This window comes from Neofelis nebulosa, chromosome 13 (assembly GCF_028018385.1).
Source record: "Neofelis nebulosa isolate mNeoNeb1 chromosome 13, mNeoNeb1.pri, whole genome shotgun sequence".
Taxonomy (NCBI): domain Eukaryota; kingdom Metazoa; phylum Chordata; class Mammalia; order Carnivora; family Felidae; genus Neofelis; species Neofelis nebulosa.
Window position 1 is genome coordinate 91,007,790 of NC_080794.1, and position 142,795 is coordinate 91,150,584.

The 142,795-nt window shown below is 56.2% G+C and overlaps 1 long non-coding RNA gene across 2 annotated transcripts; it reads left to right on the plus strand.

Annotated features, from left to right (window-relative positions):
* Window positions 1-137,773: 137,773 nt before the first annotated feature.
* On the plus strand, window positions 137,774-141,105 carry LOC131493590 (uncharacterized). Of its 2 annotated transcripts, XR_009252772.1 has the most exons (4): window positions 137,774-138,138; window positions 138,471-138,578; window positions 138,874-139,095; window positions 139,410-141,105. It is a non-coding gene; the product is annotated as an uncharacterized LOC131493590 (long non-coding RNA). The 2 variants fall into 2 exon arrangements; XR_009252771.1 differs by having other exon boundaries at window positions 138,471-139,095.
* The last annotated feature ends 1,690 nt before the right edge of the window (window positions 141,106-142,795 follow it).

The window sequence follows — 142,795 nt, forward strand, 5'->3', positions numbered from 1 at the left end:
CCATTCTGGAAACTGTCCCGCGTCCAGACAGCAGACCCAGGGTGCAGCCAGGTGACAGGTCCCCGCACCCCGGAGCTGTTCTCCTGCCCGGGTCCGGAGAGGGCCGCCCACGGGCTGGCGTCCAACCAGAGCCCTGCCCAGGAGCAGAGGGGAGCACAGTGGAGGAGAGAGGCACCCGGCCGGGTACAGAGGAAGCCGGGAGACCCGCTGAGCGGGGTGTGGGGACAAAAAGCACCTACAGAAGCCTGTTGAGTAAGAGGCCTCCGCCTGGCAGTGGTGTGGAACAGGAGGACCCCACAAAATAGCAGAGGGCACTTCAGAGACTCCCGAGGCCCCGCACACATAAGCAGCCCTCGGGTCCCACACCAGACACATCAGAACCTCAGGATGGAGCACGGAGCAGACAGGAGCAGCTGAGCCACCCCGTCCCGGCCACACAGCCAGGGTCCCAGGGGGAGATGGGCGGAGCGGCTCCAGCTGGCGCGGCCCAGAAGGAGAGCTGCTCAGGGACAGTGTCACCAGGCAGGGCCAGACTCAAATCCTCCAGGATGCACAGGAGACGGAGAGGTTTCTGGCCACAGTTAAATTCCAGGAGCAGATTTTGCACAGAGAAATAAAGGTTTTATTTTCCTGAGTCTCCGTTCCCGTTCAGAGTCCCAAAGGGAAACATTCACACCAATCAAAAAAGGGATTTATCAACCAGAAAGTTCAATCTTGCTTCCTGTCAAGCCCAGTCATTTATAAAAATAGCTGGTATTGGTTTCCCGAGACAGGGCGTCAGCAGTTACCTGAGTTTGGGGTCTGAAGACAGAGAGAAGCTGGCGGGACAGACACAGGCAGTGAGGAGATGGGGCAGGGGCCTGCAGGGACCCGTGGACTGTGCAGGTTTCAAAGCAGCTGAAGAAAGGGTGGCAGGACAGGAGGACAGGGACAGACGGAGGGGAGCAGCTGGCCGGGGCCGAGCGCCCACGATGCCCGGCGAGCTCAGTGCTGTCCCTCCCTCTGGCAGACGCTGCCCCCCGCACACGCCCAGCCGGGCACTGAGGGCCGACCCTGCAGGGATGCACCTCCCTTCGAGGTTCAAGCGCCTGGCAGGCGTGAGAGGAAGGGAGGGCGGGGCTGAGTCACCTGTACCGTCGATGACACAGAGCAAGACAGGAGAGCACCCCGCCGGGGCCCCCCCGGCACCCCACTTGGGAGGGAGAGTGTCGGTTTGCCTCAGACCCTAGACTCTTCTCCAAGAGGTGGGGGGCTCGAGTCTGAGGACGCAGCCCCCCCGGCGGAGCTCTTGGCACGTTCTGGTCTGCTTCCCCGCGTGCCTTGCATCAGACAGGACGCCAGGTTCCCATCGTGCTCCCCCCTGCCCACGGCCGGGTGGCCGTGTGGGTCCAGGGCCTGGGACCGGGCTGCCGTGGCTCCACCCCGGGGCTCCCGATGCCCGCGCCTGTGTGGCAGGGTCCCCGCACCACGGTCAGGTGTGGGGTGCGGGGTGCAGGAGCAGACGCCACCACGTGGGATGACCCTGCGTTCCTCCTTCCTGCACTGGACACACGGCGGCCTGAGGCACTGCCAGCTCGGCGTCGCCGCGGGTGGGGACCCCGTTCTCCTGGGGGTGCAGGGAGAGAGCTCCAGGGATGCAGGGGTGCACAGGGAGAGGGCGGGTCTCCTTTCCACTCTCTGATGAGAGAAGCAGCCAGCCTCCTGGCCCCCCTCAGGGGGCATCAGCACAGCTTTCGTGGCACATCCGTGGCTTCTGCCACTTACCTGCCGTCACCCGCTGTCCACGGGTTTCCCGAGCTTCTCCACGCGGCAGCCTGGGCCTGGCCCTTGGGAGGCTGGGGTCACCTCCCCTCCCACACCTCTCTGGAAGGTCCCTGATGCCTCTTAGGACGCCGAGAAGAAAACCACGCAAAAATGGCCCAAACGCGAGGCTGTAAGAACACCGTCGCGGGTTCATTTTCCGCTTAATTAAAACGGGCGCAGCCGCAGGTCAACCGGCCTCACTCACAGCGCAGGGACTGCAGACCTCTGGTCAGACGGCGTAACGTACTTGTTTACCAGCCATCCTAAGCAGCAAGTTCGCGTGGGAACCAGTGTCGCTGAAGGCAGGCGCCCCGGCTCGCGTCTGCTCGGGGACACTTGGCACACACGTGCGCTGATGCCGCTAACTTTGCCGCCACTCTCGGAAGTGGCGTTTTGTCGGTGTGAGATGCAAATAAGACCCGAATCTAATTTCTTATGTAAATATGGCACGAGTCCAAACCAGGAACTGTGGGGACAGAGAGCTTTCCTTCCTATAAATTCCATATGGCCATTTATGTCACTCATAAAACGCTACGTCCTGTGAACGTCGAGGCTCGCTGAGCCACAGCGGCTGGCTACTGAGTACCGCTGCCTTCGCGGCGAGACCTTCGCTGTAGGCGGACAGCCAGCACGTTGGGTTAATCACCTTTGTGACTGAAGTCGGGCGGTGGAGAAGCCCCTTTTCTCCTCTGTTGTGGCAAAGCTGAGATACTGTGCTCTGAGCACGTCGAGAACAGGCACTCAGGTTGCGGTTTCGTATTTCCTTACATGAGACACAAGAAGATCTCATTCTAGGGGGCCTTTCTGCTATGCTCCAGCTTTCGCCAAATGTCTGATTAATTCAATTCTGCATAAATATAGTAAGTTCTCGGGCCACCTGGGTGGCTTAGTCGGTTGAGCATCCGACTTCAGCTCAGGTCACGATCTCACGGTTCGTGGGTTCCAGCCCCGCGTCGGGCTCTGGGCTGACAGCTCAGGGCCTGGAGCCTGCTTGGGATTCTGTGTCCCCCCTCTCTCTCTGCCCCTCCCCCACTCATGCTCTGTCTCTCTCTGTCTCTCAAATGTGAATAAAGATTTTTTTTAATTAAAAAAATAATAATATACATATAGTAAGTTCTCTCTTCCTGGCCTGTTCAGACCAGGAAGAAGTTCCCATCTTTGTCCCGGGAAATGAACTGTTGGGAAGGACCTCGGGTGGGACAGGGCCCGTCTGTTCCCTGTCGCTCGCCGAGGTCCCCAGCCACTGATCCGTTTCTGGGAACAGGGCGGGCCTCGCACAGACCTGGCAGACGGAGACTCCTCTGGGAGCAAAGTCATAAGAACAGGGGCTCGACCCAGAGAGATGGGCTCTCACTTCCTGGGGGTGGACAACCACATTTGATTCGCGCCTCCCTTGGTCTTGAAGAAGACGCCGATCGCAGGCGGCCTGGGAGCCTGGCGGGGGACTCCGTGCCCTCGGAGGCGTCCGCGCATGTGGCCCTGCCGGTGGAGGGCACACCCTGCAGACGATGAGCTTGTCTCCCGTGGGGGGGGGGGGGGGGGCTGCCACGCCGGGCGTGGGCTCAGGCCTGTCATCGTATGCCCTGGACACGTCCTACAGAGCCACCGCACCCCAGCCGTGCCTTCTCCGGAGAGCGTCTGCATTTGGCCCTGGGGAAGGCCAGCCCGGCCTGAGCCTGGGCCCAGGGGGAGGACAACTCGGCCCTGAGTTGCTGACGAGGGGACGGGACGCACGGTACCCCCTGTTCTCAGAGCCCCTGATGAGGCCCCTGCCCCCTCAGCTGGGCCGGCTGGCAGCGTTCACCGAAGGGGCTCCTGGCTCCTGCCAGCATGACAGGTCCCCAGACCCCGTGCACCGTCACACCTCCGGGCTCTGCTCCCTGCCGGAGGGACTGTCCTGGCTTCATCCCCTCTCTGTCCCACATCGCCCAGAGGCCTTCTGTCCACCAGGAGCTGGAGGTTCCTGCCACCTCGGGGTCTGGGCTGCCTTCGACTTCCTTCTTTAGGCAGAGAGAGCTTATCACCCCATGGGATGTTTCCGGATTTCTATTTTGATTCCTTCTTTGACCCAGTTCAAAGAAGTGTTCAGGGGGCACCTGGGTGTCTCAGTTGGTTGAGCGTCTGACTCTTGACATCGGCTCAGGTCATGATCTCGAGGTCATGAAATCAATCCCCGTGTGCTTGGGATTCTCTCTCCCTCCTATGTCCCTCACCACCCCCCTCAAAATAAATAAACATTAAAAAAAAAAAAAAGAAATGTTCTGGAATGTGCTGTTTCATTTCCACACATTCATGAATTTTCCTGTTTTCTCTTGTTACCAAATTCTAGTCTCACCCCATTGGGGTCAGGGAAGATGCTTGGTATGACTTCAGTCTTCTTAAGTTGCTAAGGCTTGTTCAGCGCCCTAACACGTGATCTATCCCGGAGAGTGTTCTGTGTGCTTGAGAAGAATGTGTATCTGCTGCTGTTGGATGGAATGTTCCGTGTGTTTCTGTTAGGTCCATTGGTCTAAGATATGGTCCAATGTTTCCTTATTGACTTTCTGTCTGGATGATCTATCCATTATTGAGAGTGGGGTACTGGAGTCCCTGCTTCTTCTGCATTGCTGTCTATTTCTTCAGAGCTGCCCATATTTGCTTTATGTATTTAGGTGCTCCGATGTTGGGTGCATAGATATTTATAACTGTTCTATCCTCTTGATGAATTGACTCCTTGATTATTATGTAACGACCTTCTTTGTCTCTCGTTACAGTTTTGACTTAAAGTCTATTTTGTCTGATGTAAGTATAGTTACCCCTGCTCTGCTTTAGTTTCCATTTTAGTGGAATATCTCTTCCCACCCCTTCACTTTGAGCCTATGTGTGTCCTTTGAGCTGAAACGAGTTTCTTACAGCATATATTTCAGTCTTGTTTTTTTTTTATCCATTCAGACACTCAATGTCAAAAGAGTGGAAAATTTTATTCATTCCCATTTAATGTAATTACTGATGGACAAGGATATTGAAGGATAATTACTACTGCCATCTTATGTACTGTTTCTGGTCATTTTTCAGTCGCCCTCCCTCTCCCTCCCTCCCTCTCTATCTCTCTCTTGCTGCCTTTCTTTGTGAATTGATGATTTTCTATAGTAACGTGCTCAGATTCCCTTCCCTTTTTCTCTTGTACGTCGTAGGTTTTAGCTTTGCGGTTTCCATGAAAATAGGCTCATTTTAAAATATTGTGTTATACGTGTGTGTGAGAGAGAGACAGACAGACAGAGACAAATACAAAGAGACAGAGACAGAGAAAGAGACAGACAGAAAGAGACTCTTTTCATGTGCTCATTTCCACCTGCATATCATCTTTGTGAAGTGTATGGTCAAATTTTTTTGCCCTTTTTTATTGAATTGTGTTCTTATTATTCCATCTTGAGTTTTATATATTCTGTGTACAAATCCCTTCTCAAGCATGTGATTTGGAAAATACTTTCTCCAGTCTGTAGACTGTCTTTTCATTTTCTTAACAGTGCATCCCAAACAGAAGGGTTATTAATACTATGTGGTGCGATTCATGTTTTTTTTTTCTTTTACGGATTGTCCATTTGCTGTTAAACTTTTGGCATAACCCAAGGTTATAAAGGTTCCTTTCTATGTTTTTTTCTAGAATTTTTTAAATTTGTTTATTTAAATTCACAGTAGTTAACATACCGCGTAGTGTTGGTTTCAGCAGAACCCAGTGATTCATCTCTTACATACAACACCCAGTGCTCATCCCAACAAGTGCCCTCCTCAATGCCCATCCCCCATCTAGCCCATCCCCCCACCCACCTCCTCTCCAGCAACCCTCAGTTTGTTTTCTGTATTGAAGAGTATCTTATGGTTTGCATCCCTTTCTGTTTTTATCTTGTGTTTCCTTCCCTTCCCCTATGTTCTTCTGTTTTGTTTCTTAAATTCCACTTATGAGTGAAATCATATGCTATCTGTCTTTCTCTGATGGACTTATTTCACTTAACATAATACACTCTAGTTCCATCCAATCATTACCAATGGCAATATTTCATTCTTTATGGCCACTGAGTAATATTCCATTACACACACACACACACACACACACACACACACCACATCTTCCTTATCCATTCATCAGTTGACGGACATTTTGGCTCTTTCCATAATTTTGCTATTGTTGATAGCATTGCTATAAACATTGGGGTGCATGTGCCCCTTGGATCAGCATTTTTGTATCCTCTGGATAAATACTTAGTGGTGCGCTTACTGGGATATGGGGTAGATCTATTTTTAACTTTTTGAGGAACCTCCGTACTGTTTTCCAGGGTGGCCACACCTGTTTGCATTCCCACCAACAGTGCATAAAGCTTCCCATTTCCCTTCATTCTTGCCAACATCTGTTGTTTCTTGAGTTGTTAATTTTAGCCACTCTGACCGGTCTGAGGTGGTATCTCATGGTGGTTTTGATTTGCATTTCCCTGATGATGAGTGATGTTGAACATGTTTTCATGTGTCGGTTGGCCATCGGGATGTCTTCTTTGGAAAAGTGTCTATTCATGTCTTCTGCCCGTTTCCTCACTGGATTATTTGGTTTTTGGGTGTTGAGTTTGATAAGTTCTTTATAGATTTTAGCATAGATAAAATAGATACTAATCCTTTATCAGATATGTCATTTGCAAATATCTTTTCCCATTCCATAGGCTGCCCTTTAATTTTGTGGATTGTTTCCTTTGCTGTACGGAAGGTTTTATCTTGGTGAAGTCCCAATAGTTCATTTTTGCTTTTGTTTCCTTTGCCTCTGGAGACTTGTCTAGTAATAAGTTGCTGCAGCCGAGGTCCAAGAGGTTGTTGCCTGTGTTCTCCTGGAGGATGTTGATGGCTTCCTGTCTTATGGTTTTAGGTTTTACAATTAGATCGATGATCCATCTTGAGTTAACTTTTGTACATGTTGTGGGATAAGGATTGAAGTTACTTTTTCTTCCTGCATGTGGACAGGGGCCCAGCATCATTTGTAGAAAACATCACCCTTTCTCACTGAATTGCCTGCACATCTGCCCATTAACCATGCACGTGTGGGTCTAGATCTGTGTTTTTCAGCTCAGGAATTTCTGTTCAGTCCTTTTTTTAATAATGTCTCCCTCTTTGTTGATATTCTCATTTTGTTTGTATATTGTTTTCCTGATTCGTGTTTTCCTTTAGCTCTTTGGCCACACATAAGGGAGATCTTTGAAGTCCTTGTCTAATAAGTAAATTTGAAGTGCCTGTTTCCTTAGGGTCAATTTCTGGAGACACATTTTATTCCTTTGAATGGGCCACGTTTCCCTGTTTCCATGTACGCCTTGTGATCTGTGTTGATAATTGGCCACTTGAAAAAGCATCCGCCTGCCCAGTGCCCATCATCTGACTGTGTCCTGATGATCCCAGAAGCCTGGAGTTCTTCCCAGGTTTCTTCCAGGCGTGTGCCCCCCAGGCCGGTGCGTCCACTTGTTTTCCCAATTTGCCCGTCCACATGGCTGCTTTTAAAGGTCTTAATTTCCCTAAGAGTCCCCCCGCCCCCAGCTTCTTCTCAGAGCCTTACATGTTCTGCGGCACTCCTCCGCCCATCACTTCCCCCCACCCAGACTTCCGCAGGCCCCACGGTTTTCACGGGCCGTGGTGCCACCACCGCCTTCAGTGGCCCGTGGCCTGAGATCCAAGCCTCCATTCCCTGTCACTCCCACTCAGAAAACACGGGAACCAGCCCCTCGGGCAGCCCAATGCCCTTCAGCTCCTTCACTCTGTCCTACACGGGAACCGGGGTCCAATGGCTCCCGCTACCGTACCGGCCACACTGGGGAGGTGGCAGGACAAGAACAGACAAAAAGGCCACAAGACTTCCTGCCGTGTTGCATGTGGCTTTCTCTTATAGACGTTCACTCCATGGTGCATACACTTGACTGGTTTCCAGAGCCGTCGTCAATGTGTTCTCTTGACGTTCCTGTGGGTGAACAAGAAACTGAAACTTCAAACACCACCCAGTGTTAGACGCAGAATCCACACTGACTTCCGAACACGCTGCCGTCACACGGCCGAGCACAGCAAGCTTTCAAACTTTGGGTACGTGGTGGCTGCCCTGCCCTGAGGGCCCGGACCACGAGCACGGCGCAGGGGCCCGGGCAGCCCCGGGGGTGGCCGAACCCCGAAAGTCCAGGCTCCCTCCAAGAGTGCGTCTATGGCTCGCTCTTCGAGTCTCTGATTCCATCAAGATTAGAGGTCTACTGAGTTGACCACCCAGCACATTTTAATAGGATTGTAATAGCAGATAATTGCAAGTTGACACGTATATTTATATAGGGACAGCATCAGCGGCGTGTCTGTTGAAATCATGACATGGAAAACAAAGTTTATGCCCTGAAAACTGCTTTTACAATCGCATTACCAGAATGAATCCTTTTATTTCTTGGAGGCCTTTCTCATGCTGAAGTTAAGAAATCACAGTTGTTTTAATAAAATTTATTTTGCACTCCCTGCATTTCATTATGTGAAAATGGGTTTCTAGCTGCCTATTCTAATTAAGGAAATGACACTATCAAGTGGATGCCTTTTGAGCAATCCAACGTGGCTAGCCTGGCATAGAAACCGCCAAAATACATTATTCTACACAAAAGTTGATAGTTCAAAGTCATTCAGATGCCAATTATTCACCTGTCTGGCTCATGGCTAGTAATTTTATGTAGCGTTAGATTTGCTGTTCTTAGTTTACAACCTATTAAGCCTGATAAAATTGAAATACGGGCTCCCTGGGTCATAAATGAATATAAGCTACTCTCAGACAAATGAAATGCTCAGAATAGAAATATTTACTGCACTTTAGTGAGAAGTTTTCATAAAACTGTTCCAGCTCCAATTTCTGTTCTTTGAGACGGCGTGAGCCAAACCCCAGCTGAGCGAGCCACGTGTTCTGTGAAAGACGATCATTCTCGACAGTAGGTAACGAACAGAGTTTTCATCCCCAACCCAGAGAAGCTGCAAGGTCCAGAAACCCCTTAGCACCTTCAGGAGGGGGAGTGACAGTTTATCAACACAATCTGAAACGCAGGAAGCAAACCGCGTGTGACAAAGGGGATGTCCCCCACCCAGCACGCCGGGGAGGCGTCGGACCCCGAGTCTTGCTTCCTGCTCTTGTGGGGAAAGGGGGGCACGTCCGCCACAGAGAAGCTGCAAGGTGTGCCCTTATCCGAGAGCAGGGGTGTGGGCTCTGGGGAGGGGTGGGCCCGCCCATCGGAGCAACGGTGCTGAAGGCCCGGCAGAGGCTAAGCACGGAGGAGTTGGGAAACCTAGAGACCACGTGAGGTGGTAAGCGGGGCAGGAGGACGGTGTGCAGGCTGGCCGGGCATGTGCAGGGTTTAGAGTGGGGTGGTGGCCTGGGTTGGTCCCAGTTGCCACCACAGGCCTGATGAGGTGAGGAGGGCAAAGTGAAAGGAAAGGTGGGCATGTGCTGGGGGCGGGGGGGCTGCCTGGCGGAGTTGGACTCTGGCGGAGGGTCACGGCCAGCCCAAGACCCTCTGGGGTGGGGACGAGGGATGGGGCGCACACACTGGGTCTCTCTTTCCGCCCCTTCTGATCCAGGCGACCAGCTCACCCTTACCTTCCCAGAGCCCTTGGGTGTGAGCCCTTGAAGCCCCGAGTCCCAGGACCCCCCAGGCCACCCCCTGTGATCTTGCACCAGGGGCCCCACGTGGCAGACCCCAGCCAGGAACACAGGGCGGGCCCAGGGGTGGGGAAGGGGCTCAGGCCAAATGAAGCCATGCTCCAGATTACTTTGTTTTATGAGGAAACATTCCAATCACACTGCTAAGGACAGAGATTAAGTTAACACACACGCATCCCCACCACGCAGACTCATAAATCCTCACATTCCATCAGACTGTTTTCAGATAATTTATCATAAAATGAAATATTCCCTATATTTCTAAGCCCCCCCCATACCCACCTTCCATTCCCAGAAATAACAACTCTGCTGAAATCAATATCATTCCTGAGCTATTTGTTAGAGTTTTGTAATAAGTAATGTATATTCATAAGTCATAGAGAAGTATGGTTTCGAATGTTCTTAAACCCTATGTTTCATATTGCACAGAACACTCTGAAACTTTTCTCAGAAAGGCTTTGGGGGATTCTGTACTTGGGTGCACCCAGCCAGATTCGTCACTGTTTCTGCTGTCTGTACAAGTTCATTGTGTAAGCACAACAAGATGTATGTGTCCGTTCCACGTTGCTGGCCACTTAAGGAACTCCTGGGGGCTTTGCTATTATAACCCGTGCTAAATAGTCCATCAGGAGTATGAGGTTCTCAAAGGTTTGTTAGAACCGAGGTGACAGGTTAGAACCACCCCCAGAAGACCACACCCCCACTGTATGGCTGAGTCTCCCTCAGATATGGTCACATATTTTTCTAATTTCTCCCAATGGTAAGCACGAAATGATACCTGGTTATAATTTAATCTGCTTACATTTATGTTATTTACATTGTACTTTGAAATAATTTCAGACTTAAAGTTGCCAGAGCAACACGAAAGACTCACGTCTGCCCTCATTGAGATTCCCAGACACGGCACACCCCCTTCCTTTCTTAGCAGAAATGTTCTTTCTGAACCACTTGGGGATGAGTTCTTGAACAATGTCCTGTTACCCACAAATGCTTCCATATGTGTTTCCTAAAGTCCAGGGACATCATCTTGTGCAACCACAACCCGCGCATCACAGTCAGGAAATTGGCATCCACGCTACAGTGCCCTGGCTTATGGATCTTACAGTCGAAGCACTACTGTTCTTTCAGGCAGAAGAAAGAGCGTCTGCAAGGCAGCCCTGTGCCGCTCGCCACATTGTGTCGTCCGTCCTGCCCCTGGTCCTTTAGCCTAGAGTAGCTCCGCCATCTTTCTTTGTCCTCCGTAACCTCGGCACTTTTGAAATGTGCGGGCTGTCGGCTTTGTAAGGTGACCCTCACCTGGTTAGCGTTCGGCTAGTGCTTCCTTCATGCTTTGCTTCGGGTGATGCATCTGTCAGCCACAGTAGAAAAGAGATGTTGTGTTCTTCTCAGTGCAGCGTATCGGGAGGCCCATTGTCGGTGACGTTCTCTCTGGCCACTTGGTAACGGTGGTGTCCACCAGGTCTCTCCACTGTGAAGTGACTGTTTTTCCTTTGTAATTATGGGTGTCCTGTGTCCAGATGCTTTGAGACCATGTAAAAGCCTTGTCTCTTCATCCAGCTCCTCCCAGCATCCAGGCGACCATTGCCTGAAGCAATTACTAACGTGTTGGTTGACAAATGATGGTTTTCTAATTCCATCACTGCTGGTACCTCTATTGGTAGGATTTTATGGAAAGGAAGGGGAGAGAGAGAGAGAGAGAGAGAGAGAGAGAGAGAGAGAGAGAGTGTATGGATGGGTGTACACAGGTGTGTGTATATGTGTCTGTGTGTAGGTGATCTATTTAATTTCATGGATTCTTCTCTTTTACACATGCTATTATTGTCATCCTTTGTTTCAATGCTTAACTCGCTCCATATTCAGCCAAGGAGTCCCTTCAAACTGCTTCTTTGTCTTTGCTGAGCCCTGGGCCCTTTGGTCATGACCTGTCATTCTTTGTCCATACTCTTCCTTTCTGTCACAGAAAGATGTAAGCTATTCCAGGATTCCCTTGTCCTTTCCCAACCCAGATCTAATTAGATAATGCTTCAGAAATAGTTTTCCTGACTCCTTCTTATGGAGTATTGCACACACACACACACACACACACACACACACACGGAGAGAACGCATCCGTCTCTGCCATATCTGTCTATCGATCTGCCATCACCAGGAATCCACACTGACACCTGCTTCAACCCCATACCAGAGAGCCAACTGTACAGTTCCCATTTCCTCATTTCTCTTACAACGAGGTACCTCCCACCACCATCCACAATGTATTTATTTATTTGTTCGACCCCATAAAGCACATTCAGAACTTCCGGAATTGCTAACAAATACCACTTTTTGTCTATAGCCTGGGGGTATAAAGTCAAATACCGCTTTCAAGAGTCACTTGGGATGGGTCCCTCCCCTCCAATGTGCTGAATTACAAATCTGAAGTGCAGTTGGGTTCCTTTGTTTCTGTTTGCTTATCCCTCGTGGTGGATGAGTGGTGGCATCACTAACTTGCATTAATTTGTATTTACCTAATGGCTGATGGTGGAGAGCATCTTTCCTGTGTGTGTTGGCCATTTCTACGCAAGTATCTTTTCAAGTCCTTGGCTCAATGTTTATCAGTATGTCTCTATTTTAACTACTGAGTTGTAAGAGCTCCTTATGGGTTCAGTGTACCAGATCTTTACCAGACATAGGTTCTGAGATATTGTCTCCCTGTCTGAGGCTTGACCCATCACTGCCCTCACTTAGAGTATTTTCAATTGCAAAAGTTGCAGTTGTGATGAAGTTTAATTTATCACTTTCTTTCACATATCTGGTTTTTGCTTTTTGTGTCCAATTTAAAAAATCTCTTTGCCTAACCCCAAAGTCTCAAATATTTTCCTAGTTTCTTTAAGAAGTTTTAATTGAACTCTATGAATCATTTGGAGCTAAATTTTGCACGCGATGTAAGGTAAGCATTGAGATTCAATTTTTTTACATAAATATTCAATTTTTCAAAAGCATGTGTTAAAAAGAATGTTCTTTCCCAATTGAATAGTCTTGGCACCTTTGTCAAAAATCATTTAACCAAACAACCGTGGTTCTATTTCTGGCCTCTCCGTCCTGTCCTACTTATCTATCTGTCTATTCTTATGCTAATATAACACCACTGATTTCCAAGGCTTGATCCTAGGTTTTCATTTCAGCTAGTGCACTCCCCCAAGTTTGCTCTCTCTTCTTCACAATGACTTCAGCTCTTCTGGGTCCTTTACACTCCCATGTAAATTTTAGAATAACTGTGGGTGTGCCCACACAAGCTGACCTCCCGACTGGCGGGGGTGCAGGCTGTCCGCAGCCTGTGTTTGTTCCAGAATGTGATCAGCCGCTGCCTCCCTGAGGTTCCTTCTCCAGACCTGAAGTTTGGCCTGTGGGCAGGTCAGGACTCGAGCCAAGTCCGCGGGGGCCCTGCCCAGGTAACTGAGGTTCCTGTCCCTCGAAGGCCCTTCCTCCCGGGGACTCTCCCCACGCTTTCCAGCTGCCCCCAGCTCCTCCAACTCCAAAGCCTGTTTCCTGACCCCAGGGAGACTGCTGGGCCCTCTCCGTGTGCCCCTGGCTGCTTTGAAGCTTGCAGAATCCAGGCTGCAGCTGCTGCCAGTGAGGACCTGCCCCGTTGGCCACTGTGCTGTCACAGACCGATGTCCTGTGCTACCTGCTCTCCAGTGTCTGGAAACGCGCTTTCTTATATGTTGTCCAGTTTTCTAGCTGTTTACAGAGCAGTGCTCACTGCTCCCGGTGCTCTGTGCTCCCAGCATAGGAACACAGCTTCCCCCCTACCCCCTGCACTGGGTAGTGAACACCCGGTCGGGACAGGTGCTTACTTGGCACTTTTTGGCATCAGGTGGGATTGCAAGTGGGGTTAACCATCTCTGTTCTCATTCATTGTCTGTTCAGGTAACTTCTGCCCTAAACTTCCGGTTTGCCTCTGCTCGTGAATCTGCTCATTTATATTTTTCTTATTAATTTCTAAGAGCTCACTAGTTTAGCCCCAGCTCTGTCAGTTATATCCAGATACCCTCTCCTGCTCCATAATTGTATTACCAGCTGTGTCTAAGGTGCTTCTTTTTTCCTTCGGAAGGTCTCCCTTTCCTTCCTGTCTGTTGTTCTGTTTTGTTCCCGGGAGAGGAACGCAGTGAGAAACATCCCTCCCCTGGGCCATTTGTGCTTTTCCTATCACAGTGTCATCAAGACATTCTACCTAGGAGTTCACCTAAAACTCCTAATATTTCATTTTTCACATTTTGATCTTAATGGATTTCTTCTGCAGCCAGTGAGCTAGCATCTGCTTTTGCTATCGGGGTAACCAATTTTCCCGGCTCCACTTTTCTTCCCCCACTCACTTTTTTTAAATCTTTTTGTTTAAGTGTTTATTTATTTTTCAGAGGGAGAGAGAGAGAGAGGGAGGGAGAAACAGAACACAAGTGGGGAAGGAGCAGAGAGAGAGGGAGACAGAATCCGAAGCAGGCTCCAGGCTCCGAGCTGTCAGCACAGAGCCCGATGCGGGGCTTGAACCCACAAACCGGGAGATCGTGACCTGAGCCGAAGTCAGACGATCAACCGACTGAGCCACCCAGGCACCTCTAAATTGTTTTTAGTGTCTATTTATTTTTGAGAGAGACAGAGACAGAGAGACAGAGAGACAGAGTTTGATGAGGGGAGGGGCAGAGAGAGAGAGAGAGAGAGGGAGACACAGAATCCGAAGCAGCTCCAGGCTCCAAGCTGTCAGCACAGAGCCCGATGCGGGGTTTGAAACCCCAAACTGGGAGATCGTGACCTGAGCCGAAGTCAGACGTTCAACCGACTGAGCCACCCAGGCATCCCCCCCCCCCCCCCACTCACTTGTTAATACCAAGTTCTCATAATGAATATAGGCCAGTTTCTGGGCAATGACGTTTCCTTCGCCAGTCTGTCCGTCAACACAATACATTTGTTCTCAATGTGTTTCACCGTTGTAGCTTCATGAAGCAGCCCGATATCTGGCAAGATAATCTACGTGGGTCTTCAAAAGCATCTTGGTCCTTTATTCTCCCACGTTTTCAAATGTTCAGAGACAGAGAACCAAGAACTGTCCAAATGAAAAAAGGAAATCCACCAGTCGAGTTTGGAAAATGCCCTAAGGGACACTCTAGACACGAACAACTGTCCCTGGAGGAACACGGTCCCCGGCGGAGTCACCTGGTGAATGAGACACAGCCGAAGGAAGGGTGCTGGGCTTGGATACGGCTGAGGAAGCAGAGCGATCAGCAGGGACAACAGGAGAGAACGCGGTGGGCATCCGGCCGGGTCGGGACGCACTGCGCCCGGGGCCGCCGACAGAAGCTCCTGAAGGTGGAGAGAGAACGCGGCACCCGAGGACCAGCAACGGTTTTCTCCTTGTGTGAGGACCTCCTGAATGGAGGAAACACGGGACTGGCCTCCCGGCGGTGGCGGACCGGCCAACTGCTGCAGGCACCGCCGCCGAGCGCACGTCCCCCGCGGGCACCTTCCCGGAGAGCGCCCGGGGCCCGCGAGGAGGGCAGGCTGCGCTCCCTGGGGCGGCCAGGCCCCGGGGGGCCGCACCCCAGCCCTCCGCCCAGCCCACCGCGGCACTGGCAGTCCAGGCCCCACGGAGCCCTGGGCTCGAGGCTCCGCTGTGCCCTGGGGACGTGGGGGGCTTCCCGCCCACGCACCCCAGGCCAGCGAGCCACTGCCCCCTCAAGACTGTCCCCCTCCGAGAACAGGACGGAAGACGGGATGGATGGCAGAGAGGCGGGGGAGGAGGGCGGGGAGGATGAACGCGCCTCAACGGCCAGTGCGGACCCAGGCGGCCCAGCAGAAAGAAGCAGACGCGGGGAGCCCCCCCCCCCCGAGGCGCCCCGAGGCCAGCGGAGCCCCCGCCCCACCGCGCACACGAGGGGGCCGCGCCTTCGCGGACACACAGCCCACGGTTTTCGCATCGGGGGGACTCGACTGGATCACGGGCCCAGCATATTCTTACATCAAAGCAGTGATTTTCCTTGGCTACATTCATAATTAAAACTCTTATTTATGGGGAGAGTTTGGAAATTTTCTTCTTGAAAGACGAAAAGTTCCCTCTTTTAACTGCACAGCCCGTGCGGCGAGCCGGCCCCTCGCGGGCGGGACTGGGCGGCGCCGCCACCTCCCGCCCCTGCCTGGCAACGGCCGGTTACCATGGGAACCGGCATCAGCAGCCGCACCAGAGAGCAGGGACTCTCCTTCTGGCCACTGGGTCCTAATCCCATGTCTGTTCCGGTTTGCAGAGAGCTCCCGGTGACCACGGGCCATCTCCTTGGTTTCTGTGGCTGCGGGCTCGCGAGGCCCATGGGACCGGGCAGGGGACGGTCTGTGGCTCAAGCCTGGGAAGCGAGGGCCGCGTCTGGGGCTCCGGGTCGCAGGTCTGGGGCTGGACCACATGGAACGAGTTCTCACTGCTGTAGCCTCTGCTCCTCGGCTGTCTGCCCCCCAAAACGGGACGCAGAGCCCCGCCCTGGGGCCCAGCCTGCCCCAACCCCCACGGGGGTACAAGCCCTCCTGTGTCCTGTGACCAAGGAGGAAGCACATCATCACGATGGAGAGCAATGTAAACCCGCTGTGGGTGTGTCTGCCGGGCCCCGTCTGTGGCCTGGGGCAGGGGGGCAGGGCCCTTCACCAGGCACGGCTCCCAGAAGAGGGAAGGGGCTGGTCCACACAGCTCGGATGCCACAGAGCAGCGGGGAGCAGGTCCCACCGAGTGTGGGCTGGCCACCATCACCGGTGGGGCTATGAGGGGCTGGGGTGCCAGAGAGCGCCAGGGACAGCCAGCAGGTGCGAGAACAAGGGGAGAGGGGCCAGCGAGGCGGGGAGGGGCTCCTGCCGCAGCCGCCTGGGGAGGAAGCTGAGGCCCGGGACAGGAAAGGGACCCGCCCTGCGAGGGGACAGAGGACACGCAGGAGCGAGCACGCCACAAGGGGAGGTCCTGGTACTCCTGAGGGGGGCTCTCCTGGGGAGAAGGCCCCACGCAGGTGCCCTCCCCCTGCCACCGGGACCAGGCCAGAGCTGGGGCTGCGGGTGGGGACCACCCAGGGCTGGTCCCGGGCTCACAGAAACCAGTACAGCCGCACAGGGGGCCGCCTGGGCCGCCCGACCAGCTGGGCCCCGCTGGGTCCAGACAGGTCCGCACAGAGGGTAGCTGGATGATGGAGCGTCTCCAGGCACATTCCCCTGCGTCTGTCTGTCCTCTCCACTGACCCCCAAGGACCAGCTGGGAGGAGGAGGGAACACGCCCAGCGGTAATCAGCGGGGACACGGGGTCCCGTGGCCAGCTGCTTGATGCACAGGAACAGAAACCACGGCGGCAGGGGTCACATGATTTCCTGAGCTGACCAGGGCCACGGGGAGACAGGATCCAGGGGCCTTCAATATTCCTGTGATGCCGACAGAGCCGGAGCTCAGAGAGGCTGGGTCTCCCCCACCCGCAGGCGCCAAGGGTTCAGCTTGTCTTCACCCACCGGGCCCTTTCCCGCCAGTTCCCCAGGGCAGATGCAGGGCCCAGCACCCCTGAGGCCACGCAGGCCAGGCCAGGACCCTATCTCTGGGAGCCTCCTTGCCCACCGTGCCCCAGCCCAGCTTGAGGAGGTCCCGGCAGAGCGGCACAGGCCCGGGCAAGCCGCAGGCAGCCCAGGAGACGCAGGGGCCATCCTGTGACCCTCCCTCGCCTAGGTAACGAGGAGCTGGGCTGTGGCAGAACCTGGCTCTTGTCCACGGTTCACCCTGCCCGTCACTATTGACCCCCAGCATGGGCGTCAGGCGGACAGTCCCAGACCTGTAGGGCCTTCCCTGGGAAGCTGTCTCATCAAGGCAGACCCTGGCCTGGGCAGCCAGGTAAAGACAGCCCAGGCTGCTGAGAGGCTCGGGACAGGACCTTCCCTCGGCCGTGGGCTCACCAGGGGCTCCGCAGAGGCAAAGCTCAGAGCCACGACTTGAACCCCAGGCCTCATCTGCCAACACCTGGACCCCCCCCGCCCCCCCCCACCCTCTGGAAAAGTCAAGTGGGAAACCGGCTCCCTTGCTGCCCCACAGGCACTAAATTTCAGTGGCACCAAGTGGTTCTCGCACAGATGAGAAGAAGGCAATTCTGATAACGGGGAATGAGGAATACATTTTCAGGACAGTTTGACAACTTCCCTGAATCTTTTGGTTTTTGATTACATTCAACTCGATGTAATAAGGAAGAATGAATGCTGAGAGCCCAGGGTTTGGGGCACCCCCGTGCCCCTCCTGAACACGGTGTGTCCGCGGTGGTCAAAGTCTTCCTTCCTGATTGAAGGAGAGAACAGGGGGGAGGGGAAACTTCAGGGTCTGCTGCCAGAGGCACCAGAGCCCCTCACTGCCGAGCCCCACGTCCCTCCCTCCTCGCCCGGCCCTGGCCACCTGTCACAGCGCTTCCTGTACCTGAGACCAGCCGGTGGCTCGGGGGGTTCGCCCCCTCCCGTCTGCCCGTCTGGATAAAGGGGGACAGAGGTAGGTTTCTCACTCGGCAAAGAGGCATCCAGTGTTAGTGTGTGCTTGCACATCCTTCCACCAGCCTGACTTTTGTGCCAACTTAAGGGAATTCTCTACATGTTCCGGATGGGAGCCCACCGTTGACTCCAGTAAGACCGCAAACCTTCCCCCACTCTTTGGTTTCCCTTCTAGTCTCTTACCGGTGTCCTTTGGACAAAAGTCCTTAATCTGAACGCAGTCAAACTCACAGGTTCTTCCTAGTTGAAGAGTGCTTCCCGGATCCCCAGTCCACATCCTGACGCCCCTCCGTGACCAAACCCTAGCCATGTTCCCCTGAACTCTTCTCAAACAGACTCTGGCTTTCCAGCGTCCGTGTCCCTCCTGGTTGTCCAGTATTAGGGACAATCCCGCTAAGTCAGTTTAGCGATGACCACCCTCGTGTGTGAGGGGGCTCCTCGCGCCCTAAGTGCCCCCAGGCGATGTCCCGTGGCCCCCGGCCACCTTCAGGACGAATCTGTCAGAACCCCTGACCCCCGACATTTCCCCAGTGACTTCCCACCCCTGACGCCCACCTGCTCCCGGCTGTAAACCCCCACTTTAACTCGCTGTATTTAGAATTATTACTTTGTCCCGCTCACATATCTTGATTCTTAAACCTGCCTTTGAAAAGGTGTCGTGTGTCACAAGTGTTTCCCCAAAGCCTCATCTCGTACAAATGACCGTTTCCTGGGCGTGTTGCTGGCTGGCTTCCCGGCTCCGAAAACAGAGAGGAGCACTTTGGTGGCAGGTTGACAATGCTGAGCTCTGTCAACCTGATTAGCCATCAGAGCCTCCAAAGCTGCTCTGATTAAAAGGACGAGCAAATGGGAAACGTTTCCAGGTCCCCTGAACCCAGAGGGTCGGACACCCCCCAGCACAGGAGATCGGACTGGCGCTCTGCCCGGGCACCCTCACTAGTGTTTGGAAAGAGGTGGGGGTCTGCAGGGCCGCCGGGACCAGTCACTTCCAACAGATTCCACTTGGGGGGCTTAAGTCCCGAATGACCAGCAAGAGACAGACCCGCGGTCAGGACCAGAGCTGTGCCCAACGCCACACGCAGAGCCTGTTGGGAGGAAACCCCCACACCATCGCTGGAGACTGACCTGCCCACAGGACAGCCTCCAGCACGGGGACCCCTTCTATCATCAGCAACTTGACCTCACCGCCCTTTGGAAAGACCTCTGGGGCCACCACCAAGACCCAGAACACCTCGGGCTACCCCAGCCAGCCAATGTTTTCTCCAAATCAAGCTCTCCCATTGGTGCTTCTGAGGCTTCGAGCCTGGGCCACTGCTTGTCCCTGAGGGGCCTGGGGTCGTGGATTCTGTGACTGCCTGTTGGGGCTGCTCTTGACTCAGAGAAGTCCTCGGTGGCAATATGGAGTGTGTGAGAAGTGACTGTCCCTGATGCACACAGGGTGACCTGTGGGGCCGCCCCCTTCCACACCGGCAGGGCCCAAAGGATGGCCCCAGAGCCGCCACCCTGCCCCTCTACCTGGCCCCCGCTCCCTGTCCAAAGTGCCACCTCTGCCCCTGGACCTCTCCCAGGCCACGCACCCCTTCCGGCGGGCAGCACCGGAGCACTCCGGGGCCGGAGGGGGGGCGTGTAGTTTCTGCCAGAATGTCTTCCGCCCATGCCCTCCCTCGTGGACACAGATCCTGGGTTACGCTTGAGCCAGACACATAAGCTCTCTGGGTCTGGTTCCACTTAGGAAACTAAGGAGGTGGGATTAGTCAGTGCCCACAGCCCTTCACAGTGTTTGCACGGGTGGGTGTCTGTGTTCTGCCTCCTCCCAGCCTACCCTCTTAGGTCAAACCACATTGAGCTTTTGGTCTCGGGAAAATCCCTCAACTCTGCAAACTCTGGCAAGACCAGTGCCTGGTCGGGGGCCTGGGTCAGCACCTCGCAGGTGTTAGCCTGCATACAGATCGTCACCGTCATGATTTATCTTGAGCCTAAGAAATGCTGTGTTGTATTTGTGCCTTTTTTTTTTCAATTAGGAGACTGATTCTATCAGACGACCTTCCCAGGTCCCCGCTAGAAAGGGGTGGGTCCCCCAGTCGGTGGTTCCTTCCTGTGGGTGCAGCCAGGTGGCTAGTTGGTGTCTTTTCTAAACTATTTTGGAAGACTATATTCTTTGTTGTGTGTGATCCCTGAAATCTCTGTTCTTTTAGTCTGTGCTCAACTGTGTTTTGACAACTTCCCTTGAATGAATGGAGAATTCTCCCAGGAGAAGAGAAAGGAAGGGGAGGAGAGGGGAGGGGAGGAGAAGGCAGCGGGGGAGAGGAGGGAAGGAGGGCAGAGGAAGGGAGGGAGGCCCCTGGTCTTTGCCCTCAGGCCCCGTGCCGCCTCCCTCCCCCAGCCCTGGCTTTCCTGGCTCAGCCTGGGCCTTACTTCCTGCTTGGGCCAAGCCTAAGGTCAGCAGAAGTGAAACTTGTCTCCGTGCTCGCCCTGCACGGGGCATTCCAGATTTCCCGTGATGCTCAGGAAGTCCTCTCGTCCTCCACCTGCAGAGTGCGTGTCCAGCTCTTCCCTCCAGGTCTCGGCCTGCCTGCACTCTGACCCCTGCACTCTGACCCAGGCATCGGCAGCTTCTCACCTGGCCTCGTGTTTTCCAGGACGGCTCTCCTCTGCCCCTTTCCGTGCTGAGGGAGCCCCAAGTCAGGCAAAGCCTGGTGTCAGCCCCTCGGGGAGCCTGGACAAGTCAACACAGACCAACGCAACGCCCCGGAGCAAGACCCTCTCTGCCCCTGCAGAATCAGGGGCCCTGGCCCGGGCGGTGCGGGCCACCGTCTTGAGAGTGGCACCGGAAGGGGGCAAGGCGACGCTGACGCTAAATGCCACAGAGTCCTCCTGCTGCCTGCCACCTTTCTCTTGATTAAGCGTTCACGTGGTTCCTCTAAGCCGTGGACTATTTTCCAGAGCTCTGACAAAGCTGGTCCCCAGAGTGTAGTCCTCTTTTTGGGGTGTGTTTGTGGAGGGACAGCCCTTGGGGCTCCTACTCCACCACCTTTGCTGGCCCCTCGTCCGCTTTCTCCTCGACAGCAAACTGCTCCTCACAATTTCCCTAATAGAGGCAGACTCACACGGTCCCCCGGGCCGTCAACTCACGTCTCTGCCGGAGTCTGGGGCTTGCCCGGCTCGGCGTGGCCCAGGCTGCAGAGCAGGGGTCTCGGGGCACGTGGACCCTGGGCTCCAGACCCCGTCCCTCGTGCACAGCGGCTTCGGGACACTGGAAGCCGGAAGCTGCCCTGGGACTGCACCCCACGCCTCCCTGTCGACACCCTCTCTTCGAAGGCAGGCGCCCCAGGGCCAGGGGAGGCTCCGCGGTTTTGACCGGCGGACAAGCCATCGGCTGCGTGTGGACGCAGGAAACGCGGGAGCTGGTGTAAGGTACCGAGCACAATTTTTGAAAGTTGATGCGTCAGTTCTTTGCAGTTTCGTTTTCATCCGGTTTTAACAACATGATGTTTCTCTTCAGGAATCCCACGGTAGTTCTCTGCCTCCCCTTGCCATCCCAAGCGCGACTTCAGACCCCAACCTCTTTCCGGCTGCTCGGTGACTAAAATGTCGGACAACTGATGTTCAAGTCTGATGTGTGGTCGGGGAGGTGAGAAGCGTGCCAAGCGTGTCCCGTCACGTTGCCGAGCTGGGCTGACGTCTCCGTGCGCTCAGGGTGCCGAGTCCTCGGTGAGGCACCTACGGGGTGATCCAGGCCCTTGAACGGAGTTAATTTACGACCCTCGAGAAGCCATCTGAGCTGTGGTCACGAATGAGGGGGCAAACGTTCCTGGCATGGATTGCGTTCGACTCCACAGTCGCTCCTTCCCGGGCTCCGGGGGCACGATTTGCACGTGATGACCAAGGAGAAACTGCCGTTTGGAAAGGAAGTATTTGGGGTGTGGAGAAACCCTTCGTGGTTTTGATGCTTTTCTCTTTGATATTTGTGTTGCTTCAGAATCACAAAGTATCACGAGGCCAAAAAGCAGGTGGTTGATGGGGAGAGGCGAGCTGGACGGGAAGCCCTGCACGTCTGGCTGCGGGGCCAGCACCCGGGCCAGCACCTGGGGCGGGAGCAGGCCCTGGAGACGTGCACCTGTCATCGAGTAAGTTGCGTCATCCCTTACGTGGTAGCGGTCAAGCTTGTTATTCAAAACCTGCGTGTCTGATAAATACTTGTGTTGCTCATTTATGAAGCAACAGCTCGCCTAACCTGAAAAATCCGTATTTCCAAATATTTGATTCCCCGCAGCGAGACCACCGAGTGGCCTCGTCAGCCAGGCACATGGCGGGTCATCGGGAGCCGACCGTCTGCCTCGGGGGAAGTCCTGTCTACCAATGGCCAGAGCCCAGCAGAGACTAAATTCCCGAGAAGACATCGGAGCGGAGTAGGCCAAAGGAGACCGGAGGGGCCGCTACCATCCCCCCAGGGGCATCCCGGAGATTTAGAAAAGGCACAGCAGGTAGTCCTGAGGACCGAGAGGTCACGCCATGGAGGTGGAAAGCCTGCACGTCTGTGCAGGTCCGGCCCCAGGAAGGCCAGGTCAGCGCTGTTACCAACGGTCCTGGGAACTCTGCCAACGAGTGCCCAGCAACCGAAGATGCAGTGATGTTCAGGGGGCTGCGGCTTCCCAGGAACCTCCGGGCTTACCGAGGGACACGGCCAGGAGACGCAGAGTGCAGAGGTCCGGCCAGCAAAGCGGTATAGAGCTGCCCCTGCGTGGGTCACTCGTGGCACCTCCGGGCTCTGTGTGGGTCACTCGTGGCACCTCCGGGCTCTGCGTGGGTCACTCGTGGCACCTCCGGGCTCTGCGTGGGTCACTCGTGGCACCTCCGGGCTCTGCGTGGGTCACTCGTGGCACCTCCGGGCTCTGCGTGGGTCACTCGTGGCACCTCCGGGCTCTGCGTGGGTCACTCGTGGCACCTCCGGGCTCTGCGTGGGTCACTCGTGGCACCTCCGGGCTCTGTGTGGGTCACTCGTGGCACCTCCGGGCTCTGTGGTCCGGGGGCGCCCGGCACCTTGCAGCTGCTGTCCGTAGCCGAGGAGCACGACACCCATCCCCCTCCCCTGCGACCGGCCTGTGGCTCCAGAGGGTAAGCATTCGGAACAAGCCTGTGTCCCGGGGCCGCCGCCCCTGGTGCCCCCTCACATTCCTGGGGCCAGCAGCTCAAACAGGAGTGTGCCCTTGACCCCTCCCCAGAGCGAAGCGCCCGCACCCCCCGGGGCCAGAGTCCTGAGCTCTGACGCACTCGCCTGCGGTCAAGGGCGTGATGAGTGAGTCTCCTCCGGGCTTCTGTTCCTCCTTGCCAACCCCGCGCGCCCCTGAGCACTTGCGTGGTAGATTCGCGTGTCGCTGAGTGAGACTTTGACCTAGCGTTCACTGATGCTCTCCGCCGCTGGGAGCAAACAGATGCCAAGGAAACCACACAGCGGGGAAGCGGCCGGGCCGCAGAGATCAGGGACACTGCCCCTGGGGAACTCTGAGGAGCCCCGGGACCCCCGGCACCACGACACCCTCGCGGGCCCATCTCTGTGCCCAGAGAGCCAGCCACATTGCGACAGAGGGAAATATATTCCCCTCAGCCAGCTTCCCCCGTTAGAAAGCCTTTCTGCCCAAATCAGTTTAAATTTACTTTTTAATTACGTTCACTGCTTTCGTATGTGACGCTTCTGACTAGAAATATGTATCTCATTTTACTTTATGTTATTCAATTGACCCAAACACGAAGGCGTTTTTCTTAAATACTGAATGCTCATGTACCTTCTTAATTAAAGCTTAAATAGCTCTTAATTAAAACCATAAATCACCAGCAGCAATTTCTACCTAAAGTGTCTCGCAGGCCTTCCTGGTTTTCCTCCCGCTTTTCCCGGTGACCCGCAAGGTGACACGGAGTGAGGACGGCTTTCACGCTGGATTGCAAAGCAGCAAGAGCGGGCGGCCGGTGGGCGGGCGGCGCTGTCCCCGTGGTCCTGTCACAAACCGGGCGCCAGGGCGGCCTTCCCGGGGCCGTTACACACGGGCCCTGCCCTCCGGTCGAGCCGGGCCCCGTGTCTCCCTGCCCTCGGGTCCCTCCCGCCCAGAGAAGCAGCCCGTCGGGGAAGTGCGGCCAGCTCTAGCGGGACCAGGAAGTGACCTTCCATTGGTACTTTGGCACAACAACAGGTGGCTCGCAAATTCTCGCTGTTGGCACTTTTAGTGACGTATCGCTGGCATTCGATAGGCTGCCCTTTACCCCCTCCTCGTCCAGGCCCCACTGACCTTCTATCCGTTGTTACAAACCAATTTGCATCTTATAGAGTTTTCTACAAATAAAATCATACGTCAGGCACTATTTTTTCCACTGGCTTCTTTTCAGTCTGAGGTTCTTCTGTCTTGTTTTATTATCAGCAATAATTCATTGCTTTTATTTCTGGGTAATATTCCAGTGGGTAGATTTGCTACCATTTTTTTCCTTCCACCTGTGGAGCTTCGAGTTTTTTACAGTTTGGATGTATCGCTAATGACACGCCCGTGACAATTCACGTAGACGTTCTTGCCTGAACGTACCCTCCTCGGGGTGTAAGCACCCCGAGCACAGCGGCTGGATCACTCGGCGCGTGGGGCTTTGACCCTTGGCCAAGCGGCTGTGCCGTTTCCCGCCCCCACCGGCACCAGCTTGGGGACGGCCGGTGCCTCCCCGTAGACCACCCAGCCGTGTTTGCGGTCATCTCTTTCCGGTCTCGATCCGCATCCCCCGAATGACACGTGACCCTGAGCATCTCTCCGGTCCCCACTGCCCTTGGTGCCGTGTCCAAGCACCTCCCCCACTTCTTTAGTGGATTATTCACTTTCTCATGCGAGCTTCCGGAGTCCTTTCTACATCCCGCAGACAACTCTTACCAGCCACGGAGCTTGCAAACACCGTCTGCTAGTGTTTGTTAACTTCACCGTGTCTTTCAAACAGTAGCAACTGCTACTTTTGAGGAAGCCAGATTTCTCATGTTTTCCTTACACACATCGTGCTTCTGATGATGTAAGAACTGTTCACCTGGGACACAAACATCACCTCCGATACTGTCTTGTCTCTTCTCTCGTCGTTCAGCGTCAGCGTTATGATTGATTCTGAACTAAGTTTAGCGAATGGAAGCTTCTCTCTGTAAGTTCATCCTTGTTCGCTCTGTGTCTTTTGAAGTTCTGTCGTTAGGTACATAAGTGCTGGGGACTGTCGTGTCTTCTTGATGAATTAGCCCTGGAACATCACCACAGGAGCCGCTTCATCCCCAGCAGTCCTCTTTTTCTCTGAAATCTACTTCGATGCCAGGACAAGGACTCTGGTGTTATTGCGGTGACGATGAGCCTGCAATATCTGTTTCCACACCTGTACTAGTAACGTATTTGCGTCTTTATGTTTGAAGAGTGTTTCACGGAGGCAGCAGATGGTCAGGACAGTGTTCTGAGGGTCAGCGCTGCCAGAGGCCCCTGGAGCCTGGGGAGCCAACAAGCAAACGGAATCACAGACAGACAGACAGACAGACGGTGAAGTGAAAGCACATCTAGGTCTCGGGATCCAAGGAGAGAGATCCCGGGGAGGGGGCCGCTTCCAGATTCCCATCCTCCGGGAGATGTCTCCAAAGGCTCTGCCGCGGGGTCATTTACAACATCAGATCGCACCCTGGAAACACCCTGAGTGTCCCCAGCAAGGGGCGTGTCACAGGAGGAGGGATTCCTGGGACACGCACACTAGGTCGTGGGGATCCCAGGGCCACGTTGCAGTCGGTCCCCCACGAGCAGCTGTTTAGAAGCTGAGAGGCCCACAGCCACACTGGCGGATTCCCGGGCGGGAGGGGGATGCCCAAACACAGGGAGATTGCTCTCAGCCGACCGAGTCCGCTCCCTTGGTTCACACTGCTCTTCCAGTAACACGGAGGTACATGAAATCATTTGAAAGTCACATGTTAGGGGCTCCTGGATGGCTCAGTCAGTTAAGCATCCGACTGGGGCTCAGGTCACGATCTCGAGGTTCACGAGTTCGAGCCCCGCGTCAGGCTCTGTGCTGACAGCTCGGAGCCTGGAGCCTGTTTCGGAGTCTGTGTCTCCCCCTCTCTCTGCCCCTCCCCCGCTCACACTCTGCCTCCGTCTCTCAAAATAGATAAACGTTAAAAAATTTTTGAATGTGACATATTAAGGGTACGTTACTTTATTTTTAAGCACACAATAACGTTTTGATCAATGTTAATATTTAAAATGTCAGTGCCCAACATCACGTCATTTTACTTTTAAACAATACCCGTAGCTTCTCTAAAAACGAAAATGTATGCATTACTCACCCACACACTCTGGCCATGTTCTCCTTTGTCTCCCCTCCTCCTCTCCCACAGGCTCCTTTTGTGCTCGTGAGGTGATGGGGGAGGCTCGTCCGTCAGCCTGTGAACCGCCCCACCCCGGATCCCCTTGACCCCCCAGCCGCGGCCGTCGGCGGGTCTCGCGAGCGGTGCGTGGCCTCCACGCCACGTGCGGACACCGTCTGCACCCTGAGTTTGCTCGGGGGAGGGGCCGGCCTGCCGCAGACCCGGGAGGGGTGTGGGGGGAGGTCAGCGGGAAACCTGTACCGCTCGACGTATTTAATTAGCTTTGGGAACAGGGAGTTTCGGTGGCACATAGAGTATGTGTTTCGACGGCAGACAGTTTCTAACACAGAACTGTGGGGCGCCATCTGGCTTGCCTAACTTTGAGACGGGGGCTCCCGCTCTCATTCAGGCGCTCTCCCGCCCGAACGGGGGGGGGGGGGGGTAGGGGGGTCGCAGAGAACGGGATGTTCACGCCCGGAACGGCCACATCATCACGTGTCGTCAAAGCACCTGGGGAAGAACCGGTCGTGGAGCCGCCGAGGCCCGGCAGGCCAGGCGGACCCCCCCGTCCGGCGTGTCTACGGCCTGACCGCCCACCCCTGCCGCCAAGATTTCACCCCACACCAAGGGGGAAATTACCCTCTGAGACACAAGGCTGAGTTTTTCGCGGATGCACGTTAAAGAAATCTGCTCCTGTTGGGAAACGCATCGGGTCTTTCAGGGCTGTGAGTTGTTGAGGTAACAGCCTCTTTTGGTGAAGAACCGTGCGGGGCCCGCGTCTGCGTGGGAGCCGGGACGGGAACCGCGCGGGGCGAGTCACCGACCGGGCGGAACGCTTGACCTTTGCCCTGGAAGGCCAGCAGGAGTCTGGAGCCGCGGCCAGAGACCATCTGTCCCAAGAGGCGGAGGGCTTCCCAGCGAACATCGGGCTCCAGCACCATCCCCCACGCCCGCGGCGGGTCCGGGAGAACGGGGACTGGGAACCAGAGAGGAGGCGTGTGGGGAAGGGCGTCCGGATGCGGGACCACGGCTGTCCCCCAGCGCCCCCAGCGGCCAGGTCACGGGTCCATTTGCCGGCAGGGCGGCCTGTGGTGTCCAGGGTTGCTAACGTGATGACGCAGCGGCCGTCCGCGGGAAGGACTCCCGCCGAGGCGGCCACGTCCGTCTGATGCAAGCACGCTTCTGCCCACGGGGCTCCCACGGCCCACCGGCCAGCGGTCCCGGGGCTGAGGGAGGCCCGATGCATGGTTCTCTCCCGGGCTTCAGGAAAGCTCCCCGTCCACCCCAGAGGATGAGCCAGTGATCCCGAAAGAACCAAGTCAGAGGTGGAACATTGTCCAAAGCCGAGTCTCTGTGGAGGCCTGCAGACCTTGACAGTCTCGCTGTGGGACTAGGGATCCTTCCCCGTGTCTCCCCCACACGCTGTCTCCCACCCAGCCCACCCCCCGCGGATGCAGCGCAACTCATTGAATCACCTTCTCGGTGGGTTGGGGGGCAGATCCCACATTCTCGCTGTCCTGAACACTCCCGGGTGGACACGGTCCATATCCGAATCCAACCCCGTTCACGGCCTGAAGGGGGACTCGATGGGTCTCGGGGTGTTTGCCGCCCCGATACCAGTCACCCGATCACCGGCCAAAGGCTGTGCCCGTTCACCCCGCCCCCCAGGAGTGCCCGCAAACCCCCGCGGGACATGGCCGCCGGAATGAAGATTCTGTCGGGGCTCTCCCCACCCTCCCTCCTCAACGTTGCAGGGCCACTTCTGCCCGCGGCTCCAACCTTCGCCTCACTCTCCACCGTGGGCTTCAGCACCTCTTCCTGCCGCATTTCACCCAAGAATCTGACACACTGGGTCTCTGTGTTGGTGGTCTTCACGCGTGGGGAGGGGTCGGACTCCGTGGAGAGTGGGATGGGAGGCGCGGCGTGCGTACCCACCCCCACACAACACCGAGACAGCGCCAAGGCCCGAGTGGGGCCCCCTGCCTGGCATCTGCAGCCCGGGTTCTGATCTCCAGCCTGACGTTTTCTCTCTCATTCGCCAGAGATGCAACGAGAGGCCTCATCAAAAACCCTGCTGAACCCGGTTTCGAGGCCCTGCGAGACTGCGGTGTGAACCAGGCCGGCCCTCAGGGTCGCTGTCCCTCCTCCCGCGAGCCCCCAGGCTCCACATGACCCCCCCCCAGAACGCTGCCCGGGCTGGGGGACGATGCTACTGGCCCAGAGTTTACGGACCGACCCCTGCCTCCCATTCTTGCAAGTTGGTTTGAGACACTTACTCAGAGCTCGTAGTCCAAACAAAGTTGAACTCTTCCCTTGCTGGCATTGTCTGTGTGTGTAGCGTCACTGTCCTCTGACGTACCAAAAGCACGTGCACATTTAATCACAGCAAAGCGTTACTCTTCCCCTCGAAATTAGGAAAGGCTTTGCACGCGGACCCAGCCTTCAATTAATCCCAACACAATTGTGCGAGCCTGTACGTTTTTGTTCTTAAGAAGATGTAAATCGCTAAAGAAAGATACATTAAAACCTTGAACACACGTAGGAGACAGCTGTCCAGTAGTGAGCAGCCCGTGCACTGGGGGAGATGTCATCAAAATGCCTCGCTCTGAAAGCAGCCAAGCCATCCCGCGAGGCCGGAGAGGCTCGCCCTCACGCACCCCCGGGAGAGGTTTGTGAGTCGGTGAAGGGGTGCGAATCAGTCGCTCCAGAAGGCGAGCCAGCAGGGCTCCGTCCAAATCTCACGCGTACAGATCCTACGAAAGTGGCTCCGCTGATGTGCCGAAGGGAGTTCTATCGGGACCCGCAAGATTGCCAGTGACTTGCCCCCGTGTTGAGTCTTACATGAATAGCCTTGTGTTGATTCTGGCTCATCGAAGGGAGAAACCCAAGCCAGGAGTGAGCCTGTGCCAAAGTGCAGCGCCGTTCACGGGATCAGAGGCCCCTGACCCGCCGGGCAAGGCCTGTCCCTGCCGAACGCCGCAGAGGCTGCTGAGTCAGCCCCGAGGCCGCGACGCAGAGCCAGCGGAGCTCCAGGGCAGTTCGTTCTGGAAGGGAGGCCGTCCGGGCCCAGCCCCCTGGGTGGACCAGCCAAGGCAGAATAGACGACAGGTTCTCCATCATTGAGCCAGAGGTGACCCTGGAGCCAGAGGGAGGCCGCAGGGGTGGTGTCAGCCGGCAGCTCCCGTCCCTTACAGACCCTACAGGAGGCAGAGAAAGTAGAGGCCGGCCTCCTCTCTCAGCCTCCAACCCACCTCCCTCCCAGGCCATCTGCAGCTCTGGGCTCACGGCACACCCACAGCAAGGACTTATCGCCCCCAGCTGGAGCGGGGCCGCTCACCTCACTAATTCGTCGGGTTCTGTGGGCATCTGGACCCTTCAGGCCAAAAGGTACTAGAGTCTCAGGTTGTTTGTCCTAAAGTGGAGGCCAACTGAATCAACCCTTCCCCAGGTCTGGCCGACTGACTGGGAAGTGGAACGTGGTCCCACAGGAACCTGGCGTCACTGCTTGGTTGTCCAAATTACCCCAAACCACAGATCAAGCGGTTTCCGACAGGAGCAGCCGATCATCTTGGACAAAGTCACAACCTGGGTGAGATCAACAGCACGATCACCCACGTGGAGCCCTTCAATCAGCGGCTGCCTCCCAGAGGGCAGGGTGCCCGGGACGGAAGGCGGCCTGTGAGCCCGGACCAGAGATCCCACAGACAACACCACGGTCGTGGGCCCATGGGAACTTCACGAAGAAAAAATCATTTCCCTGGGACTTCGTAACAAAAAGAGTGTGTTTTAGCACGTGCAAGCCGAGATCAATTTTAACGAGCCCGGTAAGGAGGTCGGTAACAATACATGGGCAGGGAACAGAAGGAACAACGTTCACTACATCCACTTTCGAGAAAGCTTGTCTTTGATCTGTCAGTCAGTCGGCAGCTCGGTATCCGCGCGCACGGCGAGGGGAGAGAAGGTCTATCTGTACGTTAAGCCCGTGCAAACAGACACCCGATTTCCCCAAAGCCAGACCTGCCCCCCGGCCACACACAACTGCTCAGGAGTCTTTTGGGTCAGATCAGAATGGACTGATGTGTTGGTTTTCAAAGAAAGCTATTAGCAGTTCAAATGGAAAACTCCCTGCCTGGAGGGCAGCCAAACACAGCCCACAGAGCCTTCTGGAAGACTCCCGGAGACTGCTGACCGGGGAGCTCTGAGCCAGCTCCTGGAGAATCGCAGCCCTGCCAGCGTTTGCTGCTGGAATCAGCAAAATCTCCTCCCAGCTCTGGAGACGGTGACTGTGCACATCTTTGTAGATTTCCTCAAAAGGTCTATAGCTACTTACATGAGCCACAAAGGCTTATTCCTTATATAGAAGAGAACCATACATTTCTACACATTACGTCCCCATGGAGGAAAGATACACTCTCCAAAATCATACAATCCAAAACACGGAATTTGCACAGAAAAACTGAAACACGTGCAATGCTTGAGCCTCCCACCATCGCGCACCACTCACAAGAATTACGTTTGGCTTATTACATCCAAGAGGCCTGCTGTGTGGATCTGTGCACAGGAGAGGGTCACAGAGCTGTCCCAGAGCGCTCTGCGGCTCGGCCACGGGCCCCAGCCCCTTCCAGCCCACAGCCCTGGACGCGTGCGGCAACTGTAACAGAAAGACGCCATTTCCACCGGGGCCCCTGTGGTCCCGCGCTCGTAAGATAAGTGATTAGGAACACAGTCTCCACCTCCGGATCCAACGTCAACAAGCAGAAGCAAGCAAAGAAGGAAGAGATCTCAGCATCCGTGGACAGAAGAAAAGCATCTGACTCTTGCATTTTGGGAGTCAATCAGTGTTTGTTCACTGACCCAGCTTGGAACTGCAGATGGCTAACAAGAAATACGAATTTTGCACAAAATCCTATCAGCTGGATCATTTTTGAAAATCGTATTTGGGGCGGAGGGGCGAGGTGGCACTATGCGAGTAGTCGGATTCAATCAGTGGGCAGCTAGTGAGCGCTTCTGTGTGCTGTGGCCAAGGAAGTAAAACAGACATGGCCTCTACCCTCTTCAGAGACTCTTCTAGGAAGTTCGGCCTGATGCAGATTTTAAATTTTACTATTATGATTGCAGAGATATTTGCAGTGATAAAAGAGAGTTGATCCTTTCTCACCTAAAAAAAAAAAAAAAAAAGTGTTCTTTAAAAAAAAAATGTGTGTACAAATTATATGTTTGTGAATACAGAGCAGCATTAAACAACAAATAGAGAAGCTTCCTAACCCTACCACCAAAAGAGAAACGCTAATTGTTTATCTTTCCAGAATTCCATGCCAGTGTAAACATGGGCAGGAACGTTCACGTGCATAATAGCAGCTCTCCCCACAAACACAGGATCACACGACGCAAACAGTTGTGAAATTTCCTGTCTGAGCCAGCTGGTTAATGCACAGGGAATAGTCTCAAACTACCCGTGGCCTTATTCTCAAGCGCTCGGCTCTGCGGGTCCCCTGTGCTCAGCTGCCCAGGACGGGCCCCGCGGGGCGCGGTCCCTGTTCCGGTCCAGACGAGCGGGCCTGGCTCCTGCCTGGCAGAGCCCTGAGGCACGTTCTGTGTTACGTCTGCTCACCCCCCGCTGGCTGAGGCCTGTGGCTAAGGTGGCCAAGACCCGGTCAACAGGTGGGCGTGAGCCCCCGAACCCAGGGGCTGCGAGGTCACAGGGCAGAAAGAGGAAGCGAAGAAGTAAAAACAATAATCCGATAACCCGGCCTCCTCTGCAGCTCTCACCAGCTGTGGAGACAGGAAACGAAAATACACCTGCATCGTCTTTCTGAGAGGCTATACGCTGTCCCGCGTTACTGATACACGATAATTTACTTACTCGATTCTCTGTTTCTGGACACGTGGGTTGCTTGCAACGCTTTGAAAACACGATAAACAACACTGTTGAACATCTTTGGACAAGATGTGTTCAGAGTAACGCAAGAGGATGCTCTGCAGAAATTTCCTTTGGTGTGGCGTGCTCAAGTCAGCCGGGTCCGCGACAAGCCCTCGGCGACAAAGCGGGACCCGGCCTTCTCCGTCCTGGCCTCCCCTCGCCCGCTGTCCAGCCCACGGGGCCATCTGAGGCCGGCCCAGGGGGCAGGTGCCCCCGTGTACACGGGCTGGTCGTCCTTCCCCGCTCCCCGGCTGAGCGACTGACCTCTGCTCCCCTAACTCTCAGACGCTGTGAGGATCAAAGACACAGCGGCCGCGGGTTCACAGAAGAAGGGAGCTGCTCCTGGGGGGGTGGGGGGAGTCCGGCTGGGGCAGTCGGCCCAGACCACTCGAGCGACCCACCTGCAGGCGGAGGACACACAGCGAGGTCTAAGGAAGAGAGTCCGGCTGAGCTGAATGCCTCTCTCTTCGCTGAGCTTGGACCAAATACAACCCCGGGGACCAACTGGTGCCAGGAAAGTGGGAGCGGGTGGCTGCACCTGTGGTCCCTGTCCACACGGGCGTCGCCGGGATTAATGAGGGAGGTTTGCACAACAGGATTTATAAGACCAAAACAAACAGGAAATCAAAAGCTAGCTCTAAAAATCTTGAAGTTGAAGACAGCCGCAGAGCTGAGCACACGGGCAACTCGCCCCATGTGGCTGACGTCACACCCGCCACCCGCGTTCAGATGCGCAGTTGCCTTTGGCAAAGCTACCAGTGAAAAAGTGGAAAGGGGGCCGCTGGGAGGGGACTCGGGAGCCCCAGAGGCTGAAGGCACAGCGAGGGGAAAGGTCACAGGCTTCCCCTGGGGCCATAAGAAGCCCCGCCCCCCTCATCCAACAGAACTGGGACCTCACTCTGCCCTCGGGCTCTGGGTCCACTATTTCAAGAGTGCATCTCGTACTATATTTAGACACCTCACAGCAACTCCACCTGTAACTTTGGGGGGAAAAAATCAAAGGACATTTATTATGCATGAGCTTAGAAAGATTCAGCACACTCCTGAAATCAATGAAACCTCTTCTTTGCAACGTATAAATCCTGGCAGCGCTCCAACCTTCGCGGAGAAAACCCTCAGAAGAGAGATGAATACCTTGCTTCGGGGGATCCAGAGCCAGTGGGGCCCCGGTGGTGGAGGGGGGGGGGGGGGGGGGCTTTGGGCCCCGCAGCAGGACTTCAGGGTCTGATGCTAAAAATGGTCATGTGGCCACGTGAGCCCGGGCTGCCTGAGGCAGGACTTTGAGGTTTCCCTACAAGCCCTTGGGAGGAGGACTCGTCTGCCCCCACGGACCCTGCCCTCTGCCCTTGCTGCCTGCCACACACCCGCTGCGTTACAGGACACAGGTGGCTTTCCTCTGGCATCCCATTCTCAGCTGTCACTAAATAAACTGAAACAATGAACGACGCTCCCCAAGTTCATCAGCTGGTGGCTGGCTTCGAAACGCACTGGCCCTGACCCAGGCTCGGCCAGCAGCCTCTCGGGTCCGCCTGTTCTGAAAGGTCCCTCCCTCTCCTGTGTGGCGAGCGGGGCTCACTGCGAGTTCTGGGGTGGGGGAGTGGGGTGGGGGGCTGTGTGCACCAGGCCTCCGTCTCTCTCCCGGACCCTGCAGCCCTCCACCTGAGAGGTTGAACATTTGTTCTATCATGTGGCGAAAGCACAGGACGCCGTCTGACTTGGTTGACACCGTCATTCGTATGGAATCCTCTCAGAAGGTGCCCAGCCCACCCACCGCGGGTCCTCACTGCTTTGGGGGTCTCACAGAGCTTGCCGAGGGCAGCGCCCCCCCCAGGGAGGCAGGCTCCCCCCACCCCCTCCTGTCTGCACCCCACCCCAGGCACTTCCCAGACTGTTCCACAGACTCATTCTTCATCCCTGAAAGGTAGCCCTGGGCCTTCCTGGGGCCCTGGAACCCCCCACAGGGAGGGAGGCCCCGGGCAGGACGGAATCCCATCTCTGGATACAGCCCTCCCTCGCTCGGCCTCTGAGACCCACCTGTAAGGTACAGCCCACACCACCCCCTCCTACCTGCCGTTCGGGGGTACACTGAGTGGGACACCCACCTGCCCAGACAGCGCGGGGCACGGATCACCACCACCCCTCCCTGCCCCCAGGGCATCGGATGGAGCCCCAGCTGTTTCCCACAGACCCCGACAGCCCTTCTCCATCACTGTGCTCACCTCCTGTGACCCCTCAACGCTGTGTGTGAATGTTCCCGCCTGAGGGAGGAGCCCGGGCCGCGTTCTCCCTGGTCGCCTGGTCACCGGACGCGTCCCTGTGATTCTGCCTCCTGACGTCCACCCCTGAGAGCTGGCCACACGCCCTCAAACTGGGCACTCAGTGGCTGAGTGAGCGCCGTCTCTCTCCTGACCCAAGAGGCTTAGAACATAACCTCAAGGGTGGTTGTTTTCCTTTGTTTCCAAATTCCAGGCAGCAATCTAGACCAACGACAGGTGGACGCCCGCCAGGGGCCGCAGCATCTGGGGCGCAGGAGAGCCCCGCCTCGGGGGCCGCAGACAGCTCGCCCCGTCTCCCCAGCACCCGAGGCCTCCATGCGGGAGACTCCCCTGTCTGCCTCGACTTCCCCGGTGCGAGCCAGCTCTGTGTCTTCCCTCAGGGAGGCGGGCTCCCCACTCTGGGCCCGGCAGACTCTCCCTCCTCTCCCTCTTTCCGCCTCACTCGCTACCTTCTGGACCCCAGGTCTCATCCTAGGTGCCGCTTCTTCCAGGAAGCCCTCCCAGACCCAAGTCCCTGCTAGCCGTTCATGTTGTGTGCTTCCGGAGCACCCCACCCCCAGCGGAAGCCCCCAAACCGCTAGCGAAATCAGCTGCCCCCTCCCCCACAATTCCCAGGACACACCGAGATGCCTGTCCTCGTCCGATGGGCTGGACTAAGCAGGACACCCAAATCTCTGCACCCGTCGTGGTCGCCGCTCCTCCCTTGGGGACGAGGAGCCCCCATTACCTGTACCTGCTGCAGATTTAAGCCATGTTCCCCCAAATGGGCCTCTTCTGGCCGACGTCACAACAGCCTCCTTAGGTCGGTCAACCATGCTGCGTGTGCATGAAGCTCTCTGCTCGGGCTTTAACACTGAGCTCTGTGCACTACCTGTGTGCATTCCTGGTCTTCGGGGTCATTGCTTCCCCTCACTGCATGTACCTGCGGTTCATATTCAGAATATTAATACAATGCTAAGTAATGCTAAGCTATAAACCAACAGAAAACTCAGCTCAGTGTGTCAGGCAGCCCAAATCTCCATGCCACTCTGGATATTACACGGCAAAGACACACATATGAAATTTCTTTTTATTTTTTTAAGTTTACTTATCTACTTTGAGAGAGAGAGAGAGAGAGAGAGAAAGGCGAGAGAGAATCCCAAACAGGCTCCATGCTGTCAGCACAGAGCCCAACGCAGGGCTCGAACTCACGAACCGTGAGATCAAGAGTCGGACGCTTAACCGACTGAGCCACCCTGGCGCCCCCATACATTTGAAATTTCTAAGTGAACATTAATTACCCATCCCCTGTGGGAGACAGCAGACGGGGTTCTAACTTCCCGGTACATCTGTTAGGACCTGAAATAGTGGCCAATGTGGTGGCCCCGCCCTTGCCCAGGGGCTTTGTGGGAAATAGAACATTTCGGGCCCCTCCCCTGCTGACGGTCCCACCAGCGCTGGCCACTGCTCCTCCTGTCCGTTTTCTCACATGTCCTGCGGGAACATGTGGCTAATTTCCATTTTGTAATTGTTTTTCCTCACTGACACGGAGATTAATTCACCTTACAAGTGTAAAATATTCCACTTTCAAGCGAGTCCCTGTTGATTTGTCACATTGAGTTTTGTCCACTAGCCATATTGATCTTTCATTATGTTCCTATCTTAGAAGCTCCCCGTGATGTCTCTGTGCGTAATAAAGGGCTTCCTGATTACCCTTAATTAGCTTTGCTAGTTGTCATTGCAAATCTCGGATTGGTATTTAAATATTGTTTTATGCAAGGACTAGTTCGCGGAAAAGGTCAATAAATCCCCACCCCCACGCCGTGACCCCACAGAGAAGGGGAAAAGAGCAGGAAACAGGCTAACGTGGCTCCTTTCTCACAGCTCGGCCGCGAGGGGCTTTGGGATCCCGCTTCCCCTCCAAAGGTGGACGAAGTCAGGAGCCAGAAGGGATTCCAGTGGGCGACACACGCACCCGGGGCCGCTCCTGTCCTGGCCTCCGCTACGGGGAGTCTGGTGCAGGGGGACTGAGGGCAGCCCAGCCCCCATGGGCCTCCCGGGGCACACGTGGCCCTGCCTCCCTCTGCACAGGGCTCCCGGCCCCGGCCGTCCGAAGGGAGGCAGCCTCGAGGGGCCCGGCCTCCGGAACCGCGTGATGGTGACCATGAGATGAGCGGGCCGGCCCAGCTGCTACAGTCCCAGCGACAAAATGGAGTAGCAGGTGACGAGGGACAATAGAGGGCAGAGTACAGGCAAACAGCAGCACCCCCCCCCCACCCCCGCCAGGGGAATACGTGTGTGTGACATTCCTCAGACACTGGCCGCCCAAGAACAAAGGAAAGGGGTTTAAGTGCTGGCCATGCCGATGTGGGAAACTCAGGCAAACGAAAAGTTAAATTCCCTTACTGCCACAGCCCATCCACAAGTCCTTGAGACCGGCAGAGTGACCTCCCTCTAGGACCTCAGCTGCCTCGATGACGACACTTTGCTGGGGCAAAAGAGAGTCTTAGCTCAACGTCATCCCAACCCCCAGGATCCTGCACGTCTACTTCCTTGATGTCAACTCCCCCGAGTACATGCTGGCGATCACACCCCCAAGCTGATGGCCCCCGACATACATCTGGAGGGTCTCGTGACTGAGGTTTCATTAAACGGTAGTAAGTGGCGCTTCCCTAGCAACAGCCAGCCCCTCAAGGTCCTGGAAACCTTGCTTCCAATATTCCTTAGGGACTTACTCTATCCCTGACCCCTTCGAGCCTGAGAGGATATAATGAGTCACCTGTCACGACCCCAGGGCAGCTCTTCCTGCCCACGGGTGGGTCCTGTCCCCATGCTTTAATAAGATCACCTTTTTGCACCAAAGACGTCTTCAGGGATTCTTTCTTGGCCGTCGGCTCCACAGCCCCACAATACCCCCAAACCTCATCAGCAAGGATTTCAGGTCCTGCCCAGGCCACCCCCCAGCCAGGCCACCGGCCCCCTAGTTGGGGGCCGTCCAGGGAGCCAGCCGCAGCAGGTCCCCCTGAGGCTGCACTGGTCCCCAGGGGTGCTCCTGATCTGGTCTGCAGACACTGTCCCTCCACCTTCCGGAGACCCTCAGTGACCCCCACGCCCAGCGATGTGTCACGATGACCGTGGTGCCACCGGCCGCTGCCTTCCAGCCCACAGCACACGAGGCCTGTCTGGGGCATCCCAGGCTCCGGTGGGCTGATTTGTGCCCTGCCGGAATCAGGAAGGCCTCTGTGCCCTGTGCCCTGTTGGCCCCCATCAAAAATGGAGCTGGAGGCCACTTCCTAGTCCGTGGGCGTTTGCGTGTTGGTCGCTAAGAGCCCTGTCAGGTCCCTCCCAGTCTCCTAGTTCATTTGCATCGCAAATCCACGTGTCCATGCCACAGGCCCCCAGCGCTGAGCTCACTGGCATCCGACCTCCCCCTCCTTCCTCCTTTTGACCCCCAAAGCCGCTGACGCCCATTTCCACTGGCCTGTTAGAAACTAGAGCCAGAACTGAGCTGCCGGCTGGCGGCGGGGAGGCCCGGGCGCCCCGACACCGAGGGAGAGGGACCGGATCAGGGGCGAGCGGGGGTCCCTGGGCCGCGCCCGTGCCCTGTGGGGAGGACCGGCCAGAGGGATGGGGGGGGGGGGTCTCCGGGGCAGCGTGGCCCGAGCGCCAGGGGCCTTTCCAGACCAGGCTCTGCACTGTCCACTTAGCAGAAGGCAGGTTCCCCGCGGCCTTTATGGGCGCACTTGTCACATTTTTACAGACAACATAAACATAATTTTACGTATCAACCATCTTTAATGTCTTTATTCCTCAGGAAGTGACAGGAGACGCTCCTCTAGTAACAGCGGTTTTCTGTGAGGAACAGATAAACCGTCTCATTCTTCTCAGGCTCCCCAGCGAGCGCTTGACAGGCTACTTATGAGGCGCGAGCATCAGGCTCCTTCAGAGCCAGAGAAAGTCCCGGCGTCTCGGGGCGGCTTCCAAACTTGGCCTGATACAAATTCCAGCTTTGGAAACAAGGCCCATGGCTTCTTGCTGTTTCCTGATTATTAAAGGGACTCCCATTTCTTGGCGTTTTTAGTTCCAAATCTTGAACACTGACTTTGACTCTGTGAAAGCAGCTCTATGGTGACCACAGAGGACAGGAGGACCGGGGGGGGGGGGGGGGGGGGAAGGGGGGCGGGGGCAGGGAGACGGAAGAGCAGGAGGAGGGGAGGACAGGCCAGCAGAGGGCTTGGCATGGGAACATTCTCCCCCCAGAAATGACAACACAACAGAGCGGAGGCAAGTTAACTTGTTTTCCGGCTGGAACTGGTAAACGGGATGCCAGCATTCTGGTGACAACGTCCCAGGGGGACCCCCAAGGTTCCGGCTGGGCCTCCCCCTCCCCTCCAAGGCCTTCCCACTGCGCACTGGTGATACACCCACTTCCTACAAGGCCGCGGCTTGTCCCCGACTCTGAAAAACGATCGGACGGACACACAACCTCACTGCAAAGATGTGCCGAAACCGTGGACTCAGAAACCCAAGCCACTCTCAAGGCACGATATCAAATGAAAAGAAAAACTGTCATGGCCCCGGTAGCTGGAGTCTTAAGAAACAGAGATCATTTCCAGGGCCACAAACTGATGCAGATAAGCTGGGCTTTGTGGCCACCTATGTGCGTTCACTGCCTCTGAGCAAGGCTGAGTGAAGAGTTACCCGGCTCCCTAAAAACGTTTGTGAGGACTGTGATTTCAGGACTGTGATTTCAGGACTGAAATTCTGATGTGTGCAGCAGGAATCGTGGTCCCGGGGTGTGGGATCACAGACCCAGATTGACCCAGGAGCCCTCGTGGGAGCGAGCCATGAAACGTCATCTACAAACCAGCTGGTGGGGAGAAGCGAGGGGGCAGCCACAGCGGGGGCAAGAGCTACCCATGAGCTCTGGCTGTGGACTTGGCATCCGCTCCCAGGGCTGACCCTCATGCCCACTGTGAACCCGGCTCTGGAGAGAGCGGGCATCTGGCCCAGGCCCCACGGTCCTCAGGCTTTGGATCAGACCAGCGGGGTCCAATGGAGCTCAGCTACTATTCACTTCCTTATCTGCAACTGAGGGTAATAAAACATGGTCACCTTTGATCCCTGAGTCAAAGAGAGTAACGTGTCACACGCCCGGGACACAGACAACGCACAGGAGATGTCCCCTGTGCTTGAACCGACCGGTCTTTCCAGGAGCCCCTGGGATCTGTAAAAGAATGGCCACATGTCTCCTGGGGAGGCCTCTGTGTTCTGGATGTTGGGGGAGGACGAGGTGGTGGCCCACCCGTGTGCCCTGGTGGGTGCGTGGATGGGAGACTGACCACCTTGCCCTCACCAGGGGGCAGCCTGAGCCGTCCCCCAGCCCGGCCTCCTCCTCTGCTGGTCCCCTGATCACCAAGGCAGGGCCCAGAGACCACACCTCACCCCCTGGCCCTGCTGTGGGTGCTCACTTGGCTCTCAGCCGGCTGTTGGGCCTTATTGTCACCTCGGGCATCCATGGGGTCACCAGGTGTTGCAGCCTCAGTTGGAGCATCACGGATGTCCGCGACCCTCGCTGCGGTCATGAGACGATGCCTGCCCGTGGGCTCTCCTGGAGCAGAAGCCGGCCCTGGACACCGGGCCTGCAGGCGCCACATCCCAGAGGCACGACCGGGCCACGCTGTCCCACGCTGAGGCCTTCTGTGGGGCTTCAAGCAAAGGACAGGTGACCGGGCGGCTCTCCTGCTCCGCTTTCCTGTTGGTGCCTGTCACTTCCCCCCCTCTGTCGAGTTTGTCCAACTTCGTAGACGGTAGGAAGGCCCGCAAATAATTCTTTGGTAAAAGCTGGACTGTCCTTGCTCCCGTGACGGTCGAAGAAACTCGCGACTGCAGCCGTAGCAAAGCTCCACGTTCGCGTGGCCCCGTCTTCGAGGTGTAGGTCAGTGGCCAAGGTCGCCGTCGCCATGGCCGGTGAGTATGCACACGGCCGTGCGCCTGTTCCTGGACGCATCTGCCCGCACAGGTCAGCGTGCGGGGGTCTCCCGGGAAGTGTGTGTGGAGGGAAAACCGGCCCCGGAGCACGATGGGGAGGTGTTCTGCCTGCAGACTGTGCTCAGAAACTCTCCAGTCACTGGAGGACTAGACGCTCGCCAGAGGCAGGGGCGCAGCGGAGAGAGGATTAGCCGGCGCTAATAAATTCGGAGCACGAAGCAGCCCAGGGAGACAATTTAATTCCATTCTCTCCCCATGAACGTGTCTTCCTCTACCTGTGAATGTAGGGCACCTGCTGACGGGATCCCTGAGCAAAGGGAGCCCCCCCTTCGGCGGGGTCTCGGGGTTTAATTAAAACAAGGGCCCTGCGCTTATCCCAAAATAGCAGGATCGTTTGCACTACAGAATCTTTCTTGCAAGTCGACATTTAATTTAACGCTAAAAACTGATCATTTTAAAATAAAAGGTGGCATTAACTTGCCTTTAAAACATTTCCAAGGGATCCCGGAGAATACGACTCTGCCCTGGCTGTTTTTTTCCTGTTTATTTGTGGCTCCTTTTCCGTCCAAGTGGGAAATATTGTTTCAGTTTTTCTTTTAGTTTTAGCACATTTTCTTAAAAGTCCATTTCTATCCCTCAAGTTCTGCAACGGTTTCAGTGTTTCCTTTATGTCACCGTAAAACATGGCTCCCTTCTGCACTCCCACGATACCGGTGGCCTCGGCCCGCAGAGGGAAAGCCCGGGGTCGGCCTGGCTGGGCAGCGGCACCCCACAGCAGAACAGGAGCCCCGCGGTCATGGAGCGGGACCCCCGCGGGGTGAGGAAGCAGGGGTGCCCGTCCCTCCAGCAGGGGCCCAAGCCTCCAGCCACAACTGTCCCAGCCCCTGGGGGTTTGCACCTGACAAAGAGCAGAAGACTGGGGGTGGAAGGCAGGGGAGACCCTGGGCGGGGGGGGGGGGGGGGGGGGGGAGCATGGGGAGGCGGGGGCCTCGGCGGGGTGGGCCCCCTCCGCGTCTTCTGTGCCCAGGAGAAGACGCCCCCAGGGCTGGACAAGACCTCCGTCTCTAGCTCAGTCAGAACACCTTTCTCTGGAATTAGCTTGTGTGGCTGAAAAGAATGGCAACGCTGAAGCAGACAGATTTGCCATGAATATTCAGCTCTCGGACAGACGGTGACACTGGCCTGCAGATGAGACGCTTTCCGTCCACGTCTCGAACAGAGGACCCTGCTTCTACCGTCCCTCCTGTCCAATTCCCGGGGATAAGTGTTTCCGTAGCTTCTGCTGTTTTCTCCTGCAAACACCTCCCTGTCTGTGTCTAGGGCTCCAAGCGCTAAGTACGTGTGCCATCTGGAAGGTATAATTTGCTGTTCAATTACTTCTCAGTCTGTTAAGAACACTGCTTTTCCCCAGTGGCTGTTGTGTCTTTCTAAAACTTACTTCCCTTTTTTTAATACGTGATTTCCTTTATAGTGTCCCTGAAACTCATAGTGTGCCTGGCCCTTATCTTATCGAAGCGACGCTGTAATCTTTGCTGCCAGCAGGAGAACACGTGAATGTCCCTGTAACTGGGCGGTGACGTGTCAGTGGCACCTTGGACACAGCAAGGTGGCTCACAGATACCTCCAGTCCTCTCCGGGAGCCACATCTATCGTTTGTGTGGCCAGTGCTCACCGGGCAGGGCCCTGGGGGCGCTGAGCAGAGCAACCCTGGATGTGGCGAGAATGTCCAGGAGCAGGAAGTCAGGCACAGGAGAGAGGTGTCCAGGCGGTGGGGAAGGGTCCCCAGCTGGACTCTAGGGTTAAGGAACTGGCTGGATGGACAAGGACCAAGGGCTTTCTGGGTAAAGGGAATAGCATATGCAAAGGCCCAGGGGCAGAGGAGGAGGCAACGCCTAGAAACAGTATGAGGAACAGGAGCCAAGCAAAGCTGAGGACCGTGTTTAGGTAGAATAGCCACAGCAACCAAAGGGACGGAGAGGGAGGCAGGAAAGGCACGTGTGTGGAGCAGCTCTGGACCAAGAGAAAGCTAGGTGCACACGCAGTGAGCCCAAGGAAGGGGAGTGATTTTCTAACCACACAAAACCGGGGAGGGAAGGAAGGTGGGACTCGGATTAAGTGCGTCACCCTAAATCTGTGAGTTCTTCGGAGCTGGGTTGGGATCCAGCGGCGGGGAGGGGGCGCCCGGGGTTCGCAGCCCCTTCCCACGAAGGCTGTGCCGTCGCACCCTGGGGGCCAGCGGCACCCAATGTTTCCAGAGTTAGAGGAGGCTTCAGAGGTGGCGTTTTAAGGTTCCCTCGTGCTGTGGCAGGCTGTGTCTAAGCCTTCATTAGACTTATTTTTTCGAGTCATCGGATGGTGACGAGCCGGTGTAACGGGGAGGGTGCTTGTAATTAAGCCGCACGAGCACCGTGGCCCCAACCCCGCAATGAGGCCGATATCACAGGCTTCTTTATCCTGAGGGTGCCTCCTCTGGAGACGGAGAGAAAACAGGGAGGGAGCTCCTTCAGAGCGAGCCCGCTGCTGGTCACGGAGCCCCGCGGGCAGGCAGGACGGACGGGCGCAGCTCTGTCAAAGTTGCAGGTGAGACCGGGCGCTGGCCCGGCGGGACCCACAGCGACCAGCACCGAGAACGAAGGCCAGCCGGACGCTCCGACGTCCTCGGGGCGAAGCCCGGGCTCGCTTCCCAACACTCCGAGTAAGACGGGAGACATAGTTCCTTCCTCCTGTCCGGATCTCTCCCGCTTCGTCCCTCCCAAGCCCACAACCTGTGCCTGGAAGCCGGAGCCGTGTTTGGCTCCCGTCGTGTCCCTCTCCCTCCTCCCTCCCCACCCAGTCGCCCCCCCCCGCCCCCCCCCCCCGCCACCGATGCTCGGCTGCCCGTAGGTGCTCACAGCAAATGCGCAGACAGGTGAGCCCGTGAGCGGCCGGGAGGTTCAGGAAGCCCTCCTTGTGTCCACACAGCCTGTTACGACAAGAGGTACGACTCTGCAAATCATCTTAAGGGATGGCTCTGCAGTTAACACGCTTGATAGCTGGTGGTGTTTATCAGCTGTGCACTCTCTGGCTGAGCAGCAAAGTAAAGCACGTGCTGGGGAATGACGTGTGGGTCAGGTGCACAGGGGCGCATCGCGGGCTTAGAGGCGGACCCAGCCAGGGTGGGGGGGGTCGCCTCCTTGGCTGGACGGTGCACCACAGTTGCCCTGGACGGGTGGGAATCCGTCAGCAGACCCCACGGGAGAGGTGGTTCTTGTTTCAGCGACCGTGTGCTCCCGGCCCCACGGGGCATCGTGTCCCCAGCCTCCACCAGTGCTGGGACTCCCCCAGAATCGCATTCGGCGAAGTGCGCTCCTCACCTGGGCTGGCTCCTTACGAGCACGTGGCTGTAGTGTGTTCTTGGCGCTCAGGGGAGCAAGTTCCCTCTGAAGAGCCGTCCTGATCACCAGATGTCCGCGTGGTGTTGTCCTTTTTATGTAGACAACAGAATCTTTTGCAGGAAACATCATTTCTCCAAAACATAATATTGCTACTTTCCAGTTCCAAATAAAATCAAGATTACAATAAAATATCTCAGAAAAAATACGTATGATACCAGTCTTCTGTTGCTGGGTAGGCAAGTGCCACAGTTTTAGTGAATTAAAACACCACCGACCAGGACTCCCAGGACCACGGAGCAGACGTACTTTCCCTGCTCCTCTCCCAAAGCACAACTAAAACCCTGCACACCGTGCGAGAACCTGCCTGAGCGGATCCTGAAAGGTGGAGAGCACCAGCTGTGGGCCACAGGACCCGGGGGGACATAGCGGCGAGCCGCTTGGGTTTTCCTGCCGCCTCGCATGTCACAGACCAGGGGCTGAGGGACCTGGCAAGCGGAAACACCAGTGGACACACACACGCAAAAGCTCCAGGAAAGCCTGGTCTCTCTTGACAAGGACCAGGAAAGCATCAACCCAGCAAGAAACAAATATCAAACAATAACCCGTCCCTCTGCTCCAGTCAGACATCACAGAAAAATGGTGGACTCGCATCCACCCACACCAGCAGAGGCCAGTGCGGAGACCAGACTCCCGCCCCCATGACGCTGTGCCCACCCTCCCGGGTGGTCGCAGAGAGAGCCTTTGTCACCTGTGCAAACATACACTCAAAAGCACTATGAATAAGTCAAAGTGGAATCTGGGGGGGGGGGGGGGGGAAGGTCAAGTAACCCAGAGGAAGGGAAGGAATAGAGAACACAATGAAAAACTGAAATAACAAACAGAAAGCAAATAACAAAATGGCAGATGTAAGATACACGTAGTTACATTAACAGGAAATGGTCTAAATGCACCAATTAAAGAGCAAAGATTGGCAGAGTGGATTGAAAAACAGGATCCAAGTAGACACTTGAATTTTTTACAAGAAACCCACACAAAATATAGAAGCGTATGCAGGTTTAAGAAAAGGGAACGAGAAAAGATATATTTGGTAAATATTAATCAAAGGGAAGGCCGTAAGAGGCAGCCTTCATAGTACCAGGTAAGGTAGACTTTGGGACCAAGAAAACCTCCGGAGGAAGACAGAGACGTTATGCAACGATGAAAGGGGAAGTCCGCCAGGAAGGCACAGCACTCCTAAACATATATGCCCCAAATTACAAGCTGCATTCCGGTAGAGGAAACACCAATGAGACAGAAAGGAGGAATAGAAAAACCCACAAATACAGATGGAGACGTCAACACTCCTGTCTCAACAACGGAGACAACCACTGACAGAAAGTCAAGAACACAGGAAGACTCAATGGTACAATTAACCAGCAGGACTTAATGACCTTCCGGACCAGCCCAAGTGAGAACCACAGAACGTGTTCCTTCCAAGCGCCACGGAGCACACGCCGAGACAGCCACGTCCTGGGCCATGAAACTGACCTCAGCACGTTCAGAAGAACTGAAATCACATAAAGTGTGTTCTCTGACCACATGGAAGAAACTAGAAATCAGCCAAAAGATAGCAGGAAAATCTCCAAACAATTAAAAAACAAACACACTTCTTGATAATCTGTGAATCCAAGAGGAAGTCTCATGGGAAATCAGAAAATATATTTAACTGAACAGGATAAAAACACACACAATGAAATTTCTGACACGTCATAGAGCAGCTGTGAGAGGAAAATTTATGGTTCTGAAGGTACAGATTTAAAGAAAAAAAAAAAAAAAGAGTCTCACATCAACGAGGGAAGCTCCCAGCTCAAGAACCCCAAAGACGATCACAATAAACCAAAAGCAAAGAGAAAGAATGAAAGAGTCAAGGTAAGAGCAGAAATTAATGAAATCAAAAACAGTAACAGAAAATGAAGGGAACACAGGGCAGGTTCACTGAAAAGACTGGTGAAATTGTCCAACCGTTAACCAAACGAACAAAGAAAAAAGAAAATGGAAAGACCCCGATGGCCAACATCAGGAATGAAGCAGGGATCACCGCAGACCCTGGAGGCAACAAACAGGCACCACTAATAACTTCACGGGGAAAAGCTGGACAGATTCTAGGACGTGGACCAACCCCTCAAAAACACAAACTACCACAATTCACCCGAGAAAATAACCGGTCATTTGAAGAGCCCTATGACTATCAAGGAAATGGAAATTATAACTTGGCAAACTTCCAAAGGTAAAACAAAAAACCTCCAATGTCAGACGGTGTCCCTGGAGAATTCTGCCAAATGTTTAAAAAAGAATTAACACAAAGTCTACCTAATCTCTTCCAGGAAAGAGTACAGGATGGGACACTTTCCAGTCCATTCTGTGACGCTGCTACCCTGATACGAAAACCAGGTAAAGTAACACCAAAAACACACATAAAACACAAACCAGCGTCTCATCGACTTACATGTAAAAATTGTCAAAATACGTATGAAACAAATCAATAATGTGTAAAAGGAATCACACATCATGACTAAGTGAGGTTGGTTTCCAGCCTGGAGGGCTGAGTCCACAGCAGAAATCAGTCAGCGCAAGCACCCGATCGGTAAGTCAAAGTGTCCCCGGGGGTGGGGGCTGGGGGGCAGTGGTGTTGGAAGGGGCACGATGCATCCGCCAACGGCTCCGAATGGGAAACCCACAAACACAGCCACAAAAACCGTTCAACTGACCTTTGGCAAAAGCGCAGAAGCAACTCAACAGAGGAAAGATGGCCTTTTCCATCGATGCTGCTGGAATAATTGGACATCCATAGTCAAAAAAAAAAAAAAAAATGAGCTTTGACTGAAGCCGCATGCCTTATACAAAATTTAACTAAAACGGATCATGGACTTCAATCTAAAATATAAAACCATAAAACTTTTAGAGTAAATGCAGGGGGAAATCTCCAGGAACTCAGTCTAGCCAAAGAGTTCTTAGACTCGACATCAAAGGCACGGACCATGAGAGAAAAAAATGGGTAGGTCTGCATCAAAATTAGAAGTGTTTGCTCTGAGAAAGAGTCAAGATGATGAGACAAGCCCGAGACGAGGAGAAAATACTTGTGAACGGCACCCCCAATACATGAGGAGTATCTGAATGCGCTGAGCTCGCAAAACTCAACCGCGGAAAAGCAGATCATCTGAGCACAGGCTGGACCACGGACACGGAGAGTTAGCTTCCGATGGGGCGCAGCCCAGGGGACCAGGGGACCACATGAGAGACGTCCAGTGTCAGTGTGCCCCACGGGCCCGGTGCGCCGGCACCGTCGATGTGTCTAAAGTACACGTGGGGACACCACCGCATGCTGGCAGGGGCGCAGAGAGACCAGAGCCACACGCGTGACGGGCAGGGGTGAGAACGGAACAGCAGTTTCTTATTCAGCTAACCTTCAACTGCAATCCTGGACATTTACCCTGGAGAAATGAAAAACGACGTTCGCGCATCAGGCTTCCAAAGTCAACATCGTTAGCATTAAGCTTACAAGACGGAAGGTGTTACAGAAGATCATCATTCTGAGCTCGAAATGCAGAGAAACTCAAAGGTCTTCAATGACTCCTCAGAATGGTTTCAACCAGGGGGCGGAGCAGGGAGTCCACCCTTGGCCCCCACGCCGTCCACACTGCCTGCTGCCGCTTCATCCCTGGGGCCGGCGTTTGTGCGTCAGCAGCAACACCCACGAGCACTGCTTCCTTGGGGCGGCCGACGTCGCCAAGGCAGGACCCTGGAGGCGGTCTCGGGGCGGCCGATGTCAGAGAGGCAGGACCCCAGAATGGTCTACAGAGGTTCCAGAAAAGGCTGCAACAGACTGGCTGCTGATGTGCTCCTGAAGCCTTGGTGCTTCCCGGAGGGCGTGAGGCTTTGTCCCGCACAGCACGTGCAGCCTCCCCACTGAGCGCCCTGTCCTACCCTGGGCAGTTCCAGGAGGGAGGAGTGGCATCCCCTCTCTCCCCAAACCTCGCTTTCCCCTTGGCTACAATGACATACGGTACCAAGCGAGCTCTGTGGTCCCTTCCAGCCCCTGGTCCAGATCTGCTGAGTGGATCTCACGCTCTTGGCCAGAGATCTTCTCACGGCGCCAAGGAACTCGGGGGGATGGTCGCTGTTAATCACAGTGTCAAGGAACTTGGGGGGATGGCCACTGTTAGCGGCAGAGTCTCCTTGATCAAAGAGGCGTCAGAACCCAGCCCCCCTTGTTCTCATGTAGAAATCACTCCTCTATGATGGTATTAATCAAGAAAGCGTTCATTGCATCTGAAGATGGCTACAAGTCACATGGGAGCCGAAACGAAGCCCAGGGACCTTCACAACAAGACAGGGCCACAAACACTGGGGCCGCTGAGTGCCGTGCTTTTACGTCACCAAATTACTTTCAAGAACACTTGCTAACTAGATAAAAGCTTGGCTTTGTCTCTTTGATGCTTTTTGAAATCTGATTTAAAACTTAGATGCAGAGTCATCCTTGTCAAACAAAGGCTGGCCAACCGCTATTTTTTGCTCTAGGAAACGGAAATCCTTCACATTCTGTCCCGTTTGCTGATGGTGGTTGTCTTAGTTGACCTCGGGCTACCGCAACTAAATACCGTGGACCGAGGACTGGGTGGCTTTAAACCACAGAAGTTCATGTTCTCACAGCTGCCCAGGCCGGAAGGCGTCAGCGTGGCCAGCTCCTGGTGAGGGCCCTCCCCCCGGCTTCCAGAGGCCACCCTGGCATAGTGTCCTCACACAGCACACGGACACCACCCTTCTTGTGTCTCTCCTTCGAAGAGCACTCACCCCGTGGAGAGAACCCACCCTCGTGACCTCACCCAACCGTATTCACCTCCCAAGGGCCCCACCACCAAACACCATCTGGCTGCAGGGTCGGGCTTCAACCCACGAATTTCAGGGGGACACATTCAGCCCATGACGGTGGTCGTGGCTGTGATCGCCATTTTGTCTGTTTTTCCTAGAATAAGGTCAGATCACTGGAGGCTTAGGAGAGAGAGCACGAGCCTTGTCTGCCTTACGTATTCTCTGTTGGACACACACCTGGTTGTGAGCAGCTCCTGGGATGTGGCAGGTGTCTAGAGGGTGATGACTGGGTAGGTGGTGAACGGATGGATGGGAGCATTCAGCCCCATTTTAATGCACGGTATGAGTCCTTTGCCCATTGGCCAGGCTGCCCTACATTCTTGCCTTTTCCTTCCCCAAAGAGCCCTGAGAGGCACTATGGATTTGATGTTTCCTAAAGGCTGTGGGCCTTGGGCGAACCGTGCTCCCTCTGTGGGCCTCAGGCTCTCTCCGCTTCCTACGGTGAGGGAGCTGGTCCCTCAGAGCCCCATTTTCTGTGTGCCTGTCCAGGTGAGCTCTGGTAGGCTTCTCAGACCACATCAGAACACGGGGCACAGACCCCGATCCCACTCAGGTGTGCCCCACAACAGTGCTCCTTCATTGGCATGCTAGGGCCTGCTTCGCTCTGCCAGAAGCAGGAGGCCACTTCTGACCCGGCATTAAGGATGCAGCCTGGAAAATGCCCTTTCCACAGCACTGGGGATTGGCACTGGCCACCTGAGCCCCCAGCGGCCCCAGCCCTGAGCTCACACCTTGAATCAGTGAGCTCCTGCCAGCACACGACAGGGTTAGGAGCTCACCACGCACGGCGTAAGGGCCACCGAAGCCCCACGCACTGCGCTGTGGTCCAAGGACACGCCCAGAGGGCAAGCTCACGCCCCTAATCTTCTGCCGTCAACCCAGCGTGGAGCCCTACGTAGACCACAGCGCTACCCAGTAACCTTAATTCAAAGTCTTCCTTGCCAGCCTAGCCACCTCTTCCAATGAGGTCCTCGTATTCCTGGGGTTGAGGTCGTCTCTCCGAGGCCTTGTCTGCAGAGAAGCGACCAAGGGGCCCAGAGCCGTCCCACGTGTGTTCAGCACACAGAGGAAGCTGGAGCAGGGCTGGCTCCCCGGGGCGAGAAGGGGCTTTGCACGGACGCGGGAGCACCTGCTCTGGTTCAGCCCCTGCCTCAGGCTGGGTGTGCTCCAACGAGCACCCCCTTCCTCGCGGACTGCCCCTCGCACACACCTGCCGGGTACCTTGTCAGCGGACGTGGTCCAAAGACGGAGAAGTCCTGGCCCCCGTCCTCCCCCAGCTTCACCATCTGACAGAGGCAACAGAGAGGTGACTGCCAGGTGTGGTGCGGTCAGGGCTGCGAATTCAACCCAGAGCTGGTTTACTGCAGGAGGAGCAGCCCCCATGGGACCACAGTCTCTGTTTTTTCCAGAGGAGAGAACAGACCAATAAGGCAGGCTGGCAGAAATGTTGTTTTTAAAGGTAAATGGAATAAAAACACTTCATACCCAGTAGGCTTCTTCTCACCCACAAAGCATTAACTGCCTTGAGAATTGACCTCCTTGCAAAAACAAATAGAAAACCCAACAAAATATATGAAATTCTGTTTTCAAACATTGGGCAGTAGGTAGCAGATGACTGATCCTGTGGAGAGGAGAAACCCCAGGTGAGTCCTGAAATTTTCCCAGATTGCAGCCTACAGGCAGGGCCCAGGACCAGGCACCGGGAGGGGTCCTCTCTCCAGACAGCAGGCAGCAGGGGACCCTTGAGCACCGGCTGGTCAAAAAGCCACCCAAAGGCAGGAAGGGGCCACCAGAAAGCGGTGGCTCAAAGGGCTCCCAGTGGTCACGTGGGGAAGGGAAGTCTCGTGCTCCCCTCACAGAGAATGGAGAGAGCTTGAGGTACACAGGACATGGGCCCGAGTCCTAAGAAAGGCTCCTCCTCAGTGGGGCTTAGCCCCCCTGCTTAGTCCTAGTGTAAGACCCTGGTGTCTAGGGCAAAGCCCGACACTCTTTAAAAGAATGCAGCAGAATCCAGCACTGAAAATGCACGTCACAGCAGCTGACATCCAATCAAACTGACCAAGCATGTGAAATACCAAGAAAACAGGATCACAATCAGGAGAAAAACCAAGCAATAGAGACAGACCCCAAAATGACAAGAGTGATTAAACACAGCCAGTGCCCAGTGAGGACGTAAAGATGCTTATTATAAATATTACAAACACGTCCGAGAATGTAAAGAAAACCTGAGCACGATCAGGACACAAATGAAAGCTGTTACGTGGAAACTTCAAGAAAACAAACAACACATGAAATAAAACCTACCTGGGGTGGGATTGGTAACAGATGAGATCAGTAACCGTGGAGCCAGAGAGAGGAAGCCATCTGGGATTCTAGAACAAGGCACTGTCACCTGAGGCTGAGAGTCAAACACTCAGAGCTGCCCCCCATGGGGACAGGACGTCCGGCCACCGTGGGCTGGGTCTCAGACCCACTGAGCCGCAAGCTCAAACGGGCAGCAGGAATCCATCCTGAAACGGAGGCTGACCACGCGTGTCAGCGTGGGTGGGGCTGGAGAGCATAAGCGTCAGAGCAGGAGGGGGGGGCCTGACAGCAAGAAGGAAAGGCCAGTAACAGCTGCGGGGAGGGAGGCACGTTCCAGTGGCTGCTTACTCCACGTTATGTGCTGAATGCAATTGCACTGTGCCCTGGGGAGCCCTCTGGTGGCGACCGGACCAGCTCCTCCACCGCCAGCCGAGCTTTCCAGACCAGGCCTGCCTCCTACAGAGTGTAAAACAAGGTGTGAGAGAGGGGGAGGCGGAGACGGGAGACGGACGGAGCCACGGCGGTGCCAGGAGCAGCCCCTGGGCGGGCAGCAAAGGCCCAGGAGAGCCCCCCGCCCCAGAGGCCGAAACCCGCCCCCATCCTCTCCCTCTGCAGATTTTCTACTTAAAGATGCACAGGCGGGCTCCCTCTGCCCCTCCGCATTTCATGTTTTCCCTCTTTAAAATACATTGCAAAAGGGTCCCAACATCTATAAATATTCAAGGCTGTCCTTGTTCCTTGACATTTCAAAATGGACTGCAAAGTGAGTCTTTCACACAACAAATCCAGGTGATAGGACCGTGTCAGGAAGGACTGGCCATCTTGTCCCTGTCCAGGCGGGTGGGACTGAGGACGGGGCACAGGCGTGGCGGGAAGACCAGGCCCCCGTGAGGCGCCTGGCGGTGGGACAAGACAGGCACGGGACTCCCCCTGTTCAGGCTTGGAAGGGGGGCGGCGAAAATAGAAATGAAACCTGTTCTCTCGTGTGCAAGGGCTTTCTTAGATACACGCGTATCAGATCACATAGTCCACAAAATTTCCATGATTTTTTTTTTTTTTAATTTTTTTTTTTTTCAACAGTTTTTATTTTTGGGACAGAGAGAGACAGAGCATGAACAGGGGAGGGGCAGAGAGAGAGGGAGACACAGAATCGGAAACAGGCTCCAGGCTCCGAGCCATCAGCCCAGAGCCTGACGCGGGGCTCGAACTCACGGACCGCGAGATCGTGACCTGAGCCGAAGTCGGACGCTTAACCGACTGCGCCACCCAGGCGCCCCTTTTTCAACGTTTTTTATTTTTATTTTTGGGACAGAGAGAGACAGAGCATGAACGGGGGAGGGGCAGAGAGAGAGGGAGACACAGAATCGGAAACAGGCTCCAGGCTCCGAGCCATCAGCCCAGAGCCCGACGCGGGGCTCGAACTCACGGACCGCGAGATTGTGACCTGGCTGGAGTCGGACGCTTAACCGACTGCGCCACCCAGGCGCCCCAAAATTTCCATGATTTCTGATGAAAGTGATTGTAGTTATTGCAGATTTTTTTTAGGTTCATTTATTTTGAGAGAGAGAGAGAGAGAGAGAGAATCCCAAGCAGGCTCCACGCTCAGGGCAGAGCCTGACATGGGGCTCGATCCCAGGACCATGAGATCATGACCTGGGCCAAACTCTGGAGTTGGACGCTCAGCTGACCCAGCCACCCGGGAGCCCCTGGTTATTGCAGAGTTTTCTTGTAATCCGCGGCCCGACAAACACAGTTTCTATTACCTTTCTTCGGTTTTCCTTACAGGGAAGGAAGACAATGCCTGTGGCTACCCGTACGGACAGCGTGCCGTGACAAGGATCAGGACGCCGGGTTTTCCGAGTCCTGACGGCCGGCACTGTGCTCCGGGAAGCCGGGCTAACCTCCCGCGAGGCGCAGGGCGCTGTCACACGGCTACGGCGGAAAAGGGATCGTGGCGCCTAAAAACTACACCAGGAAATTAAAACATGGACACTGCAGCCCGTGTGTCCACTCCTCCGAGCAAGCACTGGCTGGTGCGGGACCCACTGAGGATCTTTCAGGCAGTGGTGGCTCTGGGCTAACGGGTGGCTCCCATCCTCCGCGTCAGCTGCGTCATTCTGGAGGTGAGAACGCCAAACGAGCACTTGCGTTCAAGACGGCAGGCAGGAGGCGGCTCATCTGTTGGCTATTCAGTTGGGTGACATTTTATTCCAGTGAGAATCCGTGATTTCAGCATGTTCCCAGTGTTTTCATGTGGCAAGAAATAGACTGTCCCCGTTCACCGGCTTGGCCTCTGGCTCATCTGGGACAACTGTCACAGGCGCCCCGAAATCTGTGTGAAGACGCCCCCCCCGGGGACGACTGTCCGCTCTCATCTGGAATCCGCCCAGCTCTGCCGAGGCTCCGTCCCTCAGCCAGCCCAGCTCTGCACAACTCTGCCGCCAAACGAAGAAATTAATTCCGGGCAATGCAGCAGCCAATTTCCAGGAATCTTTTAGCTCTTAATTCTGGGATGCACGGGCTCTCGGGTGGCCACCACCCTGAGTGAGCGTGGGCCCCCCTGGGGGCCACCGGGCCCTGGGGCCGTGGCCCTCCATGCAGTGTCCGCTCCACACCGTGGCCCCTCCACGCTGTGCCCACGCCGTGTCCGCTCCCCGCTGTGTCCGCTCCGCGCACGGCCGGCGCACGAGCACAAGCGGAGAGGAGCAACGTGAATTACGGCGCGTGCAAATCAACGCGCCTACTGGTGACGCAGACAGGTTTGGCAGATAGACTAGCTCCAAAGCACAAACAGCTTCGAAAGGGCAAAGCAATTAGCTGCACACATTCCTTAATTTTCTAGCGACTGTTCTGAGTGGCAGAAAGAAAGCGTCGGGGCCGTACCGCGCTGACTCGGGACTATGGGCAGCAGCGGGTTCCCCCAGGGAGGTGCCTGTTTCCAAGCGCCCCCCCCCCCCATGGGAAGCCCTGCGTGGCCTGCTCATCTGAAATGTAAACGCAAAATACCTATGACTCCCCAGACACCGGCTTCGGCTTCTCGAAGGGGTCCCGTGCCCAGGGCCGAGGGCTCTGCCCCAGGCGTCCGTTTGTTGATTAGCCAAAGGCTGGGCCTGTCCTTCCTCCGCTCTCTTCATGGAAAGGGGCTCTGGGGAGGCCGTGCAGGGGCTTTCACTGTGTTTCCACCGCCAGAAGCTATGGCCAAGTTCACTTTTCCAAGTCAGAATGTGGAAGGAGGGACCGTGTGTCCTGCGCCTCTGGGCCCCAGGTCCCCTCTGTGCTCACACCAAGTTTGTCACCCTAGAGCATATGTGCGGACTCTCTGCAGGGGAGGGTCTGAGTCCAGACCTGAGCACCGAGACCGTGAAAAAGCAGAAGGAAAACACCGTGTTCTTCCAAAGCTCGCAGCACTGGAGGCAGCCCGTACCTCCCACCTGGAGTGGTTCTGGTCTCAACGTACGTCCCGTCTGTGGGACCGGCTCTGTTTCGTTTTGTCTCGGAAAACCCAAGAGCCCGGAGGCGTGGTAGGTGGGGTCATCCCAGAGGCCCACCACGAGAGGAGGGAGGCGTGCCATGCAGCGTGGAAAAGCTCTGCTGGTGGACAGTCCCACCAAGTCCCCAGCCACCTCCCTCGGCGTGTCCCTCTACACGTGCTAATTGGCTGTTGCTGTTCTAGGGAAATGCTCTTTATCACAAATAATCTGAAGTTGGGGTCCCTGGATGGCTCCGTCCATTGAGCGTCTGCCTTTGGCTCAGGTCACGATCTCATGGTTCGGTTTGTGAGTTCGAGCCCCACATCTGTCTCTCTGCTGTCAGTGCAGAGTCTGCTTGGGATTCTCTGTCCCTCTCTCTCCGCCCCTCCCCACCCAATCTCTCCCTCTTAAAAAACAAATAAAACATCTAAAGAAATCATCTGAAATTAAAAACAAATGTGCTCAGCTTTGTGTGTGCACGGCCTTAATGAGTTTCACTCATTCCTCGTGAGTGTTTCTAGGGACCAATCCCATGCCTGCAAATACTTCGGTTATTTCCTGTTCAGTAGGCCTCACTTTCTGTTTCCTGCCTTATCACGGCCAGGACGCGCAGCCTTAAGGCAAGTTAGTTTGATGGTTTCCTAGCCTCTCTGGATGCGTGGATGGGACAGGAGAGAAGCTGCGGGGCGACTTAGCGGCCGAGAAGCGCTGCAGCAGCTTGGGAGGGTCGGGGCCCCGACAGAAGTGGCTCACCTGCGCCAGGATTCGGACGACGCGCTGGCCTGGGACGGGCAGCAAGCAGTCCCCGCCCGGAAGCACAGAGTGACCGACGTCGACTGGGAGGTGGCACCATCTTCCCACTGCCGTGAGACTGTCCCTGGTCGCCCCGTGGGGACAATGTGAGCGATGAGATTAACTAGGATTTACAATCAGTAAATTTACAATCAGCTCTCTAAGAATATGGATTCAGATTAACTTAACAGCTGTTTTAATCTTCTCCTATACCTCCACGGTCTGACCGGTAATCAAGCTACAAGAAAACACTTAGGACACTTGAAGGGGGTTGCTGTTGACGTGGTAACTCTTTGAATGTCGTCTCAGACTTCTCACTGAAGCCCCACGATCTGCACGGCACCCTCCAAGAGAACGTTCTCTGTGACAGAAATACCCCTGCACCGTCCAGAACGGTGGCTCAAGTCAGGGAGGGGTCGCAGCCAGGGCACAGAGGAACCACGTTTTTAATCTACTTAGATTTAAGCGGCTTCGGGTAGGTGGTGGCTTCCTTAGTGGACAGCACAGAGGTGGGGGCTGCCGTGAAGCTGTGGCCCGTGGATCAGCAACACGGGTATGACTGGTGGTTATCGCTAGGAATGCAGAATATCGAGCTCCCCCCCAGACCTAGCGAGTCAGAATCTGCATCTCAGCAAGATCCCAGGTGTGCACGTTAATGTCTGGGAAACTCCGTTCTAGGCAACTATGGGCCCCTTGTCACAGGCCACACTTCCACCTGTCATCTGGTGTCCCATTCAGACCCTCGGTCCCAGACGCCTTATGAGGAGCTGTGCACCTGCTCTGGTGTGTTTCGTGTCTTCAAGTCCATGGTTCTCCCCTGCCTCACCCGCCTAGAGGACTCTGGTGCATGTTTCACCTGCCTGGTGCCAGTGTAGACAGCTGGGGCTCCCCCCGGAGGTGATGGCTCAGCCAAGCGCGACCTGACAGATGCTGGGGCCCCGAGGGGCCGGCGCGTCCGGATAAACCGGGTTTGCAGCAGCTTTGGGTCTCTGGGAACCACTTAGCTGGGCTCAGAGACAAAGAAAGACCTGTACCCACAGCCCAGATGGTTCCTGTGGACGCTGGGCGTGCCCACCTCCCTGACGCAGGGGGCGGGGAGCCCTCTGCATGGCCGGGGCGGGGGGTGGATGGTGGGAACGGTGTGGGGAAGCCCTGCGCTGGGCCCCTTCATCCGAGGGGAAACGGCTGCCCAGATCCTGCTGCTAAGTGGGTCCTCGAGGACCTACCTGTAATCAGGGCTAATTCCTGGCGTGAGCCCCAAGGAGGATGCGGGATGAACTTCGTCCTGTCCGACCCTCAGTGACTACACGGATTTCATGGGAAATATTCTGCGGAACTCGCCATGTGTGAAAATGTCCCCCTGAAGCCAGCGTCTCATCAAAAGGCAAACTCACATCATGAATTCACGGTTCTGGCAGAATGAGGGTTTTTATCTCTAGCCGCGGAACACTGGATTTGAGTCTTCCCATGTTGTGATACGTCAGGGGAGGAGGCGTCTGACTCCAGGCAGGCCCTCTGCCCGCACACTTCCACGCCTCTGCACACTCTCACTGGGGAAGGGGGCACAGCCTTGTGCTCGGCCCGTGTTCTTTGTCTCCGGCCGGAGGGGCGTGAACAGTGCTGGGGCTGCCGTGCTCTGTGACCATGCCAGAAACACGCAGATGCGGCCAGGGCGTAGGGGGCTGGTGGTGTCACAAGGGGCACAGCTCGGGGGTCAGCGGGCCAAGGCCCCCGGCACGCCCTGCCTGGCTCCCCGGCGCACGCCCCTGGGGACCATCCCCTGGACCCGTGGCAGCATCAGCCCCACTGAGGACCCCCCACAGCGGCTCGCACACCCCCCCCCCCCCGCCCCGTGCCGCCTTCGACAGGGCCAACTTAACAGCCACCCCCTTCCGGCTTGAGCGGAGAGTGACCGCCTGAACCTTCCACACCTTCACATGGGAGGACCCCATAGAGCAATTGGCCGGACCCCCGGAGAGCCCTCTTCTCCCTGCCCCTCCCGCGCCAGCACTGTGACCCTAGGACTGGGGCCAGGTCACACAACTGGCTCCCCCAGCCTCCCTCAGCAGAGGCAGCAGCCCCCAGGTCACTGTACCCACACATCCCGTGGATGTACCCAGCCCACCCAAGCCAGAGAGGACCCCTCGCTCACACTTTCCCCTCCCTTGGGGGACAAACTGCCCTTTTAGTTAAGCAACAGCTGCTTTAGGATAGTCAGAGCGAGCTAGGACAAGGCCCCGACAAATGGCCCCCAAGTCTCCAGGGCAGAGGCCTCACTCTCCATTGTCACCATCTGGCTCCAGGACCAGGCACACAGGACAGCGGGCAGCCGGTCATGGGGCAGGGGAAAGAGGGGCCCAAAAGCCTGCCCCGCAAAGTTGACCCATCACGTGTGCTCACACCTAATGGCCAAAGCAGGACGCAAGGCCAAGCCGGGCCTCCAGTTGGGGGGGACAGGCCTTGCTCCTGCCACAGTCCCCGTCCCCAGGGACACAAGACCCAGAAGATGTTGCTGACACAGCATAGCTAGGCAGCACGATTTTAGGAAGACGCTTTTATTATTTTTTTAAATGTTTACTTATTTTTGAAAGAGACAGCACATGAGCAGGGGAGGGGCAGAGACAGGGGGAGACACGGAATCCGAAGCAGGCTCCAGGCTCCGAGCTGTCAGCACGGAGCCTGACGCGGAGCTCGAACCCACGAACTGTGAGATCACAGTTCTGAGCCAAAGTCGGAGGCCTAACCGACTGAGCCACCCGGGCGCCCCTAGGAAGAGGCTTTTAAACCCACCGTTTCTCTCTGGTCCGTCCTGGAAAAGCCCTTTGAATTCGCACTTGTCGTAGCTGACGGGCTGGCCCGAGCACTGCCACGAGGTTCCTCCACCCAGAGGTGCTCGGGCCCTTCGGGGTGTCCACCTCGAGTGTGTCACGCCCGGCCCGGTCGGACTTCCAGGCCTGGGAAATCACATCTAGAAGGAGTGCAAGACCCCCCGATACGCTGGCGGCATTGGGGCCTGCTGAGGGCGCAGCACCGTTCACTGCCCCCCGCCCCCCCCAGGTACGACGGTCTGCAGGTGCGAGAACAGAACAGGCTGCAGGTGCGAGCGGGCCATGCACAGCGGGGACATCACCCAGCAAGGACGGCACGTCCCTCTCTCGGCCTTTCAGAGACTGTCCAGCCAGGGTCCGAGGACAGAGACAGTGTGTGTGTGCCTGATGACCCCCCGGCGGTCCTGCTAGGACGTGCATGACTCCGTCGGGCCACAGTTTGATGGGAACCGTGCCCACTGTCAGGAAGCTAGGGATGCAAAGCTGTTCTCCCTTCCAGAACGTTTTCCATAGTTTTTACGAACCCGAGCTCTTTGTCTTTCCCCATGGAGCGGAGAGGCCCCTAGCTCCATAAGCCTGCGGATCCGAAAGCAGAGACCCTGCCCGGCCCACAGCTCTCCTTCCTCCCGTAACAACCAGTCCTGCTTTCGGTGGCGCTGACCCTCCAGGTTCTGGCTCGGTCACCTCCGCGTGTTAACAACCCGAGGGCACAGCCGCTGCTACCGGGAGGTCGCCTCCTTGGGAGCAGTCCCGACACAAGGAAGGAGGAGACTCCGTGTGCGGCCCCGACTCGCTCTCGCCCAGCGCGGGTTAACTCCTGGCACGCGGTCTGCGCTGTCTCCCAAAGGCCCGGGACGACGGGGTCTCAGCTGACAGGCAATTCCCTCCCGCGGTGGGTGACCCCAAGCACTCACGGCCTCATCTCCCATCCTGTGCAGGAAAGGCCGTCCTACCACAAAGCTTGGAAGGACCTGTCCTTCGCAAGGAGCTGGGGGAACAGAATGGGTCAGCCTGGAGACCTGTTAATGAAACGGACACGGGAGATGCATACATACGATTTTACACTAATGTTACATGGAGAAATTTTTTGTTAACTTGAACAAGAATCAGACAAATGAAATGTATGTACGTTATTTCAAAGCGTTGTACTTTCTTTCTCCTGGAAGTCAAGGGTACAGATTTTTAAAAATTATTTCATAAGCATAGAAAAAAGTGAGAAAACAATGGCCCAGAAAACGCACATGCTGAAGAATGTTGGGACCCCCGCGGAAGCTCAGCAGTCCTTGTTAAGTGGCCATCGTGTGGGTTCCTTCTAGAAATAAGGTGCAAAACAGATGGGAAAAAGAGTTTGGCCAGGGATCTACCTACCTCAGCCAGACTGCAGTTCTAGAAATAATTCACTCACACGGCCGGGCTACCGGCGGTGTGCATGAGGGCCAGCCAAGACGATGCACTCACACCACAGATTCGGTACATTTGGTAAGGTAGAGGCTGCTGTTTTCTCCGTGCAGACCGAGCACATGGGGCATCGGCACACCAGCGCCCTGGACACGCGCCCTTGTGGTGCCACAGAGGAGAGCGGCCCACGGGCAGAGCTGGCCAGCAGTGCCGGGCAGGGAATGAGCAGTGGCGGGAGAGCAGTGAGCCGCGGCCGCCCTAAGGAGAGGCCCTCGGGGGCTCCAGAGACCCGGTGTTAGGAAGCGCTTCCCAGAAGAGAGTGCACCCTGCAGGGGCTGCGTCAGGGGAGATCCCGTCGGCGGGTGGGGCGCATTCACGGGGGCTTCTCGGTGAGCCCGGGTCAGCACGCGCGCGGCTGACGTCAGGGTGGTGTGATGGCTGCTACTGGGGGCAGCGGCCTGATCAGGAGTGACTGGAGGGCGGTAGGTCAGTCCTGTGGGTGACGATTAATGGCGCCTTCCGTAGGGATTTCGGGGTTTGGATGGATGCGGACCTCGGACGTCTGCCACGCCGCTCAGCAGGCACAGAGACCCCCCGCCCGCGGGCACGGGGCCCTGCAACCCCATCAGCTTTTACGAAGGTCTCCACATGACTCTAATTATTCCAAATCCACCCCAATTCCTGCTACATAACTGAATCTCACTGGAGACTGAAATTGTTCTCCGACGATTTAGAGATATCTGCCATTAGAAACCACCCAGCCATTATTCCCACAAAAATCAGAATGACGTGAACGGGGACACGGCCGAGGACCACGCTCCACAGACGGGAGCACTTTGTGTGATCCGGGCAGGAGAGCCGTGGGGCAGCGCCTGGCTGTGGAAGGGCCTTTCACCTGTCCGAGGTGGGGGAGGGTCTTAAAACCCACGGCAGGTACAGGTGCTGCTGTCCCTATCCCATGACTCGTTAGCTAAAGTGGCCTTGAGAAGGGACCCTCCCGAGACCTCACGAGTGCAGACGCTGCCCACAGGTTTTCTCTGCAGCTGGACATCCTGTGACCTGACCTGTCATCATCTTCCAGGCGAAACGTCTGTCCTTAGGTATGAATTTGAGGGCAAGGGATGACACTCAGAAGACAGGGATCCTCATGGGGACATGGCTCTTAGAAGGATCCCCGAGACTGAAAATGATGGGGTACCAAATGGGGGCTGGGGGGGCAGGACACGCCCCCACACGCTCCCTGTGTCGCCTCCTGGGCCAGCCCAGCACGCCCTCCCGCCTGAGCCTTGCCGACACCCGTGTGGACGGTTGACCGCCTTGCCTAGCAACAAAGGCCTCGCTCCCGGGACCCCTCCCCAGGTGCCTGGGTGCCCGCAGCCTGGGCAGGGCCTCTGGAACACCACCTCCAACGCCCTGGGGACGGCTGCCGTGTCCCCTCCCGCTCTTGTGCCCTGATACCCCCCGTGCATGTTCTCTGGCTGCATTGAGACCCCCAGACCTGTACCCCCCGCTTTCTCCGATTTGCCAGTCCTTCCTCCTCACCTGCTAGGTAGCCGCACCGAGAAATGGGGGGGCGTGAGAGGAGCCGGGTGGCTTCTCATTAGCAAAACGCGGTCACGATGTCGCCTGCTCTGTGGCGACCTCAGGATCGGTGAGGCCGCCTGGCAGCCGGCTCAGCACGGCAGCCGGTGCCACCCCGCCCGCGTTGCCCGGCTCGCCCGCCTCACCCTCCTCGCCCGCACGTGCTCAGCTGCACCACCGTCATGCCCACAAACCGGGTCCGTTTGGAAAAAAGAAAAAGAGTAGAAAAAAATCAGTTTGCTTAATGAGCAATTATCTAAACTAACCCAAGCACATGCACACACACTTCCTGTCAATATACGCTTCTCGTCGGAGCTTGAAGACACACGGCGCTTACCGAAAACCGGCTCTCGCCGAGCGGCTTAGCCTCCGTGGACACACTCACCACCACGCTCACGAGGCACACGCGCTGGAACGTGAGGCACAGGACAAAGAAGCCGCGTGCTCCACACGACGTGCGCGGAGTCAGGGAGGTGTCCTTCAAACGGTCCTTAAAACTCGAGTTTTGGTGAATTTGGAACAGCGAGCAAGCTGTTTGTGCTGCAGACTATTTTCAGGAGCCCGTCTTCTCGGGAGCAGCTCTGCGCCCCAGTGACCCTCTCGTCCCTCCCTGAGCCCGTCCGGCAGATCCAGCGTGGGGTCAGCGCCCGTCCTCCGGGCCTCACGGGGCTGCTGCCACGGCTGGACATCACTGCCTCTGCAGCCTCGTGGGACTCAGGCTGCTGGGCCCCAATCCCCTCGTGCTCCACTCAGAGCACAGGGGCCACGGCCGGTTCTCACCTCCGTCCACCACTGCCCGGCTCCAGGCACTCGCCCCTCCTCCCTCCCTGCAGACAACTCCTTGGGGCCAACCCCAGCCCTTGGGCCCTCGCACTCCACAGCGTCCCTGATTCCATAAACTCGGCAGCACTGGGAAAGAGGACGCTCTGTAGGCTTCAGCCCGTAGGCAGTCGCCTCTTCCTGGGTGGTTTTTATCCTTCAGAAATAAAAGCAGAATCAAGGTCAAGCTTGATAACTAATGAGCATGTTTTTAAAAGATTTCGAGCTGATGATCAGGTCTCCCTCAGGACTGTTCTGATTGTTGGACGTAGTTGAAGCAGCGACATTCAGGCTGATTGCTCAGACCTCGCCTGAGGGAGGAAGCCAAGGAAATGGAACCCCTGCACCCTGGCGCACACGCACACACACACACACACACACGTGCACACACAGCCCGCACGCTCACACCCCTCTGACACACACACGAGCAAACATACAACCAGGGCAGGGCCTCCCTGAAGACGCCCGTGGGCTCCGATGCTCCAGGAGCCATCTGCCCTGTGGTTCCGACCCTCGCCATCCAGCCAGACTCCCCTTGACCACCGAGGCCCCCGCCTGCCTGAGGGACGCCTGCACCTGGACAGCCCTGGGCTCGGGGCCTCCAGAGAGCCCTGAAAACCTGGAGTCACCCCTCTTGCAGCTGGCGTTTATAGACCTGCTACTTTGGAGCCTGCCCGGAGGCCTAGGTCTCTGTGACCACCTGCAAATTCAGAAGCACCGGGAGCCGCCCGGGGAGGTCTCTCGCCGTGGGTCTCTCAGGCCACGTGACCTGCCACGTGCACCGGCGGGTCTGTGCGTGGCCGCCACGGCGTTGTGCGCGTGGTCGGGCCTCTGATGCCCCAGAACGGTCGCCCTGCCAGGCCCTAAAGGGATCGTCCTTTGTGATGATTTGCCTTCCCGCGAAACCGCAATGCCCCTTTCTAATCACAGCACACAGCTGGATTTATTTCCCCTGCAAAGGCGGAACAGTGTGATTACAGCCAGCCCCGCAAGCTGCTGATGGGGACGTCGGAGGAGGAGGGAGGGCCAGCTTGTTCCCACCACAACCCGCCTGCACCGCGTCCCCAGAGCCCAGCTTTCTGGCCTCTGACCCCTCTAGCTCCTTCCCAGGAGAGCAGAAGAGATCTTAGCAGCTTTGTCGGAAGGGGACTTAGACGGCACATTCACTGCAGGTTCGCGGGCGCACGCTGAAGGGCAGGAAACCCACCAGCAGGGTGTCCGGGCCCATCAGTGACGAGGCCACAGGCGAGGGCAGGCGGCCAGCGGCCCACTCCTCCTCAGCCCTGCGTAAAGCCCTGCTCGGTCCCCACCGCCGAGCCACGTCACAGACCTCCCTTTCCTGCCAAATGCCGACCCCCCTCAGGAGGAGGCCGAGGCCTCCTCCGTCCCGTCCCACCCTCCTCCACGTGGACAACAGCACGTGACACGCTAGCCGGTGGGGCCTCTCAGTCGGGTCCCTGGAACGGCAGCGCCAGTGTCACCTGGGGACAGGGGACACAAGCAGGTGCTCGGGCCCGTCCTCGAGGCCCAAGCCACATCGGGGGGGCCTGGCTGCCTGTTGTCCAACCCCCCATCCTCAGTGCTCACCTGAGCCCACTGGAGCCCACCAGCCCCCTGGGCGGGGCTCTCAAGCCATGGCAAGCACACCGGGGAGCTCCAAAAGGACCACAGGGTTCCGATGCGCCGGTCTGGAGTGGGGCCCGTGCACAACCTGTGCGGCTGTGGGTGCTGCCCGGGGGCTCGGCACCTGCTACGGGGGCATGGCTGGCATCCCCAGTGCTGCCCTCCTGTACCACCACGCCACGATTCGACCTCCTGACCCCTCCCCACACCCTCCCCCGTCCTGCAGTGCCCAGACCCCCCTGACCCCGGCCATCCTGGGACCGCACCTGCCTGCACCAGCCCCGCATCAGTGGGGCCTGCCCCCTGGCTTCCGGGCTCTGGTGGAGAGAACCGTGCCTCCCGGCTGGAGCCACTGCAGTGGCCTGTCGGTAGACCCAGCCTGGCCCCACGCACCCCACAGGGCTCCACCGGAATCGCCCCTTGTCTGCCTTCCCCCCTTTCTGGCTCCAGGAGCACTTCCCTAGGAAGTACCAGGTACCAGGATCCTGGCCTCAGGCAGCCCCCCGAGAATAACCCCTTGCCCGCATCTCCACAAGTAGCTGTCACAGTTGGGCCCTCTGGGAGCAAACGGGGGGATGGGGCTCCCATGCGGGGTGTTTATCAGCGACAGACAGCTGTGGGCGGAGGGAGGGGGAACGCAGGCAAAGTCGACCCGGCACCAGAGCTTCCTGTCTCCTGCGAGTCCCCTAGCGAGTGCGGCCCTCTGTGTGCCCGAGGGGCCAGGCCCGACAGCCGCCCTGTAAAAAGCCACAAGCCCTCGCCCAGAAGGAGGGCCCTGTAGCACCGGGGCGGGGACCCACGGTAAGAATCCCCAGTTCCTCCCACAACTGTGCGCCTGGGAGAGGAGAGGCCTGAACGTTTCAGGGACTCTTGGCCATGGCGTCTGAGATGCTGCCGACGCCCAAGGACGGGAAGAGTCATGGCGGCCCCCAGACGGGAGGAGGGCAGGTGGGAGTCAGGTAGTAAAGGAGGTCCAGGTCCAGGCCCGGATGACAGTATGTCCCCTGGGCCCACGGTCCTACCCCGTGGTCATGCCCCAGTTCCCAAATGAACGATGGAGACTGACTTGCAACCTCCCACCCCCGCCACTGGGTCCTTGGCGCAAGGGTTAAGGGTTATCACATTGAGGAAGGGCCAAGTGGGAACCTAACCTCCCCTCCGCCCCGGACAAAGCAGTGGATTCAAATCTGTATCTCACCACAGGGGACGGCGTAGACTTTACTTACTCCCCCAAAGTAAGGGGACTTTGGTAGCCTTACTCATCTAAAGTATACATGGTGACAGTCTGAGCAAGGGACAGGTCGGCACCAATGTCGGGGAGGGTGTCCCCGGTGGGAAGATGCATGAATAATGGCGTGGGGGTAAGGGTGCTCAGGGGGATCCGCTCAGTGAGGCCCCTGCCAGCCCTACGACATAACTCACCCTCCCTCCCACTTCCCCCAGACGCCACGAGACCGTGAGGCCAGTCTTGTCCTCACACCCTGGTCCCCTCAAGGGCATCCCCAGAAGACTTCCTATGCCTTCAGCTTGTCCAGAAAGGGAAGGGGGGAGCCCTGAGTGGCTGGCCAGAGCTCTGTGCTCCCCAAGACCTGTGAGAGAGGCCCCAGAGGGTCCCACCCTTGGCCCTTCTTGTCCAACCATGCGACACTACGTCCTTCTGAAGACCAGACACAGACGACGCTCCCGGGGCTCCGGCGGTGGGTCCTTCCCGCGTGGGGCGAGCTGTGTCACGGCTAGTGGAGCTGCGATCTCCCAGGGCCTTGGGGAAGGCCCTCCTCCCTCCCGTCGGAGAGTAAAGGGGCCTTGGGACACTCAGAGATCACTGTTCTGGCCACACGTTCTCCTTGTGAATACGGATTAAAAATTAATGAAGACAATGGCTTTTTAAAGTAAACTCATGTGTTTGAAACTCACCGCTTGCTTTGGGGATTTCCGTAAGTTTCACGTCTCTTTCTCACCTCTACTGCTATTGGCTTTCTCATTAGATTCTTATTTGAACAAAACAGCAGAGACTTTTGATTAAAAGATGGGCACTGAGATACTTGTAAACGGTTATCCTAAGTCAGTCCGAGGACTCCCCTGCGGGGGTCCCAACAGAAACTTCTTGGGGTTAAGGTTTTACGTGACGAGATGGGTCTCTCCAACATCAGCTGTGTCCTACGTCCCCGCTGGAGACGGGACCACTGGGCAGCCAGGTCTGTGTCACCCCTCTGCCTCTGTCTCTCACCCGCTCTTACCCCACCCCCTTCCTCTCTGACCTCTGTGTCCACTATCATCACGAATTCCCTTATGAGAACCCTCATGATTACACTGGAGCCATCTGGGTAATCAAGGATAATCTCCCACTTTTCAGATTGCGGGGGAGGGGGATCTGGTGCTTCTCCTGAGGGAATTCTTTGACGGTATTTTCCATTTCTCTCCGGTCTATTTTACGTTTTCTACTTGTCAAGCCAGTGTTGTTAATGTTTGTTTTAAAAATCATCTGTTTGGGGCGCCTGGGTGGCTCAGTCGGTTAAGCGTCCGACTTCAGCTCAGGTCACGATCTCGCGGTCCACAAGTTCGAGCCCCGCGTCGGGCTCTGGGCTGATGGCTCAGAGCCTGGAGCCTGCTTCCGATTCTGTGTCTCCCTCTCTCTCTGCCCCTCCCCCGTTCATGCTCTGTCTCTCTCTGTCCCAAAAATAAATAAACGTTAAAAAAAAATTTTTTTAATAAAAATAAATAAATAAATAAATAAATAAATAAATAAATAAAAATCATCTGTTTCCTTGATAACGTTATACCTTTCACCATAACACGACGAGCAGTATTTTCCCAGCTGTACTGAGGTGACGTAGAACATTGCAAAGTGTAAGGTGTGTGGTGTAATGACGCGCACACGCTGGGACGTGATCCCCACGATAAGGTTAGTTCACGCCCCCGTCACCTCACGTGTGTGACGCAAACGCTTAGGATCAGCCGTCTCAGCAACTGTCACCTACACTGTGGTCGCCACTCTGTACATCACGCCCCGAATCTTCCAGGCACGCCTAGAAGCTCGTGCCTCCCGACCAGCATCTCCCCACCCCCCACACCCCCGGCAGAAACACCACTCTGCTCTGTTTCCTTGTTCCTGTGAGTGCAGCCTTTTGACGGTCCCCATCTAAGTGAGACCGTGCGGGACCGGCCTTCCTCTGTCTGACTTACCGCACGTAGCGAAATGCTCTAAGGTTCACCCATGTGGTCACAAATGGCAACGTTTTCTTCTTTATGGCTGACAAATACCCATCGTGTATTTATTCTACATTTTCTTCATCCATCCACCCCTTGACTGACACAGAGGCTGTTTCCATTTCCTGGCTATTATGAATAATGCTGTGGTGACCATGCGAGGGCAGATTCTCTCTTCAAGATTGGGACCTCGTTATCGGCTGTACACCCAGAAGCAGAATTTCTAAGACGGTAGTTCTGTTTTTCACGTTTTGAGGAACCTTCACACTGTTCTCCAGAGCGGCTGCACCAGTTTGCATTCCCACCAACCGTGCACGAGGGGTTCCCTTTTCTCAGCATCCTCACCGAAACTGTTGTTCCTTGTCTTTCCGGTAACAGCCACTCTGACGGGTGTGAGGTGGCATCTCACCGTGGCTTTGATTTGCATTTCCCTGACGAAGAGGGATGTTGAACCTCTTTCCATGTACCTGCTGGCCATTTATGTCTTCTTTACAAAAATATCTGTGTAAGTCATTTGCCCATTCTTTAATCAGATAGTGGGGGGAGGGTTCTATTGAGTATGAGTATGTGTAAGTCCCTCATATATTTTGATATTAAGCCTTATCAGGTGTGTGGTTTGCACATATTTTCTCCCATTCCATACTTTGCTTATTCGTTTTATTATTTCTTTTATTGCACGGAAGCTTTTCAGTTTGACTTGATCCTGCTTGTGGATTTTTGCTTTTGTTGCTTGTGCTTTCATCATACCTAAAACAGTCATTGCCAAGGGTGCCTGCGGGGCTCAGTTGATTAAGCATCCGGCTCTTGATTTCAGCTCAGGTCACGATCTCCTGGTTCGTGACTTCAAGCCCCACGTAGAACTCCACGGTGACAGCACAGAGCCTGCTTGGAATTCTCTCTCTCTCCCTCTCTCTCTTCCCCTCTTCTACTCTCTCTCGATCTCTCTCAAAATAAATAAACATTTTTAAAAAATTTTTTAATAAATTAAAAATCAGTGCCATGACCCATGTCAAGTAGCTTTCACCCTATATTTTCTTCCAGAAGTTTTATTGTTTGAGGTCTTACGTTTAAGTCTTTAATCCATTTTGAGACCATTTGTGTGAACAGTATTCTAAAAAAGGCCCAATTTCATTCTTTTGCATGTGAACATCTGGTTTTCCCAACACCATCTATTGAAGAGATTATCTTTTTACCCTCGTGTGTTCTTGGTGGACTTGCCAAATCTTAATTGACCATATATGTGTGGGTTTATTTCTGGGCTCTCCCAGTCTGTGTGTCCATTAGTCTGGGTCTGTTTTTACTCTAGTACTTTGTTGATTACTATAGCTTTGTAATACCACTTGAAATCAAGAAATGTGATACACCCAGCTTTATTCTTCTTGCTCAAGACCGTGTTGGCTATTCAGAAATTCTCGTGGCTCCATACACATTTTAGCATTGCTTTTTCCACTTCTGTGAAAAACCGACTTTGGAATTGCGATTAAATTGAATCTGTTGATTGCTTTGGGAAGGATGGGCATTTTAACAACATTAATTCTTCCAGTGCACGGGTACAAGATACCTTTCCATTGTGTCTTGTTCAATTTCTTTCAAAGATTTACAGTTTTCAAAGTATAAATCCTTCGCCTCCTTGGCTAGATTTGTTCCTCAGCATTTTATTGTTTTTTGATATTAGAAATGAGATTGGTTTCTTTTTTTTCCCAGATGTTTTGCTGCATATAGTACAACTGATCTTTGTATGGTTGATTTTGTATCCTGCAATACTTTACTGAATTCATTAGTTTTAACTTTTTTTTTTTTTTTTTTTTTTTTTTTTTTTTTTTTTTGCTGGAGTCTTCTTTGTTTTCTATCTATAAGGTCATGTCATCTGCAGGGAGTTTTACTTCTTCCTTTCCAGTTTAGATGCTTTTGATTTCTTTTTCTTGCCTGAATGGTCTGGCTAGAAATTCCAGTCCCACATTAAACAGCGGTGGTAAGAGTGGCCACACCTGTCTTGTTCATGATGCTAGAGGGAAAGTTCCCAACCTTTCACCGTGAGTATGATATTAGCGATGGCCTTGTCATAAATGGCTTTCTTATGTTTCGATATTTCTTCTATACTCTCTATCTGCTGAGAGCCTTTATCATGAAAAGATGCTGAATTTTGTCAAATGCTTTTTCTGCATCTATTGAGATGATCGTTTGGTTTTTGTCCTTCATTTTGTTAATGTGGTGTCTCACATTGATTGATTTGCAGATGTTGAACCATCCTTGCATTCCGGGGTTGAATCCTGCTTGATTGTGGTGTATAATCCTTATCATGTGCCATTGAATTCAGTTTGCTAGTATTTTGCTGCAAATTTTTTCATCTATATTCATCAGGGATATTGGCCTATAGTTTTCTTTTCTTTTAGAGTCCTTATCAGATTTGATATCAAGACAATACTGGCCTTAGAAAATGAGTTTGGAAGTGTGCCCTCCTCTTTAATTTTGTGGAAGAGTTTGTGAACTCTTACTGTTAATTCTTCTCTAAATGTTTGGTAGAATTCGGTGATACCACCTTTTTCTGGGCTTTTATTTATTGGACATTGTTTGACTACTGATTCAATCTCCTTAGTAATAACTGATCTGTTCAAATTTTCTATTTATTCATGATTCAGTCTTGGTATGTTATAGGTTTCTGGGAATTTATTCATTTCCTCAAGGATATCCAATTTTAGCATGTAATCACTCATAGAGTTTATAAACCTCTGTATTTCTGTGATACCAGTTTTAATGGCTCCTTTTTCATTTATAATTTTATTTATTTGCATTCTATGCCTTTTTTCTTGGTTAGTCTGGCTAAACGTTTATTGAATTTATCTTTTTTTTTTACTCCAGACTCCTAGTTTCATTGATCTTGTCTATTGTTTTCCCATTCTCTTCTTCATTTGTTTCTGCCCTAATCTTAACTATTATTTCCTTCCTCCTGCCAACTTTGGGTTCCATTTGTTCTTTTACTAGTTCTTTGAGGTGTAGTGTTAGGTTGTCTACTTGAGATCTTTATTTTTTTTAAGGTAGGCATTTATCACTACAAACTTCCCTCCTAAAACTGCCTTTGCTGCAAGCCACAAGTTTTGGTATACAGCATTTCCATTTTCACCTGTCCCAAGATATGTTTTGTTTCTCTTTTGACTTCATTGTTGACCCACCAGTGGTTCAGGTGTACATTGTTTAATCTCCACATATTTGTGAGTTTTCCAGTTCTCTTCTTATAATTGATTTCTAGTTTCCATACCATTGCGGTTGGAAAAGACACGTGGTATGATTTCAGGCCTCTTACATTGTAGACTTGTTTTGTGGTCTAACATATGATCTAGCCCAGTGAATGTTTCACATGTGCTTGGGAAGAACTGGGTTCTGTTCTGCTGCTGTTGGATGCAATGTTCCGTACGTGTCAGTTAGGTCCGTTTGGTCTATAATGTTGTTCTAATCTGCTGTTTCTTTATTGATTTTCTGTCGAGATGATTTATCCACCTTTGAGAGTGGGGCATTAAGGTCCCCTACTATTATCGTATTGCTGATTATGCCTTCTTTCAGTTCTGTTAGTATTTGCTGTGTGTATGTAGCACTACATGTTGGATGCATAACTATCTGCAATTGTGTATCTTCTTGATGAATTGATCCCTTTATCATTATGTAATGACCTTCTTTGTCTCTTGTAGGTCATAAACATGGCTGAAAGTCTATGTGACTTGAAGTCTATAGTCTCTAAAGTATAGGGCGCTCTTCTCTCTTTGGAAACCATTTACTCGAAGTATCTTTTCCCAACCCTTCACTTTCATCCAGCGTGTGTCCTGCAAGCTAATGTGAGTCTCCTGCAGGCGGGAGATTGTTGGATCTAGAGTTTTAGCCATTCAGCCATTCTGTGTCTTTTGATTCGAGAATTTAATCCGCTTACATTTAAAATAATTACTGATAGGTAAGAATTTGCCCTTGCCATTTTGTTCATGGTTTTCTGACTGTTTTGAACTTCGTTTGTTCCTTCCTTCTCTTTCTCTGCCCTTGGTGATTCCTTGGTGATTCGGTGATTTTTCATGATGATATGTTTTCATCTTTTGAGAATCCACTAAAGATTTTTCTTCATGGTTACCATGGGATTTACGTGTAATATTTTATAGTTATAAAATTGTATTTTAAGCCATTAACAACTTAACTTTGATAGCATACAGCCCCCTATCCATTTACTTCTCCCCCCTCACATTTTAGGTTGTCTCTGAGAGAGACAGAGCGTAAGTGGAGGGAGGCGCAGAGAGTGAGAGAGACACAGAATCCAAAGCAGGCTCCAGGCTCTGAGCTGTCAGCACAGAGCCTGACGAGGGGCTCGAACTCACACACGGCGAGATCATGACCTGAGCTGAAGTCGGATGCTAAGCCGACTGAGCCCCCAGGTGCCCTGATGTTATAATTTATATCTTTTTTATATTGTGCACACAATAACAAATTGTTGAGGTTATAGTTATTTTTAATCCATCTGTTTTTAACATTTACACTGGAGTTGAACGTGATTTACACAGCAGCATGAAAACATTAGAGAACCTTGACCTTGAGTGTATATTTACCTTCATCAGTGAAATTTATATATTCGTAATGCTTTATGTTGCTAATCAGCACCCTTTCCTCTCAGCTCTTTTTCTCCGGGTAGAAATTGAAGAAGCAGGAGGACCCTCTGCCAGCCTGGGGGTGGGGTGATCAGAGTCAGGGGCCCCTCTTGCCCTTCTTGTGCATTTTCTCTGTTCTTCTGGGTCAGCAGGGTTCTGTGGCCTCATCCTCAGGTTGCAGGATTTTCACGAAGGCTTCATGGGTCATTGCTGGCGATTTTCTCGTGAGGGGGACTAAAGTCAGGAACAGCATTTTCTGCCCTACGGCTGCCCCTCTCTTAAGATCCTAATCACATCTACAAAGTCCCTTCTGCCACGCGAGGTGACTTATGCACACGTTCCAGAGGTTAGGACGTGGACGTCTTTGGGGAACCGTTTCCCAGCTGACCACAGGCCCCACTTCCCCTTTCCGGCTCTTCCCATCAGGCCCCACAGAGAGTCTACTCTCAAAATGGTCCCCAGAACCCACTACAGATCCTCTTTTTAAAGACTATTGCAACTTTACTTTTCGACATAAAACGTTTCAGACACACAGTAAATTCGCCGAATAGTGTTATTAATTAGCTTTAGCAAATTTTACACTATCGTGTCAGCCTCAGATGTTCCAGAGAAATCAGACATCACGGGCACCACGGAAACCCCAGGTAAGCCTCTCCACGAACTCCCCTCCCCAGTGGTACGTCTCCGACAGATTCTGTGGTCAGAAGCCAAGATCCACTGGTCGTCTTTCCCTGTCACCGTCCACCTGCATGCCCACAGCTCTCATTCACTTGCCTTACTTCCTATAGCACAGCTCATGTACGAATGTCCCAGAAAGTTCTCATCCATTCTCCTCCTACTGACGGCCACTGGGGTTTCCAGTTCTTCCCTGTCAGGAGCAGTGTTCCACGAAACAGCCCTGCTCGTGCCTCTGTATTCTCATGCATAACAGCTTCTGCGGGGTGAGCTTGCAGGGGGAGTGAGATTAGAGCACACGCACGACTCTCCATCCATCTCTGAAATGAGAGGATCAGTATAAGTCCCGCCTTTTGCTACTGACAGACCTTCATTCCTGCCAGTCACGTGGGCGTGAAACAGTGTCCTGCTGCTGCTTTACTCTGCAATCCTCTGTTTCTGGGAGTGTCCTCCTCCTACCTGCTCATCAGCAACCTCGATTCCACCCGCAGCCTTCGCTCCCCTTTGCCGTGGAAACGAACATGTTCAGAGGCTCCGGACAGCAGGACACGGGCACCTTTGGGGGCTGGGTTAGTTCACGCCGGAAGGACATCAGAGGGACACGCCGCTCAAGGGGACCCGGAGGCGCCGCGTGGAAAGCCACAGAACAAAGGGGGAGGCGCCACCTTCTCGAGGACCCCGGCTGGGCCGCTCACTCCGGTGCACACAGGCGATGTAGGGAGAGGTAAGTCCGCAGGTCCCAGGGGTGTGGGGTCAGGGAGGTCCTCCCACTGCCCCCCCCCAGAGTCCTCAGCCTCCCGGCAGTCCTCACACACACACCTGCTGCCGTGCAGCTGACCTTCCCTGTCCCCACACCCCCGAGGGTGTCCCCAAAGACACACATATTCCACACAGCGCCGCCCTAAACACCACCGACGGCACTGGCCCTTGTGAATGGTGGTAGTAAATCTTCCCATCGTTTGTCCATTTTAATGGATTCCTTCCCGCACGTAAGCGTTCGCAGCATCTGAATACGAAACTGTCCTTGGCCGTCAGGTTGCTGAGCGTGAGGAGGAAGCTGCTAGGAGTTGGGACCTTGCCTGTCCCCACGTGGCTGTCTTCCCCAACTATCCAGGTGGCTCTGCTGAGACCTCGGGGCAAGATGGAGGCAGGCTCCTGCAGAACACAGGTCACGTTTTGCCCCCTGTCACAAAACTGAAAGCTCAAAAAGCACCATGAGCAAGTTTTTAGAACTGCTATGAATTGTCCCCACGAGGAGTCATGAGCATGCTTCACCACAGCCATTTCGGGCTCCGTGAAGCGGTCAGTGGACTGAGAGCTCCCTGGTCATACGATGAAAGGGCAATCTCTGCGGTCCAATCGTATGGGCATGGGTGCAGGTCGACCGTATCCTCGGACCTAAATCAGTCCAGTTCGGAAACAGGAGAGTGAAATGCAAGACGGGCCTGTGGCCACCAGGGTGAGCTGCTCGTCTTCCACCAGAGCTGAGGCAACCCCCCTCCAACAGAAGGGACAGGTGAGGTGCGGCGGTTAGGGGACAGTTGTGGCAGTTCAGGGACAGCCGCACCTGACGCCTGAGTCTGTGCTGCTCCAGAGCCGGTGGTCCCGCTGCTGGGCCAGGGTGGTGGAACCCACAGCTGCTCTGGAGTGTTTCACTCTGGCCCGGTGCATAGACGGCCACCCACATGCTCCCCCGGGACCGTGAGGACCCTCGTGAATCTGGGCACCTGCTTCCCCATCTGCAAAACTGTGCCTTCGTGGAACTTACCGGGGCTGAGTAACATCAAATGAGCTGATGTCTGTAATAAGCTGAGGACAGAAGTGCTCAATAACGTAAGCGATGGCTGACATCGTCCTGTCCGGGACCTACGATCCTGGAGCTTCAACCAGCAGCCAACCCAGGCGTCGGGCCAGCTACACGCACAGGGGAGGCTGCGCAGTTGGGACGTGTTCCTTCTGCCAGGATAGAACCGTTCAGAGATCTCCAGACAACACTTCCAACCCACAACCCAAACATTTGCTTAGATATCTCTGTGGGGCAGAGCTCACTGTCGCTGGCCTGTGTGTGTGCGTGAGGGTACGTGTGGGTGGGCGGGCGTGCGTATGTGTGTGCGCGGGTGTGTACATGGTTTTGGTCGAGCCACGTTGGGATCTGCCTACAGACATGGCGACCCTCGGTCCGTAAACACTTCAGCTTGTCTCCGTGAGAACAAGAGCCTCACGATGATCACGGTTGCACCTGTTTAACCTTCTGCTGCACTGTCCTCACTTAAATTTCCCAAATCGTTCCAGGCACGTCCTACTTGGTGCTTGAGAGCCGGCTGGCCCAGGACCGACGGCCGCATTAGTCACCACGCCGCGTTTCCAAGGAAGTTTGGCCACACGGACCTCTGCGTCCTGTGACCGTCTGCCAGGTGCCCTCTGTGAGCATCAGCCCAGAACCGACTCCAGGGCTCGGCCTCGGTGCCCAGGACAGAGCCGCCAAGAGCGGTAGACACAGGGCGAGCAGCTGGGCACCCAAGCGCACGGCAGAGGTCAGCCGGGACAGCGGACCGGGGCGAGGGGTGAGGGCGGAGCCCGACGTGGGAGGTGAGCCAGAGGCCGGATCCAGGTCGGAGCAGGGGCGAAGCCTGGACACGTGCAGTCGGTGGAAAGCCCCCCCCCCCGCCACAGCCTCCGGCCTGTTCCCCGGATGAGTGCTGGGGTGGGTCCCTGCGGGTGACTCCACACTAGGAGCACCTCAGGGTGCAGGGAGAGTCAGCGGAAGGTGAGAGAAGGAAGCGGATGGAAGAGGGAGTCCAGGGACTCCAGAGCAGGGGGCCTGCGGCGGGCCTGGACAGGGAGGCATCCCCCTTGCAGCCAGTCGGCTGTGTGCCCGACACGAGGGGTCCTGCCGCACCCCACGGCCCATCGGGACACCTGGGTCTCTGCGGGCAGCGCGGCTCACCGTGCCCGCCAGGCGAGAAGGTGCTCCTGCCGCGTTGCGAGCCTCCCGCGCAGAAGGGACGGGAGCACGGCTATATATAGCGGTGTGGCTGCAACACCAAATGGCTCCAAATCACAGCCCAAAAAACATGCAAATGGGAGTTACAAAGGCATCTTCAGGCTTTGACTTCCAAAGGCGGTTGGCAAGCGGCTCATAATTTTACCCAGCTGCTGTAATAACACGGTTAGTTGACTCTTACTGGAAGCCGGTAGGAAATCTTTCAGAGCTGCTGCTCCCCTTCTATTTCCAAACTCAATGGCACACGTGACAGGCAGCCGCCCTGTGACACAGCCCGTGATTAGAGCGTGACACCCCCACATTATCCCAGGAGCCTCGTTCCATGCGATTAGACTGCGGGGACCACACTTTACTGGAAAGTGTGCCTGGGATTTGGCCTGTAAGGTAGAGGATACAAATACGCCCTTAAGACACTTTGCCGCCGCTCACACGGGTCAAAATCATGGATAATAATCGTAGATAAGTGAAGTGTCAAACCGAAAGTTATTACGGGAAAAAATCTGTTTGATAACGCAGCGCGAGGTGTTAAAGTGCCCCTGCCTTCCAGGCTCATGCCGCCAATTCTGGAAACATTACAATTACACTTTCCCGAAAAGCATAATGCGTAGGAGAGGCAAACGGGCACTGCCCACAGCCACCCCGGCCCTCCCAGCCATGAAACCCACACCGCGTTCCGGAGCCTTCTTCCCTGAGCAGGTGACGGGGCTGCTCCTTGCCCACGACGATGCTGCATCCCCGGGCACGCAGCTGCGGGGACCGTGTCCGCACCTCACTCGCCAGGAGCCTGCTGTCTGTCACACTCACCCCACCTGGGTATGAGTCCATCCCAATGCAGGCAGGTGCTCCCCCAAGCAGCGCTGTCCTCCCGGGGCGCGGGAGTGCATGCGCACAGCCCAGACGCACCCACGCACACGCGCGTCAGTGCCTCTGTGGTCACCTCTGCATCGGCAGCTAGAGCAGATGAGCTGGACTTACCAGAGGGACTTAATTCAAACCGAAGTTCGCGTGCGCTCAAGATCCGGGCAGGCGGGCAGTGCGGCTCTGCAGGAGCTTTCTCCGGAGGAGGCGCAGGCACGCCCGCTGGGCCGGCCAGAGACCCCGAGCGTCCGGAGAGGCTGTCAAGGTCGCCCTCGGCACCTGGCTGTGTGCCACCCGCGGATTTCGTGACGGGGTTTTGTTTCTATTCATGTCTGCTTTTCTTTGTAGTTTCCTTTGAAACGTCTTCTTTGACCTATGAATTATTTACAAGCGTGTTAATTCCCGCGTGTTCAGAGGCTTTCCTGAGGTCTCTGTGCGGCTGATTTTTACTTCAGTGGCGTCAAGGCCAGAACCCCTCTTTACTGAGGCTCATGACAGACCCCGTGTGAAAGGCCAAGACTCCGCCCTGCACCTGAGCACCTGGGTCCTTTGTCCTCAGAGCAGGTGCAGGGGAGGCCAAGAGTCTGGGTTTCAGCCACATGCTCAAGAGAGGCAGGAGGGGGCGGGACCACCAGCCCGCACACCCGCTGTGCCACGGCAGCCCTGCCTGGCCCTTCCTCTCCGGGAACGGCCCTCCGGGGCCTGACACGGGAGGATGGCCAGACGCGTCTGCAGAGCCAAGGTCTGGGCCTCTCCCTCATTGCCCCTCGGCTTCTGTACCTGCCAGGAGCCCTAATCCAGTCCAAATCATGCGAAGCACCTACTGTGTGCAGGAAAACAGGCCAGGGCATGGGGGTCAAGACTTCATGAGGTACAGATTCCGTGAGTCCCTGAATCGTGCAGATTCTGCCCACCCTCCCACCCCCCCCCCCCCCACAGAGAACAGGGACAATGGCTGCTCCCAGAACCGTTGTGGGAAGCCCTGGGATAAACCATTACAGATGGACACCGTGGATTTCCGCACCGCCCGGTGACCGGCCCGGAGAGGGACAACACTCCCGGGGCCGGGGGGGTGAGGGGGATGCTGGGGCAGCCGCCTCGGAGAGCCTGGCGGGGCGGGGAGATCTCCGGGGCAGCGCGGCACCTGGCCCAGCAGACACGGCCAGAGCCGCCCAGAGTCCAGGGCAAGGAGCAGGGAGGTGTGCAGGGGTCAGGACGGGGGCACGGGCGGATCGGCCAACGACTCAGGAAGGGGACAGGAAAGCACACGGGCCGACTTCCCTCCCCCCCCCCTCCCGCCTCCCCCCGAGGCCCCCAGCCGCGGACCCAGCAGAGGCCCAGAAGCCCAGGGAGCCCGCCCGGGGGCCTACCTGCGTGGCCCCGCGCCCCGAGGGGGCAGGAAGGCGGGAGTGGTCCAGCAGGCAAACACCTCCTCCAGCCAGACCCCACTCTGCCACTCTTTGGAGCCTGGAGATTGCTCGTGTCCACAAATAGCATCCTTTAGCCACCAGTGGGCCGTGGGTTTGGTCGGTACCGGTGTCACGGATGTTCTCTGCGTGCTCCGCCACAGGACCCGAGGCTGCGGACAGACGGGCACGCCCCGTGTGACCTACCTGCTTGAGGGACGTTAGGACAGAGGACAGGGCTGCACACACACTTGCCCTGAACGGCGGCCCTCAGGGCCCCGAGGCTGCAGGGAGGAGGGAGCTGGAAGGACACATGCCCACACCTGCCCACGGCCACTGGCGGCAGCTCAGGGCTGACGTGACAACACAGAGTCGCGCGCGCAAAGTCCGGGAGGAAACGCCGGGCCGTCTGACCCTAGCTGCACGGGCACCGCCCCCCGGCCTTGCTCCCAGAGCCCCAAACCAACGTGCCCCCCAACAGCCAGGCTGGCAGCCGGTGCAGAACCCAGTCTGCCCCTCACACGTCCAGGCAGGACACACACACGCACATGTGCACGCACACACACCATATACTGCACACGCTCACTCACATATCCACACACTCACGTATGCACACAGACCCAGAACACATGCACACACACATGCACACACACGCGCGCGCACACAGACTCACACACGGGGACCCACAGTGACTCAGTCATTTTGCCCGTTCCAGACAAACGTGACGTGAAGCCGTGTTTCCCGCAGAAACAGAAGGGGAGCGTGTGTCGCCCCCGGGAATGCAGGTCTGCCGGGGGTCCTGCCTCAGCTACCGTGGGCACCACCGGTGGGTCCGGCACCACAAATCCGTCCTCGCGGCCACAACGGGTTGTCAGGGATTCGCAAAGAGACTAGCGGATTGCCCTAATTTAATTACCCGCCATGCGATGTTTACGAGCGTCACCAGCCGTGCTGATTCTAAAATGAAATGTGCCGTTCTCTAATTGTTCACAGCTCGAAAGAAACAGCCAGAGAACGTTTTCAACCATTAAGGAAATGATATTTTAAATGATGAACATACTGTATATGTTTATACTTTAAGAAAACAGACTCTGGTAATGTTTGGGGAAATTAGTGAGGATTTACTGATTCCCAGAAGAAAACAGTTGTGTCTAACGGTGCCAGGCAGTCTACGGGCACCATCCTGGTGAGACGCAGCCGAGGCTCCGAGCCGCTCCGGGCGGCCTGCTGAGGGCAAACACGGCCAGACCCGCTCCCCACCACGGACGGAGCTGGGGCACCCACCGCCTTCTGTGCCCCCGGTCCCTCCGATTTTGCTAGCTCGGTCCCGAGAGCTACGTCATGGGGCTAGGGTAGCATGGCTGGTGCTCAAAAGACGACGACTGAGGGTGCCCCTCCCCACGGTCATGCCCCACAGCAGGTCGTGGGTGTGTGTGTGGCGGGGGGGGCGGGGGGGGCTTTCTGGAGCCTTCAGGAGCCTACTGACCTCCAGAAAAGGTGGGGACCTCTGTCCTGGCCTAAGAGCCAGCCCTGCCAGCCAGACCAGCAGTGACTCCAGGCCTGCCCTGCACTGGTGGGGCCCTGGGGAGCCGCCCATCCTTGGACCTGGTGTCCCTGTGTGCACACAGGGCCAGGGCGGGGGAGGGAGGGACAGTTGGTGAAGAATGTATTGCCAGAAGATACTCAGACATGATGCCCCGGCACCTCCTGGAGCCAGGCTCTGTGCTTCCCAGGGGAAAACAGGGCTGGTCGAGAACAGCGTGAAGGCCACGGAGCTGAGCCCCATCCCTGGCTGGGGTCTGCACAAGACGTCATGCAGAAGCCCCATAAAGCAGGGCCTCGGGGTCCCCGGGGCAGGGGTGGTCGCTCCCTTCCCAGTGGGACTCGGGGACAGAGGCGCCAGGCGCTGGGGACAGCTGTGAGTGGAAATGAGCAGCTCTAGGGGCCATGCGGATGAGCGGGTGACAGGCAGAGCTGGGGAGGAAATTTGGGGACACTAAGCAATACTGTGATGTGACCCAGCCGGCTGTGACCCTTCTCTGGACGAGACGGGTGACCTGGCCGGGACACGATGTTGGGGAAAACCAGGCAAAGTTCATTCATCTGTTCATCCATCTGGCAAGAAGTCCTAGAGCTCCGACCTGTGACCTGCTCCTGGGCGTGTCCCCTTGTCCTGTCCTGTGGCTCAAAAGCTTGGGGACACTTATCCCGCGCTGGCCGACTACGGTGGTGTATTTCTCTCCACACAGCGTCCTCCTCCTCACGGGCCTGAGGTCAGAGCTGAGGCTTCAGGGGCAAAAGGACGCTGCCCTCCTTTCCCACCAGGAGCTCAGACCCCTCCCACGGTGTAAGTAGTCTCCTGGCCGTGAATTTCAATGCCTGAAGGACTTCCTGGATTTTCCTTTCCCTCATCCTGCTGGCAGGACAAGGCTGTGTCTCCCCTCCCAGGCATGGCCATCATGGGCTCTCGGTCACCTGTCAGTGACTGGACCCCACCTCGTCCTCTGGGACACGCCGTCCCCTGGCCCCCGGCGGCCAGCCGTGAGTATCACCCCGGGCCCCTGAGCTACCCCTGCCTCCCCTGCTCCATCCACTCACCCTCTGGGCTTCCCCCTCGCCCGGAGCACGTCCCTCGCAGCCTCAGCAGGAAGGCTCCAGAGAGACGCATTTTCCAAAGCCCCGTGGTGGGAGTGCACATGTGGCCCCTAACTCCAGGGCTGTTGGAGTCCGAGGTTAACCCAGTGTGGCCGAGACCTACCGAGACCCTTCCCCTGTCGTCGGGACAGCCCTGACGCCAGCTCCCTCGTGGGGAGTCTCTTGGTTTCTCTGTCCCTCCCTGTCTCCGTCTGCCTGTCTCTGTCTCTCTCTGTCTCTCTGTCTCTGTCTGTCTCCCTGTCTCCATCTCTTCCTCTACAATCTGCCCTTCGGGCGTGAGTTCCTTCCCGTCAGTTCTCTGGAGCTGCACAGACCTTCCAAGCTGAGCAGCGTGTCCCCTCAGCTCTGACGGCCTCCCGTCCACGACCCCGACCCTGCCTTGTCCGCCTTTACTCTGTGCCCCTCCCGTAACGTCCCCAGCACCTCTGTCTCTTCCTGAGCCCCAGACACACCTCGCTACCTTCCTGCCTGCTTGCCGAGCGGCTGAGGTGGCCACGGGGGACGAGGGGGAAGGGGGGGACGAAGGGGCCGAGGGGGGTCGAGGGAGCTGAGAGGCAGCAGACGAGCAGGCGGGACCAGGGCAGCAAGAGGCGCCTCCAGCAGCCGGCGAGGGGGGTCAGGTGGCCGTGGCAACAGAGCGGTGAGCACAGGGACACCCTCACGGAGCCGGCAGGACAGGAGGACCGGCAGGGGCATTTCTCGTGAGGAGAGAAGGTAAGAAAGAATCAAACCCCTGCCAGCTGTGGTCTCCGGACGGACAGCGCGGCCACTCCTGGCCGAGAAAGATGGGGCAGAGGGGGTTTGCGGTTCGGGGTGGTTCTGGGATGGGGACGGTGGGGACGGGAATCCAGGGGTCTGCCGGCGTCCTGCTGAGCCCACGTGAGGACATCGGGTCGGCATTTGGGACACGGGTGTGGTGAGGCCGGGGTCAGGATCCGGCCTCACGTGCCATGTGGGGGAAACCAGGAGGGCCTTGAACGGCCTCCCCACGACCCTCCCACCCCCGGACACAGGCAGGTAAGGTCACCACCCTAACAGCCTCCTTATCCACGGACGGGGCCCTCCAGTCTCCACCACCCTGTGCAATTACTCAGACAAGCTGGTCACTGCGTCCGTGGGGACCAGGCGCGCCCCCCCCCCCGTCACAGCAAAGCCCGCGTGGCCAGACTCCTGGCTGTCCCCTCCGCTCCTGAGCACGCCCTGTGGACCCCGCACGGTGCGGCGTCTGCCCTCGCCAGGACCTGGTCGCATGTCCTCGGTGTGCAGGTGCCCCTGTGTCCCCAGGGCCGGAGTCCTCCTGCACCGGGGGACTGTGGAGGTGCTGGGCGGGAGTCACCCCCCCAGGCAGCGAGAAGGCCTGGCCCCAAATCCACCCCGCTTCTCCCAAAGCTCACGGGGGCGGGGGGGCAGGGCCGGTGGAGGTGGGGGGGCCTCTGCCTGTCCAGCCCCAGCATCACGGCCCGAGCCACAGAGAGAAGAGAGCAAGGCTCTGCTCGGACGCAGGCGGCCCAGAGGGTCCCCGGGGGGAGGAGAGGCGAGCAGAGGGCGTGGCTCCTGGGAGGAGGTGCAGTCAGTGGCCGCAGGGGACAGGCGGGGACAGGCAGTGACGCGCGGCTGGCCACACATCTGTCTGTCCCCGGGGCTGTGCTCACCACTCACCGAGTCTGACCCATCTCTGCCCTGCACACCCTGGAGCATGGGGGTGCGCCACGGGTGGAAAACAAGGTGCCACCTCAGCGCCCCTCCCCCCCGCCCCGGGGCTGTGCCCGCCACCCAGGCTGCGAGGAGGGAGGTGGTGCCTGGGCCTCCCCGGCTCCCGCGCTGGGACGGAGGTCGGAGAGGCCAAGGTGGGGGTCAGCTGCTCCCGGGGCCCCGGGGCGGAGGGGCCTGTGGCCACACCGCTTCCTCTGACGGCTCCCCAGCTCCAGGCCTCCGGGCGGCCGGCCAGGCTACCCTCGGAGCAAAAACGAAGAAAGAAGAGGCTTGTGTGCACCTGCGTCCCCCGCACCACACGCCTCTCCTCTAGATCTTTCTTCCAGGTCAGGTAACGACAAACTCAGCCTCATTCACCTGCACCAAGTCGCCCTGGGGACCAGTGTCCAGAAACCACACTCCCAGCAGCACACAGAGGCCTGAAAGCCATCGAGGGTGCCGTGGGCACGTGTGAAATCACCGAGTTTTCTGTGTCCTCTCACCGCTGAGTAGACGCCCACGGCTCGGCCCGGCCCCGCACTGCCAGCCGGCACCCCTGCCCTCTTCTGTTTCCAGGAGGCTAGGGGCTGCGGCCGCTGCTCACCCCCAGCCCTGACCACTGCTGGACATGTCGCGCCCCCGGGGGTACAGGGGAGGGCGGCCTTACCAGCCTGTCCCTTCTTGTCCCAGAAGACGTTGCCCCCCCCGCCACGACGTGTCCCCCTCAGCTCTCCCTACGCAGGTGTTCTGCCACCACAAGCCACCGGCACCTCCTGGGAAGAAGGCACCCAGCGTGTGCGGCTGGCTGGTCTCCAGAGTGGAGCCTCAGAACCAGTTCTCTCGGGGAAATGAAGCCACATAGGACGTTTCTCCACTTCACCCCCGGGGGTCAGAATGACCTGTAAGCCACCAACACACTGCGGGCCGGCGGTCTCTCTCCTTGTCAGCACACAGGCTCACGTGTCCAGATATAAAATGTCCCCAAGCGCCCGGTCAACCCAGCACGTGACGCAAGCCGTGACCCGGGGCCGTGTTCTCACACCCTCTGGCCTCCGCGGAGCTGGTGCGGGACAGAGCCGTCCCGCAAAGTCCCCCCGAGAAGCAGAAGGCGGCCAGGGCCCCCCTACTCCCCAGCGTCCGTGGCGAGGCCGGCCGTGCTGCACCCGGCAGGCAGAACTGCCGTTTTTCAGGATGAGAGAGAACGTGGCCGAGGCCTTTCCAGCGGAGTCGGGGCACCTGTGCCCGAGATCTGGGCCCGCTCAGGCGCTCGGGCCTGTGGCTCTGGGACGAGGCCAAGAAGCAGCCAAAAAGCACAACTGCCTGCTCACCAGGTGCCCATCAGCCTGGGCGGGGTTGACTTGCTTGTTTCCCTTAAACAGAACTTTCTTCAGACCAGATCATCTCTTTTTGCACAGGACGAACGTCACCCCCCACTTGGGGAAGAGGCTGGTCGGACCACACAGCAGGGTTGCTGAGCCAGAGCCCCCTCCTTCCTGCTGGGCCCTGAGCCCCCTCCCTTCCTGCTCTCTCTTGAGCCCCCTCCTTTCCTGCTGGCCTCACCCCTCCTCAGGCCGTTGCTCCCCGTGGAAACCTCTTTTTATCAAGTGACCGACGGCCACCCCGAAATCAAGTCACTGGTTCCTCTCCCAGAGATGCCCTCCCATCCCACGGCTGACATAAATGACGCTGCCCCGGAGGCAGTCACATCGGGTCTGTGTCCCGGCACACCCGTGCTGGGAGGAAGCCGGGCAGTCCCTCTCCTGACCCTCAGCATCCTTCCTGTGGGCTTTGTCCTGCTTCCCACTCTCCCTTCCCGCCACCCCTTCTCCGCATCCCCCTCGCCCTGGGCTTACCTACCCCTGCGGCGGCTCCAGGGCCCGACTCTGCGTGCGGGGTCAGCCTGCGTGCAGCGTCCGTGAGTGTCCAGGGTGGTCCCCTGACAGGCCCGGCCAGGCCCCTCTGCCCCTGCTTTGTTGTCCAGGGAAAACCTTCTTCATTCTAGTAAATAAATATGTTCCACTTTCCTGGAATCCGGTATTGTTCTCTGTACGAGCAGAGCTAAGAAATCATTTCACTTCATTGCCAGGTGTCTTGGCAATGTCTGATTGAACTGCCAGTTAAATTGGAGAAATTGTTTCTTTTTATTTTTTTAAATGTTTTTATTTATTTTTGACAGAGAGAGAGAGAGCGAGCGAGCACTAGCAGGGGAGGGGCAGAGAGAGAGGGAGACACAGAATCCGAAGCAGGCTCCAGGCTCCGAGCTGTCAGCACAGAGCCCAACGTGGGGCTCGAACCCACGAACTGTGAGATCGTGACCTGAGCCGAAGTCAGAGGCTCAACCGACGGAGTCACCCAGGGGCCCCCCAAGAAAATGTTTTAAACACATCTCCCCATGGCTTGGGAAGTGGTCAATTACGTAAATACATCACAGGAATAAAATGATGAATCTGTAATTTAAACAAATCACACGACAGGCATCGCAGCCTCTCCGACAGGTAGAGTGGACCCACGGGGGGCAGAGCGGCCTCTGAGCACGGGCCGGAATCGAGGTCTAGCCTGGGCCCCAGCCTGGGTGTCACCGCCAGGTCCCCTGGAGGGACCAGAGCCACAATGGAACCACCTGGGACCTTGTAGAGAAGTTAGTGCTGTGGGCCACCCGCTGATCCCGAGTCAGAATCGGGGCTCGGAAACCAGCCTCGTATTTTCATTTTTTGAATTTCACCTGTTGATCGTGATGTCCAGCAGCTTGAGAGAAGCAGCTGGAAGGCAGGGGTCAGCAAACCCTCTAAGGGGCAGATACTAAGTATGTCAGGCTTTGCAGACGGTCCGTGCCGCTGCAGGAAGCCAAAGCCACCGTAGACAGCATGCAAAGGAACGGCAGTGGCTGCATCCCGGGAAAACTCTACTGGCAGAGTGGGCAGTGGCCCCACGGGCTTGGTCTGCTGACCCCGAGCCTGAGGCCCTGTCACCTGAAGGGCGGTAAAATGCAGGTGACCGCAGAGGGGAGGGAGGACAACACAGAAACGGGCTCTTGATCCCCACTTTTAAACTAAAATAGTTCTGTAGAACCTTATTTTAATACATACAAACGTTCAACTAGGTATAAACCCCTCTTCCTTTTGCTCCTATGTGACTTTAAAAAGAAAACACATTTATAAATTAAACACAAAATACAATAGCAACAGAATTCAAATTAAAAATATAAATTCAACATAGCAGATGATGCTGTTCTGCTGACGCTAAATCGCCCTGCAGTGACTCAGTCCGACTGTCTCCTCCACCGCCAACCCTCCCCCCGTGTGGGCGCCACACAGCTCCCCTCGGGCAAGCACGTCCCCGACACATGGAGCACGTGCTGTGTTATGGGCCCTCGGGCTCACGGTCACGGGAGAACAGAGCTCACGGGCACCAAGCCTGCCTGGAGGGCGGCCCCTGAGTGATCAGAGCACATGCACGTGTGATGTGCGTCGGGGGGGTGCGCTGTGTGCATGGGTGCACATGTGTTATGTGTGTGCACGTGTGGTGTGTGTGCACATGGTGTGTGTGCACGTGGTGCATGTGCACACGTGTTACATGTGTGCATGTGTCATGTGGGTGTACACCTGTGCTGTGAGCACATGTCATTGTATATGTATGTGTTGTGTGTTGTCTGTGAACATGTGTGTGCATGTTATAATGCGTGTGTTGTGTGTGATGTGTGCATTGTGTGGTGTATTGTGGTGTGGGTTGCAGTATATGCACGTGTGTGTACATGTGCAACGTAGGTGGACACGTGGTGTGCATGTGCATGCGTGGTGTGGGTGCATGTGTGGTGTGAGTATGCAGTGTGTGCACGTGTTGTGTGTGTACATGTGTTGTGTGTGCACCTGTATTGTGTGCATGTCATGGTGCACGTATGTGTTTTGTGTGCATGTGAGTTGCATGCACATTGTATTGTGCACGTGTTGTGTGTGCACATGTGTGTGTTATGTGTGCGGTGTGAGTGTGCATGTGTGTGCACGTGTGTTGTGTGTGCATATATGGTGTGTGCATGTTATAATACGTGCACCGTGTGTGTGTAGATGTGTGGTGTGAGTGTGCAGTGTGTGCACGTGTGTGATGTGAATATCATAGTGTGGGTCGTATACGCACACGTGTTGTGTGTGCATGTGCAGTGTGGGTGGACACATGTGGCGTGCGTGTGCAGGTGTGCTCACATTGGCATCAGCTGGGAAGCGGTAATGCCTTAATCTGCCCACACTCAGGGACGCCCCTGCCCGCGTGTCACCGGAGCCAGCACCGGGCAGACACGTGGCAAACCCTGGAGAGAGGAGGAGGTGCACCCCGAGAATCGCCCTTCCCCTCCCGCTTCCCCTTCCCCTTTCCTCTGGTACACCTGGGGGGGAGGGGGTAGAGCTGTGCTGGAAACAGGGGCCCACGGGGAGGGGTCTCCAACCAGACAGAAACCCTGACAGCCACCGGGGCATCGTGGGGACATAGCACTCACAGAGGGAGGGAACGCAACGCAAATACCTCCTGACGGCACCGGGGGCTGAGCTGTGTCTGCTGCTCCGCTCAGGCTCAGGACACGCTAACTCACGGAGTTGTCCCCGTGCCTCGTGGAGTAGACACACACACCCAAGCAGACACAGACACACGTATGCACGGACACACGCATGCACTCACACATGCATTCACACACACAGACACACAGGCATACACACATGCCCACAGAAACATGTACGTGCAGACACACACGTGCACTTACACACACATGCACACACAGACACACATGCACCAACATACAGACACACATGTACATACCAACACACACCTGTACACACACAGGCACACGCGGGCACACATGCACACGCATGTAGGCACATGCACACGCACATGCAAACACAGACACATGCGTGCACACAGAAACATGTACATACCGACCCACGCATGCACTTGTACACACCTGCACACACAGACACACATGCACTAACATACAGGCACACGTGTACACACCAAGACATGCATATACTCACACACATGCACATGCAGACACACACATGCACAGGCACATGTACGCACAGACGTACGTGCATGCACTTATACACGGACACGTGTACACACCAACACACGCAAGCGCTCACACACATGCTCATGCAGGCACACACATACACTCACAGATGCAGAGAGATGCATGGTTGCGCACAGACGCATATACACACAGACACACGCATGAACTCATACACACGCATACACAAACGAACTCACCCATACACAAGCAGACACGTGTACACGTGCATGTACTTATACACACCTGCACACAGATGCACACGTGCATGCATTAACATACACACGTGAACACACCAACACACGCATGCACCCACACACATGCACATGCAGGCACACATATACACACACGTGCCCTTTTCCCAACACCCCTCCAATGAAGTTGTGCTGCACGTCGGTACTTCTCGTGTCCCTACAACAGAGGCCACGGTCTGCCCGCGTGGCCGCCAGCCGTGATGCAGCCCGACCCCCAGGGTGCCACAGGCCACTGCTGCCGTCACAGGAGGGCCAGCGCACTCTGGAGCTGAGCGTCCCCCTGCCTGGCTCATTAGGGCTACGAGTCTTACCGAGCTCGTGGGATGCGGGGACAGCGCCGTCCCCACAAAGAACAACTGTCACCAATCACTTTCCCCGCTCCCGCCCCCTGGGAAGGGGGCCCTCTCATAAATTAAAGAGCTGGCGCTACTCTCCAGACTGTTTTTATTATTGGCTTAATTTGTCTTCCCTGATACAGATATAAATATTTTATGTCCCGTCGCCTAGAGATTTGGTTATGACAATCGCTCCTGCTCCCTGCGCACCCACAGAAACACCTGAGCGGGGGAATCCGCCCCCCCACCTAGCATGCCAGACCGCTGGCCACCTCTGCAGGACGAGGGTCTGGGTGAGGGACAGAGCCGTCAGGGGGCAGCTGTGAGAAGGTGACACAACACGGGGACCCTTACTCAACAACTCAGAGCCGCCCCAGGGAGGTGGGCACTGAGCAGGGGGTCCCCGTCTCTGAGCCTGTGCCCTGAGGGATATCACGGACTTGATGCCTTAGGCACCAGCCTCAGAGGTGAACCTGACAAGGAAATTTAAAAGTGAGTAATTAAAACCCAAGAGAAAGCCCCACGTGGCCTGTGCCACCCCTGAGGAGCCCTAACAGTCCCATCCAATACCCTGCAAGTGTGGGCTCTAATTCTCGCTCAGGAGTTAAAAGCGTCCTGACCTGTCAGGGCAGTGCCTTGGCGCTGGGAAGTCTCAAGGACACATGACGAGAGCCTACGGGCATTCATAAAACACTTCCGGGAAGGCGCTGGAAATACGACTGTGTAAATAACTCTATAGCTTTTCTGTATAGTAGCAATAATCCGTGAGGGGAAAATCCCGATACCTTCCATTCCAGCAGCAGAAGGTATACGTTTTTACACGACTGAGAGACTTCTTTGTAAGAAAGCTGTAAAACTTTACTGAGGCACAGGAGGAAAAGGAGAGATATGCGTGTGTGTACAGGAACCATGTCCTACAGCGGTGCCCAGCCTGGTCCCCAGACCCTGTGAATGTGTCACTTTACACGGCAAAAGCGAATGATGGTGACCTGGGGGCACGGGCCTGGGCTGTCTGTGGCTGAAGTCATGACCAGGGTCCTCAGGACAGGGACGCAGGAGGGCCAGAGAGCAGGAGGGAGCTGGGCCCCGCCGGCCTGGCGGGGAGCGAGGGGCCACGACCCGGGGTGGGACGTGTGGAAGGCAAGGGACCCGCTCCCTGGGGCCCCAGGAGGAACCAGCCCTGCCCACCGCTCAGGTCGGCCTCCTGAACCCTAAGTTACTTCAAACCCCTACATTTGTAGTAATTTGTTATAGCAGCGACAGGGAAAAATATACGTTTTAAAGGAAAAGAAGGAAAAAGAAAAACACATATAACTGAGTTTGTTCCAAAGTTACGTATAAGTTTAGCCTATTTCAGTCAAAATCCAAGCTAGTTTTCATGGAATATGATAGCGTAACTATACATCGTCCTAAATAAACGGGACGGTTACGAAGACTGACCCGTGAGAAGGGCCAGAAGGTGCTGGCACCCGTGTCACCAGCTGTGTGCACAGCGTGGCCGCCGCAGGACCTGGTGGCCGCCCCGCCAAGACAAGCTTATCTGAGTGTCACGGTCGCATGCGTCACATGCTCTTTGGCATAAGACAGATGCCATTTTTCCCGTGAAATCAGTGAAAATGTGAAAAAACAAAACTGTGCATTTGCTGGCGCACCGAGTCCTGAGGAAGTGGGGTCTGCGGCGCCTGGGACGGGGGCACTGCCGGCTTCCTCGGGGGGCCTCTGGCCGGTGAGCAGGGGTCAGGAGGCTGGGCTCCAGGACAGGGTCAGCAGCCCCGGAAGGCCCCGGAAGGCCCCACAACCTCGGGGCGGCCGAACTGGGGTCTGACGTGAGTGGGGCAGCGAGAGGGAGCGAGAAGGTCACGGTGACACTGGCAGCCTTGTCTGCAGGTCTGGGGAGACAGAACCCAGTGCAGCGGCGGCCCAGGGCAAGCAGCGGCCCCCAGGGGACACGTGTGGGAGGTGGGCTGTGTGGCAGGTGGGTCTGGGAACTCTGTGCACCTGCCCAGAGGGGCTGCGGGGTGGGGCGGGGGGGCGGTGCAGGGAGCGTGGGGCCAGACGAGGCCGGACCGGCCTGTCACAGCGTCACCCTCACCCTCGGGGGGGCACAGGCCTGCCCGCCGCCTGCACCCACAGGACGTTTGAGCCTTTTCTGGGAGAAGATGGTGACCCTGCTCTTCAGCCTCAAGGGTTTAAGCAGAAATAAAAGCAGCCTGATTACTTTTTAAAAATTCCGTTGATGCTTTTGTATTCAAATGTTACCCAGAGAGAGTGAGCTGGATCACTGCTATGCAAATGAGGCTGTGCCCCGGAAGGGAGGGCGCCATCCTGGGCACCGACACCCTCCTCCCTGCTCACCCGCCTCCGCAGTTTCCAGTGGACACTTGAGAGCAGTGGAGGCCCCGGGGCTGGTTCAGTGGCACCGTCCCCGCGGGGGTTCACGGCTTGCACGACATCGCGGTCCCCGGAGCCCGTCGGCTGTGTAGGCCCCGCTCTGAGAGCTCAGCGGCCGGTGTCCCGTCACCCCCAGGCCACCGAGTCACGAACACCCGAGTCTCGGCCGCAGGTCGACCACCGCCCGCACCCGAGTGGCGGCCAGGCCAGAGCCTGGGATCTTGGCCACTATTCCACACACAAAGGACCCAACAGGGCCCTGCCCACGTGAGCCTCCTGCTGGACAGCCCGTGGCACACACACACCCCCACCTTGCTGCACCTGACAGGTGAGGGGACGGCCATTCCACAAGTACCCCGTGCAGCCTCTCAGCTGTCAGGGGTGTGGGACATCTGGCGGGACGCGTGGCGGCCTGCGGCGCTACGGGCTGGGGGTGGCGCTCCGCTGGCAGGTGGCCTCCCATCTCCGCAGTCGGGCCGGGTGCGCGGAAGCCTTTGTCTTTGTCGAGTAAGGAGCAGACACCTGGGCAACCGTACAGGAAGGGACGACACCAGAAGATATCTTGACTCACATGTGAGGTGCAGGTGCCGAGGCAGAGGGAAGACACAGGAGCCGAGTGGCCCTGGGGGACGGGGGAAGTGGGGTGTGGCCACAGGAGCCGAGGAGCAAACACCCTTGGGGCAAACAAACAGAGGCAACAAAAGCTGTCTCGTTCACTCTAAAAGCAGGACAGGCTCCAACCAAAATGGGCGGGGGCAGGGCCAGTCTCCCCACCCCAGGCCCGGTTGGCACAACCCCAGGTCGAGGCTGGGACGAGGGGGCCTGGGCTTCCTTGTCCGGCACACAGCGCGTGTGTCCTGCCTTCGTGCTGTGGACGCTTAGCACGCCCCAACCAAGTACGAGGTGGGCTGTGGGCCTGTCATAAACATTGTCACAAACGGCCCTTACCGGGCGAGGCACTTCCCTACCACTCATGCTTCGTGGAATGGTTTCATCATTAAAGGGTGTCGGATTCTGTCAAACGATTTTTCTCTTCAACTGAGAGGATCGTGTGGTTTTTCTCCTTTACTCCATTACTAGATGCGCTGCAGGGACTGACTGTCCGATGTCAGCCAAGCCTTGTGCCTCTGAGACAAATCTCACTCGGTCATGATGAACAGTCCTTTTTCTCTCTCTGCTCCATTTGCTGCTGTTTTGGGGATGAGTTTCGTGTTTACGTTCGTGGTAGGCATCGGTCCGTAGTTCTCCCGTAAGGCTCTGGCTTGGCCGCGGAGGTAAGACCGACATCAGAGTCGGGCTAAGCTCCCTCTTCGATAGCTTTGGAAGAGTTTGTGAAGGATTTGTGTTAACGCTTCTCTAAGTATTTCTGTAGAATTCACCAGCGAATCCAGCTCCCATTTGGGGACGTATGTTAACTGCCCTCTTGCTGTCTTCACTTGTCATAGGTCTATTTTCACTTTCATTGTCTTTTTGAGTCAGTTTTGGTCCAGCTCTTCCCAGGAATTTGTCCATTTCCTCTAAGTTGTGTAACTAATTGCCACACAACCGCTCAAAATATTCCCTTTGAATCCTTTTTATTTCTGTAAGGTTGGTAGCATCGCCCCCTCTTTCATTCCTGATGTTAGTAATCTCAGTCTTCAGTCTCTGTTTTGTCAGCTTTGTTGGTCTTCACGAAGAACCGATTTGGGGTTTTGTCTATTTTCCTCTACCATTTTTTCTATTCTACGTCGTATTTACTTCCACTCTGCTCAGAATTCTCTCTTCCCTTCTGCTTGCTCTACATTTAGTTTGCTCTCCTTATTCTACTCTCTGAAGGTGGAAGCTGAGGTTATTAACTGGAAATCTTTTCTAACGTTTGTGTTCATGGCCACAGACTTCCCTCTGAGCACTACATAAGTTGCACCCAGTAGGTTTATGTACATTAATGTTTTCATTTCCACTCATCTCAAAGTATTTCCTAATCTCCTTGCAGTGTCTTCTTTGGCCCAGTGGCTACTTAAGACTGTGTTGTGGAATGTGCGTGTACTTGTGGTTTCCCAAATTTCCTTCCCCTGCTGATTTCTAGTTCTGTCCCAATATCATCAGAGAAGAGACTCTGTATGATTGCAGATTCTTCAGCACATGCCGACTTACCCTGGCCCAAACATACGGGCCACCCAGGACAACGTCCCATGCGTCCTGCTGCCAGCTGGAGCGTCCCGAGGTGGCCTCTTGGGTCCAGCTCACAGATGGCATTGTTTGCCCCTTCTCTTTCCTTCTGTACCTTTTGTCTAGTTTTCTGTCCACTACTGAAAGTGTGGCACTCGAGTCCCCACCTGTTGTTTGTTGACTGTCTCTCTCCCTTCGTTTCTAAGTTCAGGATGAGCTCGTCTCAAGATCCTTAACTACGTCCACAAATAAGGCCTTATTCCAAATAAGGTCACATTCGCAGATTCCCGGGTACCCGGTGGGCATACCTCTGGGGCGGGCAGTATTCCACCCATTCCGCAGGGACAACGAGCTAACCGCACAAAAAGCCAGGATCTCGCCTGTCGTGCAGCTCTGGGAGACGACAGGAGCCCCTAGAGGCTCTCCTGACCGCATGTCTCGGCTCCACCCACCAGAGCCCTGGCAACAGGAGGCCCACAAGGGATGCTTCCTTCTGTGTTTGTGTGCTGGTACACGCTCTCACCTGAGCTGTTGCACAGGTACAAGGCCGGGCCGGGGGACATATCTGCGGCCTCAGGGCCGCCACCTTCAACACTGGAGCGATGACAGTCCCCCCTTTTGGGCAACACTGACCCCCGCCCTTGCCCACCAGGTGAGGACCAGCTTTTCCAGTGGGCCAGGGAACCCTCTGGGCCCTGGCAAGCACTTCTGTGAGCACTGGGGGATCACATCCAGGGAACTTTGGGGCAGAAAGCTTCTTTGGAAGTTTCCCCTTTCCTGGTCTCACCCTCCAAAGGCTTAGCCATCAGCACTAAGGGTGGAGGAGTCCCAGAGATCGGGGGCTTGCCCCAGAGCCCCTGCCCCCATCACGGTGCAGCTGTATCTCCCTGAGCACAATGGGGGTGCGGCCGCCCAGCTCATGCCGGCAATACCGGGCCGGAACCACCAGACCCTCCCGCCACGCGGCCGCCTGCCCTCCCCGTGCTCCCGCTGGCAGACATGACAGCCAGCCATGGGAAATGGCCAGATTTGACTTCCTCTCTCACCTCGGTTTCCATTCCAGTTTCCATGGAAACCGCCATCTGAATGTGGGCCAGGAAGGGGGAGCGAGAAGCTTTAAAATGATGATAGTTGAAAAACTTTCATGGGCCTGTGTTTCCTGCTACTGGGGGTTTCCATGGAAACTCAAACCAAAGACGGAGCCGGATGGAGAAGGCGCTGGGTGTCTTCCACCATGGTGACTGGCGGCTCCCGGGGGCAACCGTCCGCCCCTCCCAAGGGTGCGGGAGCACGCTCCCAGATCCCGACGGGCCACGTTCCTCCAGGGGGTGGGGACACCACGAGGGAGCAAGGGAAAGGGGGCGGCCGCCTGCCATCCTGAAACAGGACCCGAGACACCATTCTCCTCCACCCAGGACCATGGCCCGCGCCCCGATCTACACACACCCCTGAGGGGCAAGCCAGGTGGGGGGGCAGCGGGCCTGGGAGCCCCCCCTCCCCTGATCTGCCTCTCACATGCAGCACGTACACACCCTCTCACACACAGCGCACACGTGCACACACGTGTGCACACACACCTCAGCATCCATGTGCTTGCACACTTGCTCACTGCCGGGCTTGGCGTCGGCCTCCTAACGGTCGTCTGTGCCCGCACCCCTCCCCTTTGCAGTCACCGAGGGGCCGCAGGCTGGAGGCTGAGGGCCGGGGCAGGGGCAAGCCCGCCAGGCTGCGGAGGACACCGTGGCAGCAGCGCCCGACCTGTGCGTCTCACCCTGACAGGGACTCTCACTGCCCCCGAGCCCTTGTCCAGAACCATCCCCTGGGGGCCGCAGACTGGGTATCTGGGCAGCCGCAGAACACGGCCCACGACTGCAGCTCCCGGGGACACCGTGGCCTCTGCAGCCTTGGTTCCTCTGGTCGGTGGCCAGCGTGCCGGCCCTGGGGCGAGACCCGAGGAGGCAGAAGGGCCCGGCGGCCCTGCCCTGGCCTGAGGGGAAGGGCTCTGAGCTCTGTCCCCCAGCAGCCTGCTGAGCCCTCCTTCCTCTTCCGTTAAACAGGATTCAGGGTGCCCGCTGACTCGTCTCCCCCTTTACCGAGGTCCCCATCCTGGAAGCTCCTTCCCTTCAAAGCCCTGGGGCCCTTTGCTGCTCTCAGTGCCCCCGCCCCCGCCCAACGACGGTCCCTCGCGGGGGACGGGCTGCATTCAAGAGGCCGTGGACACACCTCAGCGGCTCACGCTGGGTGCGCCTCGCCGGGTCTCAGACAACCCACAGACCCCGCGTGAGGAGACGCAGAGGGGGGTGGACCGAGGCCAGGCCCCCCGCCCGGCCACCGCGCGGGACACACACTGGCCTCCACGGCCCCTGCACCGAGAGTTTCGCGTAAGGAGACGGCCGGAACCCGCCAGACACGCGTTGGGCCCGCACAAAGGCCAGTGAGAGCCGAGTTCGAGGGGCCACGATGCCTCCCCGCACCATTCCAGCTCCCCAGAGTCAGAAAGGAGACCACGGCTCCCAGACACGAGGCATCAACGTGAGCCTAGGAGGAGCCCAAAAGACACACAGACGTCAGCCGGCCTGCGTGGCGGCGCCCCCGGCTCTGACCGCTCGTGTCCCGTGGACTTATCACCCACACCTCGCCTGCTGCCCACACGGCTGGAGCAGGTGACGGGCGCAGGGTGTTCACCCAGGGTGCCAGGCAGACGGCAGAGGCGGGGTGCCCGCACCCACGATCACAGATTGAGGGGCGGGTGTGACTGCGTCTGGCGAGCGCTCGGTGGTCACTCTGCGGCCAGCGGTCGACGAAGCTTGGGGTTCCGAGGAGGCTTGAGGGACGGACACTTCCACAGGCCCACGTCAGAGGAGGCGCCCTGGGAGAAGTTACGGCCACGGCGAGACCCGACCCACAAAAACGCTCATCCCAGACGGCTGTGGTGTTGGCCCCGGACCACCGCCTGGGCAGGGGCCTGGAGGCGGACACAGCGGTGAGGGCACAGCGAGTGCGGACGCAGCAGGCAGGTGCCCCTCAGTGTCACGAGGACAGAGGGAGAGCCTTCGGCCGGGGTGGGGACACTGCGGGATATGTGCTCTCAGGTCACTGTGGCTGCAGTGCAAAAGGGTCCCGGAGGACGTGTGGTCGTGCGGCTGGGCCTCAAGGCACTTTTCTCCCCCTGCACCAGGTCTCGAACCCCGGGTACTCCCCTCAGCCATCGTGTGCCCCCGCCCAGAGCCACAGGGGACAGCTTGGAAGTTAAGGCCCCTTTACTGCATAGAGGTGAGGAGGGAAGGACAGAAGAGGGAGCAGCCCGGAGAGGGCACCGTGTGTGGGGGTGTCCCTGCAGCCCCACCTGTCTGACCCCAGAGCTCACGCTCTTAACCTCTGAACTTGGGCCTGGTGATATGGGGAGAGCGAAACAAAGGAAGATACCAAACAACCGTCACTGATTTGGAAACTCTGCCAAGAGCTGGCCCTGCCCCGCACGGCCCGGCCTGGAGCTGTCCTCCGGGAAGAGGCAGGCGCCTCCTACCCCTCGCTCCGGGGCTCCCCCAGCTCAGCGGGAAGGAGGGCAGCAAACATCTGTGTGTGGGGGCGGGGGGGTCCACCATGGGGTGAGGAGAGAGGGACCGTGGGCCGGCATTCCACAAAAAGTAGGTCCCTGTGTCCCCCCGGCCCCCTGAGGTGGTCTGGGTGGACATCTTACAGCTAAGGAAACAGACGGTGTCCTCAGCGTGCCCTGCACTCTGAGTGGGACACAGCCCCGTCCTACGTCCACCTCCCTTTTGCGGGCGAGCCGCTGCTTCTGAGCGTGGGCCTTGCTCACCAGTCCCTGGCACCACCCAAACAGGTGAACAGACACCCCCCCCCCAGAAGCCTGCCCTGGCTGAAGGAGCTCATCAGAAGAGGGGGTGTGTTTTAGAGCTGGAGAACAGGGCTAAAGAAAATCGCTTCTCACCAAACACAGTTGAAACGTCCTCACGGCCAGGCTGCTAACGAGGTTTAGTCCCTCAGGGATCCAAACTGCAGACTCGTTGGTGCCTATTATTTCCGAGAAGCACGGCTCGGCACGTGTCTTCCTTCTGACGACGCAGGTGGCCCACAGGGCGGCCCCTTGGAAGCAAAGCACTGATGTCAGAGAGGAGGCCAGCGGAGCAGGAGCCCCGGGAGCGCTGGGGGACCCAGGGGCCGGGACCAGGGGCCCTGGAGCTGTGGTCCATCCAGAGGCCCGGCCCCCCTGGGGTGCATAAAGCCGGGGAAGCCAACGGGGCAGGAGCTTGGGGCTCGTCCAGGCTGAGTCTGGGAGAAGGCAGGGACTGAGCCAGCCGCGATACAGCACGAGCTGGCCACTAGAGCCTTCCCCGCGCCTCCCCGACTTCCAGCGCTGCACAGTAAGCTCTGGGTCCACCCGGCCGCCCACCCTGTCCGTCGGGGCAGAGCTGTGATTAGCGCACTCACAGCGCCATGGGACAGAAAGTGCCCCAGAGTAGGGAGTGTCCTGAGGGCAGGTGTGGGGGCAGATTTCCTCCTTCAGGGACCTAGATATTAATGAAACCTCTCGGGAGACGGTCACACGGACAGACTCCAGAGGACGTGTGGGGCGGGGCTGAGCACACCTGCCCCCGAAGCCTGGCCCCCGCAGGTGCAGCCACCGCCCTCCCCCAGCACTTCCCGGGGCCCGACCCACCCCCGGCGTGCATGACGCACAAACACAGTGCATGACGCAGCAGTCAGAGCACTTAGTGAGGAGTAACTCAGCCCCACGCACACGCGGGGGACGAGTCTCACGCGAACGTCACTCACAGTGCGTCGGCGCCATCCATGTGCTAGGACTGCCCTGTGCCTGACCGTCCTGGCCAGGGCCTGGGGATGGCCGTGGGCAGGCCCGGGGCACTTGGGAGTGTCCACTGACCCTCTCCAGGCCGTGCAGGTGACAAGCAGGTGGTCAGTGGAGGTCACGCCCAGACAGCTGGGCCCCAGAGCAGGTACACGCTCACACAGACACACACATAGTCACACACACGACTCAGACACTGTCCCCCCGCTGGCTCCTGGCCCAGGGCAGCCCCCCGGTGGGCAGAGTCCCCGCAGCAGGCACGGCTTCCATCAGACGCTTGGCCCCCTCCCCAGAAACCAGGGTACGGGGCACCCACCCGGCTCCCTGGGGTGGCAGACTTGGAGCAAGGCCCCCGGGAAGGGGCCTCTGCAGGGCCAGGCCACTTGACAGCCGGAACCAGCCACAGCAGCGTGTCCCGCTGGGACTCAGGGGTGCTGACGAGCCGAGCCGGCCCAGGCCTCGGGGTGTGTGCGTCCCGGGGATGGGGTCCAAGCAGGCCGGGGGACTGTGAGCCGCTCGCCAGCACTGCGCCGGGTCTAAGGGCCAAGGACTCGGCCGGGAGGCCAGCAACGCTTCTGTGTCCCCATCAGCAGTTCCTGCCCACCGGCCTCGGGGTGGCCGGGACCTCTCACCGGCCCGCCCAGCACTCCAGGACAGGCAGGACAGCCCCGTGATGGTCTCGGAGGGCCCCGACGGTGACCCCAAGCCGTCGCTGGGCCTCGGCCCCGGGAGAGGGAGGGGAGCAGGTGGAGACCCCCAGAGGCCGGTGCAGGGGACAGGGCGGGGCCCCCGGCTCTGGGAGGACGGGAGGAGGACGCCCCAAAGTTGGCACCGCCTCCTCAGAACTCACCCCGCGTGACCAGCAGGCCTGCCCCGGCCGGAAGCCAGCGTTCCGGAAGCCGCCGTCCCGGAAGCGACGTGCCAGCCGCTCTCCCTGCGCCGTCGGGGGGGGGCCGAGCCCCACAGCCCCTGAACCCCTGTCCCTCAGATCAGATTCCCTTCCACCCAGCACGCGGGGCCAAGGGCCCGGGAAGAAGGACGCGGCCGTTGGTGCCCCCCAGGGGCAGCAGAGGCGAACCGCTGTGCGCCGTGACCGTCAGGCCCCAGGGTTCAGCGGGGGGCGGTTCGGCGGGGAAGCCTGGCTCAGCCGCGAGGGCGCAGGTCTCGGGCCTCTGCTCAGGCAGGCCATCTCGCTGCTCTTCCTCCTGGACAGCGACAGCAGCTCACGAGCCCGCGGGTGGGGGAGGCATCTGTCCCTGCGGAGGGCGGAGGAGCCGGCGCGGCGGCCCCTGCCACCACCCTGACGGCTGAGCGTCCGCCGCAGAGGGCCGGCCCCTCGCCCGGTGGGACCCAGGCCGCCAGAACCAGCCCGTGCGCCCCAGCCTTGCCAGCAAGACCGTCGGTTCCAGAGCGCTGGCCTGTCCGCAGCCCAGGTCACCCGCGTTCACTGAGGACGCCAGGACGGCTGGGTGCCGGGGGGGGCCTTGGTATTATAACCACGCTCCGTGATGGCACAAGCTTGGTCCCTTACCTCCAGAGCCCTCTCTGTCTGTGTGTCTGTCTGTCTCTGAGCCTGTCGCCAGGAAGCCTGGGCCACACTGGCTGTGACCCCAGTGACTGCAGGAACAACACCCGGCAGGCCCCCGCTGAGGCGCCAGCGCGAGGCGGATGGGTGACAAGGCGCAGCGGGAATGTTCAGGTCCCCGCCTACTAGTTTGGAGGCCTCCTCCATTCCTACCCCAAGCCCCGCGAGCCGCCCTTCGAGTAAATGGCGTGTCCTTTCTACAAGTCCCCACCCTTGCCGTAGCTCCTTCACGGTCCTCACCGGTGTAACCGAAGAGGCCGACCAGCCCGCGCCGCCAGGAGGCCAGGAGGCCATGGTGCCCGGTGCCCAGGGAGCACAGCGCCTCCCCAGACGGGCGCCCGGCCTCCTCCCCGGACACGCTGTGTGTCTGTCAGCACCGCGAAAACAATCCAGAGAAGAGGTGTGGGCAGCCTGAATGTCTTTCCAGATACTTACTCCTTAAGTTATACAAAGTGGGGAAAACAGCGTCTTCCAGTATTTAACAGTTTTCTGAAATAATTACCCAGTCCTGTGGAAATACCAGGGCTTCTGGCCGCCTGGGCCGCCGGGGCTGGGAGGTAGGACAAGAGGCACATCAGCCACCTCCATCCTCTGGCCCTGACCTCTGACCTCACACTCAAAGGCCTGGGGGCGTGGGGCCCGGGACAGGGTGACACTGAAGGTGGCAAGGTCCCCTCCCCCATGCCGTGTCTTTTCCTGCCGCATTCAACTCCACCGGGGGCCCTGAGCTGCTTAGACTCGGGAGGATGGCCCCAAAGAGGCCTAAACAGGGATCAAGGCCATACGAGGGGGTGTGTCAACAGCAGGTGGCTGAGCCGTGGTCACTCCCACCCTGCTCGTGGGGCTGTGGTTCCTGGGAGCAAAGCCTCCTGTAGGAGCGACCAGGGACGCGCCCCCCGAGGGACGTGTGGACTTGGGTGGGGCCAGAGGCTCCACCCTGTCACTGGGAAGCACGAGAAGCAGGTGGCAGAATCATGCTGGGGGTGGAGCCGTGTCACCTGCTCCTAGGCCGCATGGCCAAGGTCTGGGGACATGCTGGCCGATGGGTCCCCAGCACTCAGGGCCGGGGGACCTTCAGCACAGGGATGGGGGGCAGGGCTGGCAGCAGAAGGGCCACGCGTGGGTGTCCTTGGATGCTCTCCTGGGCAGATTCTCTCTGATCATGGCTGACTGACAAGGACATGAGAACCTGGTGAGGAGTTTGAAGTTTATCTTAAGGACAGAGGTCAGCAGGCCATGGCCTTGGGGTCAGATCCAGAGGTCAACAGATCACAGCCTTCGGGTCAGATCCAAAGGCTAGCAGGTCACGGCCTCTTTCTGTATGGCTACCAAGCCAAGAATAGTTTTTATACTTTAAGTAGTTGAGACACAACGAGGAATAATATTTCCTGATACGTGAAAATTATACAGAACCCAAATTTCAGCGTGATAGATAAAGCCTCATCGGTTCAGGCCGCACTTCTCTGGTTCCGCACTGACCGGGCCGTGTCCACGTCAGAATCAAGCAGTCGGCAGCAGAGATTACAGGGCCTTGCAGCTAAACTATTTATCCTCTGGAACTTTAAAGAAAAGGTTTATCGACCTCTGCTGAAAGTGATCAGAAGCCATTAAAGATTTCTCACCTAGGGGCGCCTGGGTGGCTCAGTGGGTTGGGCGTCCGACTTCGGCTCAGGTCATGATCTCACGGTTTCTGGGTTCAAGTCCTGCGTCGGGCTCTGTGCTGACAGCTCACAGCCTGGAGCCTGCTTCAGATTCTGTGTCTCCCTCCCTCTCTGCCCCTCCCCCTGCTCATGCTCTGTCTCTCTCTGTCTCTCAAAAATAAATAAATGTTAAAAAAGACAGGGGCGCCTGGGTGGCGCAGTCGGTTAAGCGTCCGACTTCAGCCAGGTCACGATCTCACGGTCCGTGAGTTCGAGCCCCACGTCGGGCTCTGGGCTGATGGCTCGGAGCCTGGAGCCTGTTTCCGATTCTGTGTCTCCCTCTCTCTCTGCCCCTCCCCCGTTCATGCTCTGTCTCTCTCTGTCCCAAAAATAAATAAAAAACGTTGAAAAAAAAAAAAAATTAAAAAAAAAAAAAAAAAAAGACAAATTGAAAAAAAAAAAAAAAGATTTGTCACCTAAGAAAGGCCCAGAATAAAACAGTGATACGGCCCGCGGTTCCACAGACAAAGACTGTCCATCTGCCACCTCTTGAGGGGAATGATTTGTGCAAGGGCAGGACGGCACAGGGAAGCAAGTGGGACCGAACCCGGCTGAGCGTGCAAACCTTTATTTCCACGCACGCAATCACGTCTCCTCTCGTGGCTCACAGGCGGGCGGCCTCACTGTCTGCAAGCATGTTGCCCCAGAATCTCACCAGGACATAGATGCATTGACCCCTTGCACAGGCGTCACATGTGCCCTCGGGCCAAGACTCCACGCCCTGCCTGGAGTGAGTGGGCAGGACCAACGGACCTAGACCCCGACGGAGGCGCTGAAGGGCTCGCCCTGCTGGACTCGCTGACCTCAAGCCGCATCAGGGCTGGCAGGGTCTGAACAATCCTTAGAACCATCCAGTGATCTTGAACTCCATTCAGTTCACCAATGAAAAATAATTTCTAACATCCAATTAGACCCTCTGGTGTCGATTTTGATAATAATATCTGAAGTACTAAGTAACCACCCGCAGAATATTGCAAACGCCCACAGTCCCTAGGGGTAGAGTCCGCCTACACGTGTCACAATTTTCATGCCTCACACTGTTAAAGCAGGTCGGCACGCGGAGAGCGATGCCTCCTCATTCTCGGCGCTGGGAAGGGCTCCACGCACAGACGTGCACCGGGACCCCGAGATCCTGCCACGAGCCCAGAGCACCAGCGGCAGCGGCTACGTCTGGGTCCCTTTCCCTAGAGGCTGGAAGGGACTTCCTCCTCCAAAGACACTGTGACAGCAAGGACAAGACAAGCATTTAACGTATCTGATGCAAGAAAGAAAGGCAAGACGCGCGAAGCGGGTGTCCCGTGAACAGGGGCTGAGCCTTCGCATGACATCACCACCGGCACCACCAGCACCTACGCTTGAGCTGGAGGAGTGATCAGCCCGTCCTTCTTCTCTCCTGCCTGTCGTGTGATCAACACCTCCCGCCAGCCGGTGCCTCCAGAGAAGCAGGAGGACAGGATGTACAGAGATACAAAAGAGAAGGTTCCTTGTAGGAACTGGCTCACGCGGTTATAGAGGCCAAGCAGCCCCAGGGTCTGCCGTCCACCAGCAGGACCCCCAGGAAAGCTGGTGGTGGGATTCCATCCGAGTCCAAAGTCCTGAGAAGCAGGGACTCCAACGTCCGAAGGCAGGAGAAGCCGGACGTCCCAGGCGAAGAAGAGAGAGTAAAGCAGCCCTTCCTCGGCCTTTTTGTTCTATTTGGGCCTTCACCAGATTAGATGAGGCCCGCCCATTAGATGAGGCAGACCACCGACCTCCTTTATAGTTACTGAATCACGTGCGAATCTCCTCAAGAAACACCCTCACAGATACACCCGGGAGTAACATTTGATCGGCTCTCTGGGCATCCCTGAGCCCAGTCAAGTTGACACATAAAACTCACCATCAGAATGGCAATGCTAAGTGAGGCAGTACAGGCTCTAATTACAAGCACTTGCTGAACTATTTGGATGACATTTATTTGAGGCGTGTGATAAATTACACCCACACACACACACACACAACATTCTCATCCAAATATTTTTAGGAGATAAAGTTTTTGTATAAAGGGAAAATTATTACTGTCATAAAATTATAAAAAAAAAACACATCAGAGATTTTGTTAAACTAATTAGCTACTGAAGAAACCAGTAAGATACTATAGTTGGTAAAAGGATTAACACACATACACGCTGCAATCAGGAATTCTGAAATGAGTTTATAAGTAAGTAAACACTGGTCCGTATCCAGCCAGTTGTATTCCCCCAGACACAATTTATTTGCAATTCTATGGGCATTACTCTAAGTTTGCACAACTCAGGGTTGTAAAATAGCCCACAGACAAGGAAGGATGTCGGCCCCTGTGCAGTCAGGCCAGACAGGTGCCCCACACAGTCTTGCAATTTTCCCCGACAGTATATTAGTGTCAAAAAACAAAATGCGGCCAAGTAAATGTAAGATCTAATTGGCTTTGGTAAGCGATTCACGAGTGGGGCAGCAGGCCATCCGGGAGGCAGAGGGGTGCTCTGCTGATCTGCCCGAGAGGAAGGTTGGCAAAGGCAGAGAGAGGATGTAAACACAAGAAGAAAGGGGTTTATCAGCAGGGTTACTCTCCCAGGGGACCGGAAGGGCTCTATCAGAAAGTTTCCTGGGATTGATCTGGAAATCCCACGTCTGCTGGTGAAAGCTCACTCCCCTGCGGAGGGGTGGAACTGCAGGCAGGTTACGTGTTGAGTCTTTCGGTTTGCTGACTTGGGGCCTTAGCCCAACACCATGTTGGGCCCAAGGTTTTCCTTTTAACACTGGAAAGTTCAAAGTTCTGTGGACTGTGAGGACTGCCTGTCCCCCCCAACCCCACCTCTTATCCCTTCTTCAGGAAAAGGTGTTCAGCTGGTCCCCGCCAAAGCCCCTGATTCCCCAGGGCATCAAGGCCGTGGTCCATCCGGTGCTTTCAACGCTCAAGGTGGCGAGGACAGATCTCCTAGACCCCACAGGATATCAGGGACCAGCACAAAGACGGGCAGTGTGTCAACCCCAGAGGTCATTGGGCCCCTGGAGCTAGGGAAGAATGTGTCAGAACATCCCTCTGTGGTCACCGGAGAACAGAGACACCACGGCTGTGATTGTCAGAATCTCGAGTAAAATAATTTAGATTGCTTCCTTTTCTCTGTTTCGAAGGAAGGATGGAAGGATGGAAGGAAGGAAGGAAGGAAGGAAAGAAGGAGGGAAGGAAGGAAAGAAGGAAGGGAGGTAGGGAGGGAGGGGGGAGGGAGGGAGGAAGACAGATGAAGGGAGGGAGGGAGGGAGGGAAATCATGAAGAAGAACCTCATTTCCTATCACGCTCGGCCTCTCACCTGCTGTGTGACCTTGGACAAGGTACTAATCTCTCTGCATCGCAGTGTCCTTATCTATTAAACAAGAATCTAGCTGCCGGTGACCAAAGGCCTGCGGGAGGATGAGGGCAACTAACCTACATAAAGTCCTTGCCTGGTGCCTGGATCACACGAGAAGCGTGTTTTCCATTTGTGTGGTTTCTCTTTTCTGCAGGACCGCGGAGCACTTTCCCACAACCCGTAGGCCTAGACGCGGAGCTCCCCCGCTCATGCGCACACCCTGTCCCACCTGCCCAGGCTCCCAGTGCTCTCCAGCTGACGGTTCCTGGAGTCCCAAGTACATGGGAGAATGGAGACCGCTTCCCTTCCCGCGTCCCTGTGAGCACCCTCGGCCCGGGCACCACCCGGCCTTCGCCCGGCGCTTGGCCGCTGCGTGGGGCCACACTGGCTGCCAGCCGCTCCCCATGTCGCCGGGGTGCCCGCCCGGCTTGGCTCCACCGGGCCCCATCGGACCCGCTCCCCGATAACCTGTCGTCTTTCTACAAGTGCGTGGCCCAACACGGTGAAGGGCCATCTGACAACTACTCACTTGCGTCGTCCGATTCAAGTCGCCAAGTCGCGCTCACATCTTAGTCCGCAGGCTGGCCGCGGGCTCCCAGCGCTCCTGACGCAAAAAGCAGGGTCCCTCCATAAACGTCAGACCTTCCCGAGCAGGTGTCCATCTGCCCTGCCGACCGCTTCCCCTACTCGGCCCGGGGCTGCGGCCGACGGAAAACGCAGCGCAATGTGTGTTGGAGCCCCTTGACCTGCCCGGCGCTAGATGGTCTTCCGCGGCCACAGAAGGGTGGCCCCGCAAGGGTGGGGAGGCGCTGAACTTGAGCTATGTCCATCCTAACACTAGTGCCCTTTCTGACTTTCTGGAAAATACAAGGAGCAGACAGAAGGGTGCACTGGGCGGAAGAAGGCGACGTGTGACACTGAAACCATCCTTTTCTTGGCTCTAAACGCCACTCTGTTCTTCTTTAAGAAACGCTCTGCAATGAGCCAGTGCTGCATCCCCGCTGGGGAGAAGCCCCTTCCGTCCCAGCACCGCTCTCCTCGGTCACCAGCCCGCCGCTGACCGTGCACACCGCCACGGGGTGCCCGAGGCCAGGCTGGCTCCTCCCTCCGTGGGCACCAGCGGGTCCGTCCCTGCTACCTGGCAGGGACCCCAGTCCCCTGTCACGGAACTCACATCCTAGTCCAGTCCTGGATAAAGCTGATTTCATCTTATTCCATTTAACATACACTTATTGAGTGATTACTGAGTACCCTCCCGCATGAATCCTGTTCCAAAGGGCAGGGTCTGGTCCACCGTCCTCGTTTGAGAGGGGGGCACATGGGAGCCCATGATCCAGAACGGCTTGCACAAGAATGTGCCCCTGATGCTGAGCTCCCCACGGGGGCTGTGAGAGCCTGATGAGCTGTGCACATGTAATGAGACTGCATATGTAATGGGATTGCATATGTAATGGGATTGCATATGTAATGAGACTGCATATGTAATGGGATTGCATATGTAATGAGACTGCATATGTAACGAGACTGCATATGTAATGGGATTGCATACGTAACGAGTGGTGCATATATAAACAGCCCTATGTTGCGTATGTAAATGAGCCCAGTCCCCTCATCGGCACGTCCACACTAGAGGCCAGTATCACAGCCTCACCTGACAGCCTATTTGTAAAAAAACTTATTCTGGTGATACTATTGGATTCTAGAGGTGGGCTCCATGTTGAAAATGTGAAGCGTTTTGAAGACTGGTTTATAATGTGCTTCAAGTTGTTTGCTGCCTCCTAATACGGGGGCTTACGAGACGCATTTCCTTTCTCTAAGCTGAGTGGGTTTGGGCAGCTTCGTCTCACGCCAGGAAAGATGGCCCTGCGCGCGTGCGAGGCTCTCCCCCGGCTCCCACGAAGCTCTGGGCGACGCCACATCCTCCTTTAGGCAGACCAGAGACCCCGGACATGTTCCAGAACTTGTGCAAACTGGCTCGCTGTCATGCCGCAAAAGGTGTTTTAATATGAATACACCTGTTGCTGTAACACCCGCCGCGTGCTGGGTGAGCAGCAGAATCGAAAACTGACTGCAGCCTAGAGCTCGCTGAAAGCCTCACTTAGTTTTTACGGGCATGTTGACCACGGCGCCCCAGGCAAGGTCTCCAGGTGAGGGTTTCTGCAGGTGAGGGGCTGGATGTGGGGTCTCTGCAGGTGGGGGGCAGGATGTGGGGGTCTCTGCAGGTGAGGGGCAGGCCTCCGGGACTGGTTACTGTGGACTACGTGTTCATCGTTCTACTGTTAGGTACTTTTATGTACAACCTGGGCCATTGTCTTTCTCTACAGTCAGCGCCTCGGGCCGTGGTCAGGAGTTCCGCTCGCCTGGGGGTGGCCGGCAAGGGTGCTGGGCTCAGAATACGGCCCAGGACTCAGGTGACCCAGCGAGGGAGCAGGTCTCAGTGGGAGCACAAAACAGATCCAACGCCTGCACCGCCGAGGCCCTTCCAGAGTCCGGAGACACACAAGTGGACAAGAGGGCCCCCGAGCAGGCCGGACACACGGACACCTCAGGAGAGCGTCTCTGACGTAGACCGCCCACAGAAGGCTGGTGGAGAACAAAGTCAGGTAGGGTCACAGCCAGCAGGAGGGGCGCCGGGGCCACGGCGAGGGGTCCCAGGGGGGACCACGCCTGTCTCGGCCTCCGCTGTCCGCAGCCTGACCTCCAGGCCCTGCCCTTCCCCCGGGTGGGCCGCGAACATGACCCCCTCGTCCCAGCTGGCCAGCTCCCTGACACGGGCCTGTGGCAGCGGCCCGTGCAAGGGGACAGTGAGATCTTCTGGGAAGAAAGCACCCTGTGGGGCTCGCACAGCACGGCAGGGCCGGCCAGCACCTGACAGCCTCCGAAGACGCTCCAGTTCTGGCAGGAGTGGCCGCAGCCTGGTGCGTGTCCTCCGAGTCCAGGGTGAGTGCGTTCCGGATGTGGACACGTGACTGCAGGAGACACGGGAAGGGCCACCACGCAACGTGGAACAAAGATAGACAATGATGAAGGGACGTGCAGCCCCCCCCCCCCCCCCCCGTCCGGGGGACAGCGTCGTTCTCTGAGACTGGATGAACACGTGACGGAGCCCGCTCTCGGTGCGGCCGGTGGATGCTGCTGCCGGGTCACCGAGAGGTGATTGTTCAAATGAGTACAGGAAAGCGGGGTGAGCGCCATACTCCCCAGGCTGACCCCACGGAGCGGCCCTCGGTGACCAGTGACCCCCCCCAGCCCTGCCTGCCCCGCTCATGGCCCACAGCGCAGGTGGCCACTCGGCTTTTCTGCGGGGACCACGAATCGCCCTGTCTGCCCTCCCTTCTCACCCCTGCCGTCGCCTCCTCCCCGAGTTCGGCAAAGGTTGGCTCCCTTCCCTTTTCCCCAAAGCTCTTGCGTTTAGAGATAAATTCTGAGCAAGAGGTGCTCCAATCACAGGGGCCTGTGGCTCGGCCGCAGCCTGAACGACAGGCCCTTCCAGTGTAATTAGGAACTGCCCGCCCCGGAGAGCTCTGTGGCCGGAAGTCGGGCCCCCTCTCCAGACCCAGGGCTCCGGGTTTGTTTTGAGCACTTATTCATAAAACCTGTGCACATCGTCCGGGCAGGAACAACAGAAGAGGGAGTGTGCTTGGCCAGGAAAGTGGGTCGGCAAGTGGCCATAAATGTGCCCTCTTAAGGCCAACGTCTAACTCCGTAAGGACAGCGCTGAGAGCACTTTTCAAAAGAATGGGATTTTTTCAACAGACACGCGTACGTCTGAGAGTCTCGGATTCTGACCCCAGTGGAACCGGCTGCCCGCGGGTGGGTTTACACCCGCCGCACACGGAGTGTGGAGGCCCGCTCTGCCCGAGGTCTTGGCGGCTCTGAGATTAAGCCCTCGTCTGCTGGGAGCTTTGGTCACACGGGTGCCGCAGCCTCGGCACCAGGCTCTGCCTGCTCCTGGCCGTGCCCAGCTGCTCTGGGAGGTCAGTGAAACCACGGGAGCCCAGCCGGCCTGTCTCCGACCCCCGAAGGGATGTTTCTGGAGGCCTTCCGTGTGCTGGGGCTTACACACCCCCTCCTTTTCTCCAAATGTATCCATTGTTCAAAAGTCCAAATCTGCGATTAAAACGTGCTGCCACCAGGGGTCGCATGTTCCAAAAAGTAAAGTTGGCCGTGTTCCGGGGATGGACGTTGCCCTGAACACACGGTCCTCGCTTGTTTAGAGGGAAATGTGTGAATTTATTGAACATCAACTCTTCACGTAACAGGTACAATCTAAACACAAGCCTCAAGGCAGCATTTCTTAACTTCATGTGGGTCATGGGTGGTTTCCCAAACCTGATAAAACGTGGGAGGTTCTCCCTCAGGGAAATTACCTCCGGGCACCTTCAAAAAACGTTCACATGCAGCTTGGAAGTCACATGGCACCACACGAAACCGCTATTTTAACGACAATACCTAGGAATTGCTCTCACCAGATGATTGCAAATGAAACATGAAAATCGTTGCCTGATCGCAACGCAAGAACCGTTACCCTCTGGGCTTCTCCGGGAAGTCACACGGACGCATCCGTGTTCTGTTTGGTTGTTTAATAGGCGAAGGTGTGCACACTGCCGAGACAGGTGGATGCACCATGCGGATGAGAAGGTAGGTAGGTGGAAAGACGGATGGACAGACAGGACACAGAAAAACATAGATACTTATATATCATGAGTACTTATTCACGTAAAACCACGTGTTTCTCTATTCTGATTGAACACGGCAATTAATTTAATTCTGCACAACAGTTATTTATCACACGGCTGGTCTGGTCACTGGGCCAGGTGCTGGATGCTCAGAGAATGAAATCCAGTTTCCACCCATGATAAACCCACCGCCTGGCAAAGAAAACACACATATGTAATAACTGTAATCTAACGTGATGAGCGTTTGTGTAAAAAAAAAAAAAAAATGCTATGGGAACAGAGGACAGACGGTGTTGTTTCTATCTGGCTCGGGGAGCAGAAATCAGGAAACGGTAGAGAGGAATGGGGACCGAGGATTCGGTACCCCGTCTGGGGCCATTATTCTAAGCTCAGGGCCCCGCGTGCCCGTCAGCCACCACTCTGCGGTGGGGTGACCAACGGCAGGTTTTCCCCCGAGCAAAGCTCCTCGCCAGTCCCCTTCCGCAGGACCCCCTCTCAGGCTCTCCTGCTGCCCACGTCTGGGTTTGGGGTCAGGCGCCGGGTGGGGCTGGACCAGGCCCCTCCTCTGGCCTGAAGCTGGACCTCTTCCTTCCCGATTTACATGCCTGCAAAGAGGACCTGGGGCAATGAATCGGAAGTCAGACCCCTCCTGCCACCTGCACTGGCATTCGGGGGCCTGGGTCTCACCCAGCCTGGCAGACGAGCCCTGCAAACCAGAGCTGAGTCCCCACCTCAGCCGGAACAGGCTGGCTCAGCCTAAGCGTCAGATGCCCTGCGACCGGGCCGCCTTTCGACCACACAGGTGTCCGTTTGACATGTTCCCCCTCCCAGTTCTTCTGCTAGAGATCGTTTTTCCGAAACCAAGGTCATGTTAATATAAACAATTTTGACTTCTGCATTTTTCACTCCAAGCTGTAGCTACACCTGTTTTAAGAACTCAGAAAATGCCACTGTAGAGCCTGAGACCACGTTCAATATGTCATGTGGGCACAGCCAGCTATCTGACCACAATCACCAGACACTTAGGACCTTTCCACGTTTTCACTGTGGAATTAATGCCGCGATTGATATCGTTTTTTAAAATATTCCCAAAAAGTCTCTGTGAGAAGATTATTCCCGAGGTCTGAGCATACAAACCCTCCTTAAGAGATCCCTTGTTCTGAACCATTTATCCGACAGGCACGGCACACTGACTGGCCGCGACGTGCGGCAGTCCGGGTTAAAGCCCCAACGAAGAAACCCCTAGCTGCTCCGCAAGACAGAAAAGACCCTGCAACTGGGCTCAAAAGCATTCAGATCAGAACAATTTTCACAATTAAATAAAATTTAATCTTGGGCTCACACGGTAAAAGATTGTATCAGATTTCTCATTCCTTGGAAAATCAGAGAGAACTTAATAACAAATACCATAGTTTTCTGCAAAGACCAAACCATGATTAAATTATCAGGAGGCCTTTCCTCCCAAAACGATTTCTTTAGTTAGCTAAAGCTGGCAGTATATGTTAATATTTCCAGAGATATTTGCATACACTCACAACAGGCTAACCAGGTATTAGCTGAAATACAATTTTTCTAGTATTACATTAGAAATACTTTTAAGAATACATCATATTATCATGCTTTTCTATGATTATTAGAGTAGGCACTCCTGATTTATTACCATAAAGTCCCTAATTGAGAAAGTGAAAATGCTTCTCTTGCTCCTTGATGAGATTTTCCAGTTCCACCTACCAGCCAAGGACCTGCTGGGGAGAACGGCTCCAAATAATCCACCCGCCCAAACTGCTCGGGGACAAACGGAAGGAAGCCCACCCTGACGTCCAGCTGCCGTGCTGTTTGTCGCCCAGACCCGTGTGACCAGCTCCGGGAAGGCCTCCGGCAGAGAGCCTGGCAAGGGGGCGAGGGAACTTCGGGCGCTGGGGTCCCACCGCCAAGGTCAAGGAGCACAGGGCCTGGCCAGGATCCCAGTCACAACTCCCAAGACTTCCCAGGCCCTGTCCCAGCACACCTGGCGGTCCCTGCATAGCAAACTGGGACAGTCCGAAGGTTCCAGGAAGGGGTCCGCTCCAGAGGTGTGGGGAGGCCAACACCATCCCGGCAGGACTGTCGTCACCCTTGCTGGGCACAGCCGGTGGTGAGACCCCGCGGGAGAGAGCTTCGGAGCCAGAAGGGGGTCAGGAGCAGGGTCAGGAAGGGCAGAGCCAGAAGGGGGGTCAGGAGCAGGGCCAAGAGCAGGGCCAGGAGGGGGGCCAACTGCGGAAGGCCCCAGGGAGGGGTCAGAGAATAGGCTCTGCCCACTGCCCTCCTCCCCACCCTCCTGCCTGGGCCCAGCACAAGCCAGAGGGCAAAAGGGCCGGTGGGCGTCCAGGCCTGGGAGGAGAGGCGGCTGGGCACAGACGTCCGCATCCAGTGAGCTCATCTGCGGCAGCACGTGCCCGTTCCCCACTCTGGTCCTTTCTTCACCACGGCCGTGACTTTAAACAACAATCGTCAGCAAGAACAGCACCCACTTTGAGAACCAAACAGAAGTTTCCAAGGAGCGAGGAGCCAGGGGCCAGGAGCTGCGGCCCTGCACCCCTCCTGGAGCAGCAGAGGCGGTGCTGGGGTTGGACACTGAGCAAGGACGGGGCCCCTGTCCCAGAGGCTCCTGGCTGGCGGGGCTGAGGGCCCCATCCCACAGCTCACTTGCCTGGAGAGTGAGACACACGTGGGGATGTGAGCAAGCAGGGCAGCGCCGACGAGGACACAACTTGGTCCGCTGGGTGGGAGGGGCTTCCGGAGGTGACAGCAGGGAGGTGTCCTGAGAACCACCCCCACCCTCGGTGGCCATCACCGGGCAAGGCTGCCATCTCGAGGCCAGTCCAGCAGGACCCTGGTGTCGCTCCTGTGGGTGCAAATGGGGGAGGAACGCAGGGGAGGGCAGTCATCTTGTCCCCGACGCGGAAGCGGGAACCTGTGGGCAGGCAGTCCTGACTCAGGCCCCCACTGCCCCTGCCCCGAGCACCAGAGAGGGACGGGGACACCAGACTCTGCAGGTGTTTCCCACACAGGACGATGAGGGCTGGTCTCCAAACCTGGTCTCCTGAGGACCTTTTCTTCCCTCCTGCTCCCACCTCCTCTTCCAGACAAGCTCACTGACATGCCGTGGCCTCCAGCCACGTTCCGTGGTGCTCGCTGAAACGTCACAGAGCATTTGCACATCCTTGGACGCCTGGAAGCCTGGCTTGAAACTCAGGTCTGTGTCCAGGCTGAAGCTGACCACCCTGCCACATCGTTTCCACATCATGGGAGGACGCGGCTGAGTCAGTGACCCGCAGAGAGAAGGCGCAACAACCGGCCGGCATAGGAGCCACGGGCACGCGGGACCAGCTCTGCATCCCCCGTCCACACCCATCCCTGGAGCCTCTTCAAGACAGACACGTCCATGACAGAAAGTCTACTGGCTCCCAACAAGAATGTATCCCTGAAAAGATGCGTTTCCCCTCCCCAAAGACTGAAAAAGTATTTTAGGAATTAAAATGCAGTAAATTCAAATTACAGTCTATCCAAATCATGATTCTAAAAAGGAAATGCAATATTCATGCTCAACTTGTCATCTTAATTAATTTGTCTAAGTTATTTCAGGAGTTCTAAAAAAACAGGGCAGTCATCAAGTGAAAACGACAGTATAAATAAAGCAATTCAATTAATTCACTATCCATCCAAGAAGATTTAGGGAGGAAAACCTTCCCACTGGGAAGAAAAGTGGGCTAGACAAAATACTCCCCCAAAAAAGATCTCTGAGAACAATCGCTTTAAAATGTGCGACTTTGTAAAGTTATTATACAACATTATCCACACTGAAATTTCAGCGCCTTTTTTTCTGGCATTTTTGACTTACTGTAAACTTTATTTCTTAAAGCGATTTTCACAGCAACGCGGAGCAGACGGCACACAGAGTTGCCAGTCACCCCGCCCCCCAACACACAACCCCCGGACTGTCCACATCCCCACCACATGGTGCCTTTGTTGTAACTGATGAACCACCCGGGCTCATCATTACCACCCAAAGGCTATAGTTATCGCAGCGCTCGTTCTCGGTGTTGTACGCTCTATGGGTTGGGACAAATGTATAATGACGTGTATCTATCATTATAGTATCCTACAGAGTAGTTTCACTGCCCTAAAAATCCTCTGGGCTCTCATTCATCCCTCCCTCCTTCAGTCCCTGGAAATCAGTGATCTTTCTACCATCTCCATAGTTTTGCCTTTTCCATGACATCGTAAGGTTGGAATCATATCTACGCAACCTTTTCAGACTGGCTTCTGTCACTTAGCAATACGAATTTAAGATTCTTCTGTCTTTTCATGGCTTGACCCTCATGCTTTCAAAAAAAAATTTTTCGGGGGATGCCTGGGTGGTTCAGTCAGTGAAGCATCTGACTTCAGCTCAGGTCATGTTCTCACGGCTTGCGGGTTCAAGCCCCGCATCAGGTTGTGTGCTGACAGCTCGGAGCCTAGAGCCTGCTCTGGACTCTGTGTCTCCCTCTCTCTGCTCCTCCCCCACTCGTGCTCTCTTTTTCTCTCGCTCTCTCAAAACTAAATAAAGCTTAAAAATTTTTTATAATTTATTTATTATAATTTATTTATTCTTGAGAAGACAGAGAGAGACAGAGCATGAGCAGGGGAGGGGCAGAGAAGGAGGGATTCACAGAATCTGAAGCAGCTGCCGGCTCCAAGCTGTCAGCACAGAGCCCAACGTGGGGCTCAAACCCATCCATGAATGGTAAGATCATGACCTGAGCTGAAGTCGGACACTTAACTGACGGAGCCACCCAGGCACTCCAATCCTCATTCTTTTTACTAACGAATGATATTGCACTGTCTGGACAGACCAGTGTCTTTATTCACCTACTGAAGGACATCTTGATCACTTCCAAGTTGTGACAATTATGAATAAAGTTGCTATGAACACCAGGTTTTTTTGTTTGTTTGTTTGTTTTTTTAATTTATTTTTGGGACAGAGAGAGACAGAGCATGAACGGGGGAGGGGCAGAGAGAGAGGGAGACACAGAATCGGAAACGGGCTCCAGGCTCCGAGCCGTCAGCCCAGAGCCCGACGCGGGGCTCGAACTCACGGACCACGAGATCGTGACCTGGCCGAAGTCGGACGCTTAACCGACTGCGCCACCCAGGCGCCCCTGAACACCAGGTTTTTAAATGATGTACGTTTTTAATTCATTGGGGCAAAAACCAAGGAGTGTGATTGCTGGGTCATAGTTTTATAAGAAACCGCCAAGGTCTTCCAAAGTGGCTCCACCATTTTGAATTCCCGTCAGTGATGAGTTAAGAGTCCTGTTGCCTCACACCCTCATCAGCATTTGTTGTTATCGGTGTTCTGGATTTTGCCACTCTAATCGGTGTAGTATTATCTCCTTGTTGTTTTAATTTATAATTCCTTAATCACACAGGATGTTGAACATCTTTTCATATGCTTACTTGCCATCCACATGTCTCCTTTGTTGAGGTGTCTGAGCACGCCTTTTGGCCACTGTTAAATCAGGTTGTTGGTTTTTTTATTGGTGAATTTTAAGTGTTCTTCGTATATTTTGGGTAACAGCCCTTTACTAGATGTGTATTTTGCAAATGTTTTCACCCAGTCCGTGGCTTATCTTCTCATTGTCCTGACACTGTATTTCATAGAGCGGAAGTGTCAACTTCAATGAAGTCCAGCTTATTAATTACTTCTTTCATAGATTGTACCTTTGATGTTGTATCTAAAAAGTCATCTGCATACCCAAGGTCACCCACATTTTCTATGTCATTTTCAACAAGTTTCACAGTTTCACATTTTACATTAGTTCTGTGGCCCACTTTCCGTTAACCTTTGTGAAGGCGTAAGGTCTGGGTCTAGATTCCTTATTCTGCACATGGACAACCAGCTGTTCCAGTGCCATCTTTCGAAGACACCATCTTTGCTCCAATGTAGTGCCTTTACTCCTTTTTCAAGCATCAGTTGACCATATTTATGTGGGTCTATTTTTCTGACCCACATCGACCCATTTGTCTACTTTTCCACCAACCGTACACAATTTTGATTACCAAAGCTTTACTGAGTCTTCAGGTTGGGCAGTGTCAGTCCTACAATCTTGTTCTTCCCCTTCAAGGTTGTGTGGGCAATTCGGGGCCTTTGTCTCCTCTCCATATAAATGATACCATCATGTTACTGATATCCACAAAATAACTTGCTTGGATTTTGATTGGGATTGTGCTGATTCTCTAGACCATTTGGGAAGAACCACCATCTTGACAATATTGAGTCTTCCCATCCATGAACCTGGGATTCCTCTCCATCCATTTAGTTCTTCTTTGATTTCACTCATCAGAATTTTGATATTTTTCTCATATAGATCTTGACATATTTTAAGTCTCTACCTAAGAATTTCCTTTTGTAAGATGTTAATGTAAATGATAATGTGTTTTTGATTTCAGATTCCATTTGTTCATTGACAGCAGGCAGGAAAGTGATTGACTTTTGTATATTAATCTCGTATCCTGAAACTTTGCTATAATTTCCTATTAGTTCCAGGAGTTGCGTTTTGTTTTGTTTTCAGTGCTTTCAGATTTTTCATGTAAATGATCATGTCGTCTATGAAGAAAGACAGTTTTATTTCTTCCTTATCAATCTGTATACTTTTATGTCCTTTTTTCTTCATACTGAATTAGCTCGGACTTCTAGTACAATGTTGAAAAGGAGTGGTGAAAGGGGACGTCCCTGCCTTGTTGCTGAGCACGAGTTTTTTTTTAATTAACTTGTTGTAATTAGTTCTTTTGAGTGATAGCCCAATTTCAGAAATGGCTCTGCTTATACATCACAAAATGAACAGTCAAAGATGCTTTTGTTTTGAAGAGATGGGAATATTTTGCTTCGAAGAATTTGGAGCCTCCCGTAGGCTACACACCAGGCCTTGCCCAGGAGAATCTGCATAAAGTGTGGACTTGTATTAATAATCACGTATTGCTATCAGTTCGTGAATTGTGACAGACGTTTGTTCTTAACGTAAGATGTCAACAGTAGAGGAAACTGGGTGTGGAGTACACAGTCTCTCCCTGAACCATCTCTGCAATAGTTCTCCAAGGCTAAAACAAAAGCATTTATTTAAAAAATACACTGGATGGGAACAACAGCAGATTCAACTCTGAAAGGAAATTTTAGTGAACTTGAACAACAGAAATACGAACTTCCCAAATGAAGCACCTAAAGGAAAAACAGAACACAAAGTGGCCATCCGGCAAGTGGTTCCGGAACAGTCGGATGTCCAACTATATCTCACCATCCCACAAAAACTAACCTAGGATAGGTCCTGGACCCAACAAAGAGAGAGAACCATCACAGTACTGTGAGAAGTCTTGCAGCTCGGGCTGGGAAGAGGTCTTAGATGGGATGCAGAGAGCAGAACCATAAAAAACAACTGAATAATTGGACTCCTTCAAATTTAAAGCTTTTACTTTTTGAAAGCTGTTAAGAAAAATAAAAGACAAGCGACTAGGAGAGACCATTACATAATATATGTCGATAAAGAACTTGTAACCAGAAAATAGAAACTCGTTGGCAACTCAGTTATAAGAAGACACCAAAAAACGAGTTTATTCTAAAACAGGCAAAACCATGGGCGCCTGGACGGCTCAGTCAGTTAAGCGTCCGACTTCGGCTCAGGTCATAACCTCGCGGTTCGTGGGTTTGAGCCCCGCGTTGGGCTCTGTGCTGACAGCGCGGAGCCTGGAGCCTGCTTCGGATTCGGTGTCTCCCCCTCTCTCTCTGCACTCTGCCCTACTTGGACATGTGTGTTCTCTTTCTCTCTCAAAAATAAAGAAACATAAATTTTTTTTTTTAATTGGCAAAACCAAAGAGTAGAACAGATCTTCACAAACATACACAAATGGCCAGCAAGCATAAGAAAAGACGAGCCACATATTTGTCTCGAGGGAAATGCGGATCAAAACCACAGTGAGATACCGCTGCACATCCACTAAAATGGTTCACTACGGGTAACACCGCAAAATGATACAGCTACTTTGGAATATAATTTTCCAGTTCTTCACGATGTTAAATATACCCTCACCACGTAACTTGGCGATCCCATTCCTAGTATTTACCCAAAAGAAATGAAACATATAAGCCTAGGAAGACATGCTTGCAAATGTTCATAACGGCTTTATTTATAATAGCCAAAACCTGGAACCGTTACAGATTCACATCAACTGGTGAAGAGCTTAAGAAATCGTGGTCTAGCTGTGAAATGGAATAGTAGTCAACAATAAAAAAAAAGAATAAACTACGATGCAGGCAATAACACGGATAAATCTCAAAACCACGACACTGAGTGAAAGAACCCAGACACCAAGGACTCCAAAGGCAGAATTCCCGGGACTTTCAGAGGGACCAAGGCCTGACTGCCAAGAGCACAGCAACTTGGTGAAGTGATAGAACTGGTCTACGGCTTGGCCGTCGTCATGGCGGAAAGATGGTACACCGTTGTTGAAACCCAGAGAACTGCATATTCCAACGTGGCCGATTTTATTCACATAAATTTTACTGTAATAAGGCTGATTTAAAGATATTTATCTTGCCATTCCCAACTGAAAACTCCATAACGCTGTCTCTCTGGCCTCACCCCTGGATGCTATCTCCTCTCTCCTCCCCGTGAATCCCACACCCTTTACTGCGGCTGCACGAAACACGGACAAATCCTCATTCCCCACGCCTGGGTCCTCTGCACCGGTTCCTTTGCCTGCTGGGCCCGTCTCTTCATTCTCCCTCCCTACACTGGTAGAGTCTCCTGTCCTCCAAGACCAGCCAGAAGCATTTGCAAAGTCCACTAAGTAGGGTCTGCCAGAGAATGAGACACAGATGCCTGATACCCCCCATACCAGTTAACATTGTACCAGACTTCCCGCCAAGGCAATATGTTCATTTTTTAAAATAAGGTACACAGATTGTAAAAGATTAGGTAATTATTAGCAGATCTTTAGAACTGCGTACAAAAGAAAGATAAAAGGAAATTTACAATTGCGAGTAATAAGGAGGTCCAGCAAGGCCACTGCTTAAAGCCCGACACACAAAGATGAAAGCATTGTTACACCTCAGCAGTGTCTAATTAGGAAATGTGATTTATACAAGATCCCATTCACAATAGCAAAAAAAAAAAAAAAAAAAAAAGAAGAAACTGTAAGTTCTCTAAAACAAAGTCTAACATAAGATGTTCCAGATATTTATGGAGGAAGTTAGAATAAAACATTACTCAAGGACATTAAAAAAAGACATGAATAAGTAGAGAGACGTACAATGTTGATGAATGGGAAGACCTAATTTCGGAAAGATGCCAGTTCTCTCCGAATTAGTCTATAAACTCAAAGCAATTCCAATCAACGCTCCAAAAGATTTTTTTGTGGAACTTGTAAAATGTGTTCTAAAATTTACATGAAAGCAAAAAAGTCCAAGAATAGCCAAGACAATCCTAAAAAGGGAAGGACTTTCACTGTGAGATTATCCAGGCCAGTTATAAAGCTGCAGTCGCTACGAAGTGTGTTGGAAAGGCCCCTGAGTGCGACCAACAGACCCCCGTGCACGCACGGACGGCACCACCACGTGGCAGAGGAGGTGTGCAAATCAAAGGGGGAAATGATTACTCAGCGTTCGATAAACACCACCTCCAAGACCCTTGACTCTCCACACTGGGAAAAATCATAGATCCCTGCTTCTCAACAAGGACAGTTATAAATTCCCAATGTATCAGAGGCCTAATGGTGAAAAACAAATTAGGACGAAATATGCAAGAATACTCTAAGAAAACACAGAGAAAGAAAAGAGAAAAGCATAAATCATGAAGGAAACGACTCATAAATATGACAGCAAAATGTAAAATTTTGGGTATAACAGGAGACATCATCAAATTAAAAACTGGGCACAGGCTAGGAGGAAAATTGCTCTCAGTGTATGCAACCTATAAATGATTCATATCTAGGAAGTATAATGATTTTCCCACAAATCACTAATAAAAAGAAAGCACCCAGTGGACAAAAGGCGCAAGGGCTCTGACAAGGCCCTTCGTAGGGAAGGCACCTGACCGTGCTGGGGAAGCTCACTCTAAAACAAGGGATGCCCCTGCACACCCATCAGCGTGGCAAACACTACAGCAAGCGTGACCCCGTGATGACCGGCACGCAGGGCCCGGCAGATTCGCATGCTGCTCCGGGGTGTGCACGGCACCCTCGCTCTGGGGGCATTTTGGTGGCACCTTGTAAAGCGGGGGCACAGGGCTTCCCTCCTTCCCGCCCCACAGGCCTGGCGCTTCCCTCCTCTGTCACCTTCTTCCTGCACCAGAGGCGGATGTGCGGTGAGAGGCACAACCACAAGGTGAACGTGGGGGCAGCAGATGGAAATCCGGAAGATTCCGGTCAGGGCAACACTGCTGACCCGCTGAGCTGACCTCGGCGGCCTTCCCGCAGGGTCTCTCCCTCCATGAGGTCCTCGCCTCCGTCCCTGGAGGGACCCGGCTTTTGGTGCCTTGTATCTGATCATACTCCCAGCCAACACCCCATCCGGCACCCACCGACAGGACAGAAAGGGAGAAAATACAACACGGATTACAGTGCATGACCCACGTGGCCCCTCGGGTGGGGCCAGTGACCCCAAGGCTTGTGGGCCACATCCTCGGAAATGTGGGGCGGCTCCCGGGGGGAATGGGGTGCTGCTGGCCCAGAGGTGCAGACCCAGCTGCTGTTGGACATCCTGGGGCGCGCAGGGCAGCCCCAAGGTCAGCGCTGCTCTGCCAGAGACTGCGACCCCGCCTCACAGCCATGGCCGGGTCACCAGTGACAGGTCACAGGCTGGGGAACATGACCCGTGGCCCCGGGGATCATTCGTGCTCAGCAGGGGTGGTATCGCCCCCAGAGAAGAAGGGTTTGGTCTGGGGAGGGGAGAGGGAGGTGAAAATCCAGATTCTGTACGATTTCATTTCTCTCATTAGGGAGAAATTGATGAATTTCATTAATTTAAATTTAATTGATTAAAATTTTAAATTAATTTTGTTTTGTTTTCCTCCTGAAGGCGGCAACAATAGGGAAAGCCTGAAAACACTGCCCTCCGTGCATATTTTAAACACACACGTCCCCTGGTTTCTGGACAGCTGCGCGGATCCGTTTCAGCCACGGCCTGAATGTGCCTCAGTTTCCCGGCGGAGGGCGTCACGGGGCAGACAGGGGAGGCGTTCACAGAGGGACTTCGGACTTGTCTAAAGTGCCTGAGTTCGCAGGGAGAAAGCCCAGAGGTGAACAGCACGAGTCAACATGCGGAGTGAGAGACGCACTGGTATGTGATTTCCCACAACTTCGTACTATAAAAATGAAAAAAAAAAAAAAAAAAAGATACTGAATTATTTCCAGACAAAACGGTGTGAGATGTAGATTGTTTTCAAATTCTCAGAAAACAAGAGTGGGGTGGGAGTCGCGGCAGCGAGACGGATGAAACAGGCCTTCTCTGCTCCCGCGGAGCCAGCTGCCCCAGGACCTGGTGGCTTCAAGCAGCACGCCCACGTCACCCCGTCTCCGTGAGGCCGGAATGTGCGGCAGCCACGCCGGGGCCCTGGCCCTGACGCTGAGCTGGCTTCACCTGGAGCCCACCACCCAGGACCTGCCTTCAGAAGCCCACCGTGAGGGTCTCAGAAGTCACCTCTCGGGCGGTTTGCAGGGAGGGCGCTAAGGGAGGAGTGTCCGTGAACTTGTGGGCGTATTTTATTTTTAAGTAATCTCTACATCCAATGTGGGACTCGAACTCAGAACCCTGAGATCAAGAGTCACGTGCTCCGACGGAGCCAGCCAGGCATCCCGCGTGGGCATATTCCTAAATTGCCAGACTTTCCCTGCACTTGACCCCACAGGGAGGAAGATGTCAACCGGAGGCCTGGGGAGGAGCCCCGTGTCCCAGCCACCACCATCCCAGCTCCAGAGGCCGAAACGGTGCGTCCTATTTATGGCCTTTCCTGGCCATGCGTGAACCCGAACGCCGTCCCTGAGCCACCTTCTTTATCCCTGGGTGACTTCCTTGGTTTATTTTAATCAGCTAATTTGAGAGCAAAATATCATGTTGCAAAATAGTTATTCTTGCAACGCAGGAGCTGGTCCACGTCCTACAAAGTTAGAAATTAAATGGCTGTTCTTTTTCTGAGACATATGTTAAGCTGGTAGCTCATTAATCCTTCTGCTCTAGGACTGTAACAACTGCTGCTAAATCTTTAAGTCCTCGAATCATTTCTCTTTTATAATCCCAACGCGGGGCTCGGAGAGGAGTTCATCTTTCTTAAAGCATTCCAGGAGAGGCCGGTTCAGACAATGGGAGATGGCATATTCCCGCTCCCAAAGTTGGAAGAGACAGCGTGATAGGGCCGTGCCAGCTCTCCCGGCAGCTGTCGGACGCATCCTGAAATCAGAACTCCCGGGTCCAACCTGGCCCTCTGCTGATGCTTGACCTCTGCTGCCTGAAGAAAGTCTCAGCATGATTCTTCCTGCCCAAATAGTCCGCTGATCTACTGATATCCCATAATATTGCTCACTGATTTCTGATTATTCAACATTGAGGGGGCAATTTAGGGGGCATCTGGGTGGCTCAGCCGGTTATGCATCCGACTTCGGCTCAGGTCACAATCTCACAGCTCGTGAGTTCGAGCTCTGCGTCGGGCTCTGTGCGGACAGCTCGGAGCCTGGAGCCTGCTTCCCATGCTGTGTCTCCCTCTCTCTGCCCCTCCCCTGCTCACACTCTGTCTCTCTCTCTCTCTCTCTCTCTCAAAAATAAACAAACATTAAAAAATTCTTTTTAAACATTTAAATTACTTCTAATTTTTCATTATTATTGTCTCTTAATTAGCATCCCCTGCAAAATCACACCTAATAATTTCTCCAGGACTGACTTCTGGAAGTAAACCTGCAGGATCACAGGGTTTGCACCTTTGTAGAGCGCGAGGCCCCCAGAGGCTTGCACCCCACGGCACGTTCCCCGCATGTTCCCGGCCCCCGAATTCATGCTCTGTCATGTTGTCACCGCTGCAGGTGAAAGTGCTGTCACTTTATTCCCATTTACTTATGCATCACGGCTGAGGTTAACGCTCTATCACGAATGCAGGACTGGAGAAGGTCCAAGAACCGCCGGAGGAAGGCGAACCCACAGCCGTCCTCAGCCTCAATTTACCTGCAGCGCGTCTGCCGGCTGCGTCTGCCACGCCCTCCCGGGACCTCAGCCCCCACCCTCTCAGACAACCAAGAACAACGTTACCACGGCCACCGGCTGCAGCGGGGGTTCCCCCAAACTGCCCTCTCCCCTGACGCGGTCACCTCCAGCCCCTGGCACCCACACCCTGGGGGTCGAGCTGACACCTTAGATCTGTACTATGGTCAGCACTAAGAATCCTTAGCGAGCCTTCCTTCTGGGAAGCCGCCTGCCCTTTCGCAGCTGGGTGCCAGGTACCGGGCAGGGGCAGCTGGATGCCAGCAGGTCCACCCCTGCGGTCCTGGTCCTGACGCGGCCTCTCTCCAGCCACACAGGAAGCCGGTCCTGGGGCAAAGACCTGAGCAACACAGACCGGATGAAAGTCAAAACAATTGCTCTGTGATCTTTATTTATATTCTAGGAACCTGCTTCACATGGAAATGCAGATAATCAACAGTCCCTGATTAAATTGTCCATATGAATATTCATCAAATCACCTGGACTTTCATGGAAATTCGTTTCTTTCTCTCCAGCCATCTCTGAATAACAAAGCTTCCTTCCTTCTCCAAAGAGGGCGTCAAGGGTGGGCGGAAGGCTTTAGTGAACAATGGCATTGGGTTTCAGGGTCTAATTAGATCTTCCGATTTAAGGTAAGCTGCACCTTCAAAGTCTAACCTAATACAGTTTCTTCATGCAATCGAGATGAGAAGGAGCAATTATTTCATATGAAAGGACGTGTATTTAATGAGTACTGAGAGAATGTTCTATTTTAAAGGATTATCATACTAAACTACAGTGAAGGAGTTTCCTAGAATAAATGTTAAACCGATGTCCACATTTGACCAAACATCTAAAGAGGAAAAGCTCCTGAAACACCTCAAACAAATAAATAAATAATACATAAAAGGCTTTGAATGCCCCTGGGTTTTGAGGCCATGTCCATGTCCGTGCAAACGTCCGTTCAGCCCACACCTCTGGGGGTGCAGCACTCACATGGGGTGTGGCTCAGGGGACACGTATCATTAGGGTTTGCCCTGCCCTCACTTTCCTCCACTGGCTCACGGCACCTGCCTCCTCCTCCGTGCTCCCCAAACCTGCCCTCAGCTTTGCTCCAGGCCAGGGACAGGAGGAGGAGGAGGATGACTGGAGGTCAGGAGGACCTTCAAAGGTCGACCCCCAGGCCCTCCCGCACCCACCCCTGTGCACCCCAGCCCCCCACCCCCACGGGCAAGAGGCTACTGGTCTGCCAGTGCCGTGAACCCTCGCACACCCACAGGGGAGGCCCGCTCGGTCCGTCTGGCCTGATGAGCCAAGGGACCAGCAGCCACGCTGTGGAGACAGCTGAGCCCTCTCAGCCCCTGGGGTCCCCGGCCAATCCCAGGGCCTACTCTGTTGGACTGACTCAGCGTGCAGACATCTGTGTCCCCAAGGACCCCCGACCCAGGGCTGCACGGGAGCAAACCTTCCCTCAGTGGGACATCGGTGGTCACACCTCCGTGGTCTCAGGGCCCCAGCCTTCCCGCCAGCTGCACCCCAGAACCCCAGCTTTCCCCACCCCCTGATCTCCCCCATCCCTCTCCCCCAGCTGCTCCTTCCAGAAAAATATCCCAAATTCACACTCCACTGTATATTTAGCTCTACAGAGAAAACTGGGTCGCTGCATGGGGAGGTACAGGCGTGCGCCCCCTCTCTGCCTCCCCTACCCACTTGCTCCCAGGCCCGTTCCCTCCAAGCTGGTGCCCTGACCTCACAGGGCAAGGCCTCCTGCAGGCAGAGGGCTGACCAGGAGCCCTGAGGCAGGGACCAGGATTTCCATGTCCCCCGGCAGGGACCTGGTGCAGTGTCAGGCCCGGGCCAAGTGACTCATCTTGGTGACGGCGATACCTTCACCTCAGTAGTAACTGTTCCGACCAAAGAGCCAGCGTTCGCCCCGCGCCTCGGCCGCATCAGACTGACTCTGAGTCCGCACTGGGTCACACGATGCAGCCTCTTCACTAACCCCAAGTGACAGAGCACGAGTCAGGTGCTTGGCCAGCCACGAGGCCAGAGGACAACGACGCAGTGATCTCCCGAGAGCCCAGGGAAGACAAGGACACCCTGTCACCCACCTCGGGGAGCCGTGGGGCAGGAGGAGGGCAGTCTGCAGGCTCAGGGCCACGCGGCTGCGCCCCGTTGGCAGCGGATGCTCACCGCGTCCTGGGCCGAGGTTAGGCCTCATCAGGACTTGTAGAGCTGCTCCCTCGAGGCCCCTACACGTGAGGGCGCGTGGCTGGGCCGCGGATCCTGGCTCACAGCTGTGCTGTCGGAGCCCTGGCGTCCTGTCAGCGATAGCAACATACAGAATTGTCTGAAAAATCAAAAATCAAAATGTGATCGTGCAATCAGTGTGCAATTTCTACTGTTTGTATTCCTACTCCATGTGCTCGGGGGAAGTACGGCAGGACACGACTGGGTCACGGGAGTGAAGACACAGGAGCCACGGGCCACCCTCCCACCGGCTCGGGAAGACGGGGCACATCCAGGGGAGAAAAGGAAACTGTAGGAAAAGAAGCTCCCGGAGCGTTCCCCCACCTCAAGACCATGGAGGGGCCAGGCGTGTTCATGTCCCGCAATCACGGAGCCCAGACGGCCAAGGATGTGGCCCCTACTCCGGGGATGGGGGCCCTGGGGCGGAGGTACTGGAAGGCGCCTGGTCAGGGAGCCACCACCCCGCCACCGAGGAGGAGGCGTTTCCAGGTCCGGCAGGGTCCTGCGTCCTGGTTACTGTCCCCCCGGGGCTGGTGCAACCCTCCACCTGCCCAGGGCCTTTCATGGACTGTCCTGCGGCCTCAGAAACCTGCACTGGGTCGGGGAGGCGGGGAGCGGCGGGGGGAGGCGAGACCGTGCACCCACAGGCAAGGGCCGATGCTAGTGACCCCAGCCCCGGCAAGGACCCCGCCCCCTGCCCCGCAGCAGATCCTATCACGGTACCGATTCACTCTGTCATGCGCCCACTCACTCGCTGGGAGGCCCCCGACACGCGCCATGCCCCCGGCAGCAGACTCACACGGCTGCCATGGGAGCTCCTGAGGCCGGCGTGTCCTGACACCTGCAGAACCAGGGTCCCCCACCCCGGTCACCCACCAGGCCGCACCTGCCCCCCATGGGCCTCCATCTGTCAAGATCGGGATTCTCCTTGGCCACGTTTTCCCAGGAAATTGGCCCTCTCCCCACTTCCTTCCCAGGGTCTGGCCCCCTACAGGGCCTCGGAGATTTCGGACGTGAATGAGGTGACCACCAACGGCACTTCTGGCGGCTTCCCCGGGATGCGGAGGGCCCTGCGCTTGACAGGGGTCTGTCCTGTCCCCAAGCACAGTTCTTAATCTTGACATAAACCCCCGTTAAGCCCCTTCGTCTACCTAAAATAACAGCCAAACTTCAAAACTGGGTGCACAGGGGGCACCTGCGTGGCTCAGTCGGTTAAGCGTCTGACTTGGCTCAGGTCATGATCTCATGGTTTGTGAATTCGAGCTCCGCGTCGGGCTCTGTGCTGGCAGCTCGGAGCCCGGAGCCTGCTTCGGATTCCGGGTCTCCCTCTTTCCCTGCTCCTCCCCTGCTCACGCTCTGTCTCTCTCTCTCAAAAATAAGCAAACATTAAAAAACTAAAAAAAAAAAAAAAAAAAGCTGGGTGCACACACAAAACACTTTGGAAACCCAGTTCCTTAGGCCCAGAGAATCGCACTCGGGACACAGGGAAGCTGGATCCATCAGAGATAAATAAGTCACATTCACAGGCACCAGGGCTGAGGACTTGGACACGTGTCCCCACACAGGGAGACAGCAGCATCGCCCACTCCCGAGTCCCCAACCACGTGGCCAGGCAAGAAGCACCATTCCCACAAAAGGCTTCTCTTCAGAAGTTCAGACGACCCATCAGCACACGGGCTGCTGGTGCCGGGCTGCGTTTCCCGGTTCTGTGCACGGTCTTCAGCACCTTGACCGTGAATTTATGGCCTCCCGTCCCCACTAGAACGTCCTCCTTGAAGGGAGGGGCCCCCTGCCCATCCCCCACACACCCACTCATTAACAGCAGGCGTCCTCCCCGCGGTACTCAGCTCCCTAGGGAGGAAGGTGTCCCCACAGAGGGGCAGCGCAGACGTCCGCGGGAAGGGCATCACTCTGCCATGCATCGGGGACCCAGGAACCGGGTCTGTCACCGGGCCGGTGAGTCACCAGGGCACGTGGGTCCTGCTGACCAGCTTCACCCACCTGGAGCCACAGCCTCTTTCTGAGAGCCGGACGCGTTGGGCAGCGTGCTGTACCTCGTGCCCGCAGCCCTGGGCTGAGCCGGGACCTCCAGGAAAGCGCACCCTCTCCCAAGCGGTCGGTTCTGGAACCGGCTCCGGATGCCACGCCAGCCCAGCGTCCTGCCTCCTTGGCTCCCCGCCACGTGGGAGGCACGGCTCCACCCGCAGGAACGAGGCTAGGCAGTGAACGTGCTACCCCAGTCCCCAGCCCGCGCTGACTGGTTCGTGGCGGTCATTTCCATGTGCACACAGACAAGATTCTCCCCGACCAGACCCCGGCCAGACGCTAGCCGGACAGGCCCAGCCCTCCCTGCATCGCTGCATCGGCGTGAACCGTTTCTAACAGCTCAAGGCCCAACCCTCGGATGACCCCGGTGCCCGCGGCGCCTGCCTGGGAAAGCTCAAGGCTGCCCGGAGGGTCCTGCGTCCCCAGCAAGCCCTGTTGGCGTCCTGGGGACCACACCCCGCCTGGGAAAGGCTGTTTCTCCCTCCCTCCGTCACCCACACCAAGCGATCCTGCAACACCAGCTGGGCATCCCACCGCTCAGTTCTGACACCGTCTCCCTGGAGGGGACATCAGACCCCACGGCTAAGGCCTTGGTCCCACGGGGCTGCCCCTCCCCCACTGCTGACCCCAACTGCACCTGTGCTTTCGATCCACCTGCTGCAGACGGCCCGAGAGTGGCTCGCGGAGCTCAGAGAAACGCCCCGTGGTGCACCCGTTCAGGGCTTCGCGGGAGGACGTGGACGAGCAGCTGACGAAGGGGCGTGTGGGGCGAGACGTGGAAGGAGCTCCCGGGCCCGGTTCCGGAACCTGGAAGAGCCCTGAGCCCCACAGCTCCAGACTGTACGGCGGCTTCGTGGGCGTGTTGGGTCCTCACCAAGCCCCCCCTGACCCCGCCCAGAGGATGGGGTGCAGGTGGGGCCACGAGCTGGCAGCTCCCACCGCCTCCTCACGAGGAAGGATCGTCACAGCGCCTGGAGGCTCCGAGGGACGCGGGGCCCCGTGCCAGCGCCTGGGGCAGAGCCCAACACGCGTGTCTCCTGTCACTTCACCCGCCGCTCTGCCAGACCGTTCTCTGCGAGCCCAGCCCACCACACCTGCTCACCCTCCTCTACAAAGATCTTCCCCGCCACAAGCTGTCGCGGGTCACAATCTAACCAGGTCCGGCCTCGTGACCTCTGATAACATGTTCTGTAATCGCGAACCGTCTCCGAGCCCGGGGAGCCGAGCGCAGTCTCCAGCCCTCACCGAGAGCCCGCGGCCGTCTCTGCCATTGGGGCGCACGGTCGGGGGCAGGCTCGGCTCCGTGTTTCACTCTCAGGCCCAGGAGGCGCAAACCGGCTGGATTTTCGCTGTTCTGTAAGGAATCTGCACTAAACCACTGAAGAAAGACGGGTCTCTGGCAGGAAGAAAGCCACGGTGGCCCGTAACGCCAGCCTCGGCTGGTTTTCTCCCGTCGGTGAGGTGCTATGCAACCCGCCCCCCCCACCCCTGCCCAGCGTCCCCACCCCCCAGTCTGTCCTGCTTGGGAGGGAAGAGCGGCCCCCCGGGCGGTTATAAGGTTGGCGCTCCAGGGGACAGACCCCTCAGACGCCTGGAGGAAAGGGCTGAGCGACATCCCCGCGAGGCTCCCTCACACTCGTATCTGGACGGGTCTGTCTCAGCGGGACTCCTGCCAAACCACGGTCGGGGGCAGGGCCTGGGGTGCAGACGGTTTCAACGGGGACACAGGCAGGCGGTGAGAGAGGCAGGACAGACAGACCCAAGCAATGGACTGCTGTCACTTACAGAGGTGGCCACTCAGCCATTATCACGAGTGTCCAGGCGACAGTCCGCACTTTGCCCTTGGAGAGCAAGAGGGAGGCCGCGAGCCTGGGACGGTGGGGACAGCGCAGCACCGCAAAACTCCTGGGCGTCTATGCAGCACAGCCAACCCGGTGAGCCTCCTGGTTACAATGTAACTGTCACACCTTTACGTCTGTTTGTTTGTTGTTTTGAAGTATCATTTCCATGAAGTAGCGGTTATTAGAGTCTTAATTATGGAGAATTATTCCCAACTTCATCAAGACCCATAGGTGCAACATACTTAAGCTATTAAAATTTTGAAGGAAATGATTGCCCTGAGTTAAATTTCCAACGTGGAAAGGCGAGCTTGATGTCTTGGATCTCCGCGAGACCGTGGCCTTGCGGCGGCGACCGTGAGCACGTGCCACACACGGCAGGGGCCGGGCTCTCCCGGCGGTCCCCGCGTCTCTGCCCCGGGGACCAGACGCGCCAGAGCTGAAAACCCCAGAGCCGCCCTCAACCAACGCTGGTGGCGGCAGTCAGGTGAACAGCCCAGCCCCTCACTTGCGGGAGAGGCCGGCTCCAGACCACGTGCCCGATGGCCTCCCAATCCCGCCAGGACCACTGCCCACCCCCAGCGGCTGCTCTCCTCCTGCTCTTCCCACACCCGGCTCCTTCCCTGGATCAGCCCCCAAAAAGGCCCTAGCTCTCCAATCTGTGTGGCACACCTGCTGCTGTTTCAATAAACTGTGTCCTTAAAAATTAACATAACGTAACATAACAACATAATGTAACGTGATGACATGACATAACAACATAATGTAACGTGATAACGTAACACGATGACGTGACATAACGTAACATAACAACATAACTAACGTAATAAAGTAACACGATGACGTGACATAACGCAACATAACAACATAACGTAACGTGATAACATGACATAAGCTATGTCCTGCTGAGCTAAGCCCTCGGCCCGTGTTTGGAAACAGAAAACCCTTCATTGTAGCAGCACGATTACGACTTTTAAAAAAGTGACCCTGAGGCAGAGAATGATGAAAAGGACACAGATTGCTCAAAAATTGCCGGTTCCCGGCTTCAGAAGCCTCGCGCCTCCACGCGGGACTGCAGCGCACAGCAGCCACACTGAGGAAGCCGGGACGTGGACGGTGGTCGGCCACAAGGCCAGGACAGGGGCATGCAGCTGGTGTCCGGGTTTTCTGCATCTGGAATCATCTCACAGAGCGAGCCAGGGAGGCGCACAAGGGGGTCGGGACGGCAGACAGGTTGGGAATGCTCAGTGCAGGGTGTCCACGGAGGTCATGGGTGTGGGTGGGTCCCCAAGGAGAAGGGGCAAGGGTCAAGGCGGGAGGCGTGCAATCAGGGGCAGACGGGGGAGTGAAGTCATCACAGAGAGGCAGGGGGAGGGCCCGCTGACCGGTGCCTGAGGGCAAGGTCCCCCCTGCGCCCTATGGCTCTCCGTGTGGCCCGTGCCAGCTCCTGAACTCCAGCTTCTCATCATAAAACAAGGACAGTAATATTTCCTCAGGTTGGTGCAATCGATGGGATGACGTGCAAAATGGCGAGTGGCAGGGGTGGAGGGAGGTTCAAGTTCCCGGCACCACGGCCACCCAGGGACACTTGTTACCTGCTGTAGGCCGGGCTCCCCGGGAAGCAGGCGGGGACGGCGTCTGGGGGCAGGACGGTGTTGGGGGCTTTTGGGGAGGGAGGGAACAACTTCGGGCACTGGAGCCGACACAGTGACCCAAACAGTGGCCACGGCCAGGCCCCCAGGAGCCAATGTGGCGGGCAGTCATCTGGATCCGGGCCACACTGGCCACCCCACCCAGAAAGGACGTGGCCTAGGCAGGTCCCAGAGCGGAGGGCCCGTTGACGTCCACACTCCCATATCTGGGAACAGGACCTTCCTCGAAAGGCCCCGGGTCTTCACGCCGCCGTCTGTCACGGTCCCCCAGCCCCGTGGAGCCAGTGAAGAGCTCTAGACGTAAACAGAAGGACCAGTCTCCCGGGTGTCTTCCGTCCCTGATGATGGCAGAGAAGAGGAGGAGTCACCTGGGCTCCCAGGTAAGAGGCCCCAGGGCCTGAAAGGAACTTTGCTTGATGGTAAACAGTCTGGAAACATAGAACCAAGCGAACGGGCGCATCAGCGAAGTTCTCTGGGCTACAGACTGGCAAGACAAGTGCCGATCCCCGTAGCTCGACTGATGGTCAGGGACGTAAGACAGACAGCGGCCGGACACCCGTGGCTGGACAGCATCACTCTGCGTTCACAGGCACAGGACTGCTGGGGCCCTGGCTCCCAAACAGCAGCTCCCGAACGCTGCCCGGACGTCTCGAACCCAAACCCGCTCTGCTTTGTCAAGACGCGACACCCTCGGCGCAAGACTGGGAGCCTCGCGCCAACTTGCCACGTGTGGACGGAGCGCATCGGGCACCCAGCACAGGGGACACGGCCCCGTCCTTCAGGACCGCGTCTCCAGGAGCCACGGCAGCACCAGAGCAAGGCCGGCCAATGCCTCTGTCAGGCAGCCTTCTGGAAGCTTCTTCCTGGAGAGTACACCACCAGCCACCAGAGCAGGGGGCCCGGGGGTTCCTCTGCACCAGGATCACACGTGTGCGTGGCTTGTAAAGTGCCCACTCTCTGTGCGTGGTGTTTCCCAGGACCAGCTCCCTCCTTGAAGGCCGGGTGCTGCCACGCAGCCCACGGCGTGAAGCGGCCGTGGCTGCAAGTTCCCCTCGTGGACATGGAGACAAAGGGACAGAGCGACCGTCACAGAGGCCTGCTGGCGCTTCTGCAGAAATGACCCTCACGAAGGAACCCGGCTGTGTGGGCATCAGCCCAGGGGCGCCTGAGCCGGCTTGCTCACTGTGCTCCCTCCTGCCGACCTCGGTTCCCACTACAGGAAAGGCTTCTCCGTGGTCCGCCTCAGTTCCCCGCTGGTCCCGGGGGGTCTGGAGCCTGTGTCTGTGGTCTGTAGGATGTTGGCCTCCCAAAGGCATCCAGTCCTGAGCCCGAAACCTGTGAACATGTCCTTGCACGTCAAAAGGGACCTTTCGGATGTGATTAAACTGGGGATCTGGAGATGGGAGGTGACCTCGGGCCGTCTGGGTAGGTGTGACGCAGGACGAGTGTAGTAGCCGGGGGTCCCCGCAGACACAGAGCCAGTGGGACATACGTGGATACACAGAAAGACGGTTCTCATGAGGATTGCCTGATGGACTTTGAGGCTGAGAAGTCCCACCGTGTGCCGTCTGTAAGCTGGAGACCCCGGAGAGCTGGGGGCTGGTCCCGGTCCAAACCCAAAGGCCTGAGGCCCAGGGGACCAATGCCCGTGGGCAGGACAAACCGGGCATCCTGCAGGAAAGAGCCAACAGCGGCCCCTCCGCAGGGTGGATGGGGCCCACGTACACCAGGGAGGGGGCTGGTCTTTGCTCAGTGACGGAATCCAACACTAATCTCTTTCGGGAAGACACTCACAGATGCACCCCGACGTCACGCTGCCCAGCTGTCTGGGCTTGTCTGTGTTCACACAGGTGGACACAAGAGTAACCTCATGGCAGGTCAGGGGGCCTCCCAGGGCGGCCAGAGGCCAGAGCCCCGTGGGAGGAGGTCACAGCCCCATGGGAGGAGGCCACAGCCCCGTGGGAGGAGGCTGGAAGCTGTCCACAACTGGCTTGGAAGGCGGAGGATAGGCGGGGGGCTGAGGGGGTAGAGCCAAGGAGGCAGATCTCCCCGAGAGCTCCGGGAGGAAGGACAGAGGACGCGGCACGGTCGGCACCTTGACCTTAGCCCTGCTCCCAGGGCTCAGACTACTCCCAGGGCTCAGACTTCCCGCCCGCGGGATGGTCCGCTGATGCGTCTGTATCTTTAAGCCGCTGAGTCTGTGGTAATTCTGTAGCAGCAGAAGCCGCTCACAGGCTGCCTGTAATCCTTTATTTAAAAGTTCCCTTTTTTCTGGCACTTTTTAAGTGGCCGCCAGAAGCCAGGAATTCTCAGAAACCATCTTACACGCAGTTCACTCTTTTTTTTTTTTTTCTGGCTAAAATCAGGTCCCTGCTTAGTCTAAAAGAACATTCTACCGTGCTCCACGCTGATCTAAATTCTAAGGAGGTAGATGAATCTTTGTAAACTGCACAGTAACAGGCAGGTCTTGATGATGAAAGTCATTTAAATTAAATTATTTATGCAGAGACGTGAAGCCAAGAGGAATTTCACGGCAGCAATACCAGCAGCTAAAGATGCGGGCTCGCCGGGCAGCAGGTCAGGGGACGGCCGCGAGAAGCCCCGGACCCTCAGCGCCCTCAGCGGCCAGGCTGACGGGTCTCCCGCCGGTGGGGCGTGCAGGGGTCTCAGGTGCTTCCAAATTCAAACAGGAATCAACACTTCCACCCTCTGTCCGTTTGGTGCGCGGCGGGCTGGCGGTAATTACTTAGACGGTCACGCTCTTCCTTCTGGAAGTCGTGATGCTCCGGCCACACCCTCCCAAAACGTCTACCGGACTTTAAGGGCCGGGTGGGCCCGCGCGCCACATCAGGCACTTCCTGTGTTGGGATGGGGACGGACGGGACGACAGTGACACGCACAGGAACGCGCACATCCTGCCACGATCAGGCCTCAGCGAGGCTTCCGTCAGCCCCCTCGAGGGTGAAGACCCGCAGACCCGCTCCGATGCCGGCCAGGGACAGGCCCCACTCCCCAAAGCAAGGGAGGCCTGGCCCGTCTTGAAAGGCCAGCAGGCCCCCCCCCCCCGGGGAAGAGGAGGAGGGGGAGGGTCGGGGGGCCCTGCTGGTGCAGCTGCCCAGAGGACAGAAAACTGCAAAGGTGCGTCAGGGCCTCGGGAAGCAGACTGCTCGAGCCTCCCGCCAGGCACACCGCCAGGTGTTCCGGAAGTGGAGTCCACCCCACGCGGAGCAGTGAGTCCCGAGTCACGGCAGATCAGACCTTCTCCACCTCTGCCTCCAGGTTTGCTCCAAATGTGACCTTCACCTCCCGGAGGGAGAAGGCGGCTCAGACCTCCTTAAAACCAGTAGGGAAGCGAAAACCAGGTCAGACGGACTCAAAGCGAACACCGTCAACAGATGGTGACGGAGCAGCGTGCAGGGGCCCAGCGTGCAGGTGTGGGGCCCAGCAGGCCGGCCGAAGAGCGCGGTCAGCCAGCCGGAGGAAGGTGCTCGGGGAGAGGGCCCCCGACGGGGCTGCGACTCCAGATCAGCAAGCCGCCGAGCAGCGAGGGAGGGGACCCCGTGACCCTCCCCGTCCTCCTTCTGACGCCTGCCGGTGGCCAGCGGCAGACAGCTCAGCCTCTCCGGGCTGGGAGAGGTGCAGTGGGTGGGGGACTGCTACAGACTGAAGGTTGGTGCCCCCCCAGATTCACCAAGGATGAACGGTGCCTAACCCCCAAGGATGGCCTTGGGAGGTGACTAGGTCCCAAGGGTGGAGCCTCTAGGACGGGGATTAGTAAGTACCCTGATAACGGAGACCCCACAGGGCCCCCTCGCCCCTTCTGCCTCACGAGGGCAGAAAGGGCTGGTGGCATCCTTGAACCGGGACGTGCTCTCTCCAGGCACCTGTCTGCTGGCACCCAGGCGCGAGGACACCAGTCTGCTGGCACCAGGTCTTGGACTTCCAGCTTCCAGAATTATGGCTCTCCACCCCCCCAGGAGGCTGTGGTGGGCTTATTCGAATAATCCCACAGTCACGTAAGGACCTGAAACCCGCAGGACAGGGATAAGCAAGCACAGGCACACGATACTGGGCTGTCTGGGTAGCGGCCTCATCAGCGGGCACGGTCGGCCATCGGAGGCTCCCGACTGTGCCGGAACTCGGAGCCTTTACCACATGTCCCTCCTTGTTCTCTCCCTCTCTTCCTAGATGCCTCCACCATCAGACGCCCCCAAGATCAAATTCCAGGTGGTCCTTTCCTGTTTTGACCAGCTTACGAGACAATGTATTTGGCTGATGGAGAGCAAACCTAACACGTAACACTTCCCTTGACGTCTTAAACTGTTCCCGAACACCTTCTGGGGGGAAGGGAACAAGGAGTGGTTGACGAGAATGAGAAAAATCTGGTGTTCGGATTTTTGTGAAATATTAGAAAACGCTTATGTTCTCCATCTCGCACTAGACATACTATCTTGGTCAGGTGGGTGCTGTGCGGCCCACTGGGGCAGAACACTCGGGTGGAAAATTCTGACGGCCATTTCCGGGCAAACAGTCGGCTCTGGTCTGGCGACAAGATGGCCCCGAGGCCCACGGAGTGCACGGCCACATACCGCTGCGTTGGCTGGAGGGGTGAGGGGACGTTGTCTCGCATTCGCCAGTGTTGAGTGCGCACACCTCTCCCGAGACAGAGCCCTGGCGTCCTCAGAGCTGGAGGCAATTTTCACGGTCTCGTTGACCCACAAATCCCCTCGGCTTGTCCATCATTTGAAGCTCATGGTTTTTTCCCAAATGGTTGAAAGTTTACGTGTATTTCCTGAAAGAAATTCTCTTGTCCAAATAGTAGAAAATAGTCACAGAAATTGTTTAAGATAAATTACCAGACGATGCATCCCATAATGAAGTGATCAAGTTTAATGACGTTCTGGCTCTGTCTGTAAAAGCACCAAGGAAAGGAATTTTCTTCAATTGTCAGGAGCACGTGAACCACACTGCCAAGCCGCCGAGCTCTCTGGGCAATTTCGGAAGCCACATCGGCTCAACGTGCCGATCCTCGATCCAGTGACCAGCCCCCGAAGTGAATGAAAACAGGCCCGATCCTGAAGCTGACAGAAACCACTTGAGCTGGCACAACGGTCTTCCTAGAGACGTTTCTTTGCACGTCCGCCAACGGCCAGTGCGTGCGCCAGGCTGCCCCCAAGTGAACACGTCCACTGACTGGGAGTGACCTTGGGCTGGAGGCTGCACCCGCCCCCCCAGGGGGACCGGGAGACATGAGCTGCGGCCCCCTCCCCAGAGGCCCGGCAAACGCATCTCCAGCCAGCGGCCCTGAGCGCACCTCGGTGCTGACTCCTGTCTGGTCTTCCCAGCCACGCTGACCAAACGTGAACGGGCACAGGGACGCGGCCGTGTCCACCATCGGCTGTGTCTGCTGAGCTGGCCCCGCCCCGCCCCTTCAGCTCCGTCACTACAAGGGAAGGGCGTCCTCTCACTCGGTCCACGAGCGAGACGAATGAGCCCTCGGGCCACGGCCATCCCTCGGCTGCAGCAGGCAGAGGAAGGTCCCCCCAGACGGGGGCGTCCCCCCAAGTCCTCGCCTCTGCAGACGCACATCACCCCTCCAACGGGTAAAATTTCCTTTGGTGTCACGTCTGCACGACTTATAAAACCCTCCCCCACACCTGCACCTGAGCTCTGCCGACCACGGGAGCACCTGCTTGTGTCTGGGCCTCAGTCAGGGCAAGAGCGCGGAGCGCACGTGGAAAAGCCAAGGCCGAGTCAGCCCGAGGTCACTACAGCCTCACTGCCTCTCATCGAGTCCTGGTGGGGACATGGCGGGATGGTGACGACATCGGATCCCCCGCACAGTGAATGCAGCTGGGGCTCTGAGCCACGAACCGGGGGGGAGGGAGGGAGGGGGCCCTGAACATCACACTACTTGACTTCCACTACTTTAAATCAGACGTGACTCCCAACCCATCCCCCCGGCAGGCTGGGGGAAGCCAATGTGACTCCTTATCGGGGTCCCCCATGGGTCATCCTACAGACAGAAGCACAGGAGACCCCATCCAGCTTTCCCCTGAAGCGGGACGCCGAAGGCACCCACTGCGGAGCGAGAACCGCTGCACAGCCAGGGTCCTGGGCATGTCAGGAGAACGGGGACCCAGCCTCCGGGGCCACACCCCTAGCTCGGCCGCACACACATCTGCGTTCTCCGGGTGCTGAAGTGCAGGTGTCTGGGAGCAGGTGAGTGGCTTCCACCCGTGGGTGACTGGACCCGGGTGAGAGCTGATCGTGGTGCAGCCCCTGGAGAAGGGTTTGGGGTTTCCCGCAAAGTTAAATAGACACCACACGACCCCACAACCCACTCCTGGGTGTTTGCCCTGAAACTGTGAAGACCCACGTTCACACAACCCTGCCCGAGACTGCTCACTGCAGCTGTATTCCTACCGGCCAAACCAGAAACAACCACAGTTCCTCAGCAAGCAAGTGGGTGGGCAGAGCAGACCATGTGTCCACACCGCAGCGGGGGCAGAGTGGTTCGGCCGTCCACACCGAGGAGAAGTAACTACTCAGAACAGCAGGAACAAACGGCCAACTCGCGTCCGCGGGGACGACTCGCCAAGAGAAGGAGCTGAGCCAGCCTCAAACCCTCCCTCCTGCAGCAAACATCCTCAGAAAGACAAAACCGCAGCATTGGGAAGGTGTCCGTGGTGGCCCCAGGGTCAGGCCTGAGGACACAGGCTGAATCTTCGCCCATGTCACAAATCACAGACCTGTCACCTAAAGAAAACACATAATTTTACTATATGTTACTTTTTTTTAACGTTTTGTTTATCGTTGAAGGGGAGCGAGGCCACGACCAGGGGAGGGGCAGAGGATCCGAAGCGGGTTCTGTGCTGTCACGCTGGAGCCTGATGCGGGGCTCGAGCCCAGGAACCAAGAAACCATGACCTGAGCCAAAATCGAAGTCCGGCGCTCAACCCACTGAGCACCCCCCTCCCCCGGTGCCCCCATACATTACTTTTAACTCTAAAGCCATATTTAGAAAGAACAACCCAGAATAAAGGGTGAGTGAGGAAAAGATTAATCGCCCAAGACGGCAGCGCCCTCCCAGGCAGGGGACGGCCCCTAGGGGTGCGGTTCTGATCCCCGCCCCATTACCTCTGACCCGGAGACGCTTCCACGGCTCCCCGCATCCACGGCCACACCTCTGGCCCCTGGAGGGACCAGCCCTTCCGCCTCACCCCTCTTTCAGCAGAGTCCCTCCGCCCAGGGCCACCAAGGCCCTCTGTGTCCCCACCTGCACGAGGTCGGCGTCCGCACTGATCCGATTTCCGGGCACCTACCGGGGGGTGCTGCTCTTCTCACCATCATGGTGCCTCAGCGTACGTCCCGGCAGGGCACGCCCCCTGGCGTCGTGGGGCCGCAGCGCACGTCAGGCCTCCTAGGGCCTCAGGGCACGCCCCCTGGCGTTGGGACGCTGCAGGGCACGCCCCCCCGGCGCCGTGGGGCCACAGCGCACGTCCGGCGTCGTGGGGCCGCGTCGTGGGGCCGCAGGGCACGCCCCCTGGCGTCGGGACGCCGCAGGGCACGCGCCCGGCATCTTCCACGCCAGCCCTCAGCCGCTGCCTCTTCTCACCGCGGATCGGGTCCCGGGTCTGTGTCGTCCTTACCAACAGCGACGGCCAGTCCGCAAAGGTGGGACGGGTGTCTGCAGAGACCCGTCCGTGGGAGACGCGGTGGCCTCTGGCGACCCTGGAGTGGCTCCCGGAAACCGAATCCTGAGCCTCCCGAACCCCCAGCGGTGGAATTCGTGGCGCCGACCCCAGTGACAGCGGCAGGAGAGCGGGGACAGGCAGGCACGCCGCGCACCGCGCGGGACAGATGGGCCGGAGCCGCAGCCCCGGGCGCGAGTCTCGGCAACGGGAGACGAGCGCGAGCGGAAGGAAGGTGGAAGGCGATGTCGCCGGCGCACCGACGGCAGGAACACACAGATGTAAGTGGGGCTTACGAACGCATACGTGTCATTAAGAGCTGTGCCCAGGGAGGATCGCCAAGTTCAGAACAGCGGGTCCCTGCGGCGGGAGCGAGGTGGGGGTGGGGGGCTTCACGGGGAACCTCAATCGTGTTGCCCATGTGTGAGTTCTGGAGATGAGTCACGGGACGTGGGTATTTGGGATGTTTTCTGTGTTTTCTACGTGCTTTAAATATTTTGCGAGCAAGAAGAGCGAACAACAGAACAATAAGTAACATACTAATAAATAGCAATAAATAACAGAGGAGGTATCTGCATACCTGCGTGTGTTTCGGGGGGCTCCAGGAAGGACAGGTCGGGGCCTGCGGGTTGGGGGACGGTTTCGTCCTCCTCCGCGCCCTTGATTTTGTTGAGTTCGGGTACCCTGTGCACGTACCATACCTCCGATTCATAAAAAATGACTTCGGTGTTGAACAAGGGACGGTGAAGGAGGGATGCCCTCGCCCTCCCCTCGCTCCTGCTCACGCAGCTTCACAAGCCAACCTGTCCAGCCGCGTCCTGCGGGCCACGCTCTGCCCTCAGCCTCACTTGCGCCACCGCGGCCTGTCCCACCCTCGCCTCCCGGGGCCCCTCCCCTCCCAAACCTGCAGCCGCTGGCCTTGCCGCGCCTCCCCCGCCCCCCGGGACCCCACGGCCGGCTCGCACACGTCAGCGGCTCCCGGTCTCCTTGGGGAGCCTCTTCCGGGTTTTCGCCAGGACTCTGCCCGTGCGCCCGCCACCTGCCGTAACAAACCGCCCCGTCGGGGTGGCTGCACGAAGGAATCTGCCGGAGGCTGGACTCCAGCCATTGGGGTGTCACGGGGCTGGCTTCCTCGAGGCCTCCTTCCCGTGGCATGACGAGGGCCACCTTCCCCGTGTCCTCGTGGCCTCCCCCACATGTCCCTGGTGTCTCTTCTTCTTGTAAGAACACGGTCATGTCGGATCTGAGCTCAGGTAACCACAGTGTTTCCAGGTGCCCACGCGCAGCCACAGCTTCGGTACCGGGCTTCAGACGCCATCCATGAATTTGGTGATACAATTCAGCCATAAAGCCACAAAGGTTTCCATTCACAGCCTTATCTTTTCTTACCCAAGGTGGGAGGGGGGGAGGGGGGCCCTCAGGACCCAGAAACTCAGAGGAGGGGTCCCGAGGGGCTGGGATCCGGCAGCCTGGCAGGGTCCCGGCAGGACTGCTTGGGGGAAGGGGCCCTCCAGGGCTGGGCTGTGTGGGTGAGGGTGAGGGGAAGGAGTGAACCCCTCCCACCCCCAGCCACTGCACTGGCAGACGGAAATGTGACATCTGTGTCCTGGCCCCGGGATCAGGGAGCCCAGCTGTGGGAACCAGGCCGATCGGCCGTCACTCGTGACCTGCAGTCATTTGTGTTCACGCAGGCTCTCAGTAAAGCCCGAGTCGGAGAAGGAAGGTGGGCGCACAGGGCCCCTTCCCCTGAGCCGCTCCTGCCCCGCAGGCAGCAGGCTGTCCAGAGCGGAGCCCTGCAGGTGACTCCCAGACGGGGGGTTCACGTGAAAGGACACTCCCTTCCTCGGCCCAGCAGTCCCCTCAGACCTGCCCTCTGCGGCCATACGTGCTCCAGGAGAGAGTGATTCTCGGCTCTGCTGGCCCCCGCCCCTGACCCCCCCACCCCACGAATTTCACCAGGAAGAAGTAACTAACAGCCATCTGGAAGATTTAAGAGCTTGCCTTTGGGAAAGTTTGAATTATGTATGATTTAAGAATGGCCATCTTTCCTAAATAAAATATTAATTTGATTCTTCTAAAACAAATAAAATGTAGGCAAGTGATAGCCGGGAAAGGTCAGCCATGGTGCAGACAGAAGCGTCCGGGACACGGCTCTGTCGCTGCTGCACAGCCAGAAGTTAAAACAGCGGGGATTGCATGGACAGAAACTATTTATTTACTCACCTCGGCTCTGTGCCATCGAACACGGAAGAAACCACCCGTCCCCTCCTTTCTGACATTGTTCCTGTGGCCCGAAAACCAACCATCAAAATTGCGGTGAGCATGACGTGAGTCCTTGCCTGGGGGATGGACCCTCGGTGAGAATGGGACCTCGTGCTGGCCCCCGACACCCCCATGACTGGGAATGGGCCCCCCATGAGAGCAGGACCCCCATCCGCCCCCCTGCACCCCCAGTGCCCCTCACTGTTCCTCTGCTCCAACCAGGCACGTTCTCAATCTCGCACCTGCTGGTCCTTCTGCCTAGACCCCCTCCCCTAAGATTATAGGGCTCCTCCCTCACTATCCTTGGATGCTTCCTACACACACCCCCCGTCACTGTGTCTCCCTCCTGTCCTCTGCATTTGTCACAGGCCCTACTCAGATGTCTATAGACGTGTCCGCTGCCCATCACCCTCCAGATGACACCAACCGGGATTATCACAGGACACGACATTTATCAGAGGACACGACTGTGGAGAAACAGGACGGGGAGGCCCAGGGGACTGGCGGGCAGACAGTGGGCAGGGCCGGACCTCGAGAGAGAGGACTAGGGGCAGGGATCTGACGCCTGGGGTGTGTGGAGCCCCGTGCCCACAGCCGCCCCCTCCGGAAGCGCCCCGTTTCCCTCCCCTCCCACACTGACCGCTCAGCCCCGGCCGAGAGGAGGATGGGCTGAAACGGCAGACAGTTCCTTCACGCAAGCCTGGCCGACACAGGCCATGTCTCGTCCGCCTGAGCACCTCGTTTCCACGGCTCATTCTTCAAGGCCCACCATGGCGGGAAAAAGCACCTGTGAGGAAGGAGCTCGAAACCTCAGGTCTCAGGGGCCCTGAGGGCTGCAACACAGCAGGGTGGATGCCAGCGAGGACAGGTGAACCATCGGGTCTCGGGGGCCCTGCGGGCTGCAGCAGGGGGTTGCGGCAAGGACAGGTTGCACAGCGGCCGCGGGAGGGTCCCGCCAAGGCTGGCCGGGTGCCCTGGTGAAGGCGGCGGGCTCCCCTCCTGCCCACGTGGGCCTCCCGGGAAACGCTGTCTTGTGTAACGTACGCCCCACCTTTCCCTAATCGGAATGCACACGTCTGACGGCAAAGTTCCCGCACAGTAAGACCGTGAGTATGGAAATGGAGCCCATCGGCCTCATAGGGAAGGAGGGACTTTGTCTGTGTGACTCCGTTCCTGGCTCCCCCGGCACCCGGACCAGGCCATCAGGAATGAACCGGGCCTTTCAATTAAACGTGTTCATGAAGCATTTCCGGGGACCTCCAGGACCTCTGGGACAGTGACCACCTCCTCCAGACATGCTTCTATTTCCCCAGAAACCGCCGAGGCACCTCTGCACAGGGACACGAGAGCAACAGCTATGATTTCCCAGAGGCGGGCCTCTCGCCGACACGCTGATGTCTCCCTGCTCAGAGGAAGTCATTCCCAGGCAGCAACGACCAGAAGATATTCAAACAACCCCGCCAGTGCCACGGAGGAGGGGACCGACGTGCCACATCACCCCCCGCGAGGGGGCCCGGGCACGGAGGGGGATCTGGCCTCACTCCCAGACGCCGCCCCATCGTTCCCACAGCCGAGCCCCAGCCCTGCGGCCCCCAGCCCTCCCGGGCCTCCTCGACCTCCCCGGGCTCTTCTGACGTGAGGACTGGGCCAGGGGCCTAGGGGCCGGGGCGGCTCATCAGAGCCAGGACCCAGGACCGAGTGGACTCGCTGCCGGGGTCCTCGCGTCTCGCACCTGTAGTGCCAACCTCACCAGCCTTAGACCCCTGAGATGGTGTCGAAACAGGGGCAGCCGGGACCTTGGGCGCCGACCCCGAATGCTGTGTCTTCGCCCTACAAGCCTGTCGCTCACATCATAACCCACGAACCACCCGACGTTCAGGGGGCAGAACCCTGTGAATCGGGGCCACAGAGTCACCACAAAACACTGAAGAAAGGGGTGCCCAGGTGGCTCAGTAGGTTGAGCGTCCAACTCTTCATCTGTGCTCAGGTCGTGATCCCAGGCAGGGTCAGGGGATCTGTCTCTCTCTCTCTCTCTCTCTCTCTCTCTCTCTCTCCCCCTCTCCCCCTCTCTCCCCCTCCCCCGCTCACACACGCTCTCTCTCTCTCTTAAATAAACATTTTAAAACATTTTTCTTTCTCTTAGCAATCTGTCTGGAAGAGCAAAATTTTTAATTGTTTTTCATCCAAATGACTTTTAATGCACGTTGTCAAATATTACAGTAACACAAAAAATAAAAAAGACAAATGTACTCTCCAAGAGTCACCGGTAATAACACAATCATTATTGATTAGAGGCCATAATCGGGATGGGGTGGGGTGAGGTGGCTTATCAACGGTTTGTTTCCTGCTTTTTTTCCCTGTTTCTCTCTCCTCTTTCGATTCTCTCCTTCCCTTGTTCTGTACCTGCTCGGCGTGCTTTTCCAGACCCTTTCTGTCCCGGAGGAGTTCCTCTAATTCACCCCATGACGGTGGTTCTCAACACTGGCTCAAGCGACTGTCATGACGGTAGGCATGGTGGGGAGGACGCGACCAGAGACTCTGACTTCATTTTCCCGGGGCGGAGTCCGGGTATTTACGGCTTTGATGCAGGCAGATGGAGAGCCGAGTGGTCTCCAAACTTTCTCCCTTATACGCTTGAACATAATTTTGAAAACTTTCACGTGGCACGCTTTAAAGTTGATATCTAAAGTGTCTTCACATAAGTTTAAATAATAGCTTCAAATACTCTAATTTTCTACATATTACAAATATTGACTTTTTTACATAAAGCAAATAAATTATGACATGATTCCAATGAAACAAAGACTGTGGGCTTTGATTCCTATCTACCATTATCCATTTAAGAAACAGATGAATGAGCCCTCTTTTAACAGTTGGAAATTTCCAATTTTTCCTTGGCTTCCTTGAACTCTGACTTCCATTCTGTTTCTCTCATAGAAATTTAGGTTTATTGATTATGTCATCATATTTCTCTGCAACAAGAAAATAGCTGTGAATGGAAATGTAACATTTTAAAATGTTTCCAAAGGCTCCAAATTAAAATCCTCCTCCCCCCCCCATTGAATTACCATTAAAAGTCCTATTAGTGTGAAGTTGACATAAATATATTACAAATTTTGATAATTCATGAATCTTAAAAATATTATTTTACTGGAAATGAATTTTCTAATGAGATGTATGGAGCTTTAAAAAGGCCAGTTAGCTCAGTATCCTTTAACGTGTGATACTTAACGATAAAATGGAATGGGGTCCAACACCAGTAATGCCCCATTGTCAGTTTTATAGATGTAAATGCTAATCGTGTTCGTGTAAATAATGAGATTGCTATTATAAAGAATATTGTGGGGCACCTGGGTGGCTCAGTCGGTTAAGCGTCCTACTTCAGCTCAGGTCACCATCTCATGGTCTGTGGGTTCGAGCTCTGTCAGTACAGAGCCTGGAGCCTGTTTCAGATTCTGTGTCTCCCTCTCTCTCTGCCCCTCCCCCACTCACGCTCTGTCTCCCTCTGTCTCAAAAATAAACATCAAAAAAATAAAATTTAAGAATATTGTTAGTGGGCCTGGACGGCCCAGTTGGTTAAGTATCCGAGTCCTGATGTTGGCTCAGGTCATGATCTCAAGATTCGTGAGTTCAAGCCCTGCTGACTTTGTGGAGCCTGCTTGGGATTCTCTCTCTCCCCTCTCACTCTGCCCCTCCCCACTCATGCTCTCTCTCAAAATAAATAAACTTTTTAAAGAAAGAATAGTGTTATGAC